The sequence below is a fragment of the Uloborus diversus genome, chromosome 3 (genome assembly GCF_026930045.1).
Source record: "Uloborus diversus isolate 005 chromosome 3, Udiv.v.3.1, whole genome shotgun sequence".
NCBI classification, from domain to species: domain Eukaryota; kingdom Metazoa; phylum Arthropoda; class Arachnida; order Araneae; family Uloboridae; genus Uloborus; species Uloborus diversus.
Genome location: NC_072733.1, coordinates 140,882,908 through 141,025,602, shown reverse-complemented (window position 1 = coordinate 141,025,602; position 142,695 = coordinate 140,882,908). Strand labels below are relative to the sequence as shown.

Below are 142,695 nucleotides of genomic sequence, written 5' to 3'. Positions count from 1 at the left end.
CCCAGTATTCCCGGGGCCTAAAATGCTCGGCGCCCAATGTTTCCGGCGTCCAATGTTCCCGGCGGCGAAATTTGAAACGCTCTCAATGCTTACGTTACGGTAGCTACCAGTTAGCAGTGGCGGATTGGTTGAAAAAATCGGCCCTGGCATTAGGACATGTAGCGGCCCCATAGCTCTTATAGATATTAAATTTTACCTAACGATTGGGATATCACTTAAATATGAGGAAATTATTCTGAGCAACTGAATATGTTTTATTTAAACGAAATTTAACAGATAGGAACACTTCTGAGCTTTAATGGTGAACAAATTGATACAGTATTAGCTAAACCTTATTTTGGCGGAAAATTGTGATTGTAATTGTCCATTTAAGTATTTTTATAATGCCCGGAACTTGATTGAATATTTCGGTAATGATAACACTGCTTGGTTAGTCTGTCCTTTTCTGCAGTCCTAACAAGTAACTTAATTGCCCTGTTATATGAAACTGATCTAGCGATGATCATGGGTGAAAGACTAGGGCCGTCTTAGAACGTGATGGGTCCCTCGACACAAACATACATTACTGCGCCCTGTCATAAACATTCCCTTTTTTATACTGCCATACCCAGACGACCCCCAGACTCGATGCGAGGTCAAAAACCTGGTGGGAAGGGTCGGGTACGAGTTTGGCAGCCCCTTAATTTTTTTTTTCGGAAGTGGAAATCCAAAAACAGAATTTTAAATTCTCTTCGAGTATATGGTATGAAGAGCGGTTCCGGGGGCTCTCCTCTGAAAATTTAAAAAATATATTAGCTCTGAAAACGCCGTTTAAGAAGATCTTGGTGATTTTAAGTCGAGATAGATTCCGAGGCCATCCACCAGAAAATTTTCAAATTGAAGTCTTGAAAGCCTTTTTTTGGTAAAGACTAGGGCACCGGCAGTTACTCGTAAGTTAAGTTCCCAAAACGAAATTTTTGCTGACCTTCAGTGATGTTAGGAAAAAGAGTTTTCAGGAGGCTCACCCCGGAAATTTTTCGAAATTGGAGCACTATAAACGAGATTTAAAACGTTCTTCATTGATGATTCCGAAAGAGAGGAGGAGACGGGGCACTTTCCCAGAAAATTTTTGATACAGTTAGTTTAAAAACAGTTTTAAACCATCTTTGGGAACATTAAAAAAATGGGAGAGGTTCGAGTACTTTCTTCCAGCAAATTTTCGAAACTAGAATTCTATGTTATGGCGGGAGTGGATCCGGCAGTTCTCGTATGAAGTTATTCAAAATTGAAGCCCAAAAATTTAAAATTTACTCTATTTTCGATGATATTAGGAAGGGGGGGGGAGGTTCTGGGGACTACCGGAATTCTTTCGACATTGATTTTTATCAACTTATTTTCTTTTTAAACTGAGGGGACCGAAACCGTGAGTTTGTACAGCGTACAGAATACTTTGTTTCGTCAAAAAATGCTTGACACTCGCATTTTGGCGGTCTTTGGCCTTTGATTTGATAATCTTAACATCTTAGAGTCTTTGATGCTCCTCAATGGTATTTTAAGATTGCATTTTTTAAAATAATTTTACGGGAAAAATATTTTGTCACTTTTATTCAAACAGGGTCGCCGAGAGCAAAAGCGAATCCAGGAAAAAAATGACATAGGTCAATTTTTTCACAGGCCCCTTCTACACCTTTCACCATTAGGATATTTTACCCTCTGCGCGAGTTCAACTCCGAGTCGGGCCTCTATTCTCCAATTAAGCTGACATGACCTCAAGTCGGTCCTTGTTGTAAGTTGCATTTTATAGCAATTGTGAACTGTCATTTGTAAATAAAAGCGTCAAAGAAACCAAAAGTATTTTAACTTTTTACGACCGCTAAGGTTTCTCTGTTTTTTTTTTTTTAATTATTCATTTTTTTTATTACACCACTAAAAATATATTGACAGCCCCAGGGCCCGACTAACTAAAAGATAGACTCTAGGCCCACATTAATTTGGAGGCCCCCTGAAGACTATGCAGTGTTTGATTTATATTTTTAAAGCACGAATGCATTTTTGGAGGCCTCTTTGTCTAATCACACAACTATGTATAAATCACTTATGTGCATTTATGAATCCTCTTTGGGCCCCCTCCTCCTCATAATCGTGACCAAGTAAATTCGTTACTGGCAGAATGATTAAAAATTCCCCTTTAAAGAAAATTTTTTCCAATTACAGAAGAGTCTCGAAAATCCGAGGTAATTGGGGTTCGAGCCACATCAAATTACTGAAAGCTCGGATTATCCAAAAAATTCTTTGAACTACATTAGGACATACACTGTTTACTTCTTATTCTTACGCTATTAAAAGGAAAGATTGTCTCCTCGAGAATTTCATCACTCAAATTTCAAGACAAATTTATGTTTTAATTGGACCTAAACAAGTTTTGATTGTTTTTTTCTTGATATCTACTCGTGCTTGTGTGTAAGTTTGCAGGCAACCGAAAAATGCCCTTTGATCGTCCTCGAATAAATTTTGATGAGTTTTGTCGCGACATTTTGCACTTCCCTTTTTAATTGTAATCGGATGTTCCAAAAGAGATGTCTGTTCGTTCTTTGAGGCAAAACAATGTTTTAATTTCAAGTTGTTTTTTTGTATCAACCAACTTCTTACTTTCTCCAAGGCATCTCTTAATCCATTTCTAACATTCAATGAATATTTCTTGGCGACTGTTACTGACATAAACCTTTTAATACTATGTTATTACTTTATTGTATGTTGTCAGGAAAGTTCTACATAGCAAAATGTTTTGATTTTCAGATTAAAGTATTTTTTGTCTGTAAAAAGTAGGTCCAAAAATTATCAATCAAGCACCTCGAATAAAGCGGAACCTCGGATTTTGAAACTCGGATTTTCGAGACTCTACTGTGATAAGGCACATTTTTTTATTTTTTAAAAAATACATGTATTTTTCATATCGTTGCAATGCTATGCAAAAATGTGGGGCACCTTAGGAACATGGGGCCCCAGGCCTAGGCAGCTTGTGTTTTAATCAGGCCCTGGGCAGCCCCATTTCAGAAATTCCCCCTCCCCCCTTGTGGGCGACGGCCCTGCCTCCCTCCACCCGCAAGCTTTAGCTCATGCGTGAAGAGGAGCTGAGTCTGTGTTTTGCGAATTTTCGTTATTCTAAACACATGCGCGCAAAATTTACATTTTGTTGTTAAGTCAGGCCCGACAGACTTTGCTGTTAGTTGATCGGCCCGAAGTATGGCCGGCCCACCGGGCAAATGCCCGGTTGCCCGCCGGCTGTATCCGCCACTGCCAGTTAGTTAACCACGTGACAGCTAATGATCACGTGCTCCAATCAACTGCTTAGAATGGTAACCGGTTGATCATAGAACGCTGCGGTTAGTAACCGGTCGACCGGTGAGGTTCGTCGAACGCACGGAATGCTTGCGTTCGCCGAGCTCAACTGGTAGCTACCGGTTAATCGATCACGTGACGCCTAATGATCACGTGCTTCATATTAATACGGTAACCGGTTAATGATAGAACGCATCGGTTAGCAACCGGTTACTCAGTGGTCGACCGGCTAGGATCGCCGAACAAAACCAATTACAGTACATTGGCGAAATGAGAAATAAAAACGAGCGCTTTCTATTAAATAGCACGGTAACCTGGATACATTAAAGCAACCCCGAGTAAAATGTAAACAGAGCCGCCCCTTTAAATTGTGAGGTATAAATTGCAATGCGAAATATTGCTGTTTAAAGTTTTAGTTCGTTTTAATTTCACGATTTACTGTTTTTTGTGTTGTGAAATATTTCCGTTTTCGTAGGGTTTCTTCTGAATCTTAATTTACGTCTGTATTGTTGTTATGTTTGGAAAATTCTGCTTGCTGTAAACATTCGCAATAAACTCACATTGAAAGAGATGCAGAACAGATTTTAACATGCTAGATAATACATGCTGTTTCAAAATGAGTTTCTTTGACTGTTGATTTTTTTTTTTTTATACTTGAGAAGAGTAACTGAAATACAATCTGAGTGCGCTTCTCTTATGTTGTTGATGTTTAAATTTATTGGTTTTCTCTGAAAAATATGTTGAAGATTTTGGTTATTTCATAAAGTTTTTTAACAATAAAAATGTCGTGAGAAAATTTGTAAAAAATACTACCATTTAATGATCTAAGAAATACATTTTATCTCAGGAAAGAATATAATCCTTTTCATTTAATTTAATTTCACCTTCATCTGTCTCAGTTTTTAGTTTTATAAAAAAAAAAAAAATAAAAATGGGAAAAGATGGGTGTGAAGATGTTGAGTCACTGCTCCTATACTCTGTGGGGCTCGTGAGAATTTGAGCGACCAGTGTCAGGCTTTGCGCACTCCCCCACCCCCCATTTCCTAGAAAAAATTAAAATGACACGTTTGGCTACCACCAACTACTCGAAATCAGTAGTCATTGGCCCCAGGAACTGTAAGCTGTTCCATTTCGATTGTTTCATGCTCCGAGCTTGTGTCTCCTCCTTAACTGTACTAACTCATTATAGTCTAATAGGTGTGAGTTCATTTGTATGCTAATGATAATAATATATTCAGAGCTCTAAAAAAAATTTTTTTTTTTTGCCTTGTTAATTTTGCCTGAATGAACTGATAATTGATAACAATTTGCAGATTGCACCAAAATCTGAATTATATTAAAATGTTCCCTATCAAAGGAGTTTACAGCAAATATTGTATAATTGACTTTGAATTCATAGCACCTGTGATAGTTAAAGTTAGAGGGGGGAGGGGAGCCAAAGTGAGTGCCCTTGGCTAGTGCATTCTTGCACCCTTTGAACTTGTTCGTTTCCGTTTTTTTCCCTTACATTCATGGCATGTGAAGCAATTCGGAAAACTTGCAGAAGGGGTTGCTATTCATATTGTATTGTAATTAATTCTGAATTTAGAACACTTCAGAAGTGATTGGTAGTCGGGGGAAAGGGTTCCAAACATAACAATACAGACGTAAATTAAGATTCAGAAGAAACCCTACGAAAACGGAAATATTTCACAACACAAAAAACAGTAAATCGTGAAATTAAAACGAACTAAAACTTTAAACAGCAATATTTCGCATTGCAATATCTACCTCACCATTTAGGGGCGGCTCTGTTTACATTTTACTCGGGGTTGCTTTAATGTATCCAGGTTACCATGTTGTTTAATAGGACGCGCTCGTTTTTATTTCTCATTTCGCCAATGTACTGTAATTGGTTTTGCTCGGCGATCCTAGCCGGTCGACCACTGAGTAACCGGTTACTAACCGCTGCGTTCTATCATTAACCGGTTGCCGTATTAATATGAAGCACGTGATCATTAGATGTCAAGTGATCGATTAACCGGTAGCTACCAATTGAGCTCGGCGAACGCAAGCATTTCTTGCGTTCGACGAACCTCACCGGTCGACCGGTTACTAACCGCAGCGTTCTATGATCAACCGATTAATATTCTAAGCAGTTGATTGGAGCACGTGATCATTAGCTGTCACGTGGTTAACCAACCGGTGGCTACCGTAACGTAAGCATTGAGAGCGTTTTAAAATTCGCCGCCGGGAACATTGGGCGCCGAGCATTTTAGGCCCCGGGAATACTGGGCACAATATGCTCGGCGCCCAAAGTTCCCGGCGCCCAAAATGCTCGCCGCCCAAAGTTCCCGGCGCCCAAAATGTTCGTCGCCCAAAGTTCCCGGCGCCCAATATGCGGCGCCCAATAGTCGGCGCCCAATAGTCGGCGCCCAATCTTCGGCGCCCAGTCTTCCCATTTCGTGCGTTCGACGAGCTCAACCGGTAGCTACTGGTTAAGCGATCACGTGACATACAGTGATCACGTGCTTCAATCAACTAATCAGCAGATTAATACGCTAACCGGTAGATGATAGAACGCAGCGGTTACGAACCGGTTACTCATTGGTCGACCGGTTAGGATCGTCAAACAAAACCAATTACAGTACTTTGGCGAAACGAGAAATAAAAACGAGCGCGTTCTATTAAACAGCATGGTAACCTGGATACATTAAAGCAACCCCGAGTAAAATGTAAACAGATCCCGCCCCTTTAAGTTGTGAGGTAGAAATTGCAATGCGAAATATTGCTGTTTAAGTTTTAGTTCGGTTTAATTTCACGATTTACTGTTTTTTGTGTTGTGAAATATTTCTGTTTTCGTAGGGTTTCTTCTGAATCTTATTTACGTCTGTATTGTTGTTATGTTTGAAAATTTCTGCTCGCTGTAAACATTCGCAATAAACTCACATTGAAAGAGACGCAGAACAGATTTTAACATGCTAGATAATACATGCTGTTTCAAAATGAGTTTCTTTGACTGTTGATTTTTAGTGAATTTCAGCGCAGAAAAATGTGTCAAAAGATGATAAAATTGTTGAAAATAGATGAAAAACGTATATTTTACTTCAAAAAAGTTTAATTACTAATTAAAACCGTGTTTTTCAAGTTTGGTCTTATAGCGTCAGTTTAGTCAGTACCTGGGACGTCATAACAGTGACCATTTGAGGACCCTTTTACTCAACCCGGGTTCCAGCCCTCTACCCTGGTCCCTGGGTCGTCCTGGCGACGGACTTCATGACGTCTATGCGACGCCGAACCTTTTTACACTTACACTTCATCAAGATATTCCGCGTAAAAATATACTCCTTAGCAAGAAATAAATAAATAAATTATTGAAAGGTTTAAAATCACGTCTTTTTGTTTCGAAACACATTGTAACAAAGAAACATGGATAAAATAAAGAAAAAAGTTAAGCTTCCAACGGTAATTTTATTTTTGATTCAATTTCGAGATATTCATGCGCGGCATTCTAAACCAGCGTCGTCTCTCTGAGCTCCCGTTCGCCGTTCGGCCGTGTTTTTAAGCATGAAAGGTAAGTAAAAATATTTTTTTGTTTATTACGCATAGAAATGCAATAAGAACGCTGCGTGCATCTTTTCTTAAAGATGTTTGTTTAGGAGTAATCCTTAACGTCACCGAAAGAAAAAAGCAAACTTTTAATGTATATTCGTGTGCAATTTTATTTGAAATGTAGTGTTAACTATATGATGTGTTCCATTGTTTGTCCGTTGTGTTTGTGGCAGTTTAGTGTAAATGTTTACAGGAATACGTTCTTGAAGTACTGAAACCCAGTAAGCAAAATATCTCGAAATGGGAAGATTGGGCGCCGACTATTGGGCGCCGGGAACTTTGGGCGCCAAGCACTTTTGGCGCCGGGAACTTTGGGCGCCGAGCATTTTGGGCTCGGGAACTTTGGGCGCCGAGCACTTTGGGCGCCGAGCATATTGTGCCCAGTATGCTCGGCGCCCAATGTTTCGGCGTCCAAAATGCTCGGCGCCCAATGTTCCCGGCGGCGAATTTTGAAACGCTCTCAATGCTTACGTTACGGTAGCTACCGGTTAGTTAACCACGTGACAGCTAATGATCACGTGCTCCAATCAACTGTTTAGAACGGTAACCGGTTGATCATAGAACTCTGCGGTTAGTAACTGGTCGACCTGTGAGGTTCTTCTAGAGTCCCTATATGAAAACGTAGTTTTCAGAGTTGCGACAACTGCTACGCTCGGAAAGCGCTACCGGTTACAGGGGGAAAATAGGGTTGCCGCCGAGCTGCAAGATTGGCTCCTTGTTCGCTTTCGAGTTTAATTAAAAAAAATAGTCGCAAACGGGAGCGGAAAGAGGGGCTGAAACGGATTCGAAAATGCATGCTGTTCAATAAGTGAAACGCTCGATTTTGATTCAAACATTAAAAAAAGACAAAATGGCCCTGTGTTAGCAGAATTAAGAGCAGATTTTTTTTTCTTAAATCTTATTCTCTTTAATACGATCAATTTTAAAGTAATCAAAAGATTCCGAGACAACGAAAATTATATAATAATTTTAATTGATTCAAAATGAATGAAAGAATAAAAACTGATTAAGAAAATTAAAATAAATAAATAAGCAACAAATAACGAACATAAAAAATTGCTTGTTTTTGCTACATTAAATTAAGCTTTATAAAGATTTTTGAACATAGAAATATTTCTTAGATTGATATCAAAAGCATTACTTATTTTTTTTTTTTTTTTCTATAAAAGGAAAAATATACAATTTTCTGATTTAAATGGAACAAAGTTTAGCATTAGTTTAAAAATTCCCAAAGGAAATATATGCCTGGGATGCCCACATACGGGGGGGGGGGGGGCTGTGCTGTTAGGGGTGTGGCACCCATGTATATGCAAAGGAAAGTTTGAAAGAGTAATACTAGAAATATGTAAAAGCTTAAAACAAGGTATCCTATCCAGGCCAGGATCTATACATTTTAGGCCTCCTGCAACAAAATCTGTATAGCTCCTCCCCAGAGGCCATCAGTGTATATTTGTAACGTTAAATAAGTCTTAGTGCTAGGTTTTTTCAATTTTTTTTTTAATTTCAGAGGCCGTTGAACCCCTTAAGACGTGGGGCACCCCGCACTGCGGGTATCCTATCTCGCCCCAACCCACTCCAAAAAAAAAAAAGAGATTAAGAACCTCTGAATACTTTAATGGTTTAGCGGGTACACCTAGTTAATAGATTAATTTGTATAAAGTTGAAAACTGAAATTATATTAATCAGAGGTCATTTTTATTTGAAACTAGATGCAGATAGAAATATTCAGAAATAAATTGGGAAGTTAAGGAGGGGGGGGGGTGTATTTTGACACATTATATTTTTTCAACATTCTTATATGCATAAGAAACAGATGTCTCTACTATTTTATATTTATTTCTTGAAAGTACACTATCTATTATTTAAAATTTTCAACATTTTTATACCAAAACAATGCAATGAAAGGTAGTTAGATGGTAGACATTTTTTTAATGAAACGAAATTAAAACAATTCAGAGCACCAAAAAAGGACTTGTACTTATTTTGAATTTTTATGACAAAGCAAAAACTAAAAATTGAAAACAATTTAGCATAAGGAAAACTCATTTTTTTCATGCTAAGTTTTCAGATCAATAGCATGATCTTATTGTTGTAATCTTGTTGTTGTTGTAAACAACATATATCTCTGTTGTTCAATTTACGTTTTGGTGTTATTGTATCTATAAACTTTATTTAAAACACAAAATTTTAAGCATTTTTATACGAAAAAGAAAACATTAGTTTAATTAAAAACTTCAGTCACTAATGGGCTGATCTTCAAAAAGTGCAACTTTGCTGTCACATGCCTTTTACAGTTAAAACTAAGGAATAATGTATTATTTTTTAATTTCAGCAAAAATATATCCATTTAAATCTGCCGACAGTTTTTTTTTTTTTTTTTTTTTTTAATAAATTTTTTTTTTTTTTTTTGGTTCGCAGCATGTGAATTCTCACCTCCATGTGTTAGAATTTAATTGATTCAAAATAAAGAAAGAGATAAAAAAAGGTAAGAAAATAAATAAATGAACGGAAAGACAAACATTGTAAAGAGTTTTAAATCTAAAAATATTTCCTGTAACCATCTAAAAAGCAATATCACTAACTAAAATGGTTTTCTATTTAAAAAAAATGCTAATTAAAATTGCATGTTTAAGTTTACCCTGTACAATTTTCTGATTTAAATGTGATTAATTTAAAGATTAAATTAAAAATTTGAAAGATAAATATGCAAAGGAAAATTCGAAAGTTCAATACTAGAAATAGGTAGATGGTCAAAACGAGGTAACGCCCCCCCCCCCCCCCCCCCCCCCCCCCCAAAAAAAAGAAAGAAAGAATACCAAGAACCTCTAAATATTTTAGTGGTTCAGTAGGCACTCTTGGTTAAAATATTAATTTGAATAAAGTTGAAAATTATTACTTTAATTTGATGTAGATAGAAATATACAGGAATAAATTGAGGAGTTGAGAGGGTGTAATTTGAAACATTACTTATTTTCAACTCATATGAATAAGAAACAAATGTATCTATTGTTATTTATTTATTTCTCTGCATCACATCATGCATCTATTACTTACATTTTGAACAATATTTTCAAATCAAAACAATATTATAAAGAAAAGAAAGTAGACACTTTCTTAATGAAACAAAGAAAAAAATCATTCCCAGCACCAGTAGTGGACTTGTACTTATTTTCAATGTTCGTGGAAAAACAATGTTTACATTTAATTTTGACAGAGATTTTAAATACAACTTAGCATGCAGAAAACTCATTCATTCCATACTAACAGTTCAGGTCATTACCACATAAAGATTACAACAAAAGTCTCTAATGTTCAATTTATTTTTTGGTGTTGTTACATCTGTAAACTTTATTTCAAACATAGAATTCCTAACATTTTTACACACAAAAAAAAAAAAAAAAAAAAAAAAAAAGAGAGAGAGAGAGAAAACAAAGACATTTTTCTCAATGAGGCAATTAAAATCAAATTCAGGGTACCAAAACAGAATTTGTTTTTATAGATTTTGGGGCAAACTATTATTGTCAATAACTGCTTAAGTAACAAAATAAGTAAAGATTAATCTTTGTGTTTTCTGAAATGCAACGTAACTTTAAAATATTCACATGTTCAAAATGTGGTTATTATTAACAAATTTTTAAAAATTCTTTACTCCAAAGTATCATTTCCTAAAAATAATAACTATGGACAAAACACAAGTTTAATCAAAAATTTCAGTCACTAATAAGCAGAAAGAGATTAAATTTTGTTATAGGCTTTGCTCCCATCTACTCAATTAGGGAGTTTCGATTAGACAGGGCAATATATACTGATGCTTGTAATTTATTTTCTTTTATACTATTTGTGAAGTGAATGTTTGTGAAAAAAAAAAAAACCCTTGATTGAAATGAATTTTTTGTTCAGATATTTTCATATAGATTGCAATTCCATTCATTACCCTGTATCATGGATGGATGAACATGACCTACAGGGGTAGAAATTAAGAAAAATAAGTCACTAGCCCAACAGACCAGTAACTACGAAATTTTACTGGTCCGTACACAATTTTAGTGGTCCATTCTTGTGTCCTGGTTTTAAATAAGAAGCAATTATAGAAAAAAATACAAAATCTGTACAACAAAATTATTATGATAAAGAGAATCAATTAGCTGTTTTCAACAAAATTGTCTGAGTGACTGGAGAAGAGAAGAAAAAAGATTTCTTTTTATTAATACTAGCCCAGGAAGTAAGGCAAGAAAGTTTATTTATATCGTCGCTTTGGAAGGAAGGCAATAGGGTGGCAAAAACAATATGTTATAGCAATGACGTACCTAACATAGGTGACACCTGGTCCAAGAGAGGTAATTTGTAACAACACCAAATTTTGAAATTTGTAGTCCTAAAAATGCTTTTTAGCTTTATATTTTTCAAAAACTTGCTATTTCACTTAAAGTGTCAACCCCCAGACGGGTAACACCTAGGGTGGTTCACCTCCCCCTCCCCCCATAGCATCAACCACTGTTTATCGTGCTGTAGAACTTTCTTATTTTTTCTTCAAAAGAAAACCTAAATATTGTAATTAAAGGTGCAAACATTCTCTCCACAGTTTCAACAAATGATGTTAACAGTTTTTAAAAAGAAAACAGGAATAAATTTTTACTGGTCCAATAGACCAGCAAAATTTATATTCTACTGGTCCGATGGATGTTTTTGTGGTCTGGGACCAGTGGACCACTGTTAATTTCGAGCCCTGACCTATATTCCAACATCCTAAAAAATGCTTCCAGAATTTAGTCAGAAACAGAGAAGGTGCATTGACAGTCGGAAGTGGACTAAGATAACAGTTGCTACCTATCCCTTCCAAAATTGGAGTTATTTGCAGTTATTCAAAGCCTGTCCTGTAGTTTAAGTGGGGAGAAAAATCTCTTCTTGAAAGGGGGGGGGGGATTTCTGGATAACTACACAAAGAGAATAAACATCAATGAACTGTTCATTTAATGCTGAAATAAACAAACCTAAATATATCTTTCATAATTTTATGTATACCTAAATTATTTAGCCTTGCATTGAATACCGAAAAATTTATTAAAAATCTAAATTGAAAACAATATTTTTACATGACAAACAAGCATAAACCTTACAAGCATTTGTTTTACAAAACAAATTCAAAACTCTAAATTTAGAGAATCAAAACAGAATTCCAGCTATTTCTCAATTTCTGTTGCAAAATTATTGTTTGTTTTACCTCTTTACATTTCAATATTATTATACAAATGAATGATAATAAATATGATACTAAGCGTGACAAATCAGAAATACAGCACTGTTTGTATGAAGAATATCAAAATTTCATTTAATTACACTATTTAGCATTTAAACACAGAATTTTTGTTGGTTTGTATGTCATTGTTGAAAGTCCAAAGACCATTTCGGCAACAAATTTCCTGAAGTCATCAGCATAATAAGAAGCATAAGAAACATGAATGGCATATTATGTATGGAAGTTTATTATTTTTTTAAACAACTTCATTAGTTTTGATAAAGCTGTCAAGCTAAGAAAACTTGGAAAATCATTTCTGGACATCCTTGTAAACTAAATATTGGAGATCATTCTATTATACAATTCTTTAAGCGAACAGTACAATACTATCATGAGTTTTCTAGAACATCTGCATCAGGGCTATAAATTCAGCTAGTAGTTGAGCTTTCTTCAAGTTGCAGAATATCTGGAAGAAAATTAAAAAACATTAAGGGCAAATAAATTTAAAAGCAGAAGTAAAACTCTTCAAATGTGCTAAATCATCAATACAGCTGAACACAATTGGCAGGAATGTTTTTTTAAACTAGTTCATAAAATTATAAATGGAAAATAAATAAACACACTTTAATCGAAATAGAGCTGTATTTCAACTACTTTGCATTAAGTGTGTTGTAAAATTTAATTTCAAATAATAGGGTGTGTTTTAAAAACACTTGAAAAAGTAAAACACATATTACAGGGGAATATTTTACCTAATTTATCAATCTCTTTTGACTAGCATAGATTATTTTTCATTTAATTATGTACATATTTGTTACTGTGCATCATCTTTGCTCTTAAGAAGAGAAATCATCAGTTTATGATGACTAAAATAAGTAATGAACGTTCGTGATTCTAAATTTTTTAGGAACCGTGAGAAAACTTGCTTGTTATTTCTGCACCTCACTTAGGAATATCCACAACAAAATTGTAGGGGGAGGTGGAGCACGTTGGACAGTGGGGGATGTTGTACAGGTTCCAATTATTTGAATAATATTAATATTTTTTATTTTATTTTTTGACCAACAAATAGCTCCTATGGTCCTACAAATCCTATAATGAAATCACACGGTACAGTTATATTGAACAAATTTTATTCCAGAAAGTGTTATTTCAGCAGTCCTGAGTACTTTTCAGAAAACTATGAATTAATTTTTTTAATGGTTTTAGTCAAGATTGTGGGAAAAAAATTGAACTCCTGTCTTAAACTTTTACGTGAATGCCACTACCTCATCAAAGCTCTTACTAGTGATTGTGATTGAAAAAATGTGAGTGCATACTAAAGAAATTAATTATAAACTGTTTTTGTTTGTTTTTAATATGTAAATTTAAGTGAAGTAAAAATATAGAGAATGCAATATACTGATGCTTGAATTTAAATTCTTTAAAATAAAGCCTCATTTTTTAGTAAATTCATTTATCTATACCTGACATTTCAGCTGGCCACATGAATCAGTTTTGAAAGCCGTATGTTGGGCACCACTGTTTTAGAGCATTTGAATTCCCCTTTATTTCAATGTTCTATTTCCTGACAAAAGTATTGATTTTCTAAAGACTTCAACAAATTAAGATAAGCTCTGATAAATTGAATATTTATTTATTTATGTATTTATTTTTATGAGTGGTTGAAATGAACTCGGATGCAATTGAATTACTTTTTGAGTGGGTGAGGCAAAATCACGAACATGTAATAAATGAATATAAATAATGAAAGAAAAATTACTTTTAAAGTTGATGCATTATAATAATAATATAAGAAAATAAATAACTCTGATTTAAGGAAGCAGTTACTAAACACTTTATTTTGCATTGGTTGAAAACATCGGATAAATATCAAAATATCCAATATACAGTCGACTCCCGCTACAAAGCGATCTGACTTACGAGCAATGGCTATAACGCGATTTTTTCAACAGTAAAGAAATTTTGAGCTAGCATGAATTCCTCGCCCGCAACATGAAAATTTTCAGAAAGGAACCACGGCGAGCAAGTTGTTTTCATGAACGGACCATCATCCCTTTAGAATCACTGAGAGCAGAAGTACCCACACTGTACTAGTCTTTTATCGCTTATATAAATAACTACTTCTCATTTTCCATTATTTTTTTTCATTCTAAATGCGAACGTTAACAAAATATAACGACACCTAGGAGCGCTGCTTTATCTAAAGTTGGTGAAGATAGAAAGAAAAAGAGAACGTTTCTGACAATTAAAGAAAAGGTAAAGCTTCTTAAAAGCTTAAGCTGAACCAAAAAATGCTTTGAAGGGTAGCACAACAATTAGGTATGACGGTAAGAGTGAATCTTCCATACGTACAATTAAAAGTCAAGAAACGGAAACCCATAAAAATTCACCCAGTAATAGTATCCACGCTAAATGCAAAAATTATGAAAATGGAAGCTGTTTTTTATTGTAAATTAAAGAAACCAGGAAGAGGGATAATGCCATAGATGGAAACTTTATAAAAGAACCAATGAAGCAACTGTATTTAAAAATATATTAGAATAACTGCAGCATAAATCATTCATGCATTCACTTTTTTTAAGTTACAAATATCATTACTGAATCAACTGTACAGTACAACTATAGGGCATTTGTTCTCCTTACTACATGCCATACGTACAGTACTGGTTTATGTCTTTCTTTCCCATTGATCATTGTTTTTGTGCATCATAGCAGTATTTTATGTTGAAAAAAACGCCTTTTTTTAAATACAAATGAAAATTCAGTTCTTTATGTAAGAAACAGTAAGGTATGGTTAAGAAAAGATTTTTAACTGTTTAAGGTTGTGTTTACACATGTCTAAAATGATTGGTTATGTTTATAAAAGTTTTTACACATACCTTTTTCCACAAGATGAAATTTCGACTTACGCGAAGGGTCTTGGAACGCATCCCTTGCGTAAGTCGGGACTCGACTGTATATCAAAATATCAGATATTTTCGAACCCTGATCTTTACAGATAATCTCAAAACCCCACGATGACAGCCTTTATTTTAAAATGCAATTCCACACTAGTTAAAATTTAACTCCACATTAATCAAGATAGGATTATTTAAAAATCATTTTCCCACCAAATATCGAAATTTTTACAAACTTGATGTGGGGTGAGAGCTTCATGTACTTTATTTTTCTGCTGATCTAGAAGAGTAGAATTCTTCTAAAGTTTGATTCCAAGAAACAGGTTGCGTCATAATGACACACGATAGACATGAAACATTTTAACTATTCATCAAACACTTTTGAACAGATTGTGTTTCTTATTCATATTTTTACATAAAATGATATACATGTGTCCATTGATAATGGTCATCTTCTTCCTTCTTAAGAAGAGATTGGATCTGTTTACGATAACTAAAGTAAGTAATTACAAATGTACATATTGATCTCCGGGCTGCCTGAACGCAGTACATGCAACCATACAAAATGAGAAAGGAAGCAAGAAGAGTGTAATGTCTCATTTTTCTCCAATACCTGAAGGCAAGCAAGCCACTGCTTTCCTTCTAACCGACATTGCTTATCCCCACCACTTTTCGTCACACAAAAAGGTTGGATCATAACTTCAAAGCCCTTGCATAAAAAGTTTCACTTAAAAAATCTTTGATTCAGCATTTTATCATAAAAGTATTGATATTTCAACCCGCAAAACTTTAAATGTACCTAATTTCTGACAAACAAGAGCTGTGGCTGGGAGGACTTTTACAATCTCAAAAACCCATGATAACGGTCCTGATCTCAAAGGTAATTCAACACTTGTTAAAACTTAATTTTGTATCAATCATGGCCATAATTTTTTTAAAAACATTTTCTCAATAAAAATAGAAATTTTTACTAACCTGAAGCGGGGTGATAGCATGCACTTTATTCTTCAGGTGATAAAGAAAGAGTAGCATGAAAAGGAAATAACTAGGCAACCTAAAAATTAGTAAACCCTAATTAGAGCATAATAAAAAGTACCAACACACTATTTGAAACGAACTTAGAACATCTCAGTTTTCTGTTTATGATGGAACACACAGCGAGTGACATGCTTGTTGAATAAAAAAGAGTAAATTACCAAAATAACCAAAACTGCCTACAATTCATTAAAATTTTAATAAAATAGTACATTTTAAATTGGCTCGCTCAACCTAAAGAATCGATAAAAACTGCCGTGTGTCAAGCAAGTGTTCTACTCCATATCCACCTCAAACGCTTTGGCAAATTCATGTGGTGACATTAATTTCATAATCGAATTGACATTTTTTTTAACAAATTTTAACTAATAAACGTTTAGCAGAATATCATAACAAAACGTTTCCATAAATCAAAATGTTATTAAAAGATACTGCCAGCAAGCACTGAAAGTCCTATAATTTATAAACATTTTATTTCCTATGCATCTCCTTTCAAAAAACAAAAATTTGACACTGTAAATACTTACGTTGCATAAAGTGAAGATTGCTTGAAGGAACATGAAAAACGATACATTAGTCAATTTTTGTCTAAGAAATGATCAGGAAAAATAAAAACCTTAACAGTAAAAAATAAGTTAAAATGGGTTTCAATATCAAGTCACATTCATTTAAAATAAAAATTTCCGCAGCATAAAGCATTTATAATACAAATCACAAGTTAAGATCTCTTCACATCACAAGTGTATGTTTTACTTCCACTCGTCGCCAAGCACGAAATTGATCGCGCCAAACCGAATACAGAAATCTATCGTTAAAAAAAATTTAATTTACACAATTTAAACATTTGCCTTGTCTTAAAGTGTTAATTTTCAATAACGTTGTGATTGGAATCATAGATTTAACAGAAAAAATAACTATAAAAGGCCCAAATAAAGTGTCAGGATGAAATTTTAGCACACCGGAACACATGTTCTTGATATAATTACGCGATAGTTAAAGAAATAGGAATGGACTCACTCAAGTAAAGCTACACACGTATAATTTGAACATTGTAGAACAGTAATATGAGCATCAAAATCCTGGACTCACCTTTAATTTTTCAGATTCTGGGGTTTTCCACAGCACTGTCATACGCTCCATGTTAATCCTACGGGAGAAGAAGAAACCTTGCCTCAGGCGGTCTTCGACCAATAGGAAAATGATACCGCGTTGTCGCAACTCTGAAAACTACGTTTTCATATAGGGACTCTAGGTTCTTCGAACGCAAGGAATGCTTGCGTTCGCCGAGCTCAACTGGTAGCTACCGGTTAATCGATCACGTGACATCTAATGATTACGCAGCGGTTAGCAACCGGTTACTCAGTGGTCGACCGGTTAGGATCGCCGAACAAAACCAATTACAGTACATTGGCGAAATGAGAAATAAAAACGAGCGCGTTCTATTAAACAGCATGGTGACCTGGATACATTAAAGCAACCCCGAGTAAAATGTAAACAGAGCCGCCGCTGTAAATTGTGAGGTATAAATTGCAATGCGAAATATTGCTGTTTAAAGTTTTAGTTTGTTTTAATTTCACGATTTACTGTTTTTTTGTGTTGTGAAATATTTCCGTTTTCGTAGGGTTTCTTCTGAATCTTAATTTACGTCTGTATTGTTGTTATGTTTGGAACCCTTTCCCCCAAATACCAATCACTTCTGAAGTGCTCCAAATTCAAAGTTAATTACAATACAATATGAATAGCAACCCCTTCTGCAAGTTTTCCGAATTGCTTCACATGTCATGAATGTAAGGGAAAAAAACGGAAACGAACAAGTTCAAAGGGTGCAAGAATGCACTAGTTAAGGGGCTCCCCTCCCCCCTCTAACTTAACTATCACAGGTGCTATGAATTCAAAGTCAATTATACAATATTTGCTGTAAACTTCTTTGATAGGGAACATTTTAATATAATTAAGATTTTGGTGCAATCTGCAAATTGTTATCAATTATCATTTCATTCAGGCAAAATTAACATGTTCAAAAAAAAAAAATTTAGAGCTCTGAATATATTATTATCATTATCATACAAATGAACTCGCACCTATTAGACTATAATGATTTAGTACAGTTAAGGAGTGACACAAGCTCGGAGCATAAAACAATCGAAATGGAAAAGCTTACAGTTCCTGGGGCCAATGACTACTGATTGCGAGTAGTTGGTGGTAGCCAAACGTGTCATTTTAATTTTTTCTAGGAAATAGGGGGGGGGGGAGTGTGCAAAGGGCTGACACTGGTCGCTCAAATTCTCACGAGCCCCACAGAGCATAGGAGCAGTGACTCAACATCTTTCCACCCATCTTTTCCCATTTTTTTTTTTTTTTATAAAACTAAAAACTGAGACAGATGATGGTGAAATTAAATTAAATGAAAAGGATTATATTCTTTCCTGAGATAAAATGTATTTCTTAGATCATTAAATGGTAGTATTTTTTACAAATTTTCTCACGACATTTTTATTGTTAAAAAACTTTATGAAATAACCAAAATCTTCAACATATTTTTCAGAGAAAACCAATAAATTAAAACATCAACAACATAATAGAAGCGCACTCAGATTGTATTTCAGTTACTCTTCTCAAGTATAAAAAAAAAAATCAACAGTCAAAGAAACTCATTTTGAAACAGCATGTATTATCTACCATGTTAAAGTCTGTTCTGCATCTCTTTCAATGTGAGTTTATTGCGAATGTTTACAGCAAGCAGAATTTTCCAAACATAACAACAATACAGACGTAAATTAAGATTCAGAAGAAACCCTACGAAAACGGAAATATTTCACAACACAAAAAACAGTAAATCGTGAAATTTAAACGAACTAAAACTTTAAACAGCAATATTTCGCATTGCAATTTCTACCTCACAATTTAAAGGGGCGGCTCTGTTTACATTTTACTCGGGGTTGCTTTAATGTATCCAGGTTACCATGCTGTTTAATAGAACGCGCTCGTTTTTATTTCTCATTTCGCCAATGTACTGTAATTGGTTTTGTTCGGCGATCCTAACCGGTCGACCACTGAGTTACCGGTTTCTAACCACTGCGTTCTATCATCAACCGGTTACCGTATCAATATGAAGCACGTGATCATAGATGTCACGTGATCGATTAACCGGTAGCTACCAGTTGCGCTCGGCGAACGCAAGCATTTCTTGCGTTCGACGCACCTCACCGGTCGACCGGTTACTAACCCCAGCGTTCTATGATCAACCGGTTACCATTCTAAGCAGTTGATTGGAGCACGTGATCATTAGCTGTCACGTGGTTAACTAACCGGTAGCTACCGTGGCGTAAGCATTGAGAGCGTTTCAAAATTCGCCGCCGGGAACATTGGGCGCCGAGCATTTTGGACGCCGGAAGCATTAGGCGCCGAGCATTTTAGGCCCCGGGAATACTGGGCACAATATGCTCGGCGCCCAAAGTTCCCGGCGCCCAAAGTGCTCGGCGCTCAAAGTTCCCGTCGCCCAAAATGCTCGGCGCCCAAAGTTCCCGGCGCCCAATAGTCGGCGCCCAATCTTCCTAGACCGAAATATCTTGCCTCAGCATTGCATAAAGGTTGACATGCAAGAAAAATCATCTTGCATTAATGCTGCCTCAATATTGTTATGTTACTCCATTTATGCTGTCAGCAGGGTGCCACAATATTGACTGACAAGGTGTATGCAGCATAATATCAGGAAAATATCAAGGTATGCTGCTTTTGTAATATTGCATACGTATTGATATGACAGGATAATATCAAGATATTGTCATGACAGCATGAAATCAAGGTCTAGGCAAGATGATCTTGCTTTTGTAATCTTGCATACGTATTGATATGACAGGATAATATCAAGATGTTGTCATGACAGCATGAAATCAAGGTCTAGGCAAGATGATCTTGCTTTTGTAATATTGCATACGTATTGATATGACAGGAAAATGTCAGGATACATTGACATGAGAGTATGAAATCAGCATGTTTGCAAGGTGTTTTATCCATTTATTTATTTGTATTATTTTCACTTTAAACTCGAGAATTAAATTTCATTCTTTAATTATTTCTGTTATTCTTCAAGATAGTTTTCTGGCCTAAGAATATTTTCTTAAAGCTGACATCTGATCGGAAATTCATATAAAGATATTAATAGTACTCGCAATTTAATTTAAAAAATGAAACTTTCTTCGTTTTGCGTAATACTTGACTTATTTTTTAAATTCATGATTCTAATTGTACTATAAAGACATAAAATGCCTAGTTAGGAGTAATTGCGGATGGTTTTATAGTACATTTAAGAGTAAAGGTAGTAAAATAATAAATAAATAAATAAATGCAATAAAGTACATTTTCAAATGGATGTCATCATTGAAAATATCCCATGGACAAAACATATGAATTTATCTCAAAGAATAACATAAATAACTATTGAATAAAATTAATCTTACTCGTGAGATTGAAGTGATAATACGAAATTCTGGGCTTCATGTCCTTTGTTATTTTCGGGCATTTCTAACATTGATCGCACATCGTCTGCGATAGGACTTGTTTAGTACTATATTAATAAACAAATGTAGTTATCCGTCATTCATAAGTTTTTCCTAAAACAATACTATTCCACACTAATAACTAAGCAAACAACTTAACGAAGCCTAAAAAATGCAACGCCACGTGCTACTCCTCTGAACCGACTGAATCGATGTGCCAGCACACTATTAGTACAAAAAAAAAAAAAAAAAAAACTATACCAGCAAGTGCAATAAAACTAGAAATTATTTTCTCTTGTTGCATACAAAGGTTTATTCTACTAGTCCTGCAATTACCTGAATTCATTCTTAGTTCCTTCATCCACGAAAATTATTTCTCAGGTTAAATAAATTTTCAACATTCAAACACAGCTCTTGCATTCCATTATTCAGGTATATTAATTGTAAATTTATGTGATATTTGTCAAGTAATATAAATACTGTACAAAATTTTAATGATTAAAACTAGTCTTTGGAGCTGTGCCATATTTATATCTTTTAAATCTTAATAATTTCCTGCTGAAGAGATGAGGAACACTTATCATTCTATATTTATCATTGGATTATTAAATATATTTTCTATACTGTATACATATTATGTGATTCGCCAAATCTCGTACCATAAATTGAATGCCAAGCAGTGCACCTTTAATGCAAAATTACTTTTCTGAGTACCTACAGGTCTGTTTTACTGTTAGGCTATGTTCGGTGTGAGAGCCCACGGAGAATACAAACATTTTTGACAAAGCTGTTGAAGTGAAATTAAGAAGTGCATTTCAACCAATGTACAGTACAGTAGTCTCATTAATCAAATTTAAAAATTTCTTTAAAAATCCTGTTTTTACATGGATATAATTTTAAGTTATGAAAGTAAAAATATAACTCTGAGTGCAGGAAAGATTCCATTTATATTTTGATCTATTAATGAAGCATTTTCATGACCGTGCTTCATTGAAATGTCACTTGTGTTTGAAACAGAAGATAAGTAGACTAATTCTTTGTTAGAAAATACAGCCAACTCTCGATAACTCGAAGTCCCATGGGCTAAAACGTTCGAGTTGTTGGTAGTTCGAGTTATGGGGAATTTTCACAACAGTCTCAAAAGTTTGGTATCTGATGAAAACTTTGAGATAAAGGAATATTCGAGTTATTGAGATTTGACTGTAATGTGGAAAATTTTTCATATATTTTTAAATGTCTTGTAAACAATTCTAATTTTTGTAACAAAACATAGTTCTATTTTTATCCCAATACAAAATTGTTATGCCTCTTTAAGGATCTCTTTCGCTTTTTCTCCGTAACATCCTGATTTTTGATTCTCCAGCGTTACGAACGGGACATTTTTTCCGAAAATCGCTCATTTGTTGTTCGTTAATATTCTTGCATTTCAACAATTGCTTATTTGTGTTTTTTTTCTTTTCTTTTCTTTTTTTTTTTTTGTCAAATGTTGAATTTTGATAACTTTTCTGCAATTTTATTCATTTCTTTTATTTAAAATACTAGGCAAAGGACAAAGTGTGCTAACTCAATGAAGGCTTGCACCCATGAATAGTTTTGAGAACCAGTCAATTCAAGTAAATGTTTTTCTTTTGGACATTAAAGTATCACACTAGAGGTATTACTTTTAATATATTTTCTGTTTATTAACGATTTTTTATTTTTCAAAGTAAATAAAATATTTGTGTAATGTTCTTACATAAAATTATTGATTTTCCAAACACAATTTTGTATTTTTTAGTTTCCTGCTGCATTTTCACATGGATGAACATTTATAAATGAAGAAATGTTCCAATTCTTACACCTTCATTGGATACATACCTGGTATAAAATTTTCCCATTAGTTAGAATTATCTAACAACTCTTGTAAATGATTATTACACCATCAATTCTTAATGACATTTTAAAAATAATAGCAAATATCTTTTCTTTTCTGCAATGGAAATATACCTCCTGGGGAACCCGCCTTGCTTCTGCAAAAAGGGGTAATGCGCTTATTGCATCATACCTCCAGAGTGGCATCCCCACTAGAGTGCTTTTGATCTTAGGTCATGTTCAGAAGCTGTTTTATGATGCTCCAGTCTGGATGCCACTTTAAGGTAGTGTGGAAATTGATGCAGAACTTCATCTTTTTTGAAAAACCTTTCATACTCAAACGAGAAGGATTTGCATGCAACGTATATTTCTAGGTTATCACAGTTGAAGTGGCTAACATCCCATCAGATTCATTGGCATAGCGAAAAATTTTTACACACAAGAAAGCTGATTTTCATAAAAGCAATGGATTTTTTTTAAATAAAATTATTTTATTTGAATTTGTCATTATTATTTTTTATACAAACTGTTGAACATTCAAAATTGTTTTTAAGACTAATGAGTAATATGTATTTTAAGCATCAGAAAGTTTTCCTCCCAAAAAATAGGCAGTCTGATTACTAGTAAGTAGTGAATAGTATGGATAAAAGGGTAATTTTTATCAATTTACTCTTAAAGAAGCAAAGTTTACCAGGATAAAATAAAATAAAAATTACAACACACACACAATAATCTATATATATACTAAACAATGGCTTGATGTGTCCATGTGGTAAAACTCTGTAGTGAGAGATTTCATACTTAGAACATGCCACTATGTTGTTCTCCATGGCGGAGTAAAATATTGAAGTGAGTATATACTTTTCAGTAAGTTACCGCCCTATAGCCAGGGTTAAGGCGGAAATACATGAAATACACCGTCAGCTCAGTCAATTCCAGCCGAGGACTGCAGTTTCGAGCTTATTAGCACTCATCAGCCCGGCATAGGAAGTGAGTGAGCTGGAGGTGGAAAACCTCTTAAGGAAGCTTAGAGTGCCAAACAAACTGGTAGCTAATGTAGAATTAGCACTGACCAGACGAGTGACCAAACCATTGCTTCGGTCACTTGTCTGCTAGCTTTCACAGCTAGTGAAACAAAATGTAAACAATATTATACAGTGAATTTCTATATATCACATCTTTTTAAACTTTTGGTCAACTTATCAAAAAATTCACCTCTTACAACTGAAAACAATCAATATAAACTGATAAAATTATCTATTAGAATCCTATAATATGCTATGAATCAAGTGAAAGCATTTAGTAGAGGAAAAAAATCCTTAAATGGTATCATGAGAAGTTTTTTCAAAGAAATGTCGAGTTCAAAGCTATGCGGAATATCGCCGAAAAGCAAGGTTGTCAGATTTTGTCCACCGTGGGAAAAACCGCCCTATCCACCTTTTTTCAGTGCATTAAAATTTTCAAATCGAAAATGCTGAGCTTAATAATAATAAATAAATGTAATCTGTGTAAATGATGAATCTGTAACGTAGCAGTTAAATTGTCAATTAATGCAATTAAAAATTAAATCATGACACAAAAAATCATGAATTTTGGGTCCAGTATCAAAAGTTATAAAATGAATTAAAAAGTTGGTGTTGAGAAAGAAAATATTATAGTGTGTCTCTGATACATGCAAGCTTGACCTTGACTACTACTTTTTGGGAACTTCAATGAAAAAGGGACTTGTAATTGCTGTACGGATTTGGGTTGGAATACTTTTGAGAAACTTCTACAAAAGCAACCCAACTCAATTTGGTGCCAATTACCCTTCCTTGATATCCCAAAAGAATATAAACATTATCAAGGTTAAGCTTAAAATTATCAGAGTCACAATATACATTGAAATGAAACCAGTACTTAGTATGACATTAATGTAAATTTAAAGTTAAGTTCTTTTGTTCCGGTTCAAGTTTAATGCATTTTATATGTTTTCACTTTTGGTTCAATATCTGAAGCAAACTTAATGAATCATAACTTCTTGTGGTATCAGCCTAGGCTGTTTTAAAGTGAATATGGATTTAAATGGAAAAAATAAATTCATTAAATACAAACAAATATTTTTATTAAACAATACAATGATACAGACATGTACTATTTTTACATTTGATTGCCTTATGATTCATAAAAACTAATGTAACATTAGTTTTCAATAAACAGATTTCAATGAATGACATTTGTTTTCCAATACTCATGCTATGAGAAAAAAAATCCTTTTTCTTGTAATAAGCAATAATACAGTACAACCTCGATATCTAGAATCTCTCGGGACGGAAAAAAATTTTGAGATATCGAGTTTTCGAGTTATCAAGGTTTTTAAAAAATTACACTACTAACTCTCACATTTAAATACACGTACGCTATATGCATTTATATATGTACTACTGAACCACATCGAATTACGATCAATAAAGTAGTCTTCAATATTTCACTAGATTTGAAATTTTCCAATTGTCGAAAGTGCACAGGATGAGATTTTGAAATGAACAAAAATTTAAACTTGGTTTTTTCACCTAAAAATTTAAAAATTTTAATTTTATCTTTAACCAGTAACCTCACATTCAAAAAGTTCTCAGCAGCCATTTTGTAGGAGCTAAAAAAGTTGAATGAAGAAAACGAGGAACGCATTTTCCGTTTTCGCTTGAAAACTGACGGACAAAAAATCGAACCCCTTTCCTCAAAATGGACAACATGTTCGAGAGAAATGCACAAAGATTTGAATTCTGGGGAAAACACTGCACCCCTTTCATGCCAACACTCCCCTATTATCTTGCCCCAATCCCCTATTCACAAATTTCCAAGAAAAGGGATGAAAAACATTAAGCAATTGTCCCTGGAACTGGTTTTACTATAAAAATTGCCGAAGCAAAACGACAATTGAAACTTGCTTTTGTGCAAAAAATGTCGACATATCAAGGGTTTTGAAAAATAAATTTCGAGATAACTATGGAAAATACATAGGGATTTTATAGAAAATGCTGAGGAAAATTTTTGTTTCGAGACATCAAGGGTTTCGAGATAAGGAGGTTCGAGATATCAAGGTTTGACTGTATATGAGTTTTAAAATTAAGGTTGGTGGTATTATCATAAGATTTAAGAAAAATATAAAAGCAACAAAATGTAACACTACAACATACAGAAAAATCTATCATGCCGTAGCCATTTTGGAAGGTTAAGTCATTATTGGATGGTGAAATTGTAGAATATAAGTAGGCTTGCCAGACGTCCTGGTTTGACCATGACAGTCCCAGTTTTCAAACAAAATCTCGGTGTCCTGGCTGGCTTCACGTCGCGGAAAAGGTTAAATTTGATTACAGATGACCGAAAAAGTCCAAAGACTCATTTCTGTACCTCAGAGCCAGACTGACACGAGTCTATAAATTGCAATTTTCTGCATTGTATGTATAATCCTAGTCCATATCGAGTCATGCAAACGTAATTCTAAAAAAAAAAAAAAATCAACTAGAATTATTTACCAGAGTTAAAAGAGCGCACCCCTTATCCTTTACATGATCCAGACAAATATTCCTTTTTTCCCCTATAAAGTAGCGATTGTGGACTTAAGTTAGTCTTGCTCTGAGGTAAAGTTGAACTGTAAAATTAATACTGGATTAGCTTGTGAGGAATTTTTACAGCGAGATAAAAAACAAATTAAAAACAAAAAAGACTTTCTAAAATAGTCCTGGCCAATGCAAAGAATGCGTATATATTGTTCAAATTTTTATTTCTCATTCAAAGTTTTCCTTCCTACTAAAGTAACTTAAAAATATTAACGTGTAGGAAATAAAATATTTAAATGTATCTGATTGCATCATGTATTATTTATTATCCTTGATTTATCCTTAAAATTAGTAACCATTTATTCATAGCATTGAGAATTTACCACCCTCTAAAACTCTAAAAATCAACCAGGGGTGGGCAATGTCATTCTTTTTAATGATCTGTTCATCAACGATTTTTAAGACGATCGTTCATTCAACTCGTTCATTTGAACTACTTCGTACATTTGAAAAAGTTGCAGATAATCTCTCAGCACAACATATTCACTTAGACTCGAAATGTTTCATTAGATCACTAATATTCTTTGAAGAGAAAATAACTAAAATTATTTTAAAGTAATAAAAAATGCCTATGAAAAATTGATCAAAAAATTTTATTCAGGTTTAGATGTATAAAGCAATTATAATTTTTTTGTAAGTCATTTCTCAGTTGCCGAAATGAAAAAAGTAATAACAAATGTAGCGGTAGCTCAGCTGGAGTACCGAAGAACTTAATTTTAAAAAAAGGTACTCACCTAAATATTAGAGAACTTCAAAATTATTTCACAGTACTGATGAGAAAAAAATTTAAATTTAAAAAATAAAAAATTATATAAATAATAGTTAGATAGGGTCGTCCTGGCGACGGACTTCATGACGTCTATGCGACGCCGAACCTTTTTACACTTACACTTCATCAAGATATTCCGCGTAAAAATATACTCCTTAGCAAGAAATAAATAAATAAATTATTGAAAGGTTTAAAATCACGTCTTTTTGTTTCGAAACACATTGTAACAAAGAAACATGGATAAAATAAAGAAAAAAGTTAAGCTTCCAACGGTAATTTTATTTTTGATTCAATTTCGAGATATTCATGCGCGGCATTCTAAACCAGCGTCGTCTCTCTGAGCTCCCGTTCGCCGTTCGGCCATGTTTTTGCAAGCATGAAAGGTAAGTAAAAATATTTTTTTGTTTATTACGCATAGAAATGCAATAAGAACGCTGCGTGCATCTTTTCTTAAAGATGTTTGTTTAAGAGTAATCCTTAACGTCACCGAAAGAAAAAAGCAAACTTTTAATGTATATTCGTGTGCAATTTTATTTGAAATGTAGTGTTAACTATATGATGTGTTCCATTGTTTGTCCGTTGTGTTTGTGGCAGTTTAGTGTAAATGTTTACAGGAATACGTTCTTGAAGTTCTGAAACCCAGTAAGCAAAATATCTCGAAATGGGAAGATTGGGCGCCGACTATTGGGCGCCACATATTGGGCGCCGGGAACTTTGGGCGCCAAGCACTTTGGGCGCCGGGAACTTTGGGCGCCGAGCATTTTGAGCTCGGGAACTTTGGGCGCCGAGCACTTTGGGCGCCGAGCATATTGTGCCCAACGTTTCGGCGTCCAAAATGCTCGGCGCCCAATGTTCCCGGCGGCGAATTTTGAAACGCTCTCTATGCTTACGTTACGGTAGCTACCGGTTAGTTAACCACGTGACAGTTAATGATCACGTGCTCCAATCAACTGTTTAGAACGGTAACCGGTTGATCATAGAACGCTGCGGTTAGTAACCGGTCGACCGGTGAGGTTCTTCGAACGCAAGGAATGCTTGCGTTCGCCGAGCTCAACTGGTAGCTACCGGTTAATCGATCACGTGACATCTAATGATTACGCAGCGGTTAGCAACCGGTTACTCAGTGGTCGACTGGTTAGGATCGCCGAACAAAACCAATTACAGTACATTGGCGAAATGAGAAATAAAAACGAGCGCGTTCTATTAAACAGCATGGTGACCTGGATACATTAAAGCAACCCCGAGTAAAATGTAAACAGAGCCGCCGCTGTAAATTGTGAGGTATAAATTGCAATGCGAAATATTGCTGTTTAAAGTTTTAGTTTGTTTTAATTTCACGATTTACTGTTTTTTTGTGTTGTGAAATATTTCCGTTTTCGTAGGGTTTCTTCTGAATCTTAATTTACGTCTGTATTGTTGTTATGTTTGGAACCCTTTCCCCCAAATACCAATCACTTCTGAAGTGCTCCAAATTCAGAGTTAATTACAATACAATATGAATAGCAACCCCTTCTGCAAGTTTTCCGAATTGCTTCACATGTCATGAATGTAAGGGAAAAAAACGGAAACGAACAAGTTCAAAGGGTGCAAGAATGCACTAGTCAAGGGGCTCCCCTCCCCCCTCTAACTTAACTATCACAGTTGCTATGAATTCAAAGTCAATTATACAATATTTGCTGTAAACTTCTTTGATAGGGAACATTTTAATATAATTAAGATTTTGGTGCAATCTGCAAATTGTTATCAATTATCATTTCATTCAGGCAAAATTAACATGTTTACAAAATTAACATGTGTTGTGAAATATTTCCGTTTTCGTAGGGTTTCTTCTGAATCTTAATTTACGTCTGTATTGTTGTTATGTTTGGAAAATTCTGCTTGCTGTAAACATTCGCAATAAACTCACATTGAAAGAGATGCAGAACAGATTTTAACATGGTAGATAATACATGCTGTTTCAAAATGAGTTTCTTTGACTGTTGATTTTTTTTTTTTTTATACTTGAGAAGAGTAACTGAAATACAATCTGAGTGCGCTTCTCTTATGTTGTTGATGTTTTAATTTATTGGTTTTCTCTAAAAAATATGTTGAAGATTTTGGTTAGTTCATAAAGTTTTTTAACAATAAAAATGTCGTGAGAAAATCTGTGAAAAATACTACCATTTAATGACCTAAGAAATACATTTTATCTCAGGAAAGAATATAATTCTTTTCATTTAATTTAATTTTACCTTCATCTGTCTTATTTTTTAGTTTTATAAAAAAAAATAAAAAGGGGAAAGGATGGGTGTGAAGATGTTGAGTCACTGCTCCTATACTCTGTGGGGCTCGTGAGAATTTGAGCGACCAGTGTCAGGCTTTGCGCACTCCCCCACCCCCCATTTCCTAGAAAAAATTAAAATGACACGTTTGGCTACCAGCAACTACTCGAAATCAGTAGTCATTGGCCGCAGGAACTGTAAGCTGTTCCATTTCGATTGTTTCATGCTCCGAGCTTGTGTCTCCTCCTTAACTGTACTAACTCATTATAGTCTAATAGGTGTGAGTTCATTTGTATGCTAATGATAATAATATATTCAGAGCTCTAAAAAAAATTTTTTTTTTTTGCCTTGTTAATTTTGCCTGAATGAACTGATAATTGATAACAATTTGCAGATTGCACCAAAATCTGAATTATATTAAAATGTTACCTATCAAAGGAGTTTACAGCAAATATTGTATAATTGACTTTGAATTCATAGCACCTGTGATAGTTAAAGTTAGAGGGGGGAGGGGAGCCAAAGTGAGTGCCCTTGGCTAGTGCATTCTTGCACCCTTTGAACTTGTTCGTTTCCGTTTTTTTCCCTTACATTCATGGCATGTGAAGCAATTCGGAAAACTTGCAGAAGGGGTTGCTATTCATATTGTATTGTAATTAATTCTGAATTTAGAACACTTCAGAAGTGATTGGTAGTCGGGGGAAAGGGTTCCAAACATAACAATACAGACGTAAATTAAGATTCAGAAGAAACCCTACGAAAACGGAAATATTTCACAACACAAAAAACAGTAAATCGTGAAATTAAAACGAACTAAAACTTTAAACAGCAATATTTCGCATTGCAATATCTACCTCACCATTTAAAGGGGCGGCTCTGTTTACATTTTACTCGGGGTTGCTTTAATGTATCCAGGTTACCATGTTGTTTAATAGAACGCGCTCGTTTTTATTTCTCATTTCGCCAATGTACTGTAATTGGTTTTGCTCGGCGATCCTAGCCGGTCGACCACTGAGTAACCGGTTACTAACCGCTGCGTTCTATCATCAACCGGTTGCCGTATTAATATGAAGCACGTGATCATTAGATGTCACGTGATCGATTAACCGGTAGCTACCAGTTGAGCTCGGCGAACGCAAGCATTTCTTGCGTTCGACGAACCTCACCGGTCGACCGGTTACTAACCGCAGCGTTCTATGATCAACCGATTAATATTCTAAGCAGTTGATTGGAGCACGTGATCATTAGCTGTCACGTGGTTAACCAACCGGTAGCTACCGTAACGTAAGCATTGAGAGCGTTTTAAAATTCGCCGCCGGGAACATTGGGCGCCGAGCATTTTAGGCCCCGGGAATACTGGGCAGAATATACTCGGCGCCCAAAGTTCCCGGCGCCCAAAATGCTCGTCGCCCAAAGTTCCCGGCGCCCAAAATGTTCGTCGCCCAAAGTTCCCGGCGCCCAATATGCGGCGCCCAATAGTCGGCGCCCAATCTTCGGCGCCCAGTCTTCCCATTTCGTGCGTTCGACGAGCTCAACCGGTAGCTACTGGTTAACCGATCACGTGACATCCAGTGATCACGTGCTTCAATCAACTAATCAGCAGATTAATACGGTAACCGGTAGATGATAGAACGCAGCGGTTAGCAACCGGTTACTCATTGGTCGACCGGTTAGGATCGTCAAACAAAACCAATTACAGTACTTTGGCGAAACGAGAAATAAAAACGAGCGCGTTCTATTAAACAGCATGGTAACCTGGATACATTAAAGCAACCCCGAGTAAAATGTAAACAGATCCCGCCCCTTTAAGTTGTGAGGTAGAAATTGCAATGCGAAATATTGCTGTTTAAGTTTTAGTTCGCTTTAATTTCACGATTTACTGTTTTTTGTGTTGTGAAATATTTCTGTTTTCGTAGGGTTTCTTCTGAATCTTATTTACGTCTGTATTGTTGTTATGTTTGAAAATTTCTGCTTGCTGTAAACATTCGCAATAAACTCACATTGAAAGAGACGCAGAACAGATTTTAACATGCTAGATAATACATGCTGTTTCAAAATGAGTTTCTTTGACTGTTGATTTTTAGTGAATTTCAGCGCAGAAAAATGTGTCAAAAGATGATAAAATTGTTGAAAATAGATGAAAAACGTATATTTTACTTCAAAAAAGTTTAATTACTAATTAAAACCGTGTTTTTCAAGTTTGGTCTTATAGCGTCACTTTAGTCAGTATCTGGGACGTCATAACAGTGACCATTTGAGGACCCTTTTACTCAACCCGGGTTCCAGCCCTCTACCCTGGTCCCTGGGTCGTCCTGGCGACGGACTTCATGACGTCTATGCGACGCCGAACCTTTTTACACTTACACTTCATCAAGATATTCCGCGTAAAAATATACTCCTTAGCAAGAAATAAATAAATAAATTATTGAAAGGTTTAAAATCACGTCTTTTTGTTTCGAAACACATTGTAACAAAGAAACATGGATAAAATAAAGAAAAAAGTTAAGCTTCCAACGGTAATTTTATTTTTGATTCAATTTCGAGATATTCATGCGCGGCATTCTAAACCAGCGTTGTCTCTCTGAGCTCCCGTTCGCCGTTCGGCCGTGTTTTTCAAGCATGAAAGGTAAGTAAAAATATTTTTTTGTTTATTACGCATAGAAATGCAATAAGAACGCTGCGTGCATCTTTTCTTAAAGATGTTTGTTTAAGAGTAATCCTTAACGTCACCGAAAGAAAAAAGCAAACTTTTAATGTATATTCGTGTGCAATTTTATTTGAAATGTAGTGTTAACTATATGATGTGTTCCATTGTTTGTCCGTTGTGTTTGTGGCAGTTTAGTGTAAATGTTTACAGGAATACGTTCTTGAAGTACTGAAACCCAGTAAGCAAAATATCTCGAAATGGGAAGATTGGGCGCCGACTATTGGGCGCCACATATTGGGCGCCGAGCACTTTGGGCGCCGAGCATATTGTGCCCAGTATGCTCGGCGCCCAATGTTTCGGCGTCCAAAATGCTCGGCGCCCAATGTTCCCGGCGGCGAATTTTGAAACGCTCTCAATGCTTACGTTACGGTAGCTACCGGTTAGTTAACCACGTGACAGCTAATGATCACGTGCTCCAATCAACTTGTTAGAACGGTAACCGGTTGATCATAGAACGCTGCGGTTAGTAACCGGTAGACCGGTGAGGTTCGTCGAACGCAAGGAATGCTTGCGTTCGCCGAGCTCAACTGGTAGCTACCGGTTAATCGATCACGTGACATCTAATGATTACGCAGCGGTTAGCAACCGGTTACTCAGTGGTCGACCGGTTAGGATCGCCGAACAAAACCAATTACAGTGCATTGGCGAAATGAGAAATAAAAACGAGCGCGTTCTATTAAACAGCATGGTGACCTGGATACATTAAAGCAACCCCGAGTAAAATGTAAACAGAGCCGCCCCTTTAAATTGTGAGGTAGAAATTGCAATGCGAAATATTGCTGTTTAAAGTTTTAGTTCGTTTTAATTTCACGATTTACTGTTTTTTTGTGTTGTGAAATATTTCCGTTTTCGTAGGGTTTCTTCTGAATCTTAATTTACGTCTGTATGGTTGTTATGTTTGGAACCCTTTCCCCCAACTACCAATCACTTCTGAAGTGCTCCAAATTCAGAGCTAATTAAAATACAATATGAATAGCAAACCCTTCTGCAAGTTTTCCGAATTGCTTCACATGCGATGAATGTAAGGGAAAAAAAGGGAAACGAACAGGTTCAAAGGGTGCAAGAATGCACTAGCCAAGGGCACTTACTTTGGCTCCCCTCCCCCCTCTAACTTAACTATCACAGGTGCTTCTTTGATAGGGAACATTTTAATATAATTAATTTTGGTGCATTCTGCAAATTGTTATCAATTATCATGTCATTCAGGCAAAATTAACATGTTCAAAAAAAAAAAAAAAAAAAAAAAAAATAGAGCTCTGAATATATTATTATCATTATCATACAAATGAACTCGCACCTATTAGACTATAATGATTTAGTAAGTTTAGTTAAGGAGTGACACAAGCTCGGAGCATAAAACAATCGAAATGGAAAAGCTTACAGTTCCTGGGGCCAATGACTACTGATTGCGAGTAGTTGGTGGTAGCCAAACGTGTCATTTAAATTTTTTCTAGGAAATAGGGGGGGGGGGAGTGTGCAAAGGCTGACACTTGTCGCTCAAATTCTCACGAGCACCACAGAGCATAGGAGCAGTGACTCAACATCTTCCCACCCATCTTTTCCCATTTTTATTTATTTTTTTTTTATAAAACTAAAAACTGAGACAGATGAAGGTGAAATTAAATTAAATGAAAAGGATTATATTCTTTCCTGAGATAAAATGTATTTCTTAGATCATTAAATGGTAGTATTTTTTACAAATTTTCTCACGACATTTTTATTGTTAAAAAACTTTATGAAATAACCAAAATCTTCAACATATTTTTCAGAGAAAACCAATAAATTTAAACATCAACAACATAAGAGAAGCGCACTCAGATTGTATTTCAGTTACTCTTCTCAAGTATAAAAAAAAAAAAATCAACAGTCAAAGAAACTCATTTTGAAACAGCATGTATTATCTAGCATGTTAAAATCTGTTCTGCATCTCTTTCAATGTGAGTTTATTGCGAATGTTTACAGCAAGCAGAATTTTCCAAACATAACAACAATACAGACGTAAATTAAGATTCAGAAGAAACCCTACGAAAACGGAAATATTTCACAACACAAAAAAAAAGTAAATCGTGAAATTTAAACGAACTAAAACTTTAAACAGCAATATTTCGCATTGCAATTTCTACCTCACAATTTAAAGGGGCGGCTCTGTTTACATTTTACTCGGGGTTGCTTTAATGTATCCAGGTTACCATGCTGTTTAATAGAACGCGCTCGTTTTTATTTCTCATTTCGCCAATGTACTGTAATTGGTTTTGTTCGGCGATCCTAACCGGTCGACCACTGAGTAACCGGTTCCTAACCGCTGCGTTCTATCATCAACCGGTTACCGTATTAATATGAAGCACGTGATCGTTAGATGTCACGTGATCGATTAACCGGAAGCTACCAGTTGAGCTCGACGAACGCAAGCATTTCTTGCGTTCGACGCACCTCACCGGTTGATCGGTTACTAACCCCAGCGTTCTATGATCAACCGGTTACCATTCTAAGCAGTTGATTGGAGCACGTGATCATTAGCTGTCACGTGGTTAACTAACCGGTAGCTACCGTGGCGTAAGCATTGAGAGCGTTTCAAAATTCGCCGCCGGGAACATTGTGCGCCGAGCATTTTGGACGCCGGAAACATTAGGCGCCGAGCATTTTGGACGCCGGAAACATTAGGCGCCGAGCATTTTAGGCCCCGGGAATACTGGGCACAATATGCTCGGCGCCCAAAGTTCCCGGCGCCCAAAGTGCTCGGCGCCCAAAGTTCCCGTCGCCCAAAATGCTCGGCGCCCAAAGTTCCCGGCGCCCAAAATGCTCGGCGCCCAAAGTTCCCCACGCCCAAAATGCTCGGCGCCCAAAGTTCCCGGCGCCCAAAGTGCTCGGCGCCCAAAATTCCCGGCGCCCAAAGTTCCCGGCGCCCAAAATGCTCGGCGCCCAAAGTTCCCGGCGCCTAATATTCGGCGCCCAATCTTCCTAGACCGAAATATCTTGCCTCAGCATTGCATAAAGGTTGACATGCAAGAAAAATCATCTTGCATTAATGCTGCCTCAATATTGTTATGTTACTCCATTTATGCTGTCAGCAGGCTGCCACAATATTGACTGACAAGGTGTATGCAGCATAATATCAGGAAAATATCAAGGTATGCTGCTTTTGTAATATTGCATACGTATTGATATGACAGAATAATATCAAGACGTTGTCATGACAGCATGAAATCAAGGTCTAGGCAAGATGATCTTGCTTTTGTAATCTTGCATACGTATTGATATGACAGGATAATATCAAGATGTTGTCATGACAGCATGAAATCAAGGTCTAGGCAAGATGATCTTGCTTTTGTAATATTGCATACGTATTCATATGACAGGAAAATGTCAGGATACATTGACATGAGAGTATGAAATCAGCATGTTTGCAAGGTGTTTTATCCATTTATTTATTTGTATTATTTTCACTTTAAACTCGAGAATTAAATTTCATTCTTTAATTATTTCTGTTATTCTTCAAGATAGTTTTCTGGCCTAAGAATATTTTCTTAAAGCTGACATCTGATCGGAAATTCATATAAAGATATTAATAGTACTCGCAATTTAATTTAAAAAATGAAACTTTCTTCGTTTTGCGTAATACTTGACTTATTTTTTAAATTCATGATTCTAATTGTACTATAAAGACATAAAATGCCTAGTTAGGAGTAATTGCGGAAGGTTTTATAGTACATTTAAGAGTAAAGGTAGTAAAATAATAAATAAATAAATAAATGCAATAAAGTACATTTTCAAATGGATGTCATCATTGAAAATATCCCATGGACAAAACATATGAATTTATCTCAAAGAATAACATAAATAACTATTGAATAAAATTAATCTTACTCGTGAGATTGAAGTGATAATACGAAATTCTGGGCTTCATGTCCTTTGTTATTTTCGGGCATTTCTAACATTGATCGCACATCGTCTGCGATAGGACTTGTTTAGTACTATATTAATAAACAAATGCAAATATCGGTCATTCATAAGTTATTCCTAAAACAATACTATTCCACACTAATAACTAAGCAAACAACTTAACGAAGCCAAAAAAATGCAACGCCACGTGCTACTCCTCTGAACCGACTGAATCGATGTGCCAGCAATGCGAGGTACGCTGGGGGTAGAAAGAACTGTGCGCATGCGCAAGTATTAACGAAGGACCACCTGTTCTATTGTGTACTAATTACCTTGACGGCGACAGCATGAAATCAATATCATCTTGACGGCGTCAACATGTATGCAATGTTGTTATTGTAAGGTAATATCAATATTGATATTTTAAGATGAATGCAATGTTGCATACGTGTTGTTATTGTAATATTGATTTTTAATCTTTATGCAAGCTTTATGCAGTATTAAACACGTCAATATTGACGCCGTCAGTATGATATCAAGATCTGTCAAGGTTGATGCAAGAAATTTTGCTAGTAGGGAAAGCATTATGTTTTTTCGTTTTGTTTTCTGCGTGTCCCTGTGCAGCTTGTGAAAAAAAGGGGGAGGGGTGCTTGTTACGTAATGTAAATACACAATCATGCCGATACTTCGACTGTTGCAGATTCTGTTGATACTGAATTTAACAGCGATATTTTTTTTATGGTATGAAATTAGACAGTTGTGATTAACATTAATAAAATGTGTTTTATTGCTAGCAAATTCGTATACTCTGTATTATAATGTAAGCAGATGATGTTTAAAAATAATGATTTTATTGTTTTTCAAAGCTGAAAATTATTTTTCTTTATCTTATGCTTGGTTTTCTCCTTAAAGATGTTTATGTCATGATTCTGTAATTTTACTTCCTTAAAGTATTACGCCAAATTTTTAAGAGTAAATAAACCTGAAGTGATTTTGCTGTTATGCACCGTTTTATTACTTTATTGCATTCAACTGTTTTAAATTTTTCAGGATGATTTACTTCCTTTTTATTTTTGTCATTCGCAAAAAAAAAAAAAAAAAAAAAAAATCATGTATAGTTTTTAATTTACTAATGCAATGATCATGCTCTTTTTCTGGAGAATTTCTTCAGTAGTATTTACATAAAGTTTGTCTGCGAGATCACCAAGAGCCATTGAAATTTTTAGGAGTCTTAGTCTGCTCTTTTTTAGGAGAAAAGGGAGGCATGCCATCGTTCTTGGCGACTTTACCAGCGCTGAAAAGATTCCATGCCACCCTAATCGAAAACTGGTTGACTGGGCATGGTTCGGAATCAGAGTCATGTTACGATTTTTATGGGGATGCCTGTCCCAAGCTAACAAGGCCTTTGGGTCTCGGTGGCCCTTGCACTCACATGCATGATATAGTGTACGAAATTAGACTTTTTCTTCTCCTTTTTATTACAAAATTGTAATGCATTGTTATTTAAAGTCTGAACCAAATGATTGGTATGACAGCAGCAGTGTCATGTGATTTTTTGAATTTTACTAAAATCTATTTATAAACATTTAAATTCCATTGAACTAGACTATATTCTTAATATTAGAGCGAGGTTTTGTTTTTCTGAACGACCTTATTTAACAACTACCAAATTTTTTATTTGTGTTTTATGGAACTTGATATAATACAGTCGTAACTGCATTAAAGGTACAAAGATAATTTTCATTTTGAAAAAATTACAATAAAATACCATAAAATTTATTCTTCTTTAAAAAGTCGGCGTTTTACAGTGGTTTAAGCCAAATAAAGCCGGCTGGCCTTTTTTGGCCCTTGCTAAATTCGAACAGCCCTGCCTACTGGTCCCTTGAACCAGTGAATTATTTTTCTAACCCATGTGCAAGCAGTAGGTAGCACTGCATGAGTGATGGCCTGTTTTCAGTTTTCATAAACTATGTAAAATTGTCTACATTGTGATATCAATGCAGCATATATAGAAGATTCAAGGGGTACTATAATGAAATACCAAATACATATTAACATACTATTGTACTTTTTGTCATTACATATAATTTTCTTCCTTTTCAAGGAAGAAAACTTAAAGGGATCTAGGAGCAGAATGGAAATGCTTCTAGTTTAAATTTAAAGTCTAAAAGGTAATATCTTTTTGTATTGAATTTTCATGCTTTTTCTTTCTTTCAAATGCAAATAATATTTGTTTTTATTTGTCAGATTATATAAATCTAACCTCACTTTTCATCTTTTATTTCCATCGATTGACTTATGTTTTGCTTATGTGTTGAGCTAGGTTTCTTGAATCAGGGTTGTTTGGTTTAAACCAATTAGTTTTTTTTTAAATGGTTTAAAGAAAAAAAAAAGCCAAAAAAAAAAAAAATCCATTTTACAGGTTTACATTGATTTTCCCACACATATTGAATAAGAAACAAATTAGGATTGGAAAAAGCTTCAAAGCTAGTCTTTTTGTTCAAGGCTTTCAACTAAATGATTTTTTTCTAAAGACTGTGGGCCCGAACACGCATTCTTCTGGTTACGAAGAGAACGCTCTGCCTATCAAGCTATTCAGCTCTGGCGGTCTTAGTGCAAATTAAAGTTATAAGTTTAACCGAAAACCTCATTCTGGTTCTTTAAAACAGGTTATTTTCGGCTAAAAAAACAGTTTTAAGACCGTGGGTCTATTTTTCGTCAGTAGCCAGCACCATAAGCTTTAAAATAAGGCGTAAGTCAAAGAAATCGATCAAGAATTGAGGAAAATCTGGCGTAGAAACCAAAAAAAGGCTACAGAAATAATATATAAGGATAATTTGCATTTTCATTAAAACCAATGCTTCTGAGGGTTGTTTTCAGCCACTCTCCCCCTTCGCTTCGCCACTGAAGCACATATGAAGTAATACTTCTAAAATTTCTGTTTTATGACATTTATAAAATGTGTAAGTGAGTTTGGTACTTTCAAATTTAAAGAATTTTATTATTTTTGTTTGGTATTCAAAATTCAAAGGAAAATGGTGCATTGTTCTGTAGAAATGTTTACAATAAATGCAATAAAAATAAATACTGCAGATAAAACACCTTATTTACATTCTTATTCAATAATAATAACTTCATTTTTCAAATGAAATTGCGAAATAAATAAAAAAATTAAAAATAAAATAGCAATAGAAATGTTTTCAACAAGAAAAGTGTACAAAAACATCTTTTGAAGAAGTAGTTTTGAAAATTTTTGGTGCGGATTTATTTCTAAAAAAGTGGCTATTAAACTAGAAATTTCTAAGTGTTGTTCTCCCCCCCCCCTGTAGTAGTAAGTATTGCCTTTGCTTTAAACTGGAAGACATTCTTGATTTGATTTTGAGTTTAACATTGATGTAGGTGCCTGTTAGGTTTTTGCAATGTTGATGGCGTGGGTGGGGGGGGGGGCAAGGGCGGATTCAGGAGAAGGTCCCAGTGACAGTAATTTCTTGTGATTATTATTACTTCATTTGTTTCGATGTGAAAAATAGTACATGGAATGAATATTAACATGTGTGTGTGTCCCCGTTCTGTAAGGTATTTCTTCTCAGGGCCTCATTATTCAAAGGAGTGACTGGGTTCGTTTACTGGGGTTATTGCTATCTTGAGTTTTCTAATTGTTCATTTTCAAAATAACAATCATGACTAATGAGTTCAACGTTTTTTCGGAGCACTCTTCCATCTCAAACCACATGTGTATCTATGCTTTTCCAATATTTTATGAATTTAATGCCATATATTCAAATCTTGTAGTAGCGTGACCAGCCTATCTAGCAAAAGAAATATGACTTTTATGATGAAAATTTGAAAAAATATGATCTATGGTGCAGGTTGCGACATTGAAAAAAATCGGGTGTTGGTAGGGTATAATTGAAAGGATTTTGATCTCATTGGATTAGGGGAGATGGTGCCATGTAGCATGTGAGGGGGTGCGCCATCATCCTTGGGGGATGGACTTAACTGATAGTTTTTTACGTAGGTGGTACAACGTTCGCCATTGAAACAACATGACTCCCTTTACAACAATTTCTGGACCCGCCCCTGTGAGAAGGGGGATGAATCTTTTGATTACTCATCTTACAGTGGGGACTAAAGGAATAGGACAATATTTTGACAAGCCAGGAATAAGAATTTCCTTTAGTACAATAGCTTATAAAATCACATGACTTTTTCCTGTATTGAGCAAGTAATGTTTTTCTTTCTCTTCCTCCCCCCCCCAACCCATTAATATTGTGCTGTCCTTTTTTTTTGTAGTTTTTGAAAATATTCTTATTTTTTCTCTTCATTGATTCTTTTTCAGATGGTGTTGGAAAAAACATGAAGGTAGCAGATGACCAAGGGAAAATGAAATCCTGGCTGAAGCATTCATTCAGCAGACTAGCTGATAAGGGAAACAGCCAATGATTAATGAGATCTATTGTATAAAATTTGTCAATAAAGGTGTTTCATTGTATTATTTTAGTACTGCTCTTTGCATCAAACTTCATGGAATCCATTAAATGAAATTCAGGTAAATTATATAAGAATGTTGTGCTACTTGTACTTCTTTTTTTCTTTTGCAAAACTAAGTCCTGGCTTAATGTATTTAATAATTTTCAGTTGGAATTTCATTGTGTATTGATAAGAACCAATTGTGTACTAGTTTTATCAACTTGGGGGAACTGTATTTCAGTTTAATATTGATTGCTTACATGCTGGAAATAAATTGAGAATAACTTGTTTAATGTACATGTTCATTTAGACAACTTTTTATATCGCGAATAAGAATTTTGAATTGTTTTTCAATTGGAAACAAAATTTGCCTTCAATCTTAATATTATGTACTGGGCTATAAGTTGTACTATGTATATTCAGGTTTTGGACAGTTATTAAAAGGAATAAATAAAATACATGTGAAAATGTATAAGCAGTGCAGGGGCTGCTCCATTGTAGGCAAGATATTTTATTAACCTTTAGGCTACGGCAACTATACAATTATCTTTTCCCTCTCCCTGCGGCTCAAAGCTTTCTTAGTTCCTTCCCCCCCGAATAGGACAGCATAAAGGGGGCGATGTCCACTTCGACCGCTGAGCTCTCCGCAATACAGGGTTACTATAGTGGGACACTATACTTGGCTAGTCATCACTTATTCAATGGTTTGAAAATAATTTTTTTCCCTCCTTGTTCCTTATGGGGTTCTCTAGGTTTAGATTTTCTTTAAGTATATTTGGTTCAGTTTTAAAATTGAAATCACTGAAATAACGCTTCAAATCTAACCTAAGGCTAACGACAACAAAATAATAAATATCAAACTCTATTTGTGAGGTACACCACTGGATTCAATAAATGCCAGATGTCCTTATCTATGCGCTAAAATGCGGAGGTAAATAGCGTTCAACTGAGACCAAAGCCATTGTAAATACAATGTAGAATACCTTAGATTCAAGGGAGGCAACTTTGCTTTTCAGCTTGGCTATTCAGAAAAATGATGACACTAATACGTGTGTCCAAGAAAGAATCCACAATAATAGCGAACAATTCCTTGCTTTGCTTTTCTGAGCAGGTGCAAGCGGAATATGCTTGAACACCGTATTCATTTACATAAAGAACGTTAGCGCTTATCTATCTTTTAGAGCATGCAAGGCACCCTTTTTTGTATATGAAGCTGGCGTTTCAAAGTCAATCACTGTCGAGTGAGATAATATGGAGAGACAGCCTACAAATCCCCTGATATCCCCATTCACTCTTTCTTCTAATTGTGGTTGAAATACCTCTAGTAATTGTTGAAGGATTAAGTTCCGCTCCCTTCACAATGCACAAGAAAAATATCTGGGCAAATTTGTTTTAGATTCCAAGTCTTTCCTCTTTTCAACATTTCCTATTTATGTACTATCTTTATAATACATTCTCACTACCCAGTACGTTGTTATTTGTGAGTAAGAGAAGATAAGTAAAAAAAAAAAAAAAATACGCATGAGTAAACAGAAAACCAATTTCTTTCTTCCATTTTTTACTGGCATAAACAGTTCCAAATGTAAGAATTAATTAACAGAAAAAAAATAAACAGACATTAGACTCTCATTGAAAACTGAGTAAGATATATCACGTGCTCTTATAAATCTTTTCACTTAACCTCTTTTTTTTTGCGCAAGGAAGAAAGAGGAGCAACCGACTTTGACTTAAAAATTAACATTTTAAGCCCCTTAAATACAAACAGGGGGAAAACTGAATGCACAAATTTATACTTTATTAACTGCTTTATAAGGCCATAACGTTTAAGAATTCCTAAGTTGAACCATAAAATTAAAAAATTCAGCGAAAAAAACCCTCGTAAACGTGCCCCGGTGTACCATACTTATTTTGTTTCATTCAGCATATCCTTAGTCCTTTTGACTTTGTACTGAAATAATATTCGCTATAGACAAAATATCAAGGAAATACATTTATATTTTCTAAAATATCAAAATTAAGTTTTTATGCTTTTCACTCAATAAGTGATCAATTAGATAGATTTTTAGGCGTAGCGAAGGGGGGGGGGGGGGGTAAAAACACCCCTCAGAGCCCTTGATTTTAACATTCTTGCCATCCCTAGTGCAATAACTTTTACATATGAAAAGGCTCGTTTTGAACAGAAAACCCCCTCCAGAAGATAATTCTGGCTGTGCTAGTGACTCTTTTTATTAAAAAAAAATGAGCATTTAGTCTAACTTTCAATTTTCAAACCAAAAGATTCACGACACAGATTCTTAATTGAACCTCTCTTTCAAATTTATTGATTTTAGAATGTTTTCCATGTTTTGTTGAAACGGTATTACAAATAATTTTCAGTTAAAATGTAAATAAAGAAATAAATGAAACGTGGCAAATCGCAAATTGATAAGTTGTTTCTTATTCAGCATGATATTCATTTTCGAAAAGTTAGCAAAATAAGATATGCTTTTCAAGTGTTTAATTATTTTTATAAAACCATAACAAAAGAAATATTTTGGAGAATGATGTTTCTTGCGCTCTGCTCCCTAAATATCTACACTGCTTAAACTAAATAGGTGTTTTGTACTCAGTAAAATATGCTGTTATTAATTATAGGAAGCCTTACTATTGGGTTATTAAACAGAAAAAGGCTATCAAAAATTTTTCTTTCCTTCAAGTATTTTACTTCTGCTTAACTTTCTCCCCTCTTTTTCGAAACTTCGCCACACATTCCTTCACTGGGAACAAAACTATGCCAAACGCCCCTGATTGACAGACCCCCAAAAGGGGTGTAGTGCGTTTCATTCATTTTCTCCCTGTGTAGGCGTGTGTGAAAGGATTATCAACTGCGGGAAGTAACTGGAGGGGGAAGGGAAGGACTGGTACAGACGTTGTACCACAGCCGTAGGAAGAGAGCACTTTTTGTCGGTACAGCATATGTACCGCCGTTGGCTAAAGGTTAACAGTTAGTTCAAGTAGTTTTAAACTGCATTACTAAGAGGATTTTTTCAAGTCACTTGCTATAAGAAAATTCAAAGCTGTTGCTTAAAACTTGAAAATCTCCAATTATATGTTTAGTAAAAGGGCTACCTCTTAAAAGTTTTATCACAGCGAACTAAAATTTTGCATTTTAAATTCTTATAATAGCTATAATAATAAATTCTTATATTAATATATTTTTTAAAAAAATGGAAAGTCATAAACATAAATAGACAAGTAAGAAGGTACATAAAATGACAATAAAAATTTTCATTCGAGGAATGCAATATGCCTGAACTGTATTTTTGTGTTTTTCAAGCTGCTTTAGGAAAAAATTGTTGGACTCTCCATTCTCCAAAGAGCTTGGAAAACATAATCAATAGAATACAATGCACCAAAACAATGAATGACAACTTTTTTAATTATCTGAGAGTAAAATTGATCTGAAAAAAAAATTGAAAGGCGTTCAATATATGTATTTTATAGTGATGATAAATGTACTGAACTAAAATTGCTTTAATTGGCTTTTTTATTTTTTAATTTAATTTATATTTTTTAAAATTAGTTTGCTTCATTTTGTCAAATAACATTGGGGCTGCAAACCTGATGAATTTTTAAGCGAAAAAAAATAATTGTAATTATAAAAATTTTCGTAACGAAATGAGCTACAAAATGAAGTAAACTGAATTTAAAAAAATAATAAATTTAATTAAAAAATAAAATAGTCAAATAAAGCTCACTCTACACAATATAAAGCACTATAAACGATCACCCGACGGCGAAGGGCCCGTCTGTGGACTACCCTAGGACGCCGTGAGACCGTCGCTTTATTTTGGGTTAGTCCGCCCTAAGGCGTTCCTGGGACGTCTCTGCGTCGTCCCTTATTAGTCGCCGTCAGTCTTCCGGACGTCAGACGGTGCCCTTCTGGGGACGTCTGCAGACCGTTATTGAACCCGGACGTGGGGGCAGACTTAGAGGATGCCGGGGAGTGACGTTGCCGGGACGCCTCTATCGTCAGCAGATGGCGTCCCATTGACTCCTGGGCGACGACATTATGCTGAGTGGGTAGATTACATGCTGCTTCAAAATGAGTTTCTTTGACTGTTGATATTTTTTTTATATTTTTGAGAATAGTAACTGAAATACGATCTGAGTGTACTTTCTATTGTGTAATTGATGTTTTAATTTATTGGTTTTCTCTGAACAATGTTGAAGATTTTGGTTAGTTCATCAAGTTTTTTAACGATAAAAATGTCGTGTGAAAATCTGTAAAAAATACTACCATTTAATGATCCAAGAAATACATTTTATCTCAGGAAAGAATATAATCCTTTTCATTTAATTTGTAATTTCACCTTCATCTGTCTCAGTTTTTAGTTTTCTAAAAAAAAAAAAAAAAGTTTGAATATAAAACAAGTTGCTTCAAATATCTCGAAAACTACTTTCTGCAGATACTGCCATTTACCTTACTGCAGTATAAATGTTTGAAGGTGATCTGAATTTTACTAGCGCCAAACTCGTCAGTAAAAACTTAAAATTGAAACAACCATCAATCAATTAACTTTTTTGAAATGTCTTGTTTTTTTAATGTTTTTTATTTTTGAAAGGGGACACATCTGCTCTTTCTCGATACCATCTGGATGTGCCCAAATCTTTATGCACGATAGTTAGTATTTAGCAAAATTCTGAAAAGAAGACTAAATTTTATGCATAAGGATAACATTAGAAACACTATCACCTCACTACTATCCTTGATTACAAAAGCTTAAGTTTGTCGAAAGCCAGTCCAATTTTATTTATTAAATTTATATAGATCCTGCATGTTTATATTCTGATGGCATTGAAACTTCATTGACTCGACAGGCCTTTGTGAGCTCAAGAATATTTTTTGTACAAAAATATTCTTATTTTCCTATGTCGTATACAAAAAGTGTATATATTTTAAATCTTTTTTCATTGTCTGCTGAGTATTTTCTTAGAATTCAATTCAACTTTTTAAACCTCTTGTAAGCTTAAATAAATAATAGTGCACATTGTTTTTTACTCTTTTTATGAAATAATGAACTGAAGTTGAAAATTTTGACAACTCATTACGCCCTTTTTCAAAATTAATAAATTTGATTCAATTATAATTAGGTTGCCAATGATATAATATTTTAAAATTATGAAATAAGAAACAGATTTCAATTTAAATGGCATTAATTTTTACTTTTTAAATTCAGGGACCTTTGGGAGTCACTGTAGACCCCTTGTCAGCTAGGGGTTGCCAGCCCTCTATAACCATATCACTTAGATTCCAAGTTTGGCCCACTATAGTTGAGGCAAACCTAACCTGGGAATACTGTGAAGGCTACGCAAATCCTAATCACAGCATTACAGAGCTGCCAGGTTAGGTTTACCCCCAGGCAGACATGGCATCTTGTTGACTCTGTCATTTAGGAGGGTCAATTGCCTCACCCCTAGCTTTGCGAAATTAATGTCACATATAAGGGGTTGTAGTTTTTACAATAAAATTTGCATTGAGTAAACACCCTCCCCCACCCCTCAAGCCCTGGAAAAATTCGAAATGACAAGAATGCTTATACGAAGTGTTAGCAGTTCAGGAATTCTAAGAAATTAAGAATTTCTGTACTTATTCATGTCTTGAACAAACCAATGTGATTTAGCCAGTTGTAATAATTACTGTGAATACGAAACAATTACCTTTTCACATTATAGGTTGTTCAAGTATTTGGTAAATATTCACTTCAAATTACTTCAGAGTTACCAGAAGATCAGTTTTCAGTGGCTGATTTATGGGCTTAAGGGGTCAATTGAAATATATTTTTGGAGACCCCTTTGTCTATAATTATCATCATAATTGGCTGGATAGCCCATTGCAAGCCTTGGCCTTCTTCGAGAGATCCCGCCAGGCTGCTCTCCTCTTGGTCGTTGACCTCCAGTTTTTGATTTTAATGAAATCAAAATCAGTGTCCACACAGTCGACCCATCTCGTTTTTGTTCTACCCCTTGGTCGCTGTCCAAAAAGGACTGCATTGAAGACCGTCAACGAAGCTCTATCATTTTCCATTCTCAAGAGATGACCAGCCCATCTCATTCTTTAGTTTGGTAAATTTCAAAATATTGATATCTTTAAAAAGTTTATTAAGTCTTTGTCTATCATAGAACTAAGTTAAAAAGTAAAAAAAAAAAAAAAAAGAAAAAAGGCTGCAATTTTGAATCATCTTTATAGCCTTATATGGTCCTGGGAGCCCGTAACAATTTTGCAACATGGTAGATCTACCACTGCATCTTTAGAATTTTTTATTTTTTTTATTTGTTCTTGATGCTGTCCTAGATATTCTGGTCTAAATTCGGATTTTTTAAATGCAAAACCAAAATACATCGTAACTTCAGAACAACAGTAAGATATCTAATCCCAGATATAACACTAAGATATCTTACTATTGCTTTGAGGGGACAATATAGGTTTTTTTTTTAAAGAAACACAACCGAGATTTTATTGGTATTTAAAAGAAAAACTTTAAACAGCAATATTTCGCATTGCAATTTCTACCTCACAATTTAAAGGGGCGGCTCTGTTTACATTTTACTCGGGGTTGCTTTAATGTATCCAGGTTACCATGCTGTTTAATAGAACGCGCTCGTTTTTATTTCTCATTTCGACAATGTACTGTAATTGGTTTTGTTCGGCGATCCTAACCGGTCGACCACTGAGTAACCGGTTGCTAATCGCTGCGTTCTATCATCAACCGGTTACCGTATTAATACGTTGATTAGTTGATTGAAGCACGTGATCATTAGATGTCATGTGATTGAATCACCGGTAGCTACCAGTTGAGCTCGTCGAACGCAAGCATTCCTTGCGTTCGACGAACCTCACCGGTCTACCGGTTACTAACCGCAGCGTTCTATGATCAATCGATTACCATTCTAAGCAGTTGATTAGAGCACGTGATCATTAGCTGTCACGTGATTAACTAATCGGTAGCTACCGTAACTTAAGCATTGAGAGCGTTTCAAAATTCGCCGCCGGGAACATTGGACGCCGAGCATTTTAGGCCCCGGGAATACTGGGTACAATATGCTCGGCGCCCAAAGTTTCCGGCTCCCAAAATGCTTGGCGCCCAAAGTTCCCGACGCCTAAAATGCTTGGCGCCCAAAGTTCCCGGCACCCAAAATGCTTGGCGCCCAAAGTTCCCGGCGCCCAAAATGCTCGGCGCCCAAAGTTCCCGGCGCCCAAAGTGCTCGGCGCCCAATGTTCCCGGCGCCCAAAGTGCTCGGCGCCCAATGTTCCCGGCGCCCAATATGCGGCGCTCCCAATAGTCGGCGCCCAATCTTCCTAGACCGAAGCTTTCACGACTGCACACGGAGCATTTGTAAACAAAATTTATAAGATAGATAGATAAGATAGATAGATAAAATTTATTAACAAACAAAATACACACATACATAACAGTAAGCAAAATTAAAAAAAAGGAAAGTACAAATTATAAAACATAAATTACAAACTTCATAACAAAACATTAAGAAAATCTTGACTATAGTTCAACACGAGTTAGTATTAAATTTAACACTAAAGAGCGCCAAAGGCACTGTCCGCAGTGTTTTTTAATTGATTTAGTATGGAGTACAAACACAAATATGTATTAACAGAAATATTTACAAATTAATTTTACACAAGTAGTAAAAATTTTACACAGAACAATTATTGGACTGTTTGACTCCAGAGAAAAAAAAAAACACAATAACTCGCATTGAAACATCCAATAGTATAAAAATTACAATACAAAATCCCCCCCGGTTGGCAAGTCAGTATATTTTATCAGCTAAAAGTTAATTGTTGATACAATGTCATTATTGAGTATAATACAAAATATAACTAGCGTAATATCCATCCACGACTTGCAACATTTAAAAATTTGATTCATCTTGTGATCAAATAATTGTTTAATAAGACCAAGAATATCGTTCAGAGATTAAAAAATACAGAACTTTATGACAATGACAATCGCGACTATTATAATGAACTTTGTTTTCAAACACAGGTTGCAAGCAGTGGCGCTTGAACAGAGCATAAGCAGCATTGCGCTTCGCAAAGAGCAGCACTTCGAAATTCTCGCCAACCATTTTGGTAGCTTTCGAATTTCGCCAAAGCACTGTAACTGAGGGTTTCAAAATTCGCTTTCCGGTGCCCAAAGTTCCCGGCGCCCAAAATGCTCGGCGCCCAAAGTGTTCGGCGCCCAAAACGCTCGGCGCCCAAAGTTCCCGGCGCCCAAAGTGCTCGGCGCTCAATGTTCCGATCGCCCAAAGTGCTCGGCGCCCAGTCGACGGCGCCCAATCTTCCCATTTCGCGTGAGGACCCGGTCGACGGTGATGCTGCGGAGGGTGCTGGGGGGAAAAATCAAAGGAACGTCAAAAACAGTCAAGTGAGAACAATAAGCAATCGTAATTGCTCAAAAAAAAACGAAAGATTATAGTGCAACGAAAACAATTAACAGAAACTGAAAAAGAAGCGACAGATCTAATAAACGTGAAAAAATGCCGGCGATTGCTCTCAACTTTTTTTGTCACAGAACCCTTAGTGCTTCGTTTTAACTTCAAAGAACCTCATTACTGTTTTTGACTAGAAGAGAAAATAGTAACGATCTAGGTGTCAAATAATAAAGATGCAAAATGATGATTTAGTTACTTTCCTTCATACAGAAGAAACTGTTAGTTACGAGAATATTTTCCTTTTTCTACTAGAGTCCCTGTTTTCATATAGGGACTCTATTTTCTACAAATTAACACATATTAAAGGTGTTTTGAAGACAGTAGCAGATAAGTAGGTTTCGTTTCTATCCTATTTTGAGGTGCCACCCAGGACGTGAATTTACGTCCGAAGACGTTGCGATGAGGGCGGGGCACTGTTAAGAGCCCTGCTAATTTCGTGCAGAAAGGGGGGGGGGGGGCAAAATTTATAGATCCGAGCCGGGAGCGCCACGCATATATAGTTACTGTACACAAAGTTAGTTGGTATGTCATGTGACTGCAGTAAGACCTACCAATGTTTCACTTGATCTTACAATCCTGAGTCTGATGCGAAAATGCCTCTTTGGTGACATCATGCTCTGTTTTCAGAATTACGTGCACTATTTTACCAACTCATTTTGTTTATCAGAAGTGTGATTGGACAATTTTTATATACATGCTCGCCGGAAACTTTGGCAACATCGAATGTTACTTTGTTTTGTTTTGTAGTTCACAGACTTTCTGATTTCATGGTGCTGATTGACTTAAAGCGTTTTATTAAGCTTTATTTATTTGGTCCTGAATTGCGGCGCCAGTATATCTGCCGCAAAAAATAAATGGCCTCAGCTGTAGTATCCAGGCTTGTTATGTAAGTTCTTCATATAACAATTATTTACCTAGTTTTATTCAAGTTCATCCGATAATGATATTCATGGAATGTGATCTTATGAATGGTCGTGAAATTTATTTTGAAATTTGTTGTTTAAATCGTGTGAGAAAGACTCAAAATTTTGAATTAGTTTTTACCTGGTTTTAATATCATACAAAATATATTTTCAATAATACTAACTTAGGCACAATCAATTTTTGTGAAAGTCTCTTTACTTCTTATTAAATAGTTTACCACAATTTCACAGAGCATATTAATAGAAAGGTTTTCAAAATTAAAACTATTCATACAAAGAATTTTGTTATGATTAAGTCACTTATAAATTTTTTTTTCATTGTTATGAACGGTTGGTGTATGTAATGTTATAGTTCTTTATCTGTTTTACATGATAATCATGAATTTTATTAAAATCCAAAGTATAGAAAATCTTACTGTGAAAAACAACAATGAGTTTATTGATCATGAGATGATTTCAAAGTACAGCAGATCTTGTACAACAACAAAAGAAAAAACGCATGGGTGTTGATGCAGGGCCGGATTTAGGGGAGGGCAGGTGGGGCTACTGCTCCACAACAAAGAGGCCCCCACAATAAAATTTTTACTAAATATATCCTAACTTTCACAGGTCGAAAATATTGGATATATACATATATATCAAAATGTTCGTATATATATATCAAAGTATCAGATATTTTCAAAAATATGATGATCTTTTCGAACCCTAATTAAGGGCCTCCACTCTTTCGTTGCCCCGGGGCCTCCACACTTCCAAATCCGGCCCTGTGTTGATGGCAGATGTGTCATCTGGAAAGAATGCTAGACTTTTCCACTTTGAACAATTTAAATTCGAACATCTCCAGTGGTAGCATCTGTAAGCATTCCCCACAATGGCAACATGTTACAACAAAGCTACATTGTCATGTCCCGCAGGGTTCATGCAAGGGACATGTTTCATTCATCTTTGCATTGACATTGCTACAACAATTAATTTGTGACATGAATAAGTCATTGTTGCATCACTTAATTAGGTCGTCGGAGACAACTGATTTTTTAAGTTGCTGTAATTTGTTGATGATTTTGCTGTAACGTTTCATGATTGTCTTGCAACAGGGCTCAGTATGCAACTATCATGTGGCTTTCACATACGGGCTTCATTTTAGTAACTGCTAATAGGGCTATAGGGACTGCTAACAGGGAATTGTGATACATATAGTTTTTGCCTAGCATTACGTTACTAAACATTGGATGATGAAACCAACTGTACTAATAACTATAATACTAATGATTACAATACTAATTGCTAAAGAATTCTGAGAACAATTCGACTTCAAGGAGGAATGCAATTCACAAAGCTAGAATGTTACAAATCGATGCTCAGTAAACTCCAGATTATACATGGAAAAGGGTGGCGCGGTAACTGCAGATAACCGAATTTGCGGATAATCCTTAAATTAAATAAAAACGATGTTAGTGTATACAATAGCTTAAAAAAATCAATAAGACTTACATGTAACCAAATTATAGGTAAGACAATAACGGTGTATGTAGAAAATGCATGCTAAAGCTGAAAAAAGATTTTATCATTTTTAAAAACTGACTACACACATACAAGAACAAATTGTGCAAGGAAATTAAGTGCAACAGAGCTAGGTTGCACCAAAAATAAATTGAGGAGGGGCGAAAATTTTTTTCAAGACTGGTCCAGTAACTAGTTTACATACGTAAGAAGGTAGTGTAGATCTACAAATGAATATATAGGGTAGATCTGAAAATCAGTAAATACCTAGTGTAGATCTGAAGCAGTAAGTAGTTTAGATCTAAAAATCAGGTTTGGAACTAATGTCATATACCCCACCCTTGGCGACTTTTCCCTGTTGGTGCCAAGAAAACGTCGCCAAGAAAACAATGTGTGACGACATAGGTCATACGTCGTTCTTAGCGATGCTTTTTTAGCGCCAACAGGAAAAACTCAGATAAAAAAGCATGATCAAAGCACTTCAGAACACTATATATATAAAACCAACATAAAACCACAACAAAAAACATCGCGAATATATGCTTCAAAAATACCAGAAACTAGAAAGTTTTTGTACAGAAAGAAAAATTACTAGAAGGTATTAAAAATGCTTAAATTAACAAATTACTATCACAGCTCACTAAATAAATATGTTCCAGTAGAAATAAAAGCTAATTTCCAACATGCATTTCATCGAACAAAAATTTTTCTTATACTCTACTAAAAAAGAGCAAAGCGATTCACAATATGTGTAGGGCTCGACCGATGGCATTTTTTGGCCGATGGGCCGATGCCGATTGTTGGCCGATTGTTCAAGGATGGCCGATGGCCGATAGTTTTCCTCCAAATGGCCGATTGCTGATGGCCGATGCCGTTGGCCGATGGCAAAAAAAAAAAAAAAAAAAAAAAAAATCAAACAGAAATAAATTGATAAAATTATCAGGAATTTAAAGGATCTTTGATTCATTACACTTTACTTCCTTTCTATGAATAATGAATTGTAATCACAAAAAAAAATTAGATTTTGACCTAAATTTCTGTTTTACGATCACCCAATTTAATCTTCACAAGATTTTTCGGCACATCTGTATATGCATATGTACTTAAGAACATATAGATGACCGAAATATCCATTTTGAATGTCTCCTCAGTTAATTATCGCAAATTCTCTTGTGATCTCTTCATGTGCGTAAACTTGTGTCACTCAAAAACGTTATGAAATACTAAGTTGAAAACTCATACGTACGTAGTATGATCTAAAAGTTTGAGGACAAGTTGTATAAAACCTTACCCTGAATAGTTCACATTACCGAAGCACATCTATCTACAAAATAGTCACCTCGAACGACTATGCACTTCTGCCAACAGAAGAATAGCTTTTAGAAGCACTCCTGAAAGACATTTTTCGCACAACCTCCTGTAAGGCCTCTTGTGCTGCTGCTTTAACTTCATCGTGGGGAAGAAGGCGACTTTCATGTTGAGGATGCTCGGTTCGATTGGTCAATACTCTGATATGATAAACAAATAACGTTTCGTCGGACTCAGCTCCGTGTGACTTTTACCTGTTCCCAGCAGAAAAACATTTGCATGGACGCCGCTTTCTTCCGTCAAGATAAAGCTGCATTATAGAAGGCTCATCGAAAAATGGCTTCCAGGAGTGCTTCCAAAAGTTATATGAACACTGACAGAAGTACATAGTCCCTCAAGGTAACCTTTTGAAGGTGGATGTGCTTCGGTAATGTGAACTATTCTGGGTAAGGTTTTCTACAGCTTGTCCCCGAACTTTTGGATCGTACTACGTACAATCTTTATACATTATAGGGTGTAGCTATGCTTCTCCTTTTTTACTGCTGTATGATGAAAGAGAAAGAACAACAGTCAAAAAAAAGAAAGAAAGAAAAAAAAACAAAGAGACTGCTTAATAACCTATTGATTTGTTTTTTTTTTTTTTTTAAATTGAACATATAACTAAGATTTCAATAATATTGTAATAATGTATGGATTTAGGTACATTAAAAATAGTTAAAAAACATTAAATTATGTTGTTTAGTCCTTCAAAAAAAATAATAAGAAACAAAATAAAACTATGAAACCGTCAACAAATTACGCAATTAAATTGGAAAGATTGCACTTAGACATTTTTTACTCATCAAATTAAACAAAAAAAGTAACAGATTAAATCATAATAGGAATATTTTTATACTTATTTAAAATTTATGAATAGAAAAGTTTGCATTTTTCATAAAAGCCATAACAGTGACATAAATTTTGCTGAAAAAAATATCCATGAAAAGAGCGATGTTTTTAAAACGCAGCTACAATAAACAAACTCAATATTTACACCAAGTAAATAACTGAATACATATACTACTTGATCTGATGTTTGCACACATAATATTGAAAATTTGATTGTTTAATCTTTTATGAAGCACTACGAACAAGTTCAAATTAAATTTATCAATTTAACAATAATTTTCTGAAATTTAAAAAATTGCATAATAGAAAATCCTTTAAACTTTTCTATAAAACACGAAAATAACTTATTCATTGATTTTATATAAATACATAAAAATAGTTACTTACAACAAAAAAAAATCGATCGCTATTAATGATGCAAAAAAGATGGCGCATTACGAAATATAAGTGAAACAAGTATGAGAAATATGCAAAATGACATTTCTTGACTAAAATAAATAATTGCTAAATATTTAAGAAATGCTTGAAACCTCGAGAGAGGGTTAGGGAAGGGGTCACTCTCTGGTTTTGGAGTAATTCACACTTCGGCCCCAACCTCGGCCTTAAATTTTTTAGTAAAGAACCGCTAAAACCAACGCCTCGGAAGTGTTTCTGAATCTATTTCAGCACTTCCGAAGAAAAAATTAAATAGTCCCTCCGATTTCCGAATTATGTCACCATTCAAAACGTCTTTAATCAATTTCTTACATTAATGCTCTAAATTCCTTCTAAACAATAGATAAAGTTTTTTTTTTAAAAAATCTCTAATTTTATGAATGGTGTTAGTTTTAAACAACTCAGAAGTACAACTAGAGTTTAATTTCAGAAATTGAGGGAGTAGGAGGAGGAGCACGCAAGTGTTCTCGGAAATTCAAAGAATAAGACTTCAAAATAATCATAAACATTGAATGGAAAAACCTTTTCAAAACTTGCACCCGAGTTTGTTTTGACGTGCAGTGGCGGATTTAAAATATAGCAAATGTTGCAATTGCGGGAGAGGCCCCATAACTATAGGGGCACCGTAGGAGTTACAAAACTGCTTATGGTAAATGTTTTACAACTTGTGTGATAGAGAAATAGGGCCCCATAGTGTATTTCGATGGGAACAACTTGTAACTCCGCCGAAGCGATACAGAAAAGACTGCATTACTGTGATTCATATTTCAGATATCGAAAAATTAAAAATTACCGTCTGCTCAACGGGAATCTAAAAAAAATGACACAAAAACCGGTTTTGCCATCTCATATTTGTTTCCATGGTCTCCAATTCTGCAATATATCACCAAATGATCGTCAGTCTGAGACGCTTTATTAGTTTTGCATTGAAATAAGTAATTAATAGCCACAAAAAATGAGTAAACAGGCTTTTCAGAATCCCCGATCGAAAACAAAAAGGGAAGTGCACAATTGGAACGTACGCACACAATCCACATGCGAAAATTTATCCTTCTACAACTTAGCATTTTTGAGTTATGACTTATGAGAGATACATACGTACATCCAGCTGCAAGAAACAAAGCAATAATTAACTTGTTTGGTACCTGAATGCAGTATTAAAAACTCTTTCAAAGGAGACTAAAATAGATAGTCATACTGAAATTTAAGTAAATAATTTTATAATGAAAAAAATAACTCCCTTTACTTTACATTAAAAAGTAAAACAACAAAGGTCCTTTTTTTTTTCTTCCAAAAACATCGGCCAATTCCATCGGCTTTTCGATGTTTTTGAAGGCCGATGGGCCGATGTTTCCTGCAAGTTAGCATCGGCCGCCGATGCCGATGTATAAATTGTTGAACCATCGGCGCCGATGCATCGGCCAGGCCGATGCATCGGTCGAGTCCTAAATATGCGATGTTTAAAGTGGAAAATATCCCCAAAATATAACTACTTCACCAAAAAAAAAAAAAAAAAAAGCTTAGTTATTCAAATTTCGATGTATGAAAAGTAAAAATATCTCGACAGAACATCGCAAACATAAACAATACAAAAATACCATGCATTAATTTGCTATCCAGAAATGCTTTCAAAATACATACCAAAAATATCTACTATATTTTACATAAAATAACACCTTCATATTTTTTTAAAATGCTAGAGTCGACTTTTTTTCAGAAATTCAGTATCTAAAGGAGGCATGTTTACAGAATATGCCTGAATAGTTCTTGGCATCGATAAGAATTAACTTTTCAAATAAAAAAACCGTACTATTTTTGTAAAAAAAATTCACATGCAGTAAATATAAAATTAAAAACTACAAGAAACCCTCAAGATTTTGTGAAAACATAAAGAATTTTGGAAGTGAGATTTTTTTTTTTTTTTAAATTTAAAAAAAAGAAAAACTTACGTTTTTATTGCATAAAGCCTCACACTCGGGCTGAAACACAACATATGAAACAATGGCTCCTTACCGAGACACAGCCCAACTTGGATTTTACTCTTAATTAATGGTCAAGTTTGAAGAAACTGGCCTTTTCTAATATTTATTCATCAAAACATAACTACTGAGTTTAAACCAACACAAAATAAGCTTTTCTATAAGGTATATTGCACGAAAAAACACGAATTCTATTTAACGTGGAACCTCTAAAAAGTAAACAAGTTTGAACAGATCAAAGATTGCCTTCGGGTTCGCAAACACAGGTTAGTTTCGCCAGGTTTACCATGCTTAAAAAATTATCGCCTCATTGGCAAGAAAAATATTTCACTTTTGTGCAAAAAATTGGATGTCGCCAAATGGGGGTTATATCACGTCTGTACCTCAGGTTTCAACTAGTCGGATTTCTGTAATCCTAAAAAGTTTGATGTCATTGGAAGGGAGGGGAAAGAAATAGATATGAATATCTAAAATTATATTTTTTTGATGATGATAATGGCTGCATATAATCAAGAGTATACTGTAAAAGAAATTCTGACTAGAGAGCTAGTTAATATTTAGGTTCTTGAAACTTGAATGTTTGGAACACAAAAGTACACAACATTTACTGTTGGAGATGCAAAAGTTCATGCCACAAATGGGGTTATTCCATGTCAAATCAACCAAAAAAGAATTATTTTCAAATTTACCATCTCAGATTTTTATGAAAATTTCAGGGATTATACTGTTTGACATTCTAAATTCAGATCTACTTTTAAAAAAAACTAATCTCTTTTGGTTAATGAGTTATTAATCTTTTAAATCTGTAAAAAAACACGTTTTTTTTTACTCATCTGTTGCGCTTAAAAATGCTACAATTTTAGTTGTATGGGGTCAATACAGTTGGTTACTAGCTCATTTTAAAGAGAATTGCATGAGCTTTTATTTGACATGCAACTTGCATATTTTTCTTGCATTTTTTTTACATTTTTTAAATTTTAAATTTAAATTTTTTTTAAGTTAGTGTCCTTTAAAAATTTTGAAAAAAAATATATGTTTTTAAATATGTTTTATTTGATTTATCCTAAAAATTTCAGAGTGGGGACATGATGGGATCAGCAGTTATAGCAAATAATGCAATGGTGCTACTTAGCATTTTTGTTTAAAAATTAAAAAAACAATAAATAAATAAAAAATACTTTTTTAAATGCACAAAACTATTTTTAACAATTTAAACTTATTTCAAAATATACATGTTTTAGTTTTTTTTAATAATATTATAAACATTTTGTAGTAAAATTATGAATAGTTCAATTAATTATAAAACCTTTAAATTTCAAAAAAATTTTAAATTTTGGTTATCTTTTATTCCTTTGAAGTTCAGTAAACAGAACTAGCACAGAAACTTCGAGGATGTAATTTTGAAATGTATAAACACAAAGTAGAATTCAATACATAAAAATACCTTGTGGCAGATAAGTCTTTCAGCTCCTCAGTTTGGAAAGTAGCTTTTTACTCGCCTTTGAACTTTCAGATTCTGAGAGATTATAAACCCTTCCAGTTTGTGTTGTATGGTCAACTTTGGTTAGTATTTCCGTTTTATTTACAACCAATAGATCAGGAATATGAGGGTACTTAAAGGATGGAGAAGGTCCATGAGGTTATAAAAAACTTACTTTAACCTCCTCATTTTCAATTCCTAAAACACAACCTAGCCACCATTCATTATTATATATACATGTTACAAAACCAACTATATCATTCAAGTCCAAATCATCAGCATCATCATGTTTTCTTACTATCTCTTCTTTTGTATGTTGTGAAAAGGAGTAATATTTAACGAAATCTGGTGCTTTTGTTTTTTGGTCTGTAATTGTGGAACTGTTGAGTTCCTTTCACTGTTATGGCTTCTTCAAACCTTGTTTTCAGAAATGCTAATTCTTTTTCGTAATCTTTTTCTGTTGAATGTATGAAATCGATATTTTTATTATTGTCTTTAGGCCATTCATATAATTGACGGGGGGTCATAATCTGTTCATTATAGACCATACCAAGACTTGCTTGTGCAGCTAATTGCTTAATTGTGCCGCCTATACCATCACAAGCATTTTTCCCATGGTATGATGTAAAAAAATTCCATTCTGCTTCAATAGAAAAGTCTGCAGTATGGTTACAAAATTCGATTTATTTTTGTACTGGGATGTAGCTCCATCTGAGAAATAATGAATTTTGTCTACTCTTTGCAGAAATTTTTGCTTTAAGTATGCTATTATAATCCTCCGGAACAAATGCACAGCAACTGTATCATGGCACATGCAATCAGAGATAATAGCTAAATTCAGGTGCTGCAACATGGCATTTTCCATGTAGTATACAACAAAAGGATGTATTGTCGCTTGTGCATTGTTCCAGTGGAATCCTTGTGCAGCATCTTGTAGAATGAAAGAGTACCGTATTTTACTTCGTATTATCCGCGGGCAGCCTATAATCCGCAGGTCCTAAATTCGGCCTGAAGACAAAAAGCTTCGTATAATCCGCGGATAATATGATGTAAAAAGATAAAGTTTGAATTTAGCATACCATTTGAGCAACTAAACCAAAAACATGAAAAAGTAATTACTTTGAAGGCATAATCAAAATTAATCTAAAATATAATGATTTCTTCTTGAAATCTTGATTATAGTATGCTATTTTTTTTAAAAAAACAAAGAGTCAAGACAAAGGAGCAAACGGTCTAATCTTGTGCAAATGGCTACTTATTTCACTGTAATCTTGCTTATTTTACATGACCTGAATTGCCAAGAGGAACATTCAAGCAACGTAACATAACCAACATACAGGCAGGCAGCGAAGAAGAACATGCATGCTTCGTAAAATAAACAACATTCAGTCGGCATACGGTCTCAATTGGTGAATCCTACTGTAAAAATATTGATGTTCAATGCGTTGGTGTTAAGGGGGGAAAAAGAATCACAGATAATACGCGGCTGCATATAATCCGCATCTCATTAACTTTGCCTTTTTCAGCAGATAATCCGCGGATTATGGGCAGGAAAATACGGTAGTTCTCAGCAAAATCACATAATACAATACATTGATTTTCAACCAGATTTTTTTTCATATATCTAAGGTAAGCAGATTGTTTGCTAGCAATAAAAGAATGTTTCAGCAGTTTGGATAAGCTATCAAACAAACAATTTAAGAAATCATCAGTTTGTTTTGTTATTGCTTCAAGTGCAGTCCTATTATCAATTTGCATCCACTGCTTGTATGTTACAGTATCAATGCTGTTTTGCTCAAACGAATCTTCAAAAAGATATTTCAAATTATTAGTATCTGGACAGTTGTTACATTGACGGAAATAACACTTGTCTGTAGGAATTTCGCAAATCATTAAACTAAGTAAGTCTTTATAAGTTTTGATTGGTTTGTCCCTGTTAATCAATTCTGGTAACTTACACTGAGCCATCATCAATTTTGCATTCTGGTGAATAGCGCATACACAAACTGAATGTGTTCCAGCTGATCCAGCAAGAACGCAATTTTTCGGATGAAGTTCACAAAATTTGGAGAAGCCTATTTTTTTTATCAGGATAATGTTCTTTGAATAGCACATAAGATTCTCTTAAGGTATTTAAAATTAAAAACTTTTGGAGATGAATTGCTCTTCCATCCACTTTAATAGAAACAAAGTCTTTCTTACCAGGCATCTGACGACTGATTTCATCACATTCATAAAATTGTTTCACTAGATTCGCTGTCTCTGGGCTTAATGCCTTTCCGGGTTTTAGATCAGGAGCAGACATTATTCCTTTGTCCTTCATGTTTTTTTTAGCTTTTCTAGCAATGCAATTTGTCACTTTAAATTCGTTTTCTATTTGCTTTAAGGTCCAACTTTCTGGAAGTGTTGTTAAAATTTGCAGTTTTAAGCTTTTGTCAGTTGTACTGGAGAATTTCTCTTTAAGTCAGCTAATTCTTTCACTATCATAATCTAACTTTATGAGATCATCTGATTTTTTTGAGCTTAAACCAAATAGTCGAGTTCCTAAAACTTCAGTGATCTTAGTTAATTTTGTTTGGGGGTTCTTCTTTTCACTAAGACAAATTTTTTTTTATGGGAGTTTCATCAATTACTCCAAGACTTTCATTTAAAATTTCAATAGCTTTAGACTTTTCTATATTTTTTTACAAAAAAAGTGTCATTGCATTATTTGCTATAACTGCTGATCCCATCACGTCCACACTCTGAAATTTTTAGGATGTATTTATTAAAACATATTAAAAAACATATATTTTTTTCAAAATTTTTAAAAAACACTAACTTTAAAAAAATTTAAATTTTAAAATTTGAAAAAATATTAAAAATTTAAGAGAAATATGCAAGTTGCATGTCAAATTAAAGCTCATGCAATTCTCTTTAAAATGAGCTGTTAACCAACTGTATTGACCCCATACAACTAAAATTGTAGCATTTTTAAGCACAACAGATGAGTAAAAAAACGTGAGTTTTTACACATTAAAAAAATTAATTACTCATTAACCAAAAAAGATAGTATTATATATTTTGTACTTCATAGTCCATTGAAAGATGAGATTGAATATTACATGAGTTATTAAAGAACCAACATTTCGCCGTACGTACACGCCATATCAAAACTACATCTGGACTGGGAATTGAAGTAGAAGTTACAATGGTAGAAGAAGTAGAAGTTAATACACAACAATTCTCCCACACTTATTTTAAACATTAAATATTTACAAATTATATATATACGTGTAGAATATAATAAATATATACAAAATGAGAACCAATAAAGTAAATTAAAATAAATGTTAAAGTTATTTACAATAATGATACAATAATAGGGAAGTTTTCGATTTTTTAATTTTATTTTTATATGATAGAGTAACATGTATGAACATCATAGGTGAAAAAATTTTTGCGATACGATAAGTAGTTTTTTTTAAATTAATTTTTAAAGTTCAAGCGCCTGTGACGTCAGATGGCATAGGAAGTGACGTCCGATAGGAGAGAAACGCTAGCAAACCGGTTCCCATGTCATGGGAGAAATCGAAGAACGTGCATTCGACTTCGAAGATGAAACGTAAAAGGCTTATCTTCTCGCGTTTCTGGAACATTAAACCTCTCATCCTCTCGGAAATATTCGAATATCACCATTGATATTATTTGAGGAAGATTATTTAGATTGTGCTTTAACGAATCCGGCCTCCATAGTGTGTTCAAAAGGATTATTGAATTTCTAAAAAATAAAAATATCAGCGCGCTCAAAATGTCCCTAGCGAAAACAAGGGATCTTGGGCGGAAGGCTGCACATTCGCGCCCTGTGACGTAGGCTCGTGACGTTTCAGAAGAGCGCACTTTTGCGCGTGGATTTTTAAAAATTCATTAAAAATCAACCACGGTGTTTTAAAATTCGGCGATGGTGAATTTTTTTGTTTTGAGGGTCAATTAACAATATGCAATAGCCAAAATATGAACATTTAATAGGTTGCAACTTCCCTATTCTGCAATTTTTTTTTTCCTTCAGAGATTTAACTTTATGACAGGTTTTCTTTGACGGTTTGATCTCCTTAAAGGAACTGGAGTGCCGGAGACCCAAGCTTTTGCGATATTGTTCTTTTTAGGAACTGTTTGAGCCACTGTCGATTTTGCTGATGTTTGGGCCAGAGCATTGGGGTCACTGACTTCATTATTTTGTGACGTAGCAGGAGGTTGATGCACTTCTTCATGACGTCTCAAAGGGAGATCACTTTGGTGACTGGTTGTTGAAGAACTGTGTGATGGAAGTGAGAAGTGTACTCTTCTGGGTAAATGAAAATCTGAAGATGGTTTGCTTACTTGGCACGATCTTAATTGATTATAATGTCGTTTTATCACATATTCCTCATCTAATTCTATTAAGTAGTGCAATCGTCCAAGCTTTTCTACGACGATACCATATTTCCATTTGTTGGATGATGTATAATTTCGAGATTGGACTCTCTCTCCAAGTTTAAAACTTTTGTTGAAATCTGGCTGTGTGACACTGTTGTTTACTTTTGATGTTGTTGGTTTAATGAGATCAAGTTCTGATCATAGTTTTCATCCTAGTAATAATTCAGATGGAGTTAGTCCGTTTTGTAGGGGAGTTATTCGAAAACGAAAAAGTAATTTACACAATTTACTATGGAGGGTTCCTGGGTGATATCTCATGCACTTTAATTTTGTCTTCAGAAATTGGACATATCTTTCGGCCTGTCCATTTGTTGCTGGATAGCCAGGTGCAATTAGGCGTCGTTTTATACCGTTGATTCTGCAATAGTCCTGGAATTCTTGGGATTTGAATATGGAAGCATTGTCTGACACTAAAATTTCAGGCAGTCCGTGCCGACTGAAGATTTCTTCCAGCAAGGAAATAGTATTTGTGGATGTTGGAGATCTTTTAATTGGGATAATTTCTGGCCATTTGGAAAGGGCGTCGACAACGATTAAAAAATTGTGTTCCATAAAGGGACCTGCATAATCAATATGGACTCTTTGCCAAATTTTCTCTGTTTTTTTCCCACACATGAAGAGGTGCTTTAACAGGATTCTTTTTTATGTTGCAACATTCTTTGCAACTTTTCACAAGATTTTCAATATCAGAATCGATGTCTTTCCAGTAGCAGTAATTTCGTGAGAGAGCTTTCATCTTGACAATGCCTACGTGTGTTGAATGTAGTTGCCTGAGCATTTCTGGTTGAAGTGACTTAGGAATTATAACTCTATCTCCTCTAAACAAAATTCCGTCTTGAAGAGTTATAGTAGGATTGAATACATTCCCTACCACAACATCATATTTCAACTTTTTTAATTCAACATCTTTTTCTGTTTCATGTTTTATTCTCTCTGCGGTTAAAATTTCTGTTGAGATCCAATTGATAATAAATTGTTGATATGCTTGTGATTCGTCAATACTGTTTATTTGATTAATTGAAATTGGTAAGGGGTATCTGGAAAGGTAGTCTGCATTCGAGTGTTTATCAGATTTTCTATGAACTATTGTGTAGTCGAAATTTGAAAGAAAATGAGCATATCGAAGCATTCATGATGCAGACATTACTTGAAGACTTTTCTCTGGATGGAAGATGGTGCAAATAGCTTTGTTGTCGAGAATTAAAGTGAATTTTCTTCCAAAAATGTAGTCATAAAATTTTTTACAAGCAAACACAACCGCAGTTGCCTCACGATCGAGTTGACTATAATTTTTTTCGTCAGCTGTTAAACTTCTTGAAGCGAAAGCGATCAGGCGTTCAGTTCCATCAGGCATTGCATGTGATAGAACCCCTGAGAGTCCAAAGGGACTGGTATCGGTGACTAAGGTAACCGGAAGATCTGGATCATAAGGTACAAGGACTTGATTACTTGTAATAACTGATTTTGCATTTAAAAAAGCATCTTCACACTGTGTAGTTCATTTGAAGCGAATGTTTTTGCATAAAGAGTTTGTTTAATGGATGAAGAAGACTAGATGCATCTGGAATAAATTTCGAGTAATACATTACCAAACCAATAAATTTTCGGACATCATCGACATTTTTATTTTGAGGTGTTTCAGAGATAGCTTTGATTTTGTCTGGTGATTTGTGGAGTCCAGCAGAGCTGATAATGTGTCCTAGATACTGAACTTTTTCTTCAAAAAATTTACATTTGGTAAGATTTAAATGCAGATTAGATTCACGTAACTTTTCAAGCACTTTAAATAAACGTTCTTGACATTCTTGTTTGGTTTTATCCTGGATAATTAAATCGTCGAAATATGCTATTGTACCCTCTAAATCTTGAACAAATTGATCCATAAATTTGTGAAATTCGTTGGGAGCAATTTTTATACCAGAAAATAGCCGTTTAGCTAAATATGTACCACGATGGGTTGAAAGAGTTTGAAATTTAGCACTTTCTTCATTGACTTTCAAGTGCGAATATGCTTTGTGGATATCTAAGGTACAGAAAAATTTTCCATTGCGTAATTTATTAAAAATATCCTTGATTCTAGGAATTGAAGGTCATGCATATTGAAGCTGATTATTAACTGTGACTTTAAAATCTGCACAAATGCGTACAGAACCATCAGATTTTGGAACAACAACTAGGGGTGTTCCCCATTCAGAAAAGTCAGTTTTTTCAATTATACCTTCTGCTTCTAATTTATCAAGCTCTTCCTCAACTTTATGTTTTAAGGCGTATGGAACAGAACGAGGTTTAATAAAAACAGGTTTAGCATCTGGATTTAATTTTAGGGAGCATGTGTAATTAGGAATACAACCAACCTTAGGTTCAAACACATCTGAATATGAATCAAGAATTTTTGAAACAGAAACATCGACACTAGGAACATTTGAAATTTTGTTAAGGTCATGTAAATTTATGCTTAATTTTCTAATCCAATCTCGTCCTAAAATAGAACAATTTTGACTTGACATAATATATAAATCTTCAAAACTTGAATTATTTTCATAAGAAACATTTAACTGTACAATACCAAGTGGCTTGAAAATCTGACCCATGTAACTTCGAAAACACACATTTGTTCTTTGAATTGGAATATTAAGTTTTAACTTCTTAAATTCAAAAATATTCATTATGCTTACTTTACTTCCTGAATCACATTCGAATTTATGCTTCAAACCATTTAATTCGATAATATAGCATACATCTTATCATCATTTGCATAATTATTAGAAAAAACATCATAAATTTGATTTACAGCAATGTCATCTTGATCATGTATAATGTTGTTGGCATTTTGATTTCTTGTTTTGTTTTTGATTAAATTAGAAATGCAAACCGAAACTGAATGTCCATGTTTTGAACAATATTTGCAAGTTAGTTTATTCTTTAAAAAGCAATTTTGGGTTTTATGGTTAGATTTCCCACAATGTAAACATAATCCCTCTAATCCAAGCTCTTTAAAATTAACACCTTTAGGTTTCATGGGTGATTTTGAGCGACTTCTGAATTTTGCATCTTCATTTTTCGTTTGAAGTGGACGCTTATTTTTCACACTACCAAGTGATACTTTGTTAACAGAATTTGAAAAATTACTCTTATATACTTCCTTGTTCTCAATTTTTGCAGCTTCAATAGCTAAAGCAATTTCGATTGTCTTTTCGAACGTAATATCACCTTTTTGCAACAATTTTTCACGAATATCAGAATCAGACAATCCTCGAATAAATTGAGAACGTAATAATAAATTTAACATAGATTTCGAACAATCACTTGAATTACATTGAGAAACAAATTCAGAATTTTTCGTAACATCTTTTAATGAAGAAATGAATGTAGATATCGACTCACCATGATTTTGCAGTCTTGAAAAAAATTTATGCTGTTCGGTCAAAACATTCGGTTTTGGCGATAGATGCTGTTTTAATAATGACAGAAATTCTTTATAAGTTTTCGTTGAAGGTAAATCAGGAGCATTAAACTAGACAGAAGCTGGTATTGGCGGGAACCGAGGCAGTTGATCAAAACTAAAACTTTTAGTTCTGTTTCCGCATCCTCATTCGATAATCCTTTTAATTTGAAGTAGTTTTCCAATCTCTGTGAATAACAATCAAAAGAGTCCGATGATTCATCAAATTGATCAAAGGATAAATTCTGTTGAGCAAGAACATCTTTAGTACTGCGTTTTGATTCCGGAGCAGTAATGTTAAGTTTATTCACAAAATCTTGAAGAGCTTCGACTAGCTGCATAATTTCAGCCATTATCTATTCACATCGTCGCCAAATTATTATATATTTTGTACTTCATAGTCCATTGAAAGACGAGATTGAATATTATATGATTTATTAAAGAACCAACATTTCGCCGTACGTACACGCCATATCGAAACTACATCTGGACTGGGAATTGAAGTAGAAGTTACAATGGTAGAAGAAGTAGAAGTTAATACACAACAGATAAATTTTTTAAAAAAGTAGATCTGAATTTAGAATGTCAAACAGTATAATCCCTGAAAGTTTCATGAAAATCTGAGATGGTCATTTTGAGTGATTGGTTGATTTGACATGGAATGACCCAATGAGAGAAAGTTGATTAAAAAAGATTTTCTAATCCCTAGCTTTGAAAAGGCCTACCACTTCAACCATACCTAATGGCAAATAAAAGTATGGGATACAACAATAAAAGACGTCTCGCTAAAAGGTAGCAAGTTATGGTAAAAGGTAACAAAAATTGTGATCTAATTGCTTAGGTTTGCTGCCAGATTTTGCTCTTCATCTCTTACTTGCTAAGACATATTACTCATTATTTTCATTAATAACCAAGCTCCTACAGTAAAAAAAAAGATTATTGTTATAAATTTTGTAAAATTATATATAAAATTTCCTAAACATTGCTAGAAACATCCTCATTATGCTATTTGTGTACACTATATATAAATCGATGAGTCCAAAAAGCCGTCATTTCATCTGTTTTTACCAAAGGAGATGATTGGTTTTGTGGCTCATCAATTGAGGCAGTGATAAGCAAAGAGATGTTAAGTGCCAAAATTAAAAATTTGGAAATAATCTGTACAGATGGTAGAAGAACCTGTTCTCCGGTTTTAGAGCAAGAGAAGATATTGTAACCCTATTAGGTTTTGCTATACAGCATGCTTTGGAGAAAAAGAGTCAATGACAGCCTAACTAGGATTTGAACTTTAAAAAGTCCACATCCCTTTGCTTTTTACTGCTTCGATTCATATATATTGGAGGTGAATTTATAAATTTTCTACCCGGAACACCAATGAGAAATAATTGAATCCGGAGTCATGACCAATTTTATGTGCAAAGAATTCATCCCTGATATATATATAAAGGGAAAAATTTATATGTTTCTTTGTAAGTGGTTGATGTGTGCCTTTCTGTGTTTCTATTCCCTAAATTTATTATCCATAATCATCAGGGCTTAATTTGCATGTGAGCTCAGCTCCTCCTGCACTTCTTTTCTATTTTGAACAAATTCTTACCTTCTAGACTGAACTGTTTATGTTGTCGGCAGCATGCTAAATCCAACCATGCTTTTTCAATTTCGATGGTTAGCTGTTGTACTCAGAAAAGGCTACCTACTGGTTACAACTCAGGGCCCAATACAGGCTGATTTTGCTACCGTTTTTCGGTACCTTCACAAAAATCTTGTTTTGAAATCGGTACTTTCACAAAAATCAAGTAATAAAATCAGTAATTTCACAAACACATCGAAAATTTTACAAAAATTCGCATTTTAAACTATAATATTTGTTCCTCTGTTTAAAACCAAATTTACTCATAACATAAAAATCTAAGCAGGTTTATATGAACAATTACTTAAATAGCAACCTTTTTGTAGTATTTTAACTCATTTTTAGCTGTTTCTCGCCAAAGTGTATTTATGCAATATTATCGCAATCTTTCAACATCTGTTTTGGGAAACTGTTTTTCTCATTATTTCCTATATTGTACACAGTACATAGCCCATTACACTGAAACTACGATGGTATTTTTTGTACTTCTTAATTTTTTAGCTCCCCCCCCCCCAAAAAAAAAGATGAAACCTGTTAAAAATAATACTAGATGACATTTACACTTTTGGAACTAAAATTTCACTTATTCTACTTCTCTTTTACAAAAATGAGGATGCCTCTTTCTAAAATTTCACAAAAACAGTGCAAATGATATAAAAAAACTTTCACAAAAATATAATGATGCAATACTTTCACAAAAATAGGTAGCGAGAAAAAAATCCTGGATTGGCCCCTGCAACTACTTCAAATGATAGTTTTACTCTTAAAGTTATCTATAAAAATTAAAACATCAAAAATAACTAAATGTGTCAGGTGGGAAAAAAATATTGTTTTGACCCTCCTGAAAAGTGCTAATTTTCTCATTAGTTAGTTTAGCATGTTGCCAATGATGTATGGGAAAAGTTCTGTAGGTTATAAGACTCTCTCTTGCTTCTTTTGTTAAAAATTAAGCCCTGATGACCATATATAATTTCCATTTGTTTATCATATTTTTTTTTTTTTTAGTTTAATATTTGGAACTTTATATCCAGCCTATGCTTCATACAAAGCTGTCAAGACAAAAAATGTGAAGGAATATGTGAGTTTTTGGATTGAAAAGTTTTAATTTGTATCTTAAAATTTATCACACGGTAACCCGGGGTTTGTGCCCTGAGCAGGAAAAGGAAATTTCTAAGGAGCGGAAAAGTTTTTTCCATAATACAGTGAAACCCCGACTTTACGTTTTCTGTCGAACTAATGGTAAAAGATGTACCAGGCGGGAAAACGTTAAATTGGGGGCGGGACTAAAACTTTGTGTGTATTGCTTAAAATTGATTCCCACCCATGAACTTGTGAAAGAAATTTGTATTTTTTTTTTTTTAGACTTAATTTCCTTAAAAGCACATTCTATGTTAAGAATTTTTCGTAAATTCGTGTTTTAGTTTAATTGCAAATTTGCTTCTTGGTTCAAATTCGCAAATAAAAATTGTTATAGAGTTTTTATGCTTTGAGTCGTTTGATCAGCTGTGGGGACATCTTGCATTATTTTTTTTATCGTCTTCATTAATCTCATTAAGAGCTAGTGTTAAATTAAATACCAAAATAATTCATGATTAGATAAGATGATAATGTGTTAGGAGAAGGTGTCTTTAGGAAGATTTTCAAGATGAAGAGCGTCAGAAGCTCTAGTCCTCAATTTATGTGTAGGAAGACTCTGTAAACAGGCTTCCTCCGATCACTCAAATGACAATAAGATAGAATAGAAAGAGTTCCTGAGCAGCTTCCAACAGCTATAAAACAAATTTATCTTCAAATTAAAAAAAAAAAAACACTTGTTCGAGTTTTATAGGTGAAAAATGATTTTGATCTATTTGTAGAAAACCGTATTAAGCAGAATTTTTGAAAAAGGGTTGCGTTAAATCCGGAATATTTTAGCATTGTCAATATAGAGAATTTTTCAGGGACCAGCTGAAAATGACAGGAAACATGACAATGTATGAAACGGACAGCGTAAAATCGTGGTTGCACTGGAATATTTTGTTTAAAATCCATGCCAACATACATAACCCTTTTAGAAGAAGACAATAAACTTAACTTTTAATTCTTGATTTCGTAAGGTCTTAAATTGACATTGTCCAAAACTGCCGAAAGAAAAAAAAAGTAAGGACTATCAAATGCATAAGAGCAATAGCATGCTTTATAAAGGTCTTGTGACTCCTGATCCACAACACCGCGATTCTAAAAATCTAAGTGCGAAAGTACCTGAAAACATGTGTTTGTCCTTTTGATATTGTTCTCTTTCCCAGACGGCAGCTTCGCTTGTTTGCCTGCCATTGACAGATGAATAGGAAAACGGATGACCACTCTCCTAAAATCCGAGCAGACCTTCCTGCCGAAGGCACATACTGCAGGGTACAAACCAAATAGGCTCATTTATGACCTTCGTTTAAAAACAGCCTAACCACTAAACAGCAGCGCCTTAGGCTCTGACTAAAAAGCTTTCTCTCCTCCATTTGCCGAATCACAACTTAAAAGTTTTCACTTTCAACAAGTCAGGATTATACGATTACAAGGCTAATTCACTATTAATTACATTTAGATTACAGTTACGATTATGCAAGAAACACTTGATTAAAATTACGATTACAAGATTACGAGCATCCCATTGCCAGATCCCATTGGCAGATTATGATTGCACAAAAATATAATCGATTATGCGAATTACAATTACATATTCGACGATTACTCAACAAGCCTGGTTAAAAGCATCCTATTTCTTTTCTGTCCAACCCCTTCAAGTTTTGTTTATTCTGTTTTCTCAAGTGCAATATGGAAAAAGAGTTAAGTTAAAACAAAATCAAAGTTTACTCCCTGACAAGGTACTTGCATGATTTTGCAACTTTTTCTAGCTCTGAGATATCAGTGTTGAGTAACAGCATGTGAAGGACCAACTGCTTGGGATTAATTACTGTGTACCAGTGTTTAATCAATTGTTTGTGAAATTAAGAAGTTTTGATGTGGTTAATTTGTAACATTTAGAAAATTCAAACTGAGTAGGTTCAATGAATGAGTTGATGAGTTGAATATTTCAGAAATTTTATGTATAAAATTTTATATATATATAAGATATATATATATATACACACACATATATATACACATATACAAACACACAGCTACAATAGAGAGAGTGCATGAGTATTTTGGGACTGGCTGTAGTTTAGATGATTGAATGAGCAATTCAAGGATTCTTCCAATTATGTTAAGAGAGTTTAAATCAGGGCCGTATTTCATAGGGGAGTGAGTGTCTCATCCTCTCTCAGATCTTTTCCAATACACATAAGCTTTACTTATGAAAATAATTAAATTTTAATTCATAGTTTTGTAAATGTATTAAATTGAAATGATCAGTTTTTCAGAAATGCTGCTGCCTATCTTATATATTATTTGTGTAGTCTGTTTTTTTGTCGCCACGCGAGGTCTTTCTCATTTCTGGATCAATTTCCTTGTTTTCCCCCTCATTTTAAAGCTTATCGTGCTGGCTAATGACAAAGATTGTCATTAGCCAGCACGATTGTCATTAGCCCATGGTCTAAAACCCTTTCAAAACCAAGATCTACAAGGCAAATAGTTTGGATTTTTTTTAAAAACTTAGATTGAATTTAAAAGTGGTTAAAATTTGAATTACATATATTATACAAATTTATGAGAGATTTGTTTTCTTGTTCACATAACTTATCAATAAGTTCCCAAAAATCAGGATTAAAAACCCACATAAATATTCAGAAATGCTTAGACAAGTTAAAAACCTTAAAATAGTAATAATAAATAAATGAAAACATTTAAGGATGAATATCAGGAAAAGTGCTAATTTAAGTCTGAGATAGTTTTCTCAAGCACTTCCAATTGAAAACTAAAGAAAATAAGATAAAATTATCATCATATAGTAAACTTCATCGCTCATGCAATCCATGACAAAATTTTGAGGTTTTACTTTGAAAATGAATTTACGTCGATAAAAAAAGCAATTTATGCTTGTCCCAAGTTTTCATATCATGTCTGGAGCGCAAACTTCCGAGATGGTTATTTCTAGTAAAAACATTTGGCTCCAATGAATTGCACGGAATGAAGCCTTTTATCTGATGTATAAGTTCCATTCAAATATCACTTCAATTGTATAGAATTATAGGTAGAATTTTCCAATCTTTACTTTTCTATTTTTACCAAATAAAGCGTCATGTGGATAGTACAAAATTGAAATGGGAAAAAAAAAAATATCTCATACTATTTTTGCATAATTGAAAATAGTTTTTCCGTGATAAAAATAATAATGCTTTTTAATTTTTGAATCTTTAATTAGCAATGTTCAGAGATAAAAAATTTGGCAAAAATCATGTCGGTAGCACATAAGTAAAAACCATTTGTTGACCAGCTGATGTTTGTGTTACCGATATTTTTCGCAATGCTTTCTTTGTGTAATGAGTTTGTTGACTATCTCATGATTGAAAAACAGTTTAATTTTTTAAAATATGCTTCTGAAACATTATTTTTCTCCCAAAAAAATTGAGTTAGCTAACAAATTTTATCTTCGTTTTTTCATCCTCTTTTTTTACACATAAATATTCAGACCTTCAATCGTAACTACTGCCCCAAAAGCTATAATTTTGTTTTAAAAAAGTAAATTTGTTAACTTGTGCAAATCTACCTCCCCCCTTCCAAACTCTGACTGTCTTGAATTAGTTTTGTTTTCTAAGCTTTTTTTAAGAACTTTTTTTCATTTTAAAAACTATTGACTGATACGTTATTTTTTCCTCAATCTAATATTAATAATTTCAGTATCCAAAACTTTTTGATTTCAAATTTTCAATGTGATGTTATGATAGTATAATTTAATGAGAACCAATATAAATTAAAATTTCTTTTAAAAATTACATATATTTACACATGTTTATATTACATTACTCATCTAAATTATATTGGTAATGTATCATGTCCATTAAGTAACATTTGTCAGATCTGTAACATTTGCATCAGATCTGTAACATTCAAATACAAACCTTCCGGAAGTGAGGTTAAATGTTCACTTTAACCTTGCTCCTAATTTTTAACAAAATCTGTAACAGATGTGTAGTTAAACTATCCTATTAACTTTAATTTCTGAGTATCTTTAAAAATCGAAAATTTAAATGATCAAACTGGCACTTTTCCTGATATTCACATTTAAGCAAATGAATGCAAAATCAAACGAAAGCAAATCAATGCGAACAAACAATCACTAGTTTAAAAAATTCGTTACTTGGGAAGGGGGAGCAATCTAGTGGGTGGTTAGTGTCCTGCTAATTTTTTGCAGCGGGCCCAAAATTTATAGATCTGGGCCTATTCAAAGCTTTATTTTTCCTGCTCCAAAATGGAAACTTCCTGCTCCCAAAGTGCTACAGAATGTGTCTGTAGAAGTTGTGCCCTGATAAATGTATAGTATGCAAATAAATGCCCTCTTTGAAAAAGTGATTTTTTTTTGTCATGCAATAGTTTTGTTTGATTCTTCCATAAGTTCTCAAAATTAATTTTGTCCTTAAAAGTATGAAAAGCAAATAGCAAAAAGCAGATAATTCAGGATCCTTGATTTTATTTTTTGTACATGAAAAGATAAAGAGGTAGTCTTACAAAAAGTAAAATAAAATTCATAGATGTAACTAAATTAATTTTAAATTAAGAACCTATTAACACTTAAAATAAACTATTTACCTCTATAGGTTAAGTGGATGATGTACTGGATTATATTTGCTCTTTTTACATGTATAGAAACTTTTGCTGATATTCTAGTGTCGTTTTGGTAAGTTTGAATTTCCATTTAGTTTTCCTCATTGATTGAATATTTTGTACAATCTGTACAAGTATAAAATGTTATGTATTATTTATAAAAAAGAAAAAAAAAAAGAACCAAGTACATAATAAATACTGCAACATATTGACTGTCAACTACAGTGAAATTCCCTTTACAACAAATACCAATACAACAGAATATCAGTTTCAGTGAAATAAATTTTCAGTCCTAACTTAACTACTCTTAAGATGCTTGAATTCCATTACCAGGAGATTTTCCTTACAATGAATAAAATAAGCGGTCCCTTGAAGTTTGTTGTAATGGGATTTCACTGTATAAGTTTTTTTTTTTTTGGATTTAAACTTTTCAAAACCACCAATGAATTTTCCTGTTGAGAAAAGGTTGAGATTAAGGTTTTTTTTACAGTTGAAATTCTCTTAATCTCTTCTAATGCAGTTGCAGAGGATTTAGGATAAACTCAAATGTGGCAACATTTTTTATGTTTAAGAGTGGACAAGGGTTGCAGCGAGTGTGGGGTTTGTGTGTTCACCCGAAAGGTTACATTTATGCAGTTAAATGTGTTGCATTCACATTTTTCGTGTTTTTGTTTAAGAAAATACATATTTGTTCTTTACTGGAAAGGAACCAATGTATCTTTAATACCTTTCAACTAAAAGTAAAAGTAAGCCTGTTTATGGTTTTCAATTTACTGAATTTTAGAACATTTGTACAGTTTTAGTGAATTAAAAAATATTGAGAGGTGGAAAATCTGTGCCCATATTTGCTAAACCCAAGTCTTGTCATCCTGATACCAAAGGAAAAAAAATCCCATTTATCTGCCAAACTATTGAATAGCACAATATATTATCAGCAATAATTTTCTCTTTTCCTAAACTTCTACACCTTTCACATTTCTACCTGCTCTACTCTCCCATATGGAATTTTGTAAATGTTTTTTGAGGAATTAGGAATAAAAATAGGAAGATAGATAGTTACAAAATGCAATTTCTTTTTTTTTTTCACCTGCTGCAGAATTTATCAAGGATAAAATCTTTGGTTCGGTTCCAAAAGGATTTGAATTGTAATATAAATTTTGTCTGTTATAAAGATATCAAACCATTTGAAACCTGTGACTCAGTTGCACAGGGAGGGGGAGGGGGGTAAGAACACCTCCCTTATACTTTGGTTTTAATATTATTGCTAATCCTTGAACAGCAGTTTATACACATATGAGGACTATTTTGATCGAAAAAACCTTTATTTTAAATATTCCCATATTTTATTTCATATGAATTTCCTCTCTCCCCCCCTTTCAGCTAGGAATTAAATTCACAAACAAATGGGTCTGGGAGGTCATTCCAAGCATTTTCTACCTTCGAGTTCGAAACGTTACATCAGAGCCGATCACGTGACGAGAAATCTCGCAAAGTGGAATTCTGAGATAAAAAAATTCTTATCACGATGTGGCGACGAGTCCAAGTTCCAGCCGCGATGGGGGAGGAAGAGTTTTTCGCCGGTTTTGGCGGCGCGGGGGGAGGGGAGGAGGCACGTGATTTCTTCCAACCAATGGTCTTTAGGCGCAGATACTTTTTGTTTTGCTCCATCCGTGCAAGATAAGGCGCGAATTTTGACGATTGGCACGCTAATGGCTCATACTTCAAAGAATACGTTTTACGTTGCAAAGAATCACATCGAAATAATTTTAGATTTTCTAGAAGCAAATCCAGAATTCATAAAAATAAATTCACCGAAAATTTTACAAAATAGTACACAAAGGAAAAATGAGCCGAGGGCTAAAGGTAAGTCATATTTTATGCATACGAGTATTTCAGTATTACAGTGTCTAAAACAAAAATTGAAGAGAGGAAAAAAGCCAATACATATATGAGAAAAAAAAAATAACCGTACATTTTGTTGATTTATAATATAAAACCATCTATAATAGTAAGAACGTCTTGTATGAAATATATTTTTCCCGAGAAACTATAATCCAAATAATGATAATAATAATAACTTTAGAAAAAATCATGATATCAAAAAAAAAAAAAAATCCTAACTGTCATAAATGCAGACGAATATTAATAGTCCGTAATCGGGGATTGTATATTATGTTGTTGTCGTGTCTCGTGTCGAATGCGAAAGGTTTAGCTGCATCCAAAAGTCTTGATGAAAAAATCTGGTAATTCAAATTGAATATAAAACACTAAAATGCAGGGGGGGGGGGCTAGGTTATGGCGCTGACTGCGCTATTGAAATTTTTAGGGGATGGTGGTGGTGTTTTGAGGGGTATTTGTTTATTGGGGGGGGGGGCTCTTGCTTTTGTAGGGGGGAGTCTTTGCGATATTTGGGGGGAGGGGCACCCCTGCAACATGTAAAAGGTTTGTTGGGCTAATTGAGCTTTTGGGGATGAGAGCAGTCATAACAGAGTATACAATCTTCCATATTAGGATTGGTAATGTAAAAACCAACCTTTCCCCCCGTTCAGTTGTAACTTGTAATTATAGCAACAATATCAGTATCAAAGACATATTCTAGTTTTTTTCTCTTTTTCTTTAAAATTATAATTTAATAAGCATATGCTTAAATAAAAAGTTTTATTTCTTCATTATTCCTTATTTATTTATCCATTTTTTCTAGGTATTGTTTTCCAAGACCCAATCTTAAGATATCTTCAAAACAGTACTTTTTTAGATTTCCTTTTCAAAACAAGCAACTTGTAACTATGATTACATAATTTCATCTTTATCTTCAAGATTAAAAAGTCAAAACAGCAATCTTGGTTATAAGAGCAGTTTAAAATGAATAAATACTCTGCTTCTGTAAATGTATATTGAAAAATATTCGTAAAGGGAGTAATATTTTTTAATCATCGTTTCACTTCAGCTGATAAAGAACTTTAAACGTTCAACCCAAAGGAAAGATTCTAAATTGAAGAAGAAATGAAAAAAGGAGCAATCGGGGCGAAATGGAAAATCAAATTTTGGAAACAATTTCCCAGAAATTACCAGGCTTTGTACTTTTTTGTAATTAGTTAATCAATATCAAATTTCAATAAAGAAAAAAAAAATCTTACAAATTAAATTCAATTGAAATTGAATAATGACAGTAGGTAACAAATAAAGAATTTAGGGGAAAAAAGGGGGAGGAGGATTTTACAGCAAAAGAAGACAGAAAAAAAATTACATTCGTCAGTGGTGTACCTAGCATGGGTGACAGACGGGGCGGTAATTTGTGATGTCACCGCCCCCCCCCCTTAAACGCAAAAAAAAAGGGGGATTGTATATTCTGTGTAAACTTCAAATTCATACAATTTTCAGAAACAAATAGTACTTTTGTGAAACAACTAAATTTTAAGTGGGATAATGTACAAAAGACAAATAAAAATTATGAACGCTTTTTATATAATTTGCCCTAGACGCATTTGTGCAGGCCGTCAAGCGGTCAAAACCAATAAAGGGGAGTAGAAAGTTCATCGCTCCTTAATTTTTTCAAATGCATTATTTCTTGAAAATGGAAGTCCCCCGATCCCCCCCCCCCCCCGCCCAACGTATTTCCTAAGTGATGGATTTGGTTAAAAGAAAATGAAATCCAGGGAAATAAACAACCTTAGCCGAGAATGCATTTTTATTCATAAACTGACATCTTTTGCATTGAAAAAAGAGCTCTTAATGTCTCCAAAACACGTGTCTGCAATTTAATTCGGATATTTGTGTATTATAATGTTGTGAAAGTGGGTTTAAGTCTTTTAAGCATTGAAAATTTGTTGTAAAGCGAGAAATGTTGCATATATACCTATTTTATGTTTGCAGTTATAACTCTCCCCCCCCCTCTCTACCCCCCTGCACCATTTTTGGGGTTGGCCCCATCCTAATTCGTTTTCTTCGTACCAATACCATTCCTTTTAGAAAAACCAACTCCCGTAGTTTTATTACGAAAATTTCGCCGAAAACCACTTTGCCCCCCCCCCCCCACCCCTTCTTCCCTGCAAAATGTTTTTGCAAAACTCCCGTTTTAGTGTCACAAAAATTGAACGGAAAACCACTTGCCCCTCAGTGCAATTATATGACCCCCCCCCTTTTCCCTGCACCATTTGCAGGGTTGGCAATATCCTAATTCGTTTTCCTCGTGCCAATACCTTTCAGAAAAACCAACTCCTGTAATTTTATCAAAAAAATTCCACTAAAAACCATTTGCACCCCCCCCCCTCTGCACCATGTTCGGTGTTCGCAACATTCAAATTAGTTTTTCTGAAATGTATTGGCAAGCGGAAAACTAACTCCCGTTTTTGCGGCACGAAAAACCACTCCCCCTGTACAGTTACGACCCTCCTTGCCCCCTGCACCATTTTCGGCGCCGGCAAAATCCTAATTCCTTATTTGTTATCCTCCTGCCAATAAATACCTGTCAGAAAACTTACTCCCGCAATTGTATCACAAATTGAATAGAAAACCACTTGCCCCCCCCGGGGCAGTTTTAACCCTCCCCCCTCCCCCTTCCTGAACCATTTCCAAAATTGGCATCATCCAAATTCGTTTTCCTCGATCCAATACCTTTCAGAAAAACAAACTCCCATAATTGTATCACAAAAATCGCACAATCTCACCTACTTCGCGGAAGTCGAGATTTCGCTCGCAAGTAAAGGCGCGAAAAGTCACTTTTTCCCCTTCTTTTGGAGCTTAGAATACGAACTTGCGAGATTTATACTGCGAGACTGCGATTTTCCTTAAAGCGCCATCTAGTGAGACGATCAGAACTAATCTCGCAAGGTGAATTTCGAGCTTGGAATAAGCACCCTGGCTTACTCCTTAAAATGAATGGTACAATATGATCTCCTAAAAACGACCTTTCACTTAAAGGATGATATTTATTTTACAGTTCTCCTTCTCTTTGTCGCTCTTTTTATTTCTTTATCAATTTATTTAATTTTTTATCTTTTGACCTTACTTTCATATTTTACACATTCAAAATCATAATTTTGTTTCATTTTCACCTGTGACCAATGACCGTACTATACTTGGAGATACTAGATTTCGATTTAGAATTAATGCACTAGTTCACGAAAGTTCATACTTTGTTTTTTTATTTTTGTAGCATTGAAAATGTTTTAGAAGGCAGTATAAATTTTTTTTGTAGATCAATTTGGCTAATTGAACGTCACCAGGGGTCTGGCCAGAGGATATTTGGGTCCGTTAACGGACCCTTCACAAAAATCCGATCAACCAAAACGGACCTTTCACAAAATCTCGATCAAACAAAACGGACCTTTCACAAAATCCCGATCAAACAAAACGGACCCTTCACAAAATTCTGATAAACAAGATCGGATCTGTCAAATTGTTTATTGAAAGAGCAAATCTGAAAGCAAAATAACGCATATTTCTGTGTATAAACCGATAATTTTTGGAACCTTTTTTTAAGTCAAATTAGAGGGATCAGCTTATACAAAATCGGCTAATTTTGGAGAAAAAAAAAATCGGCACTCTTGGGATGCTCCTGCAAGCAATAAATAATTGCTACTGCCAAATAAATATAATGGTTGTTTGTTTTATCACAGCTAATTATCAGCGGTGTTTTTGTAAACTTTTCTGAAAAGGCATTGGTAAGCACTTTTCTCCTCTCATGATTTAATAAACAATAATAATATATATCTGCGAAATGAACTTAGAACTGCAAAGGGATAGTAAGGGTGAGGAAAAAATATGATCGCTTCAGATAGTGTTACCAACTTCAAAATTATCACCACTTAGCGTCTGGCGTTGAACCTTTATAATGACTTGATTAGAAAATATTCTCATCATTTTGCCAGCTTGTCAATATTTGCGTTTTTACGGTGCGGTGCTATGTTTAATTGTTATTTTGGGAGAAAATTATATGGGTTTTGATTTTTCGATGCTGACAAGGATGATTAACTTTAAATAAACTCTTTTAATTACAGTTTTTTTTTCTTTAGATGTCTACATTTTGAAAAATGCAATCTTTTAACATCCGATATGAGAATCATATTTTGTTCTTCTTTCAAGCTAACTTCGCTTTATTAGGATTCAAATAAATGAAAAGTTTCTTTATTTCTGTTAGAACTCTCATTTCAAGTTTTTAAAGCAAAATTCCATTTTCTGTTATGAGTCAAAAATTAAAATGCTAAATAGATGGTTGATTTTATTTTATTTTTTGGGTCAACTGTGTCCACATATATTAATGATATGTTTATCATAGGACTCTAAAATGCAATTTTAAAATAATTTTATCAAAAATATTTCTTTCACAAGCCGTTTTTATACTTTTGATGCCTTCACTTTGAGAATTGCGATCTCTTTGCATCCGCTATGGGGATCCGATTTTTCGAATTTTTAATGATTATTACGCTTTGTTAAGAGGTAAGCAATTGAAATATCTTTTTATTTTTGTTAAAATCACGGGGAGTTTATAAGTTTTAAACGAAATTCTGTGCTTTTTAAGAGTGTCTTGGGTCAAAAAGTTGAATGCTGAACCCTATTCTGAATTTTATTTTATTTATTTATACTTTTGTTACAATTATTTTAAGTACTGTACAGAAATATATCTAGTATAATTTAACATAATGCAGAATGGTAGATAAATATTGATACTTGAAAGAGCGATGCTCCCCCCCCCCCCCCGCCAAATATCAGAAAAAAATCCAGAATGATTTTCTCGACGTAGAAGAGGAAAACACTCAACTTTAAGTTTAATTGATGCAGTTTGTGCCACCTCTAAATTCTAAAATTTCGTTTTAACAAAAAAAAAAAAAATTGCGAAATTTTTGTTTTTTCACAAAATTAATTCATTTTTCACAAAATTATTTGATGTTTCACAAAAAACGGACCCTGTGAAAAATCCTGGACAGACCCCTGGTCACATAGGGTAAGTGCTCCAGTAGTCGGCCAGTCTCCAGTAGTTGGCCACAAGGACATGTAACTGCTTATAGAATATGTACAGCTCAAAATCGGTACAATGTATTCCCACATTCCTTTATCTGTTCCCATTTATCATCCAATAACAGTGAAGTTGTAAGTACTTTTTTCTTCCCTCTACAAAGTAAAGGAAAAATTGTATTCAGAAAAAAATTTTTGACTGAAAAATAGGCCTTAATTTCCATTTTGCTCGCTTCCAAATGAATGTTGTTTTTTTTTTCTACTCGACCACACGTGGATATATGTCTAGAAACGTATAGACACCCAAAATTTTGACGATCCCTGAATTAATTACAATGAGTTTTCTTGTGATGTCTGTATGTACGTATGTATGTGCGTATGTATCTCGCATAACTCAAACACAGCATGTCCTAGAAAGTTGAAATTTGGTATGTAGACTCCTAGTGGGATCTAGTTATGCACCTCCCCTTTCAGTTGCATTGAGATGCTCCTAAGGGGGTCTTTTACACCTTTTTTTGGGGGGAGGGAATCATTGTTAATATCAATGCGAACTCAAGTGGTGTTATAATTTGGCAAACACTTGACAATATATCGCCAAGCTTTTGGTCTGTTGGGCTAAAGCCTTTATTTATAAATTCTTGGAGGGTTTCATCATAATTAAAATGCAAATTGTGACTTACCGTTTGTCATTCCAGGGAACCTTGCACGAACAAATCCATTCACATGTTTTCATTTTGAATCGGCTAAGTCCGGATCGGAAGTTTTTCCGAACTGTATTCTTAAGTGTTGTGATTGGATGCCTTGAATCGGCAATCTTTGGAATGTTTCCGATCAAGTACGCCGTTTGGGGCATAAGATAGCAGTTGAGATGTATAGCAACTGACTGACAGGTAAAAACAACATTAAATAATTAACAAGCTGTGTTTTTCTAATGTTGAGTTGTTTTTAGTCAATGCAAATTATGCTCTCATAACATTACCGCATGCCCGATCGGATCTGGCAGTAAATATGCCGAGCAAATTTCGCTGTCTCTGGTCACTTGTCCATCTCTTCATTTGTTTTGACACGCAGCTGTAGCGTGCCGTGGCCGCCAGATTAATGGCATGAAATGGGCCATTTTATCTTCCCGGTATTATTTGGGAACTTGATATAGCTGCTATAACCATGAGTTAAGATGCTGGAAGTTTTGAAATTTAATGTTTTGTTGCGTCCACCAAGTCATCTAATCATCGATGAGGAAATGTTTAAAGTGAAAGTCTAACATATGTACAAACCCGTGGATGATATCCGGTCGTTACGGAGTTCCTATCCTGTGATATGGGGTGTCTCACTGACGGTATGCCCGGAATGATACACAACATCCAAGCAAGTTTTGTTGGAGTTTCTATCACCATCCAGCACGGGATTGCGTCAATGGACGAATAGCTTCTCACTTTGGATACCGTGTGTTCGCGTTCCAAGTATCATCGATTCTATAATTGAACTTGTTTTCAAGTAAGGTAATGCACTAGTAATGGCCACAGTTAAGCATATTTTGTGTATTTTTTAAACTGTGGGTCAACAATATTAATTCCATTTTTAAAACTCAATGAGCGTATTATAGCCCAACTATTCCTTAATCGTCTCATTCTCTTAAAATGCCAGAATTTCATTTTTTTTTCAATTTTTTTATCCATTTTTTCCCAAACTTCAAATTTGATCCAATAGTGGCCACTCCAAAGTCTGAGATTTTCAGTAGTGGCCACATGCGTGAGTCAGTAGTGGCCATCTGACATCCTTTCCTTAGAATTTACATTACTTACTTTACATTCAAATAACTGATGAATAAAATTGATTCAATATGATAGTTACATTAAGTACCAATGTACAGTGAAATCCCATTACGACGAATACCAATACAACGAAATATTCGTATCAATGAAAGAACTTTTCAGTCCCGACTTCATTTCCATTGCACTACAGGAATTCCATTACAACGAAATTCCCGTTACAACGAGCAAATTTTGAGGTTCCTTGAAGCTCGTTATAACGGGATTTCCCTATATTAATCACATTTTTATAGTACATTTCTTTCTTCAAAATACCTAAGAACTTAGGATAAAAGAAAAAGTTTTTAGTAGAAAATTTGCATTTGTAATTTTTGTACGCTAATGTAAAAAATAAAGTAAAAGAAAATGTACGTACTTATATAAGTATTATGCATATAAACAATGCAAAGTATGAACTGAATAATTACTTTCTCTTCAAAATCATTCATCTTTACTACTAATAAAGCTGAAAGTCTCTCTGTCCGGAGGATGTCTGTAGGATGTCTGGATCTCTGTGACGCGCATAGCGCCTAGACCGTTAGGCCGATATTCATGAAATTTGGCACAAAGTTAGTTTGTAGCATGGGGGTGTGCACCTCAAAGCGATTTTTCGAAAATTCGATGTGGTTCTTTTTTTATTCAAATTTTAAGAACAAAAATATCATAAGATGGACGAGTAAATTACGAAATTTTTATAACGTGGAACCGTAACATGGGCACAAGTCAATTGGCGAGATACGAAATTATCATAATGTGGAACCATAACAAAGGTACAAGCCAATTGGCGAGAAAATTCACCATACATTATTTGTAAATATAGAGGCGAACTGAAAGACCTTATAATTTTTCTATTACGGGCAAAGCCGTGCGGGTACCACTAGTAATTAATAATAAGGTAAGCACAGCATTCAATGTAATTCTAGGACAATTTGTTTCCTACAACTTACGAAGGCACATCAATGGATATCGGATATTGGTAGCATAAGTTTTCAATACTACTAAAGGCAGGGTGTCCGCGCACCTGGAAAGTCATGGATTTCGGCTATGATCAAAAATGTTCATGGAAAGCCATAATTTTCTGCAAAAATTGTTCAAAAATCATGGAAATTGACTATTGGTCACGGATTTTGAGTTCAAGAACATGCATATTTATCGAATTCGACACAATAGATTAAACATAAACATCTTGACCATTTTTTACGTTGTTACTCGTCAATCCCAATTTTTCACACATTTCGAAATCTGATTGCATCCGCTTCTTTAATACTCGCTCGTTTTTCTTTTCTATGTGATTTTACCCCTTGGACATTTATAATTATGTATTTAGCATTATTTTTAACCCTCCTTATATGTCTCATTATGTAGTTGATGACTTTTAGACTTCTAGTTTTTGCCGATCGCATTCAATGCGAAAATTTTAACTCATTGATTCAAGAGACTTATAAAAATTATCATTAATTCTCAGTTGTGTCTTGAGTTAATAAAGATTTTAGAAAATAAAATCGGTCTGAAGAATTAATTACGGACGTTTTGAACATCGATAAAATACAGAAAAAAAGGAACTTTCAAAGGTAAATTCTTTAAAAAGTTCGTAAATGTTACATATTTCACAAATTCGGAAACTTTACAATATTTGTAACCTAATACTTTGGCGGTAAATATCTTGTCTTGTCTGGTAAATTAATTTTTAAGTACTTTAATTTAATATTTTACCTTTTTTCTGATTATTTATGTTATTTATTGTAACCATTATTGTTATTTGAGTAACCACTAAATTATTGCTAGTCACAGATATTTTAGAAAACTACTAGTAGTACAATGCTCGCATTTTGTTATTCGGTTTCGGTTCGTCCCCCTTCCCAAAAATTTGAATTTCGGGTGCCCCTGATTATTAGCATCATAAATAAATATGAATCAATAGATTATTAATTGCGAAACACATACTAACTGACAGGATTTACAGACTTCCAAGAAAAAAATGGTTCCTTAAACAAACTTTATAACTGAAAATTTTATACGTCATGGCTTTTACTAATTTTCCGGTGTGTGACTTACTTCTAATAAGAAAATCTGTATTTTCAAGAAATGATTTCTTAAGTCTAAGAAATTAAAAATTATCTGCTTTGGTTAGAAAAGGGATTACCTCGATCAAATATTAGGCCCTTCCCCCTCCAATTTTTTACCTGCTCAGCAGGCAAGTTGCAATCAGTTATAGTTGAATTTTTCTCCTCTGTATATTCTAGCGCGCCAAACTCCTGTTTTTTTTATTTTTAATTTTTTTTTATATATATTTTTTAACCAACAAGCTATTTATTTTTTCCCTCTGTGATGTGCGCCCCTAGGCTAGGGCCTAAGGGATGGCGTGATGATTAACTCTGACCTGTCTATACAAGAGGTAAACGCACTTAGCAGTCGCCACAGTGAAGCGTAATTTGTGGCTTTTTTAAACTGTGGGGCTACAACATTAATTAGTATATTTGAAACTTAATGAGCATATTATTGCCCTATTCTTCCTCAATCTTACCATTTTTTTTAAATGCCAGAATGTCAATTATTCAATTTTTTCTCAAACCTGAAATTTGATCCATCAGTGGCCATTGTACATGAGTCAGTACTCAGTAGTGGCCGTATTGTTGTTTAGAAATGGCCACCGGGTGGCCACTACTAGATCACACAATAATTTTACATTATAAATGAGGGAGGTTATTATGTTAAAGTATTACATCCTATTAAAAGGAAAATTGAGTTGATTTATGAAAAACCTTCCTGATTCAGTAGTGGCCACTCGGTGGCCACTTTTGAATTTCCTAACATTTTTGGTACCAGTAGTGGCCACATAAACTGTCAGCCAAGAAAACTACTATTTGGAGTTGAAAACGTTCCAAACATGATCTTTCACATTTCATAATGTTATTTTTTAGCATTGTTCTATTCATAATACAACACAATGTTTATATACCTCGTTACGGAGAAGCGTTAGAAGACAGCTGAAAAAACATCGACAATCCAGACGACCGTACTAAATAGTTGATAACAATTTTCCATGATGCTCTACCTACTCCTGCCTGAGCTCTACCTCCTGCAAGTTTGAATCCTCTCGGAGACCTGGAATCCTTATTTTTCACATATAAACCTTAAAGTGGCCACTACTGGTGCGTTTACCTTAGCAGTCAGACTTTATATTATTCCAGCATAGTAAGACTTTTGCACCTCATATTTTTGTAGTTTTTGCCTTTGCGATGATTGGATCAAATTTCATAACCTTTTTTGAGCTTAACACTTTTTACTGTTTACTAAAGTTGAACGTATTTATCTAATAAATTGTTTTGTTTGTTAAACATGATTCATGTTTTACTTCCTCCCGGCAGATCACTACCTCAATTAAGTTATTATTATGTTGCCTGTTGTTTTAGCTTAGCTCCAGGCTATTAGTAACTTACTTAACTAAACCAACATGGTCGGCAAGTTTTTTCGCCAACTTGGCGAGAAAAAAATTTGACTTTTTAAAAAAAAATTTCGTTTTAGTTTGGCCACTATTGGCGATATTTAGAGAGTTAACCATTGAATTGCATTAAAATGTCCGATATTCGGAAAATTAATTTGTATAAAACGTTTTTTCGCTTCAGTTTGCAACAAACTTGGGGCAAAAATATTTAAAGTGTTTTTTTGCTTACTTCAAGGCACTACTATTATCATTTAATTGGCGTGAAAAGAAGTCATGCGATGTACACATCAGCTCGTTGTTAATTAGTAATGAGTCATTTTATTTTAAATGCTGTGTCTATCATCCTAGTTGGTGATTATGCTTATTTTTTTGTTAAGAAGACACATCATCTTTAAACATTCAGTACCCTTCTCTTTTTCGTTCTACTGTAAATTTGCTTTTTCTTATGTTTTAATAAATTGTATAACGTAACGTTTCAATTAAAAAATAATTTTTTCCCTAGACTCAATTATTTTTAGATGGTTGGCCGACCACTGGGTACTGAATTCTTATGCATTTCCAATAGTCGGCCATGGCAGATTGACCACTGGTTCTTTACTGTTTGGTTGATCTACCCAGTAGTTGACTACATACTTTATATGATTTTTTTAATGTTCATCAAATAGTAATTAAAATAAAGTATTGTCGCAGTGGCAATTTAGCTGTTTTGAGTAAAAATTTCCTTTCTAATGTCATTTCTTCAAAAGAAAATGAAAATTTTGTGTCTTATTTTTTTGACAAAAAGAGTCGTTTTATCATTTTGCTGCTTCTAATGTTGATTTTAGTTTAAAATTCTCAAAACAAGGTTGAAAACAGGTTGTAAATTCAGTCCGTCGTTGTGTTTAGAATATAAGTTCTAATACTCAACTTGTCATTACCACATGGTAACTTATCGTTTTTTTTTTAAATCGAATCATGATGCGTTGATGAAATTGATGAAACAAACGATGTAATTGCAGTTAGTATTTAATCGTCAATAAATAAACATTACCATTTTAAGGAAATTAAACTATTTGCTTCACAAAGGTGCAAGAAACCTGTCTTCTATTAAGACTACCACTTTTTAGTGCTGCTTCTAACCAAATTCGGTTTTCTTCACAAGGAAATCCAAATGTACTTTTTGTTTAAAATTATGCTGAATTTGTTTTAAAATAACATGATTTCAAAGTTGCATTCCGTTGCTACCCACTCCATTTTAGTTTATTCATTGCTTATTAATGTTCTTGTTGTAAGCTGTAAGATTATTTTCGTGACGTCCCCCATTTCTCAATTTCACTTACCCACATACAGGCCCGTCATTTGGCCAATCAGGGGGGGGGAGACAATTGACCCACTGTACTTTCAAAACATAATTTAAATTTGCATTTTTGACGCTTCCCCCCCTCCCAAAAATGAAAATACAGACCGGCCAACACAATTTCTCTTACTCCAGTTTGTTCACAACAAAAGTACCTTTTTTTTTAAATAATTGTTTTAGATGTGCCAACTATTGCCAATCTTTTAAGTGCTTTACGAACAGATTTTTACTTGTTTTGTTTAGAGGTAAAATTGTTTCCAAAAGTACAATATTAATTTTATGTTCCATATGTTGAAGTTTCATTCTAATGAACATGGACCAGTCAAGTGTCAATCATATCGATCATTAAGTCACTCTTTATCGATTACGAATTCTATGAACTCTTTTACTGAGTCCTTATTTTAGCATACACAGTTAATACAGAAACTTTTTGCGCCAGGAGAGGGGGGGGGATTTATGTTCTCATGTTCTCAAAATTCCATTCCCCTAAAACCCAGGTCTTTTCCATTCTTTAATTTCTATTTTTGCAGTATATGATACTACTTTAGTAAGTGATGTAGAAGAAAAATAATAAAAAATGTATTGCATGTGATGCACATCCAAACTGGTTGTGAAGTGAAAAAAAAAATATAAACATAAATGTTACAAAGACATCAAAAATGCAGAATTATTTTGTAATTAGTAGAAAAATTAATTTTGTAAGGACAAGTTAAGCATTAAATTTTGTTTGAATTTATTCACTCATACCCCATAAGAGAGTAATGAAAATAAAACGGCCCACTACTGGGCTCATACATGGCTGAGCACTGGATGTCTATGGCCGACTACTGGAGCATTTTCTCCTATTAACGATAAGTTAGCTTTAAAATATGTTTTTTTTTTTCCGAAACAGTTTAGAAAATCATGATCAGAAAGGTAAACCCTAAAGTTTTACAATGTTTTTTTTTTGTTGTGTTGATTGCTGAAATGTATAGGTTAACAAGAAACAGAAATCGCTCTCTTAAATGGCTGACTACTTGAGCCTTTACCCTAGTTTGTGAGTATCTCTTGCAGGGACTCCTGCAACTTTTTAAAATTAACAATGTCATTCAAATGCCCAAGTCCAATGCATGGGTAAAAATATAAATGATCCTCCTATGAACAAATCGTTAAAAAGAACAACATTTCCTATCTCTACTTTCAGCAATCTCATGTTTAAATTGCAATACAAGTTTTTTAATCAATTATTAGCCTCGTTTAAAGTTATGGTGCCACTTTTTTTAACTTTGAGCCATTTCAGAAATGTGATGTAAAGTAACTACATTAAAAAAAAAAGCTGTGAAACATTAATTCAGAAAAATAAATTTCCAAATGTTTCAAAGTTTTTGATTTTTATTTCACAAGATTTACAAAATTTGATATTACAAGGAATATTGCAGTGTATTAACAGAGATTTCAGCAGCATCAGAAATAGCATCCAAACAATAACTTCAGAATTAAATACAATTAGTGGTGTACTGAACTGTGAACTTATTTTTTTACACAAAGAATTGAAATCTGAATTTATAACCTTGCTGGCATTGTGCAGCACTGGTCCTTCTAGTTTTTTTTTAAAGATAAAAATGCAAAAAAAAAAAAAGGTTGTAAAATTAATCTACAGGGCTCAAAGTTACCTCAGATGATCATAGATTATTTGGATAATTAGAATGTCAATTTTTAAATAATAATGTGAAATAATACCTGATACTTAAACTTTAAGAAGTTTAGTTGATGATGTTTCAAATATTTTATGTAAAAAAAACATTTATTTATAGGCTTCCATTTTACTATGAAATGAAAATATTATTTGTACTTTGGATGCTTTCTCCAGCTACTAGAGGTTCAAGTGTTTTATATCGACGTTTTGTTCATCCTCAGCTAACTAAACATGAAAAGGTAGTGATTCATAGTGTTTTCTCCTTTTTTAAATGTTTTTAATATGTCTTTTGAAAAATTAGTTTGTATTGTTATTAGCTACTGCAATAGTTTTGTTACTTTATTCTCAATGCATCTTTTTATATAGACGAGTGTTTCATTAAATGTGGATTACCATTGCCAATCAGTTTTCTGTAGGTCACGAGAAACAAGTAATGTATGTAGAATTATAATGGATATTAGGGTGGATCACCGTCCTATGGTTAAAAAAAAAAAAAAAAAAACATTTCCATTGGGCAGGGCAAGAAAAAGGTGCCAAATAAGGTTTTAAAATTATACATAAAATTTCATTCGATTAGGAAATCATTTTCTGCGTCAGGATTGATTTTGAAAAACACATATTTAAGGAAAAAAAATCTATTTTTATTGAAAAATTGAAAAACAAAATTACAAATATTTTCACATTATATATAACAATTTATGGTTGTCCTTAAAAATACTCATCTTTACATAGCGTGAAAATCCTTCTTACTATCAAATTTCGGCATAAATTTCTGCCACTTCACTTGATTCTTTATAAAGCCTTCTCTTTCAAATTTTTTGCACAATGTAGCAGAAACTTCTGTCAGTTTTAACTGCCCTTTCAACAGCCTGTGTGTGACATCGCAGGCATAGTAAAAACAGCTCTTTTCTTCCTGAAACAAACAGTTGAATGTCTTCGCCAGAGATTGATTTCAGTACTGTTGGATCAGACACATTTTTGCAGTCAGTGAGATCAATATAAGATACTACATCAAAATTAACAACAGGAATTCGAAAAAGTCGTTGTCAATTTTGCTGAACAGTACGTGCTTCTAAAATTAACAGGCTGCCAGTTCACAAACTTGCTATTCCGAATCTGTCAGCATTGCAATCAATAAATTTTCAGGGTGTGCAAAATAACTGTTTCTTTGGATTACGGGATCTATTTTGGCCTTCAACTCAGTTGATAGATATCTAGTTGCAGTGTTGAGTTTGAACAAGTGCTGAGCCCCATCTTTACGGAAAGGGCAACGTTTAATGGTAAACCAGATTGGAGCGTAAGCTTTGACAGCATATGTAGCAAGGACTACTAAATTTTCAGATGGAGATTCCACTGAAACATACAAACGCAGAATACGATTAGCACGAGTTAGCCATCGAGCATGAGACTACTTGCCAGGCAACTTGTATATCAGTTTATCAGAAAATATGCCTGTTGAAACTGCCGAGATTATTCTGTGCAAATATGTTTGATCTGTGCTAATGTCTTGAACCAGAAACTCTGATCAGTCTGCTGAGATAGGTGTAAACCCCACAATGGGCATTTTTTCACAAATTTCTAGATCTTTGCTGATTGTTCCTGAAAATGTCTTGGGTCCCGCTGTGTTGCCATCGATATGTAAAAACAAGTGACTAAAGGGCAATTCATTCATGTGCAGTAGGCATATAAGCCACTGTAATGGTTTATTTAAACATTTTCTAAGTAAACATATCACACCTCCATTTTTATTGACGTTCACGTTAGTTCCATCACATCTGACTGCCATCAAAGACTTCATAGGTATTTCTGATTCCAAAAAGAAATTAGTGATTTCTCACTCTATACATTTAGATGTTCCAGAAGTGTGTGCAATGTATCCCAAGAACTTAGACTCTGGTTCCATAATGAGTGAAATATGTTCTTCAATAATGCTTTTTCTGTACAGTATACCATTCTTTTCTAATTTAATTTAAGTTTTATCTTCCTATCCATCGAAATATAAATTTTGTATTTGTACGACTTTATCTTTTGCCAGAGCAGATTTTCGTGCTATATTTCGCTTCCGATGAAGCATGTTTTTATCAATAATTTCTGAAGTGGTGGAGTAAAGAGCTGCTGAAGCAATAGCTGATCCAGCCCTGTCAGATACTCTGTATCTGTCACATGTCCGGGAAAGCAAATTAAAGTCTACCTTTTTATTTGTAGCAGTTAATCTGTTAATGTTTGTAAAACTAACACACCTTTCTTTTATATATATATATATATATATATAAAGTTATGTAGTGGAATGTGGGGGAAAGGGGAAATACAAGGGCTATTCAGAAAGTAAGGAACATTTTGGAATAAAAAAAAACTTAAGATCAAGAATTTTTTTAAAAATATGTGTTTGAAAAAGCGACTAAAAATCTGCTTTTCTACACAGTCATCACACAAATTGAGGCATTTATCACAGTGGTGAACAAGCTTTAAATTTTTTTCGTTGTAGACATCTGCTGCCAGCAATCTCAGCCACTCAGCAGTGGGCACCCAAAGTCCGTCATAGTTCTCATCAAAGCCCTATTCTGCTAGTTAGTGTTTCATTCTTGGAAACAAGTGAAAACCACTATCTGCAAGATGGTGACTATAGGGCGGATGGGAAAAACCTCTCTTCATCAACCTCCCTTCATCCTGAACGTTAGTTCAGCCATTTTAAAACTGAATGCACAATTTTCGGACGGAACCTTTGTTCATTACATTGTTTTCGTATACTCCATGCACTTGCCGATTCATTTCTATAAGTTTAGGTTTTTTTACCTCACAGCTCTCGGGTTTTTCAACTGCAGCACTAATTTTAAATTTGATTATTGAAAAAATGGGCAGTGCAAAGATGTTCCTGTTATGATGGTTGAATAAAAACTAAGATGCTGAGAACGCAGTCACCAAAATATACATAATCAGTGCACTCCTATTGCGTGAGACGGAAACATTCTTTTTATTTTTGAATAGCCCTCGGAGTTAAAGTAACTTACCTTTGTCAATATCAACAAATTATATATTTGTTTTGAAAATTACTGTACATAAAAAACACTGTATTTTAAAATGAAATTGCATGGAAACAATTTTTTTTTCATTTTTAACAGTAAATTTGTATTTTCAAAAGAAAAAAAAAAGTGAAAAAATTCCAAATTTTCTTTGTATGGGACTAAATGAAGAATAAAATTATTTTTACAATAAACAGTTTCTACTTGATTGTTAAAATTATTTTTTGTCAAAAAAAAAAAAAAAAAAAAAGAGTAAATAAAAGATTGAATGAATAAAACAATGAGTGAAACAATAAATGAATAAATAAGTAAATAAATAAATTAATGTATGAGAAAAATAAAATTGTGAGTAAATAAATAAAATAAGTGAAATGAATAAACACATAAAAGTGATTTATTAAATGACTGAAAAATTAAACAACATGAACTATTTCATTTTGCTCTGCATGTATCTGCCAAACTGTCTTAAACATTTAAAATCAAAGTCTGACTAATATTAACTAAACAAGTACTGCGCTGGATATTAGTAGTTCTCGATTGAAGCTTAAAAAATTAAATACAAAAGCTGGTTCATTTTATTACAACAAAAATTATTTTTGCTAAACCACCAAATATCACAGCATGTGTATCAAATTTTGAAAATAACTTTTTTCATTGTATACCTTGATCTTTAGAGCTATCATTTTTTTTCCGGAATCAATGGTATCTTTAAGAACATGTATAAAATATGTCTAGATAGATGGCGCTGCAAAGTGAAAACTGAAAATATTTTACCAATTACTGTGCCCTGCTACTTTACTTTAACCATACCATGTGCTGCTCAGAAAAAAAAAAGTTTTTCAGCTTTCAGCATTGGAAAAAGTAAGTAAGATTCTTTTTAAGTGTCTTCACTTACTTTTCATGATTTTTTGGGTTTTCTTCTTTTTTATCAATTAAATAACAACTAAAATGTAGGGGAATGTGGAGCAAATTGAGATGGTGGGAGGAATAAGTTGGTAAAATATTTTTTTTTTTCTGTTTGATGCATCACCTATATAGCAATATTTTAACTAAGTCATTACACATTTAGTTGATTTCAATCAAGAAATAATAACTCCGAAAACCATGGTAATGTAAGCCCTTTTTAATTTTTGATACTGATAGTGTAACATTTTTTGTTGTATCAAAAATATTCTTTTTGCTATGAAATGATAAAGCTCATTGTTATTAACATTTTTAATACTGATTTACTGATGTTCAGTACAGTATTTATTTAATGGTATGAATGTTTTGGTTCTAAGTGCACATGTCTATGCAGTTTTAAGTTGATGAAAATAAAATTAAAAGAGAAAAATAGTCCTATTATTGTTTTTTATTTTTACTGTCTCTGTTTCATCAATGATATTTAAACAATTCAACTGCATTAATATTTTAAACAATATTTTTTAAAGGAAATTGATGATTACATTGCAAAAGCTAGAGATCAAGGTTATAATACTGTTCTGCAGCTGGGGACCAAGGGCTTAAGTTATGCTACTGCTGTTGTGATGCAAACTGCTTTAAAGGTAACTTTACTAGGCATAACCAAAAGTTTTTTCTAACATTTTTATGCATTTAACAGTATTTTTATCTGAAAGAAATTGAGGTTTGAAATTGTGCATCCTGATAACTTTTTGAGGGGTTTTTTTTTTGGTCAGTTTTACATTTATGGATTACATTTGATACTTTTTCTGTGGAGCAGTGGTCAGCAATTAGTTGAAATGGCAGTCTATTTCAATAATCTTAAAATTGTGGCAGTCCAGTTGGTAGATATTCAAACTTCACTCACACAATGGCTGTTGTCGGTACAATTCTTCTTTTTTTTGAACATGATTCTATAATGGGTGTAATATTTATTACTGTGCTTTAATGCAATTTGTATTATTGACAAAAATACTGCATTGCTGTTTCTCAGGGCTAGGATGATTAACAGTGAAAACAGCTCACTGCAACCGCCTCAGCATTTAATTTAGCATTTATCCCCAACTAACATAAGATAGTTCCCTGAGTCAGAGGAGCCATCCTCTCCTCTGATTAGCATATCCATTCCTTCTTATTATTTTTCTTTCAAATTCTTTATCATGTTCAACATTAAATATTGTAAAAAATATTATATTGGGACTGCAGGAATGCCATATCAGTTAATATGTCCATGTTCATTGATTTCTTTATGAACCTCAATAAAAAAATATCTTGGTGGATAGCATTTCAAGCAAGCAAGATTCTTTTTCTTTGATGTCCTTTTTTTTTCTCATCTTCTTTTGTTTCTCTTCATAAGGGATAAAAAATTAGCTCTGCCTGCTAAGAGTTTATTTAGTGCCCACAACGCAACTTATGTTTTTACTGCCATTTTAAATCATAGTGTTTTTTGTCTGTTAAAATGTAAGTATTTGAATATAATATTAAGGATATTGCTGGTATTTTTTTTATCTTTCTCATTTATGTGAAAATTTTTATTTTGTGGCAGTATTAGAAACCAAAGAAAGAAATTAGTTGCATGTTAATGAAGCACTTAGAGTTACTAAAATATTCCTGAAGCAACCTATATCATACATGGAGGTAGGAGTACAAGAGAAACAGGGCTTATCTCCCAGCATTGTTGCACCTGAAACAATTGGGGAGTGCCAGTCATGTTAGTTAGATCATTAAAAGGAAAGACTTCAATATTGCGTATGAAAATTTTCTTTATTGTACTCTTTTTGCTTAAAATGATGATATGACTGCATTTACTTTATATCTAGGAAAGTATAACATATTGCCCAAAACAATTTTGTTTCATTTTTAGCTTTAGAATTCAAAATAATTACAGAAATTCTTTTTGTTTAAATTATGGAGTTCGGTAATTATAGTGCATGGAATTTTTAAAATTATTTATGAAAAGTTGCACTTATTTGACATACTTAAATTATTACAATAAGATCTCAAGTTTTGATATGTTATAATAGATTTTTCAAAGATGATATGTTATATTAGATTTTGGGCACATTTCTTTCTGATTTTCATAATATGGTTAAATATTAAGCCCATGTATCCATTAGAAAAAATTAGAAAAATTGCCACGGTTTCTGGTAAACAAAGATTAGCTTGAGTTAAATTTTTGCTAATTTTACCCTGTCCCAAAATATTAATATATTAAAGCCAAAACATTTCTGAGCGCTAAAAGCTTTAAATAGCAAAAATGTACCAATTTTAAGGAAATAGTGACCAGTGAATGACAATGCCGCACTCTCATTTAAATTTATCTAATATAGCGAATGCTGAAACCCATCATTTATAGTAGTTTTAACTAATGTAGAGGCATTAATATCAGAATTTGTATTAATTTTTGCGTGCATTTATCTTACCAGATTATATAAAGTAAGCAAAAAAAAAAAAAGAATAAATAAATAAATGCAGTTGAAATAACTACGAACATTGCTAAGTTTCTGGTTAATATAGATTTGTGTAACCGTTAATTTTTAAATAAGTTTACCCTGAAAATATTAATTTGCGGGGTATATGCTGCAAGCTAGGGTTGACTGAGTCGGTAAACAACCTAAGCAGTATTATTAGATAGCAAAAAAAAAAAAAAAAAAAGACTGTTTTGATTTTAAAAGCTATTGCTATACACTTTATATATGTTCTAATTTCAAACATCATAAAAAATACAAGTTAAAACCATATTTTGTAATTTTCTATGTGGTCTAGAATTTTTGGGGACCTTATAGGCTGAATGTTAAATCAGGCCCTGAAAGAAATTGTGCCTTATTCCCACTGAATTCTATGTTAGAAGAGATTACACAGCACACAGGGCATAAGGAGAGGGCCATGGGGCTATAACCCCCCTTCCTAAACTGTCAACATTATTATACATTCATAATGACCCTCCAGTATGTGATCATAATTTAATAATTGTTTGGAAAATGATAGATGTAGAACATCATACAAATATATTATCATAAATCGTGGGTTAACAACATGAACAAATTTTCATATTGATATCAAGAAAATTAAAAATTTGGTTAGTATGATGAATTTTTTTGAGCTACAATGGTGAATTTTTTTTTTCTTCTGCCATCACTAAAGTTTTTATCTACAGGGGGGAAAAATGATTTTATTGAATCTTTTGTGACTTTGTTGGTTATTGGCAATAAAAAAGCTTCAATTTTATTCTCATAATACCAGGTGTCCGAGAAAGATCCGTACAACTTCAAAAATTTATTGAAAAAGAAACAATAGGGTTACAACAAAACTAATTAGTACATTAGATAGAATAACTTAAAAAGTTTTTTTCCTATAACTTAAGTTATTGCCTTAGGAAATTTCTACATGAGACCCTTTCGTAGCACGAACAATATCAAGACGATAATCCAATTCCATCAACGACTGTTTCAGCATGCTAACATCAACAGTAGCTACAGCTGTTTGGATGTTTTGCTTTAATTCTTCGAGACTGTTAACTTGTGTTCTGTATACAGTATCTTTAACAAAACCCCAAGAGAAAAAATCCAGTGCTGTTAGGTCAGGAGACCGGAGTGGCCATGCAATGGGACCATCCCTGCCAATCCAAGGCTGTGGAAATGAATTATTCAGCGATATTGTTTTGATAAACCACGCAACACATTGAGCTTTCTTCACGCGATCCGCCATTGAAATAACTAAAATGCTTTAATATTCCTTTGCGTGACATGTTGCACCATCTATGGGCAGAAACATACTGCAGAAAAAAAACTTTTTGAGCTATTCTATCTAATGTTCTGATTAGTTTCGCTGTAACCCTATTGTTTCTTTTTCAATAAATTTTTGAAGTTATACGGATCTTTCTCGGACACCCTGTATTATAGAAGGCTTAAGTGGGTATGTTGCTAAATGAAAACATGATGGGCATTTAAAAGTCAATATCTTTGGGACTAGATTATTAAAAAAAGTCCTTTTTAAGAAGTATAGTCAGGGCCCCTTTTTAGTTTGATGGCTGCCCCCTCCCTCCCCATAAAACTTTCAAGATTTGTACTACTGATTCGTAGCCGAGCTCCTAGTTTTCAACTAGGGTGACATGCTCTGAAGATAGCATAATCAAAAAAACTCAAGTCTTATGTGGACTAAAAACTATCTTTAATGCATACAGGTTTGGTTCTGCCAGTATTTGGCCTGGTTTTTCTGGATATGGCTGGGTTATTGAGTGCCAAGCTCTCGAGATCTTTTGTGTCTTTTAAAGTCTGAATACAGTCGAATCCTGACTTACGCGAGGGATGCATTCCAAGACCCCTCGCGTAAGTTGAAATTTCGTTTCGTGGAAAAGGGCATGAGTAATTTTTTTTTTTATAAACATGCCTAATTATTTTACACTTGTTAACACCACCTCAAACTGTTTTAAACCATTTCTTAATTATACATTACCATTTCTTACATAAAGAACTGAATTTTATTTTTAAAAAAGCTGTCTTAATCTAAATAAAATGCTGTTACGACGTACAAAATCAGTGATCAATGGGAAAGAAACATAAAATAAACCAATACGGTACGTACAGTATGTAGTAATAATAAAATGATGTTCTATAATAATACTGTGCAGTAGATTAAGTAATGATATTTGTAACTTTAATAAATGAAGATGATGATTTATGCAGCATGATCAAATAGTTCTTCCAATGCATTTTTAAATACAGTTCTTAGCTAGTTCTTTTATAACGTTTCCACCTATGGCAATACCCCTCTTCTTGGTTTCTTTAATTCTCAAAGAGGAGCTTCCATTTTCATAATTTTTGCATTTTGCATATACACTACTTGGTGAACTTTTACAGATTTCCTTTTATCTTGATTTTTAATTGTACATATGGAACATTCATTCACACCTAATATTGTCATGCTACCATAGACGCATTTTTTATTTGTTCAAGTAAATAGAGAACCTTTAGTTTTTCTTTAATTGTCAGAAACTTTCTCTTTTTCTTACTGTCTTGAAAAACTTTAGGTGGAACAGTGCTCTTAGGTATCATTAGATTTCATCAACTTTCGCATTTAGAATGAAACAAATACGGTAAATGCGGAGAAGTTACTTGTATACACAAACAAAGCTATGTTCAGACTAGTCACTTTCGCTGCCAGTCGTGCTAAAGTTAGGAAGGTCTATTCACAAAAAAAATATTTTTAGTAGCCAATAACAAAACCAATGCTCTCACTTTGCGATTCACATCTGAAAGTTTTCGAATTGCGGGCGAGGAATTCTCGTTAGGTCTAAAATTATTTACTGGTGAAAAAATCGCATTATAGCCATTTCGCATTAGCCGAATCGCATTGCAGCGGGAGTCGACTGTATAAAGTTTATGAATGTTAATTTTTACTTCACTATTAAACAAGTATTTTATGCTATTTTTTAATTTGAATGTTTTGTACTGTGACGACTTTCTCAGTAGAGAAATTCAATGCATATTGTTTCTAGGGCCAAGAAACTTTAGTTCAACATCTTAGGAAAAGTTACAGTATGAGTGATCTAGTTGAAGATGTTAATAGTCCTACCCAACATTTTCCAACCACTACTGGAACAGGTAGCTTGATTAGTATTTTTTGATACAGAAATTGTTGATATGACAAATTAATTTGTGACTATTTAGCATCAGTATTTGTTAAAATTTTAAATTATCTAATTGTAATAAATATGTATGCAATTATTTATGTTCAGTTGCATTTTCATGCTCCATTATAATCATGTTGGATGCTAGCACTTTTTTAAAGTAAGGTTTTCTAAAAAGTAAATATGTAAACACAAACTTTGATTCTCTTTTGTTTTCAAAAATTATTTTCTAATGTTTTTTTTTTTTGTGAATTGTTGTCCTTTTTCATTTGAAAGTTATTTCATTTTGTTTATTTTAAAAACTGTTATTTAATTGCATTATTTGCTATATTTATTCAATTACTGTACAGTTGAAATAGAGGTTCTGAGTATTTTTATTATTCCTTGAAAAATTTTTTTTTCATTGATAAATTCTCTTATGTCAATTTTGATTATGAAAAATGTGATTTGAATTTTTTTGAAACATATTCAAGTTGCCAATTGATTCATTCATTTTTCATTTATTTGGGGATGAAGCACCCTTCAAGTTGAAGTAGTTTTCTGAAAATAAAATATACCTCTGGTGCTAAATATGTAAATTTTGTATACAAAAAGAAAGGAAAAAAGAGAAAGAAACTATCTTTTTGTCAATATCATATTCATTCTTTCTGTTAGGCATTATGTTTCAGCAAATTCCAACTGTTTGATCTTTTTTACAGGAACATTTTATGTTCAAGCGCATCTCTTTTTTCATATCATATGAGGAAGGAAGCCATAGAACTGAATTACAACAAAAATCCCCCCTCCTCCAATTAAATAGGAATTTTTTTTAAATTTATTTTTTTGAAAAAATCATAGATTTTCAAACATTTTTGTGAGTAATAATTGAAAAGGTTTCAAAATGTTATGAAATGTATGAAGAAAAAAGCTGACTTTCACACTTGTTGCATTGCAGTGAAAAAGCAGAGAAAAAAAGTTTGCTTTAATTACATTTCTACTTTTACATCTTAAGTGATTGATGGTATAATTCTGTCAAAATTGGCTTTATAAGTTAATCTTGTCTGGAGTTGCAAAGTAGAAACATTGGGGAGTATTTTTTGCTTTGTTACAGAAGTGAAATGAAGCTAGGCGCTAATATGATTTACTTTTTGATTGCTATAAAACATCAGCCAAGCAGTTTTCTTTACATGATCGCCTGCAGTTTTCTTTAATTTTCACTGATTTTAAAGGGTTTTGATCCAAGTAGAGAAATACTCTCTTCTCCAAAGAAAACTCTTCTATAATTGACTACATAGTGTTATTCCTTGTAATCCCATATTAAGTCAAAAAAATTATTTTTCAAATCAAAGTGTTATTTTTTAATGCTAATAACAGTGATTATCTTTTATGTCTCATTGATTCAGATTTTAACTAAAAAAGAGTAAAGACAAAATGATATCTTTCATGGAACAATATCTATTTTTTAATTAAAAAAAGTTGAAGTCTTGATCAATACTTAAATTTCACAATTTACCTTAGTTCCTTTTTTATCTCATTATTTTAATTCATTGGAAGAAATTGATAATACAAGATAGATACAAAGGTTAATCGGATGAGCTGATGTTATTACTTGTTTCTAATCATCATCATTGTTTGTTGAGTTATAGCTAACAGAATAATTAATCAACAAGCACTAATTCTCAATTCAAGCATTTTGAAGTGTTAGATTTTTTTTTTTTGAAATTAAATTTAATGTTTTTAAAAAACATAATAGTGAAAAATCATATTTAAATTTTCATAGTAAATGAAAGCTAGTTTGAAAAAGTTTGTAAATTTTACTTTTGTTTTTGTGCATAATCATTAGACATTAATCACTAGTATTATTATAGTTAAAACAACTCGAATGTAAAAAAATGGTAAAATAAATTTTACACACAAAGTTTTAGGGTAACAAGGAACCTTTTTGTCGGTACTTCATTAGACAATACCTTTTTTTAAAGTTGAATTGTTGTTTAAGTTTCTGAAAATTGTATCTGTTTCTAAAACTCAATATGATTTTCCATTAAATGTTTTTATTTAGAAGTAGTCAACAAAGTTCTGATTTGAGTTATAAAAAAGTCATTATTCTAGGAAATGTTATTCTTTTCAAAGCATACAGTTATTAATTAGGATTTACTTCTACTTACTATTCAAGTGAACTTACATTCACTTTTATTATTGAGTGCTGGTACTAGATTTTGTTTTATTTTATTTCAGATGAAACAGATAGTGGTTCTGATGAGCATCATAAACCTTTAAGGCATAGATGGTTATCAGAAGGTATTCTATCAGAAGATGAGAAGGCTTCTAAAGGACACAGTCCAACTTTAAGGTAATTGGGAGAATGTAACTTGTATAGCAAACAGGAAGAGCGATAATAATTGGTGCAATTCTTATTAATACTAGATAAGCAGTTTTTCAGCAAAACCAGGTAATAATGGGACATTCAAATTGTAAAAAAAACAGAATACAGTAAAATTTGGTTCCAACAAACACCAATACAACAAAATATCCATTTCAACAAAGTCAATTTTCGGTTCCAATTTAAATTCCATTACATTGCTTGATTTCCATTGAAACAAATTTTCTGTTACAATGAAAAAAATCAGTACAGTCCCTTAAAGTTGTTTTACTGGGATTCCACGGCATTTTGTGTTAACTTATAAAACCATTTGGGAATTTCTCTTTGCCACTGTGCAATATCAAATAATGTTATATAACGTATTGCTGATTTCCAGCACATTTTTCCCATCTTAACCACCTGGTAACCATTGGGTAGTTTCAGAGTTACATGTTAGATGGATGAGATATCTCTTCAAGAATTGGGAGGTGGTGAAGTCATTCTCAGGTTATGATGGCTAAAAAAATCTTCTTGAAGAAAACCTTTTCAGCTTAAAAAGAGTAGGCTAATACACTGGTGGACAATTGCTAAGGACGGATGGCAATAGCAGCGTTAGCAGCCACAAAATAGAAGGCAAGGAAATATGGAAATTAGCATAAGTTTGGGGCACAGTAAGACGTGTTGTAAGTGTGCAAATTTACTTTTTTCATTGCTGGTCATGTGAAAGCACTAATAATTGATATAAAAGATTGGGCGAGTGATGACTGTTGTTGTTCAAGAGCAAAGTTTGACAGGAAGGAATCCATTGACAAACTTGCATTTTTTTCGTATGTCTTCCTGACATCCCTTAGATGATTTTATGGGTGGGCATGTGGTTCGCAACATTGAGAAGGGCAGAAAAATTTAGATGTTTCCTGGGAGTTGGACATCAGCTACAGAGTTGTTTCTAGAGTTTGGAAACCATTTCAAACAAATAGAATGTGTAGCAAATATCACGAGGGAGTTCATGTAAGCAATAGGATGTCAGCAGAAGATTGGTACTTAATGCTAGCAATGAAAAGGAACCAGCGCAACACAGCTACTGAGGTAGCAAAGCAGTTTCCTGCTGCTACTAGCAAACAAATATCCCAAAAAACTGTAGCCAGACGTTTGAATGCAGTAAGACTATATGCCTGTTAGCTTGTTTTGTACATCCCATTGTCCACAAGTCAGTGTTTTGCTCGTTTGTAATGATGTCTTCAGCATCGCATTTGGAGAGAAATCGATAAGGCTTGTTTACTATTCTCAGATGAAAGCAGGTTCAGTCTGTCGTCTAATTGTGGACGACAACCTGGCATGATAATAGTATAGGATACAAACCGGCAAACATGAAAAAAAGGACTAGTATCCTACAAGTTGTGTCATGGTATGGGTAGAATTATGATCAATGACCGTACGTTGCTTGTGTGCTTCCAAGCAAGAATTTGATGGCTAATGATACATTAATGTTGTTCTACTGCCTCATGTTCATGTGTTCTGTGGTGCTGTGGGCGATAAATTCGTTTTCATGGATGGCAACTTAACATGTCATTATCAATAGCTGTCATGGTGTGTCTAGCTCACTCAAAATATTCAACCCATCGGATGGCCAGCACGTTCTATAGATCTGAATCATATTGATAATGTTTGGGATGCTTTGGGGAGCAGTCTTGCTGGTTGACAATGCTTTCCAGTAAGCAAGGACAGCCTTATCCGTTACTGACAGAAGAATGGGATAAATTACCCCAACAGCTGCTGGATAATGTTGTGTAAAGCATCACTTAACATGTGGAATTTTATTTCGCTCACCATGGTAGCCATATCCCATATTGACATCTTACTCCGGAAAGCCTGGGGGCGGTAATTACATTTATTCACTTTTACATATTCAGCAGAAAATAACCGTTTCGTCCTTTGAACACTTATCAACGCCTTCTGGTTTTCAGAGCACAACAAATTATCATCATTGCAATGTTCTGGAGTACTGGCATTAGTTTATTTCACTTGGCATTGAATTATACTTACTTTTTTACGCTCTACATAGCCCATTGGAATCCGTCTTTAGCAATTGTCCACCAGTGTTTATCTTGGCCAGCAAAGACTTTTGTCGAGTTCAATAATGGAATGATTTGTTATACAAGAGAAGCAATTGATAACACAATTCCTTAGTAAAATAAAAAGAAAATGAGTAGAACTAAAATAAATGAGAAATTGAATATTTCTGGAGAAGGAGTAGAAAAGTAAATGTTAAATGAAAAGCTGAAACAAAAATTAGCAAAAGAGAGGCATGAGAACTGATCAAAATAAAGCAAATTGAAAAAGCTAAGAATTAAATAAAACTAAGTAAACATTTTTCATACTAATGTGAAAAAAAAAATCAGTTCAGAAGTTTGATAAAGAATCCTCTTTATTTATAATTTAAAATTTATTTAAAATTTAATTTGCTAGCATGCTTCACATGCGGGGCATCCAAAGTCAACCTCTTGTAACTTGCTTATGAATTAGTTAATATTTTTGCTTCATTAATAAATTAATGTTAAAATAAATTGTAGGTTTTGAGATCAAAGGTTCCAATGTAAAGAAAACATATCTCATTTGTTCAGAAACAATAGTTTAAACTTTTGACGAAAATATGTGGACAGTCCAGGAAAAAGTCGTCACTTTGTCACACACGTGACAGGCCATTTATTTCATTGAAAAGTAATTTTTTAAAAAATTAATGACAAAATCTTTTGCTTTAGCCATCACACATTCGTTTGTAATTTGTCACGCAGTACAATTTCTATCATGATCCTTTTAAATTATTATTTTTAGTGAAATATATGAGGCGTTATGTGTGGGACAAAATTATTGTTTTCCCTGGAATGGCCCTGTAGTTTCCTCTACATATCTGTTTATTAGATGATATCTTCATTCATTTTTCTATTTGTGTTTTACAAATTGCAATATTTTGTAAAAATGTATAATAATGAAAATGTCTTTTATTTATTTATTTATTTTTTTTTTCAGTTCCCAAAATAGTCTTTCTAGACGAGCTCGAATTGTTAAAACTGTTAAAGGCACACAGCCTAAAGTAAAAACTCTATCTCAGCAGAACTCATATGAAGAGGTAAATGTGTAACTATATTTTAAACTTACTTTCATATATAAGAATTGTTGTAATGTATGAATTGTTCTAGCCTTTTTTTTAAATTTAATTTTTTTTACTCAGATTTAATTATATTAGATCCTATTATCAGATTCATTTTCAGATTTTATGTATGCAATAAGAAATAGTTCTATTTAATTCTCAAGTACTATTTAGGTTTTGGGGCAAGAGATAGTACTTGTAGTCCTAGTAGGTACTGCTATACAGCATGATTTGGAAAAAAAAACTCTTCAATGAAAGCCAGCTTAGGACCAGAACTTTAAACCTGTTTTACTCAAAACTTGAAAATGTCCACTTACATCCCTTTGCTTCTCACTTCCTCATATGTGAAGGAAATCAAAAGTGTCCAGAAGAGGAGCAAGGAAAAATATTGTGAAATCATTTTATAAAAATTCTTACATATTATGTGATATTCATCAATGTTTTAATAAATTGATGCTGTTTTTGAATTGCGTGAAATATAAAGATTCAGCAAAAATGTCATTCTTTAATGATTCATTTATTTGCCTGTCTTATGTATTAAGCTTCAAGGGCAAACAACAATATGTTTATCTTTATTTAAGTCAACATATTGTTTCAAGACTGACCAGGATTTAGGGGTTGAGATTGGTACCAAAAAATTTGAAATTTTCTCTGAAACTCATTTCAACCCATTGTTGTCAGGATTTTAATTAACTGATATATAAATTAAAAAGAAATTATTTTGCTAATTTGGTGTTTGAAATTCTTATACCATTTAAGAAAGCTAATATTTCTCATTGGATTAAATTGTTCAGTGCTTCTTTGTCAATTAGAACTTTAATTATAGCTGTTTTTAGTGCAGAATCTGAGGTAATGTTATGAGCTCAAATTCTAATTTCTGAGGGCTCATCAGCCACAGTTTTTTTTTCTACTGATTATTGAAAAGCTGTGTTTTAATACTAAATGATTTTAATGCCTGTTTGTTAAGAAACAAAATTCTGTTATCAGTGTGCAAAAATTCAGCTGTCAAAACTTTAGCAATTTTAAGTAAATTATTCCTTTTCCATGTTGAAGAAAAGTTGAAAAAGAGAGAAAAAAAAACATAATTTAAAATAAAGAAAGAAATACAAATAACAGGTTGTTTTGATCATAATATCTTTTTTAGAAGCTTAACTGTCCGCTCTCTTGCCCTCCATGTGTAATAGTGGTCCATATACTTTAAATCCCTTAATAAATTACTTATGTATAAGCCATTGATACTTGATTATGCACTACCGAATGGGGAATTAATAAACAATATTATGATTAATTGGTGGTAATTATAAAAATATCAAATATACACACACACACACACACACACATATATATATATATATATATATATATATATATATATATATATATATATATATGTATGTATGTATGTATGTATGTATGTATGTATGTATGTATATATATATATATTAGGGTGGTCCTTATTTTTGAAGTTGTAGATATTTTACACGACGCCCCCTCAATTTGTTCCATTATACAAATAAATGATCCATGCAAAATTTTAAGTCAATCCATGAATATTAACATGTGCCCCTAGGGCCCCCTTTTTTGAGTTTTAAAGAAAAAATTGCAGATTTTCTCATTTTTATGTAAAAATATTCCTAGGTTTCATATTTAAAGTAATTTTGAACCTCAATAGATGTTGCTACTTCCAGACCAACCATTCTCTCACTTTCATTCTGTAAAATTTTACATATTACGTAGGGTACATGTACACCAATGGCCTTGGGACAGGCATAACGCTATTTGCGCTCGTTTCAAACCAAGCTGCAGGGGAACATTTCTTTCCACCAAGATGGACACAAGGGATTCTAAAAGCCATTAATGAATGGCCTAGGCCATTAATGAATGATTTTTGACAACAACAAATTGCCTCCTCCAGGCTTTGGGGGTGCTGATTCAGAAAATTTTCTCTGTATGTAATAGGTGTGGCAAATAGGGTCACTAGGTTTCCATGCTATAAATATAAGTAATGACTATTATATTTTAATTAGCTGTTCTTTAGTTATATACTTAAATGTTTATGCATTCTTATAATTTAAATTTTGAAAAATCCTCGATTACCCTACCATAAAAATAAACTCTATTTTCCATATCTAAAATTTAAATTTAAAAAGAAGTTCCAGATCGAAATAATGTGAAAATATATACTTTAAACTGTCTTCCATTTCAGTACATAGTCCTTTATTAGCATCAAATTCCTCTTGCAATTCACAAGATTTAGAAACCAAAATGGGTATCCATCCTAACCTGTTGAACCTTTTTTCTATATCTGGTCTACCACAACGCTAAAAAGCTTGACAACTATTGAGATCTGCTCGCATTTCATCAATGTTAGACAAATGAAATATTAAGGACAAAGATGCTGCTCATTTATTGACAGTGTATGTAGATGTAGTAAATTCAAATCGAAATAACCTTATGATCAATCGTACATCCCTTAAGAGAGCAAGAGAAAATCTTCGAGAGGTAAAATCAGATTTCATGAACTTAAATTTAGATCTTTTAGTTATTCCCTGCGATACAAAGCTACATTCAAATGTAACTGGAAAAAAACGCCGATAGGCTTACCATGATAGCTTCAGGTTCCAATGTTGAACAGCTACTCAGAATTTCTGAGATATTTCTTCAGTTGTATATGATATCTTAGATGATTGCTCTTTATTGCTAACTGTTCAAGCTGTAGTGTTTTATACAGCGGCTGACAACACCGGCCGTATAAATTGTGCATGTAATTTTTTAGAGCAAAAGCTGAACGGTGATATATTGCATTTGTATTGCTATCATCATGCACTTGAAATCGTACTGCAGAGTGTCTTTAAAGAAGTTCTTGCCTTTCTTAGTTATAGATTCAATATTCCATTATTTAAGTGTTTTAAAATTCAAAAATTACACATACCACTTAAATTCTAAAAGAAGAACTTGATGACCTATTATTGTTCATAGAAAGCGGAATTAAGAAATATTACAGGGAATCCTCATAACGTGTAATAATATTTCTTGGTAAAATCCTCCCTGCTACGGAAACCTGGAGCTTATCCCTGACCCAGAGGGGTGGCAAAAGAAATTTCTTGTTTGAAAATTTATATATTTAGGAAGCAATTTAAATTGACACTACATGAAGAGAGTGCTCGTAAATGCTGTTTTACAGTTAAATGTTGTATGAAGATATAGTTTTTCGCAGCAACCCATTCTAGGCCTTTTAAATTAATATGTCTAGTGTCTAAAAAACCTGCAGCATATAAAATGACGACAAACATGCAGCAGAAGCAGTGATTGAAAAATTCATAAATCACTTATGGTACTTAGGGGATGAACTAGTAGCTTTGTCCGTATTGGATGAAGGAATTAACTTTGAAGATAGGAAAAGACTTCTTCAAAAAAATGCTTGCTGAATAGAAAGACGTGTCTGATGACTATAAAAAATTTCAAATAACAGTAGATGATTTGGAATACTTTCTTAGTAAAGATCTTCCTCTTTATAGAATCAAATACAAGTCAGTAAAACTGTTTGATAAGTTACAAACACCAAAAGTTGTGAATGATACAACTGAAAGAGGAGCACAATTAATCGAAGAATTTTACAATCAATTTGCCAAATATGAGTCACAAAAGCAATCTAGGATTTTACAGACACTCCAAGACTATCGGAAAAAAAATGCACAGGATTGAGATACATTGAGAAAAGCGTACGATTAAGGTAAAGTTTCTAAAGCAATATTTCATTCTTATTCAATGTAAAATCTTTAGACGATATGAAGTAATTAAAAAGATTAATTTTAGTGCTACCTCGCTGTAAAAATATTTTGCAAACCTAGGAGAAACGATGTACAGGGTCTGAAGTAAAAACTCAAAGATTTGTGAGAAAATTATCAAAGTGTTAAAGTTGTCCTAGGGACACGTGTTATTATTGACCGATCAAGTTCAAATTTTGCACCGATTACTTTTTATTATAGTGTCACAAAACTAGGGGGCGTCACTTGTTGAATTCTGAAAAAAAAAATTTCCCATATAAATAAGGACCACCCTAACATATATATATATATATATATTGAAATTGTCAGATTTGATTTGTACTATTTTTTAAGGAATAATCCTGACATTACTTAACTGCTCCTGGTTTCATTTCAATGAGGATATTTATAAAGGAATGTTGTCCTTATTCCCTAAAGACCACAGTTTCGAAAAAAATCCTTAAAATGGCTCAGTGGCAATGTGGGTAAAGCCAAAGGCTTCTGTGCCGAAAGTTTGGGTTCAAATCTTAGCTAAGACATGGATATTTTTAATCAGTATACCACTTTTCCTAATCATGTTATAATGATTAAAATCCAACTTAAAGCTGTAGGTCTTCTAGAACGATCTAGGTAGGTCTCTTATTTGTGTTAACCTGTTTAGCTAATTTTAAGTGCTCACAATGGTAGAATGTTTAATTCACAACCTGGGCTCAAAACTGAGATTTGACAGTTGTATAATCTAGCTTTTTGTTTTAGTTGCCAAAATGTGCTGCTTAATTTTAGAATAATTCACATTGCTGCTAAGCTGAGAAACCAACTAAAAAATGTTATCAGTCTTAATTATTTTTTGTGACAGTTAATTTTAGTTATTGGCTGTTTATTTTGTTACATTATTATTAATAGTAAAACAGTTTTTTCCTTGTCAGTGGCATCTAGATTTTCTGTTTTAATTGCCAAAATGTGCTGCTTAGTTTAAAAATAATCCATATTGCTGCTAAGGAGAGAAAAATACTGCAAAATGTTACATTATGTACATAAAAAGTAGTCGAAAACTTTGTACTGCATAGTGAATAAAATATGACAACGTATATAAAGTACAAATTCAGAATGAAAAAATGGTTAAAAACCAGCAAACAGCTGTTTCGGCACTCAATGCTCTCATATCTTTTACAACTCGTCTCTCATTTCAATGTTCGCCTCGACTGTGTTTTAGTCGGGTTGAACCTGTCTTCGTTTTTAATTGCACTGATGATGGCACTTGTATTTGAGTGCCGAAACAGCTGTCTGCTGGTTTTAACCTTTTTTTCATTCTGAATTTGTACTTTATATACGTTGTCATATTTTATTCACTGTTACATTATGTGTTTGTTTCAAAATGTCTCAAAACATCAGAGCTTTAATGACAAAATTGTGGATTGAACAAAGAATTGTTGAAACCAATTACTAATAAAAGGTTTTGAGAAAGTAGCATGTATGGGCATGGTGGGGGGGGGGGGGGTCTATGGGTGGAGTATAATTTAGTTTTTATTTAATTTGTTTTTGCCCCAGTGCAGAAAAGGGCAGTTGTAGTGGCTGTAGTTCTTATTGAAATGGAGATATTTAGGAACTGTTATTTGGCACAGTTGTCTTTCTTTTAATGAAGAAATTTTGGGGAATGTTGTTTTTACCGGATGGTGATTTTAGCGAGACTGTTGACATTGTTTAAGAAATTTGCCTCTTATTTTAATGAAGACTTAGAAATTTTTTCCTTCCTTTTATGGGGATTTTTGGGACTAAGGTGATTGTAATGCAAATTTTTGGAGTCTTGTCCTTATTTTGCATTTGTGCCAAGGATCAATTTCAGCAAAGGCATGGATATTATTGATTTGATATCACTTGCTTTGATGAGGTCTTAAAAGCTCAAATATCACCTCAAACCCAAAGATAAGAACACAGTTCCCAAAAGTCTTTATTTAAAATAAATATATATTCTCTTATATGTCTACATGCAATTGCAACAGTAAAATGAATTCTTACCAACACAGTGACATATTGTGACCTATACAGGGTGTTCCATTTGAACCTGGAAGACCTTTAATTTCAGAACCGTTTGTCCTAGGTGTATACTTCCAGTTGCAAAAATGTTCAAAATCAGACGCTGAGTTAAGATATTAGAAGTTTGAAGCAAAAATAAAAATGAGTCAAAAAATACAAAATCTAACTTTTCATATTGGCCCTAGGTCCCCTGACTTATATTTAGAGAAATAATCTCCATTGAAAAATTTTTCTGACATAAAAAACTTGACCTTTGGGTGACCAAAACTCAATGAGATGTTCTAGTTTAAAGTTTTAAAGGACCATACAAAAGATAAGATTGGAACTTATTGCCCTTTCAGAAGAATGACAGGTAGTCAAAGTGAAAAAAAGTGATCTATTTATATTTTTCATCGCTATTCGAAAGTAAAAGCAAATAGTTTGCCATGATACGCAAAAGCACACTACGAAACCTCGAAAATTTTGAAAAATCACACTATATGCACTCATATAATTTTAAACCCTTGTTAACCGCTATATTTTCCCCCCAAAAGTGTTACTGGTAGCGACTGTAAAGTGGTGTAAGTCACAAAACGCTGCGTTTCATAACTCGGTGAATATTGGTCATACTAATGTCAAACTTTTTGTGTTGGAATTGTTTTTCAATGGATATTATTTCCCTAAACATAAGTTAGGGGACATGGGGCAAGAATAAAATGTTAAATTTTGTACTTTTTGACTTATTTTAATTTTTACTTCAAATTTCCATTGCCTTAACTCTGCATCTGATTTTGAACATTTTTGCAATTGGAAGTATAAATCTAGGACTAACGGTTGCAAAAATAAAGGTCTTGCAGGTTAAAACGGAACACCCTGTATATGTGTACAAGAGTACAGCATTTTTTGCACAAAAGTGTAATATTTGATCCAGGAAGATAATACTACTACTAGGAACTAAATGAGTTGATGAAAATGTATTTTGTAAATTGTATTTCTAAGGAACTGAATGTTCTTTTATGTAATTATTTTTTATTCTTCTGTATGAAGTTTCATTAAATGTATTGAGTTGTTAGTTAAGTAAGAAAGCAAAACCTTTTTTTTTTTTGAGGGTGGAAGTTCTAAAGCTTTTTTGTTCTATAGAAGTCCATATTTGTACTTATGTCATTTTGCAGAAAACCACATTTATACACTTATTTGAAAGATATAATTTTAACTTGGCTTTTACGCAGTTTTCACATTCTTTGAAAATTTAACGGTTAGAAATTTTAAGATCTTTACTTTCTGTTTCTCAAATTAGATATTATCTTTCTTATTTTTTTTTCAAATGAAGTGCTAAGATAGTGTTAATAACAGAAATGCATTATTCTTAAAAATTATTAACTTTTTTTTGTAAAATGTGATTAAGAAAGTATCTGAGTATTCTTGTTACTACTTTATCTGCTATAGATCATCATTTATCTTAATTATTCAAAGAAATATTTTTATTTTGAATCTTTGTTTTCATTGGGAGTATATGCAATTTGAAAAATAGCCCATAAGTACTTTTTCAGAAATTAAATTCATATCAAAATTATGGGAAAAATACAGTACAAAATTTTACTTATTTGTTGCACTGTGCTTTTAAATGTGCTGAGTTAAATATATATTAGTATTCGCAATGTATGGATTTTTTTTTTTTTTGAGGAACTTTTTTTTAAATATGTAAATATTGTTACAATTATCTTTGTATGCATTTTCAAATGATTATTTCAAGCCCTAAATTTAAGCTTTCTCTTTTGCTTTCATTACCTTTCTTATTCTTTTTTATTTTTGCTTTAGGTATCAGGTTACGCAACTCTTCCCAGAACTAGCAAATCAAAAGTCAAGAGAAAACCTTTATGATATGCTCTGAGTGTATTTTCACTTGTTTTTCATGACACCATTATATGCCTTATTGTTTTCGTTTATTCATATACGAATTTGCTTCTTTACTTAAGTAGACCTTCTTAAGTTGCTCTCATCCTTTAGATTGGGTAGTCATTAATGAATTTATTCTCGACCCTGTGATGTAAGTATAAATTAATATTCCAAATGATTACTTATGCATTCTGTGTACAAAATATATGGAAGGCAAAGAAAATCATGCTAAAAGATGAGCTTTGTTTATTTTAAGCCTTTTATTTCATGTGCAGATTATTTATATCATTTGAAAAGAGTAACAGAATAATATCACTACTATTAATAATAATAATTGAAAAAACATTGATAATATAGCTAGTTTTGCTGTTGTTTTCCTCCCCTTAAAAGTTGTTGTCCAAGTTATTCATCGAAACTGGTAAAGTTTGAAGAAAGCTATATATAGTATGACACTCTTCCTATCACATTAGAATTTATTACGCTCATTTTCTTTATGTGACACACAGAAAGTTATAAATTATACTTTATTTAGTTATTAAAAACTGTTGTTGTTTCTGAACATTGGGTTTCACAAACAGCAACATTTCTAACTTCTTCTAAAACAGTGTGATGATGAAAAAAATGTTGCAAAATCTTACTAAAAAATTGATAGCATTTTCTCGCACATACTCCTATCAACTGTAGAATGAATGACATTTCGTGTAATGTCATTTTGTTCCTATTGTTGGTTTCCAAAATAAGGAATATCATTTTTTTTTTAAACTGTGAACATTCTTTGAAGGAATAAAATTTTCAGAAATGTTTCAGAATAGACACCCCAGTGTTTGAATATCATTTGTTTCAAATTGAGGGAAAGAGTTGAATCTTTATGTTGACCTTTGAAATGTTTTTCATGTTATCTTCATCAAACCATACGATGAGAACATTAAGGTGTTTATTTTTGTAAGACAAAAATAAAAAAATAAAATTCTCACATACTTTGTTTATGCTTCAAGCCCCTGTGATGCAAAAGATATACATGCCACATTTAAAGATATTTTTCTAATATTTATAACAGTGTACTGACAGCCTCGTTATAATATCCAGAAACTGCAGTTTTGCTCTTGTTATGAGCTCGTAAGTCTGGAGTAGTCAAAAACTGAGCTTGAGGCAAGAGTCCTCTCATTGAAGCCATGATTACCTTTAAACTGTTAGCCAAAATTAATTTAGCATGCTAGTGAGAGTCTGCAAGCAATAGTGCAATTTAACTCATAAAATGGAGGCAAAAGCATACAGTGCTGGCCAAATTATTAGACTAAAGAGTTTTTTTTGTTTTTGTTTTTTGTACACTATTAGTACTAAAATACTATTTATTTTACTGTTAAAGTACAGTACATACTGTACACTGATTATTACGTTATTTTAGTGTAATTTAATGTTTGCAGGTGGCAGAACTGTCTGCTTTGTTTATGTTCTTTATTTATCTACCTACCAGGAACATAACCTCAATCAGCTTAAACAGTTACTAGTTCATTTTATTAGTGTGTTCTGTTATATTTCAAGTAAGTTTTAGGTAATTAGTGAGTATGTGTATGAGTATATATAATAGTGAGTATAAATAACTTTTTACCTCCCTTTTTTAAAAAGTTAAGAAATGGTGTAAACCTTCTGAAAAGTATGCAAAAAAGACTTAAAATGCTCATCAAGAGCAAGGGAATGCATACTAAATATTAGATAATTATTTCACTGTTCATTAATGTGTCTATAGTTATGTAATCAATAAAGAATTTGCTTTTAAAACAGTCTTAGTCTAATAATTTGACCAGCACTATAGGTAATAAGCAGTAAGTTAGTGCCTTTTAGCCGCCCTGAGGCAGAACTTTCAGCAATATTCTGCCATCTCGGTTATGACAACTGGATGAAACTGCAGTGAGAGTATCTGAACAGGGAGATTTAATCCAGAAATTAAACACAATTTTTACCTAAACACTTAGTCTATTTGTCATTAGGTGCTGATAAAAATGATGTCAAATGTAGTTGTCTTATTGATTTCTAGTGATATATTTATAATATTTATTCTTAGTTTTTTTCAATTTATTTGAATTTTTTTTCTTCTTTTTTAAACTTAGTACTTTTGTCTGAGGCCAAAACCTAGTCAATTTCACTCATTGGCAAACTCCTATGATATTCTCTGTGTGTATGAGAAATTCTTTATCTTCTAATCATATGCTAGTCATGCCCTTCACAATTTGCTGCGAAATGCCAAATAACTAAACAAAAGCACCTTTCTATACCTGCGCATTGATATGCTTTATCCAAGTTTCTTTTCTTTACCAAATTTTTGTCTTACTTGTGCAGCTTCTGTATATTTTTGCTTCCCTAACTCCTTGGCTTTTAATGCAAAGCCAAAGGATTACTATGCATTACTTCATAGTGCAAGCAAAGTGTTCAGCATCTTCCCAGCCGAATTTTGAGCTCTGGTTGCCTGAGCTCGGGGCAACAGTCTTTAACTGCTAGACCACATGGGACACATGTTTCTTATATCAGCGTGGTTGCACTTTATTGTCTTACCAAGGATATTTTATTTTCTCCATGAATCCTGCAGTTTAGTATTGGTATATCTGCCTACATTTATAACTGTTTTTAACATATCCTTATGACAATAAATAAAAAATTACATTCGAATTTCGATAATTCAAAACTTAAAACTGGAATATTCCTTTATCTCGAAGATTTCATCAGGTCCCACACTCTTGAGACTGTTGTGGAAACTTCCCATAACACAAACTACCAATAACTGGAACGTTTATCCGGTCCCTTGGGACTTCGAGTTATCAAGAGTTGACTGTATTTGTGTCTATGAAGGCAGCTAAATTGTTAAAAAGTCACCACTAGGTCCTTCTTCTAACAACCAAATTCATCTTTTGGTTCCCGTTTTAAAGTTAAATTACTTGAAAAAGATGAAAGAAATACATGAGAATCCCATTTGTAAAAATCACATTAAAGGTAGAAGTTTACTAGTTTCAAATAAAAGTGATTAATGTGTGCAACTCTTAAAATAATTACGCAGTCTTCTTGAAATTTGATATGCATTTCTTTCCCACCACTGATACTCTGGGTATGTGCAAAGTCATATCAAAATCACATCTTACTGTTTTCAATATGTTTTTTACAAGAGTTATTGTATGGTGGAGTAACCTCTATGTTTTCATCATGGAGAGGAGGACATGCCTTGTATACTAAGAAAATCTTTTCTTTTTACTATGTTAAATACTTTTAAAAAATTTAAGTAAACAGAGCTAAGTATAATTTTGTTCATTTAAATTTATTTCAATTTAATTTAATTTAAAAAAAAAAATCTGAAATTATTTTTGTTTTTTGCAAATTTTTGTTTTAGTAGTAAGAATTTACTGAAACAATAATTTTTGCGAAGCTACTTCAAAAATGTTAATAAATTTTAAAAGCATTTTTGCTTTTGTAAATTTTATTTTATCGTGTTACCCTGCATCAGCCAGTATGCCAGAAAAAGAGAGGTTGACCAGCATACCAGGAAATTCAAATTTTGTGGCATGCAGGATAATATGGGGCTTATTTTGTATCAAAATAATAGATAAATAAGTTAACAAATAAAATTGATTTACCCTCTCAGGACAAAAATTAAATTATTTTTGAAACTTTTTGTGCAGTGCAATTTCTCTAGTGAAAGAAGTAGTGGTTGTTTTTGTCAGGGGTTCTCGAACTTTTCTGACTCGTGGCACCCTTTAATGAATTAGAATTTTATCACGACACCCTAGTCTATGTCAAAGATATACATATATTAGTACATATCAAAATTTCCCTCTGGGGTTTGAAAGCCCAATGGGGACAAATATATTGCCATTGCAGCAACAATGCTTACTTTACTGGAGAAAGAAACTGCAAGTTTTGTTTCCGAAATGTTCGATATCTTTCGTATTGCAGCAATTATCAAGTCTAAAATCTAATTCTTGTTTCACTCGCTATAGCATATCACGATCAATCTTAGAAAAATCGATTGTGATCTTTTGGAGTAAATGTTGCAAATTAAATGGCCCAAGGGACACAAACAACGTAAAAAATTACTCGAAGCTAGGTCCGGAGAACAGGGTGGCCACAGAAGAAGGTGATTGTTGGCCTCAGAACTTCATCAAATCCAACGGTTAGAAAGCTCGTTATTGCGAAAAGGGGGAACGTCTGTCAGATATTGGGAGGTGCCCCATTTTATAGGAAAATGAATGAGCATTGATCATGACATCTTAAAGTGAGTGAAACAAGAATTAGACTTTGAACTTGATATCTACTGCTGCGTCACGAAAGGTTCGCATATTGAAAATTTGTGAAACAAATCTTGCACAGTTTCTTTTTCTAGTGTCAACGTTGTTGCTGTGATGGTAACGTGTCTTTAATAAACCTACCAAACCCTGGAGCAAATTGACACAAAATCCAGACACTTCGCGGCATCCCTCGCTACCTCTTACTGCACCCCAGGGTGCAGCGGCATCCAATTTGAGAGCCCCTGGTTTATGTAGTCAATTAATAAAAAAGAAGTTTACAAGGAACATAACACTCTCGATGCTGATAATGGTTGTAATGAAATGAGTTGTTTCACTAAATGCAAAAAGGGAAGAAGTTGAATCAAAAGAATAGTGTTTAAACATTTTTTCTTTTTTAAAGTTGAAAACTTGTTTATTTTGTAGAAATTTTTGTACAAGATGCGAGATAAAATTAATGTGCGTTTGTTTTTATTGTCGGTAGTTGTTATTAGCTTAGTTATATGTTAAAGAGATAATTGACTTAGAAACAATCACTAATTGTGCTGCATTTGTAATTTTTTTAAAGAAATTATTTTGAATTCCTTTCAGAGCGGTAAGTAGTTTTTTATTCATCAAATAGCTAAATTGAGTTCTTTTTATACTAGCAAAATAGTTTAACTTTTGGCTTAATAATGTTTACTTTGTTTAAATTAATTTTTTTAAATAATACTAATAGTAATCAGTAACATTTTCTAAAAGTCAGAACACTGAAAATAGTACTGTTAATTAGTATTTAAATAAAGTTTATTTATATTAATAAGATAATACATAGAGCTCCCATTATTTTTGAAGTCAAACCTATGTTTGCTATATTCAATATATTTTTTAACCTCGTTTTATCCAGCATGCTGAAAAAGACCAGGTAAAGGTCATTGAAAATCTAATGGAATCAAATTTTGGGGAATGTGGAGTAATACAGTACTTTTAATGCTATATTTTCCTAAAATTTTCTGTGTTTAAATTGACAAAAAGTATAATAGGGCTCGACCGATGGCATTTTTTGGCCGATGGGCCGATGCCGATTGTTGGCCGATTGTTCAAAGATGGCCGATGGCCGATTGTTTTTCTCCAAATGGCCGATTGCCGATGGCCGATGCCGTTGCCCGATGGCAAAAAAAAAAAAAAAATCAAACAGAAATAAATTGATAAGATTGTCAGGGATTTAAAAGATCATTGATTCATTTCACTTTACTTCCTTTCTACGAATAAGGCATTGTAATCACAAAAAAAAAATCAGATTTTGACCTAAATTTTTATTTTAAGATCACCCAATGAAAACTTTACAAATTTTTTCGGCACATCTGTACATGCATATGTACCTAAGAACATATAGATGAACGAAATATCTATTTTGAACGCCTCCTTAGTTAATTATCGCAAATTCTCTTGTGATGGCTTCATGCACGTAAACTTGCGTCACTCAAAAACGTTATGAAATAGTAAGTTGAAAACTCATACGTACGTAGCATCATCTAAAAGTTCGATGACAAGTTGTTTAAAACCTTATCCTGAATAGTTCACATTACCGAAGTACATCTATCTACAAAATACTCACCTTGAACGACTATGCACTTCTGCCAACGTTGATGTGACAAACAAATAACATTAAATTATGTTGTTTAATCATTCAAAAAAAAAATTAAGAATAAAACTATGAAACCCTAACAAATTACGCAGTTAAAGTGGAAAGATTGCACGTAGAAAATTTTTTAGTCATCAAATTAAACAAAAAAGGGAACAGATAAATTACAATATTAAATCATAATAGGAATATTTTTATACTTATTTAAAATTTATGAAAGGAAAAGTTTGCATTTTTCATAAAAGCTATAACCGTGACATTAATTTTGCGAAAAAAAAAAGAAATAGTCATGAAAAGAGCGAGGTTCTTAAAACGCAGCCACAATAAACAAACTCAATATTTACATCAAGTTAATAACTGAATATGAACAATTTGATTGTTTAATCTTTTATGAAGCACTACAAACAAGTTCAAATTAAATTTTGAAATTTAGCAATAATTTTCTGAAATTTAAAAAAATGCATAATAGAAAATCCTAAAAAACTTTTCTATAACATATTATTAAAAATATGATGAAAACGAAAATAACTTATTCATTTATTATATATATATATATATATATATATATATATATATATATATATATATATAAATAGTTTCTTACAACAGAGGAAAAAAAATCGATCGCTATTAATGATGCAAAAAAGATGGCGCATTATGAAATATAGGTGAAACAAGTAAGAAATACGCAAAATGATATTTCTTGACCCAAATAAATAATCGCTACATATTTAAGAAGTGCTTGAAACGACGAGGGTGGGTTAGGGGGGGTCACCCTCTGATTTTGGAGTGATTCACAACATTAAACTTCGGCCTCATTTTTTTAGTACAGAACCGCTACCACCAACGCCTCGGAAGAGTTTCTGAATCTACTTCAGCACTTTCGAAGAAAAAATTCAAAAGTCCCTTTGGTTTCCGAATTATGTTCCCATTCAAAACGTCTTTAATCAATTTTTGCTTGAAAAAAAAAACTCTAATTTTATGAATGGTGTTAGTTTTAAACAACTCAGAAGTACAACTAGAGTTTAATTTCAGAAATTGTTCGATTTGGAGGAAGGGCACGCAAGTGTTCTCGGAAATACAAAAAATAATGGTAAAAAAATAGAGTTCAAAATAATCATAAACATAGAGCAGGAAAACCCTTTTAATACTTGCACCCGAGTTTGTTTTGATGTGCAGTGGCGGATTTAAAATATAGCAAATGTTGCAATTGCGCGAGAGGCCCCATAACCATAGGGGAAACCGTAGGAGTTACAACAATGCTTATGATAAATGTTTTACAACTTCTGTGCTAGAGAAATAGGGCCCCAAAATATATTTCGACGGGCCTCAAACTTGTAGCTCCGCCGAAGCAATACAGAAAAGACTGCATTACTGTGATTCATACCACTAATATCGAAATATTAAAAATTATCGTCGTTTCAACTGGAATCTAACAAAATGAAACAAAACCGGTTTCGCCATCTCATATTTGTTTCCATGGTCTCCAATTCGGCAATATATCACCAAATGATCATCAGTCTGAGACGCTATATTAGTTTTGCATTGAAATAAGTAATTAATTGCCATAAAAAATGAGTAAATAGGCTTTTTAGAACATCCGATCGAAAACAAAAAGTGAAGTGCACAACTGGAATGTACGCACACCCCACATGCGAAAATTTAGCCTTCTACAGTTTACCATTTTTGAGTTATGAATTATGAGAGATACATACGTACATTCAGCCGCAAGAAACAGCGCAACAATTAACTTATTTGGTACCTGAATGCTGTATAAAAAAACTCTTCCAGGGGGACTAAAATAGAAATTCATACTGAAATTTAAGTTAACAATTTTATATGAAAACAATAACTCCCTTTACTTTGTATTAAAAAGTAAAGCAACAAAGATCCTTTTTTTTTTCAAAAACATCAGCCAATTCCATCGGCTTTTCGGTGTTTTTTAAGGCCGATGGGCCGATGTTTCCTGCAAGTTAGCATCGGCCGCCGATGCCGATGGCTAAATTGTTGAACCATCGGCGCCGATGCATCGGCCTGGCCGATGCATCGGTCGAGTCCTAAAGTATAATATTCTATTTTTCCTGACCCTGACATTTACTTTCTTGGAAACAACTCTCCTCTTACAGTGTGCATGAAAACTGATGTACCTGAAAGCAAGGTACATATTTCATGCAATAAACCTTTGTCAGCTTTAAGAATCCAAATATATGCTCAAATTGAGTGGATTGATGATTCTATGAAATCTTAGCATGAAAACATTGATCTCTTGGCATCTTTTAGTGATAGTGAGAAAATACGGAACTGAATCTTTTTATTTGTTCTTCAAAACTTTTACTTTCTAAAGTAAGGCTATTGAGGTCTGCGGTTATGCTTATGGAATTGTAGCTAATCTTCATTTAAAAATAAGCTTTTGTTGGCAATGCTTAGTGATTACAAATAGAATATACTTATGATTTGTGGTTATTGAATTTCAGGTGGCTAACCGGGTGATAGCAGCTATTAAAAATAAATAAATAAAATAAAATAAATACTGGGATGAAAACCTATTATGTTTTCTCCCAATCTGTTGCCTCTTTAGTAGTGAAACAATAAAGATCCATCTTTCACTGAAATCTTGTTGCATTGCATGTTCCTCTTCAGGTGTTTTGGAATATATGTTTATGCTAAGGCAATTCATTTTTCAGTATTAATAGAATCAATGCATTCCACTGCCACTAACTTCATCCAAATAGGACATTTCACTAGAGCAGCATTCTGATGGGCTTGATGATTTATTGATTTTGCTTTCTTTGTTTTATGTTTCTCATGACCCATTTTATAAAATCTTAATTTTATTGAACTCGTCTGAAATTGATATAATTATAAGAACAGGAATATTTCTCTATTTGTCTCCTATGATTTTGATATTAGCTGCAATGCACTAAAATATTATGCTTGTTGATGTACTATCTCTTTTGGGTCTTCAAGGCTTTTTTTTCTGAACCTGAAAGTATGGGCTTGTAAAAATCAGAAGTGCAATTTAATATTTAGTATTGTCAAAAAAAAAAAAAAAAAAGCTCAAGTTTTAAAAACATTAGGGTGTCTAGTACATATAACTTGTCTCCACTGGCAGATGTTAAGGGTGGGCATGGGGGTGCATGCCTGCTCTCATAAGTTCACAAGCTGATAAAATAATATACTTAAACAAGAAAGTAAAACCTAGTTGCTCTGTTTCTAAGTATTTTTAATGCAAAATTGTATATTGTTTAGAAATAAGTTGTTTAATTCTTTATTGTAAGGCAGTTTGATAATCAGCCAGGAAATTTCAGGTTGATTAAGAAGATAAAATGTTCCATGTTGACTCTTCTCATGCTATGTATAGTGTATTTAATGTAATGATTTTCAAACAAAACAGTAGTCCTGTATTTTCATTTTGTGTCAACATTTCTAAGGAAAAAAAGTGAGATGACATCTGCCTCCAGCTCGGTTATTCCTTATTCCCAACTAATAAGTCCATAACAAGGACAAAACTGCAGTCTCTGGAAGGGATAACCGGGCGGTTGGTATATTGCATGTAGAACCACTGTAAGTGTTTAGTTCTCAATTGAAATTTGGTTGCTGAGTTAATGTTTAGTTAATTTTTAAAGTAAAGACTTAGTAAACATCAATAATTAACAGAAAAAACACACATTTAAGTGATTTTTTTTAGAAAATTAGAATTGAGATTATGCTTCTTTTAATGTTAGTTCTAGCATACCTGCTGATAATATCCATGTTCATGTAGAATGCCATTTTGCTGAACCAAGGCTATTTAACAAAAATTACAGATTTTGGTGTAGCAGAAGGAAAGAAAATCATTTGCTTAAAGTAAGAATTTGTGTGGGTGTCTTTGAGTCATAAAATTGATTGTGATTTTTGCAGACTAAAGCCGCATTTGCCTGTGAAAAGTGGTGATGTCTCAGAAAGTTATTTCTGGCGCCATAATTAAGTTTTAGAACTGCATAATGGATAGAGCCCAGAAAGCAGGAAGCTAGAGGATCCTCATATTACAAGTAAAAATCTGGAATTAAGTGGTAAGCGATTGATAAGGAGGGTACAAGAGCTCCATGTCAATGCGACACATCTGTGTTCTTGAAGGTTGTTAATTACATATTTCTCTTCATACATCTTTATTATCACATAAAGATGCTAAAGAAGATTTTCAGGCTCAAAAAAAGGAATAGAAATGATCACTTAGCCATGTTTTTAAACCTAGCATTATGTTAACAGCATTGAGAAAAAAAGAGATATATTGAGTTTTTATTAGATTGCGCTAAAGAAAGATGAATTAAAAGCTAGACAAAAATTAATTCTAGTCATCAAATCCATCATAGTTTTCTGTGTACAAAATATTCCTTTAAAAGGTCATAAGCACAACAGATCTTCTTAGGGAAGATGATGGTAACACAATAATAAAATAAATTTTCAGACTTTGTTTATTTTTTCCCCTCAGATTCTGATATAGTATTTGTAAACAACAGGTCATAATGCATTTTTATCAGTAAAACAACCTAAAATGAACTGACTCAATGCTGTGAAGAAACTATTTAAAGCAGAATTGTTTGCTGTTTTACTGCTAAATGCCCATAAGCTGCTTTCCCATTAACAAAAAATTAACTTTCAGTAGGTTTTATCTTATATTGAACATCATTGAACTGTCTGGAATGAAATTGCTGATATACTTGCTAAAGCAGGTGCAACTTGTCTATTGACTTCAAATAATGGTCTGATGGTTGCAAAAATTATTTTGATTGTAAAAACTTCAAATCAAATTGAAATGACTCATCTGGCTCACTCATAGTGCAATAGAAGTTCTTGTGGCTGTGCCCTTGTCACCAAAGGAGGTAGATGAGTCCAAATCATGATCAATCCCAATCACCATTTATGAATGACACATGGAATCTTGCCCTTGTTAATGTTTGGAAAGTTTTTCAAGAGTGCCCTAAACAGATTTTTGTACAGGCTGCTTTTAATTACCTAAAGGATTGTCTCGAGTTCAAGAAGGAGGATTTTGTTGCTATACCTCATCTTATTCACATTTTTAAGAAAATGTGTGGATTTGATTTGACTATCAAGATTAGTAGACCAAGAGAAATAGGTAACTGCACAATAGAGCTTTAACAAAGTTCTGAACATGAGTGGGGCATTTATGAAAATAAAACAGAAATTTTAATTTTGTAACATTTCAGTTATGTTAATTGTACTAGTAATTAGCTGAACTTGTTGCTGAACAATGATGGTATTGTGCCCTGTATTATAGAAACTTGCCGTAATTCCCAGTGGAAATACTTATTTAAAAGAAACTGCCCAAGAACAACTTCTATGTATGAAAATTGAGCACATTTTACCAACACAAGAAGCATCAAAAGCAAAATATTTTTTCTAGTAAATAAGTATTTATGCTACTCAGATTTTCTCATTTTTGAGTAGATGTACATTTTAATTATTATATTATCATTTGGAAGTTATGAAAAGTGTTTTCCAAATATCACATTGAATCCAAATTACTTGATCACAGTTTTATTGAAGTTGCAAGAAATTCAATATGGATGAACAAACCAGAAATATTTGAAACCACAATGAAAGCTTTCAAGTAATCTGAACATATAATGGATTTTGAAAATTCTTTTGTATTTTACCACTTACAACTGAAGCCACAGAAAGGTTCTTTAGCACTTCAAAAAGAACAAAGACATTCTTAAGATCCATCTTGGTTAAATATAGGTTGGGTGTTCTAAGCATGTTTGTTATAAATAAACAAATGAAAGGGCAACATTGGAAAGTTTTAGTTCTGTTTGCAAAGAAGCAGGTTAAAGAATCACAGCTCCTCTTTATTTAATCAATCACTTTAAAAGAAGTTTTTTCTGTGTCTTGTGTACCTATTTATTTTTCAAAAACTGGAGTACTTTGCTTGTAATAATCTGATAGATAAATTCTTTAATTAAGAGACTTTGTGCCCTCCCCCCCTCTTCTGTTTGATTATTTCTGAACCCACAACTACCTGTGTCTGTCTATTTTTTTATTTTGGAATGTTTGTCAAAATAAGTGCATAAACTGCACTGTTACAACTTTATTCTTTTACATACTGTTTATCTTGTCAAAAAAGTGTTGCAACATGTTTTCTGTCTGTCTTCCACATCCTGTGAAAATGGTGCTGAAATTATAGTGATTTATATTAAATTTCTTTTCTTGAAATTAATTTATAGTGACATTTTACATTGATGCAACTATTCATTAATTTTGTTACATTTTGTTTATACGTTATATAGCTCTATGATTTGATAAGAGAACATAACCAGACCCCACAGTGACGCTTTTTTCAAAATATAATCGAAATTATAGGAATTTGTTTTAGAAAGTATAGGAATTTATGTCTGAAATAAATACTACCTACAGATGCAAAATTTTGCTTCTGGAAGCATAATTATTGTGTATATGTGTTAAAACATAAAAAAGATATCCTTCCTTTTCTTTGGTACTTAATTTAGGAAGAGAGGAAAGAAATTTATATAATTTGAATAGCACTGTGTCATAGATGCACACAATATATATTTTTTGAAAAATTGATTCTGTTAAAAACATTTGTAAGCATGCCTCTCAATTCTAAATGCTCTGAAAGAATCTAAAATAATAACAAACAAATCAAGTGCAGCTATAAAAAATTTGGCTTCAAATATTCTGGCACCATCGGATGGCAGTGTTTTTGTCTAACTGGTAATTAGTTTAACAAAATAAGAAAAAAAAACATGATTTCTTTTTTTTTTAATTTTATTTTGTGCTGATGTGTGATGAACTTTTTTTGAACTCTTGCTACAGCAAACTTAATTGAAAATATATTGAGATTTCAGAATTAATATTTTTCAGAAAACTCTTAAATGCATTTTCAGTGCCACTCCATAAAGGGTTGCCACTCGACACAAGTCCCCCCCCCCCCCCCAGAACTGAAGTATCTATATTTTGAATAAATTCTGAAATCCAATTTGGTATCAGCTCCCTCTCCCTGCTGAAATGCTACTCCCTCCCCCAGGTTGATGCAATTGTGTTCGGTAGAGCAAATATAATTTGAAATGTTGGAAATTTTCTGAGTTGAATTATTTATACTTTCCAAAAAAATTCAGTTCCCCTTTAGTTGTCACGCCTCAGACAGGTAACACCTGGGACGGACTGCTTCCGCTGCCACCCTCCCTAGGGAAAAGATACTTCTAGAAAAGCACATGATTAATTCATTAGAAATTATTTGTCCATGCATAAATAGTCCTTTGTTGATTTTATTCTATTGTGCTGAATGATTTAAAAGATAATACCAGAAGGAAAATTAAGGGGTGTGAAATTTTTAAGCAATTATAGTCAGCTGAATTTTTCATCTGATTTTACCTTGCAAATGTAAGAGAAATCCAGCAAGGATTTGAATTTTGTTTAATGCATAGAACAGTGAAGTGTTACAGGAGGAGGATTCTGCAGGAATGCAAAAATTTCAGTCGGTAAAAATTTTAAAATGAAAATGTTAATTTTGGCTTGACCTACAATCTCCTTTAAATCATTGAGAAGAGATAAAATAAAGGGAGTGAAGACTTTCGTTCGTGATGCAAAGATCCCAAGTCACATGATAGATTTTAAATGGAAGAGGTCAGGTTTCTTTCGCTAGTTGAAGATAAAATGTGTCAACTATTCATCATTGTTGAGTCACACGACTTGGATTCATGCCTTAGCTTTTGCTGAGCAAATGATTGAACTCGCTCCCTTCATTTACTAATTTCTGCTCTAAGGCATAAATAGTTTTTTTTTCTGATTCCAAAAATTTCTCTCTTTAGAGAGAGAGTCAAGGTCTACGGACAGGGAGGGTACCCAGAGGGGGGAGAGGGCTACATCTACAAAGGGTCTGTATGTTAAATGTTGTTCGTGAAATTAGTGTAGTAAATGTTTTGGAATTAAAATTTTATTTTGTTTATGGGAGATGCATGCTGCATGAATTAAAACTTCTCATCTTTTTACAAACTATGCACGAAAATCATATTTTTGCTTTCATGGTTAATTCAGATTTTTTTTTTAATGCTAAACTTTTTAGAATTCATTTTCATAACTTTTGTGTTACAGACATTTGTATTCAACCTGTAACAGGTTCTTTATTCCTTCTCTCCTGAATTATCCATTCCATTTATGTAGCTGTGCTTCTGATTTAACTCCATGCAGTGTAGTTAATTTGAGTAAAAATTCTATGAAATTTCTATTTTAAGATAAAAGCTGCCCAAATTATGTTACTGATTTGTACTGTGCTTTATTATTTAAAGTTAATTTTACTTTGTGAATAATACTTTTAGCTTTGTCTGAGTCCTTTTTTTAAAAATTGAATTTAGCGGGGACCAGAAATGAGGTCTTTTCAGTGCAACAGTGTGTGAACTGGGTTGTACACATTCCTTATTTGAGTGTGTGCTGGAGATAGCAATTCCACACCATAAATGTTGTTTCAAAAAGAGCCTAAGACATTTTCATTTCACTATTACTACTTGAGAGAAGCTGAGCTAATAATTCATTTTACATTTTGGGATTAGTGGATCCCTAAATGTCTCTAATATAAACCATTTTGTAGAAATAGCTCCCATTATTACTCTTCAACTAAAGGAAAAAAAAAAAAAAAAAAAAAAAAAAAACAAAGCTAATAGTATTCAAATCGCTAATTATTCATTTGATTAAAGTCCATGATGCTTCTGTTTTTCAGGTTTACATAGGCATTGCTCAGTCCTGTGAAATAATAAAGTACTTGAGTAAATCTATTTATGATATCCACTTAAAATATTTATTTTTTAATATAAGCAATGAGATATCTCAATATTTCACTCATCATTCGTTTTTTAAATGTGTTTGTGTTATTGTTAATTTATTTAATATTTATACATAAAATGATAATTGCGTCTTGATTTGAAAAAATATTTTAATGCTTCGACTTAAACCCTTGGTTGCTGTGTTATTTGTAATTTCATGTTAAAAATGTGAAATATAAAGTGATATGAACATAATTAACCGGCATTTTTATTTAAAAATGTGTTGTGATGTATTGTACTTGGAAAACTTTACTGTAAATTTGGTGTTTTATTTATTTATTTATTTTGTTTATTTGTATTTTATTATTGTTTTAGGTTGTTACTTTGTCAAAAAAATCTTATCTGCACTTGTGCTATGAGCATTTATAATTAGAAATTCATTTCTTTTGCAATATGGAGAAAATTTATTATTTAGTTAAAATATCTATATTTCCACTAATTTAGTTATTTTGAAATGTTTTTGTAATTTCAGCGATGAATATATCTCATGGGCTAACTATAAATAAATATTAAAAATAAATATATTGCTGCTTGACTTTTGATATCTTCCATAGTTAATTTGCCATGTAATGCATTATTTGCTCTATTTTGTGTTAAATGTAGATAACTTTGGTATTTGGATATTAAAATATGTTAAACATTTGATAGCATTGATTCAGTTGAGCTAGTTATTTTTCTTTGCATGAAACAAAAATATATTTAAGAAGTAGATCTTATAAGAACCTAGCTAAAATGGGATGGCAAGATACCCTCCCTTTTTTATTGTGCTGAAATTTTTATGATAAATTCTTCAAAAGGTTTTAGAAGACACATGTTTTATTCTTTTCTTTCAAAAAATATTTTTTGAGCCTGTAAAAATTCTTAAACTGGCTCCCGACAAAGTTTTTACAAATCAGTACCTTTTAAAACTCTGCCAGCTCTATGAATTGAGCATCTGCCAAAGAAATTCTTGTGATTATAACATGACATTTAGTTCCTAAATGATACTATATTATAAATTTTACGGCATATCTTCAGTAAAGCCTCACAGGGTTGGCTGAACTTTGTCAAAGAAAGTGTAAAAGTACCACGTTTGAGACCTGGACCTGGTTCCATGCACTGAGGATCAGCCATAGTTTTTGCTTGTGACTTGTGTTACACTGCTTGTAACTTATTTTATAAGCTCATTAGTTGCAAGGCTCATCCTCAGTGCTGATAAAAAAAATTGCAATTTTTGTATCTAAAGATAGTAAAAAGGGTACTTTTCATATTCCTGCATCTCAGTGCACTGAGAACCAGTTTAGAACTCGATTACTGCATTTCAAAATATACAATATATGTCTTTTAACAAACAACACTTGAAAGCACTATGGTATATGTCTTTTCAAGTACATAACACTTATTTCAATACATTAAAATGAATTATTTCAATTTTGTCTTCAATTAATGCATCAGGCTTTAGACCCACCCCAGGTTTGGTGCAATGTTTATTAGTGTGGTTTAAATGAATAGGGTGTGTAGTATGCAGTGGCTCCCAACAGTGTTCGTACACCTATGACTTTCAATGAAATAGGCCCCTATCTGTTGGTTAAAATTAATATTTCGGAATAGGTATTTTATTATAAGATCTATGATCTATTTTTAGCAAAACTGCAGGAAAAATTTTAATATATAAAAATTTAATTTTTTAAAAATCAAAAACCGAAAAGTTCTGTAAATTTTATTTCAAAAAAATCTTTGTACACTTTAAAAAATGTCTATATATTATTAAATAATAACTTTTTATTAAGTTATTATTTAGTAGAATATCATTCAACATCCATAACAACATTTGAACGTCTGCGAATATATTTCAAAGTTTTTCTTTTCTTTTTTTTGGGGCAATTTCTGAGTAAGTGTTCAAACACACTTTGAGTCTTACTGTTTCTAGCTCTATTTTCATTTCAAAGCTGTATTTTCGTAATCTAGCCTTCAGATGTCTCTAAATATGTTACATTTAGTTTAAATCTGGTGATCGAGGAGATATTTCTAAGCTTAAGGACAATTTTTGAGTAGGACTCGACCGATGCATCGGCGGCGATGGTTCAACAATTTAGCCATCAGCATGGACGGCTGATGCTAACTTGCAGGAAACATCGGCCCATCGGCCTAAAAAACATAGAAAAGCCGATGGAATTGGCTGATGTTTTCAAAAAATAGGACCTTGACTAAAAATGACTAAAAAATATCTACATGCTATCTTTCCACTTTCATTCATTTCAAATTTGTTGACGGTTTCATTGTTTTTTTTTTAATTCTTAATTTTTTTTTTGAATGATTAAGCAACATAATTTAATATTTTTTAACCATGTATAGTCTACGTAAATCCATACATTATTACATTATTGCTGAAATCGTAGTTATATGTTCAATTTAAAAACAATTGGTTATTAAACAGTGTCTTTGTTTTTCTTCCTTTTTTTTCTTTCTTTCTCTTTTTATTTATTTATTTTTTTTTTTTTTTGGGGGGGGGGGCTGTTGTTCTTGCTCTTTCATCATACAGCAGTCAAAAAAGGAGAAGCATAACTACACCCTCTACAGATTGTTCGCAGTACAATTCAAAAGTTCGGAGACAAGCTGTACAAAACCTTACCCAGAATAATTCACATTACCGAAGCACATCCATCTTCAAAGGGTCACCTTGAGGGACTATGCACTGTAAAAACCATTCAGAAACGTTCCTGGAAAATAATAGGCATCCGATCTGCCCAATTTCTGCCAGTAACATATCTTTGCAAAAATCAGGTACGTTTTCCTCTAAAATTTAGCAACCTTCCTGAAATTACCCTGGAAGCCTCCTGAAAAATTCAGAAATCTTCCCGTTTAGACCCAGTCATGTCTCTGGAAGTTTAGAGAAAATGTAAGTAGGCATAATGTAATAGCTTAGCACCTTCCTGATTTATCAAGAAAGTTGCAAAAGCAGTATTGAAAACATGGAGTACTGCAATCATGGCCAAAACTACGACGTAATTGCAAGCAAGTATCAGGAATTTTACTTGCCTGCAATTCTTGCAAAGCTATGCAGTCCGTAGACTTATTTGCTCTCATTGAGAGCTTAATCAGTCTGGACCAGCTGTAATCAGACCACTTCATAAATACGCTCAGTTAATCTTCAAACTGTCGCCTGAAAGTTGCCTTCTTCCTCACGATGAAGTTAAAGCTGCAGCGCAAGAAGCCTTACAGGAGGTTGGGAAAAATGTCTTCCAGGATTGCTTCTAAAAGCTATACCAACATTTGCAGAAGTGTATATAGTCGCTCAAGGTGACTATTTTGTAGATGTGCTTCAGTAATGTGAACTACTCAGGGTAAGGTTTTTATACAGCTTGTGATCGAACTTTCATATCATACTACTTACGTATGAGTTTTCAACTTACTATTTCATAATAATTTTGAGTGAGACAAGTTTACGCGCATGAAGACATCACAATAGAACGTGCGATAATTAACTGAGCAGGTGTTCAAAATGGATATTTCGATCATCTATATGTTTTTATATACATATGCATGTACAGATGTGCCGAAAAAACTTGTGAACTTTAAATTGGGTGATCGTAAAATAGAAATTCAAGTTGAAATCTGATTTAATTTTTTTTGTCTGTGTTTGCAATTCCCTATTTGTTGAAAGAAAGTAAAGTTAAATGAATAAATGATTCTTCCAATCCCTGACAATCTTAGCAATTTATTTCCATTTTATTTATTTATTTTTTTTGCCATAGGCCATTTGAAGAAAAACAATCAGCCATCGGCTATTTGGAGAAAAACAATCGGCATCGGCCCATCGGCCAAAACATGCCATCGGTCGAGCCCTATCTTTGAGGCACCAGATGCATAAGTTGAAAACCGCGTGCTTCTCTTCGTTATCTTTATAAAAAACTATGTTGCTACCGATACCCAAATTTTGGGCTAATAGTTCAAAATTGTTTTTTAAAATATTTAAATGAACAGCGTGATTCATTATTTCATCAAAAAATTCTAAACTACCAAGTCCTGATGCTGATATGCACCCTTACACAAAAACACCTTCACCGTCCTGATTAACTGATCTAACTAAGTTCTTAAGATTAAATTCCTCATTTTTTTTCTTCTATTTGCAATTAAACAACAATTTAACCCAAAATTTTCAATTTATTTTTGTGTGTAAGTAAGACGTTATTCCAAAACGTCTTGAGCTTATTTATCATTGATTTTGCAACGTAAAACGTAAGCTTTCTGTTTTTCGCACGAACAGGAAAATTTCTGTGGGAGGAGGTCCCATTTAATCCAGCTGATCAGAGAACTTGGAGAACAATTTTAGGTGAAAATTTAACGTAAAATTTTTCATTAAGTTCTGCAAAAACTTTACAGCACTCAAATGTGTATTTTTCATAATTTTTGTAACTGTAAATCTCTGATCACGCTTTGTTCACTTTGCCGATTGACCTTTTCTAGCCTTGTTTTCAATCCGATTCTTTTGTTTAAAGCATTTTATCAAACGCTTCACTATAGAATAGAATGGTATAAATTAAGTAATTTGAGAGACATTTCAAACCAATTTACCGCTACTGTGAGGAAAAAAATCAAATTTCGAATGGTGTTTGTTGTTTTTTACGTATAACAGCCATTTTAAAATAATGAGCAGAATATTAGGTAATAAATAAAAAAAATTAAAGCCAAATGACTTTACAGTGTCAACACAATGCAAAAAAAAAATAATAAAAATAAACCGACATGTGATAATTTTACCAATGAATTTATACGAAAATATTTTTGTGTACGATGACTTTTGTGGCGTATTTTTCTGTCTCTTCGTTTTTTTGACAAATTTCAAAAATAAAATTCGGGCAATGTTAAAAAAAAAAAACTACCAAGTTTTATTTAGAATAGTGTAGGAATGATGTGAAAAAAAACTAGACTTCATATTCGAACTCAGTATCGCCTTATTTTGATTTTGCTACAAAATTTAAAGGTATACAAACACTTTTAGGAGCCACTGTATATCCTGTTGAGTTTTATCACTTGTAATCTGTTCTTTAGAAACATTTTGCTGTGGGTAAAGTTTATTTTTTTCCAACTGCTTATTTACACATAATTCAAGAAAACTAAGTTTATATAAACCACTAGTTCTTCAAGGTTTATGGTCTTTACAATGACCTATCTCATGGAAGATGAATTGTTCATCCATACTAATTGTTAAAAACATTGCATTCGTTTCTCATACGTTTTTCTTAGAACCGCTATTCTGTCAGTTGAATTGCTTTGTTACCAAGATGTATACCATGAAAAATATTCCGCAGATGGGTCATTCCATGTCAAGTGACCCAAAATTTGGGAAATTTTTTCCCTCACCCTTTTGTATTTCTTTGAAATTTGGCTCATCGATTGTACCCTTTGAGGTTATCAAAAGTCCAAATTTTTAGATTTTTATCTCTATTATTTTTTTATTTATGACAGTTTGATTTTTCGAAAAACCCGCTTTTTTTCAGGGATGCTTGAACATAAAATGGACGATAACTCAGCACCAAATATAGATAAAAAGATTTGGTAAAAAGCATTTTAAAGTACATTAGTTGCTGTTTAATGGCATATGCAACATGACTATTTTCAAAAACATTTTAATTTTTGAAAAATGAAATTTAAATTTTAAATTTAAATTTCTCAAAAAAGGTGTAATGAATTTTTTTTTAAAAATTCTCAAAAATTTTTGTGTATTTTATCTTTATTTGTGCAAAGTTTCAAGTTGGGATCTCAATGGGATCATATTTTTATGAATTTTTAAATAAAATTTGACTTATGAAATAATGACATTTTTCAGATTCTAACTAGTTAAAAATGGGGTTCTCTCACTGGGGATGGTCTAGTAAGTAGTAATTGATCATAACTATGCTTGAAATGAGCTGACGTGAATTTGTAAATTGGCAAGCACCCCCCCCCCTTCCGCACCACCACTTTTATTTATTTATTTATTTTTTTCAAAACTATTTTCAAAATGTAAAAAATAAATAAATGAATAAAAAACCAAAATGAATAGCAAACTTATTAAAAATTGGTAAATATTCTTCTTTAAAGTAAGAAAAAGACCCCCCCCCCCCCAAGCCACCACTTTTATTATTTTTTTCCAAAACTATTTTCGAAATGTAAAAAATAAATAAATGAATAAAATAAAACAAAATGAATAGAAAACATATTAAAAACTGGTAAATGTTCTTCTTTAAAGCAAGACAAAGTAAATATCCCCCCCCCCCTCCACACTCACTCACACATACGATTAACACTATACTAGTATCACACTTCACCTGATGCTTTTTTTTCAGACCAAGTGTTTCTTTTTCAATCCGAACTTCACAAAGTGTACTTGATTATTTCACTATCTGATAAGGAAAGTTATGATTCATTTCGTCCCTTACCCCTGCACCAACTTTCAATTTTGGATGGAGGAAAGAAATAGTTTGCCCCAAGATCACAGCAAAATAGGAGTGTTTCCCCCATGTTGTTTCATTCTTTTTACACTAAACTAAAAATAAATCTAAGTATCAGGTCATATGTCTGTCCGCATAAAACTGTCTTTCAACAACATTTGGAGTGCAGCTGTTTTTTCTTTTCTTTAATGCTAGTTTTCTTTTAATTTCACTTGTAAACGAGAGCAATGCAGCGAGATCTATTTATACATATATTAAAAGCAGTTATAGATCAAACAAATTTTGCTAATTTGAGCATAACCTTCCATGTTGTTATGTTTCATTCCAGATTGCCCCCCCCCTCCCCCTACCGTCCCACTTTCCGAAAGAAAAAAAGCTGCAAATGAGTGGTTCGCTTCAGTTTTTTCTGACTTTTAGTTTTTATGACACCCCCCCCCCCATTTATAAGCTTTAGTCACTACTGATGTTTAGCAGCGTGCGTCCCAGTTTATTATGGTTATAACTCTTACGTGCCGGCTTTTTTTTTTTAAATACATTTTTGAAAAAAAAAAAAAAGATAAAAAGTGGTTGTGTGGCAGAGGGGGGGGGGGGGGGGGGTACTAATCTACAAAGTCATGTCAGTTCATTTCAAGCATAGTCATGATCAATTACTACTTACTAGATCATCCCCAGTAGAAGAACCCCATATTTAACTAGTTAGAATCTGAAAAATGTCATTATTTCATAAGTCAAATTTATTTAAAAATTCATAAAAATATGATCTCATTGAGATCCCAACTTGAAACTTTGCACAAATGAAGATAAAATACACACAAATTTTTGAGAATTTTTTTAAAAAAAATTCATTATACCTTTTCTGAAAAATATAAATTTAAAAATTAAATTTTATTTTTTTAAAAATTTAAATTTTTTTGAAATTAGTCATTTTGCATATCCCATTAAACAGCAACTAATGTACTTTAAAATGCTTTTTACAAAATCTTTCTATCTATATTTGGTGCTGAGTTATCGTCCATTTTATGTTCAAGCATCCATGAAAAAAAGCTGGTTTTTCGAAAAATCAAAGTGTCATAAATAAAAAAATAATAGAGATAAAAATCTAAAAATTTGGACTTTTGATTACCTTAAAGGGTACAATCGATGAGCCAAATTTCAAAGAAATACAAAAAGGTGAGGGAAAAAACTTTGGATCACTTGATATGGAATGACCCAGATGCCATTTAAACATTGCTATGGTCAAACACGTACCATAAACCATAAAAGATAGATTTATAGATTAGAAAGTAGGTCGATTATGCTCGTACACTTCGTAAAATTATAACTGGGAAAGAAAAGTAAAATAACAGTTATCACTTTATATGTGAAAACTTATAATACTTTTTGTAGGTGCTTTAGAGACATGTTTAGTAGTTTTGTTTCATAAACATTGTTACTGACTCTTTTCTTTCTTTTTTTTTTTTCAAATTTTAGCCTGCATATTAGAATTGCATAGAAAATAATTTTCTCTGAACTAGCCTACAATAATTACAAAATTGTATACTAAGTCATATTTATGACATTGTAAAGGAAAAGTATGGTTGTTTACTTGACTAGTCAGAACATAAAAGACTGGATAATAAATGACAAATTTCACACGCTTTGCAGATGGATGTCCTGTCATACGCAAAACAGTAAATTCATGTGTACATTTAATTTTTCGCCATGTATTAAAACCCAGTGCTTTTCTTAAAATTTCGGTAACCTTTAAAACCTTCTATCTCAATTACAGGGACATGAGGGCAAATAACTTTTGGGTTAACAAATGTCTCAATATACACCTTCGATAGCTACCTATTTCAACTTCTTTCATTATCACACCATTCGAGTGGTTCGCTGATTAAAAGAAAAATTAATTTAAACATCCTTATTTTGAAGTCTTAAAAAAAATGTATTCTTCATAACTCGGATCTCGTTTCATCAATGTCAAAGCCACCCATGATAAATCATATTTCACAGAAGCTTCATAAACGCTATGTCACTGCGTCTTGTTTTTTTGTTTGGTTTTACCTCAGAAAACACTCATTACAAGTGTGCAGCACCCTTCATCCCACTTCTTTTCACTATTATAAATGACAAAATATACAGGTGTCCCTCGCATAACACGGTTAATTCATTCCGTGTAGTTCGAAACCGTGTTATGCGAGACTTTTTTAAAAATAACATTTTTACTTATTTTTAATATTAGTTATGTATGTGCCTGAGAAAAATCAGGTTAAGATGTATCTTTTGTTACATCGAAACCGTGTTATACGAGACTTAGAAATAATGCAAATCAAGGGACGTGTACTGTGTTGTATCGAAACCAAATTTCATGAAAACAAAGTATTAGAGTCATTAGCAAAGAATGGGTTAAACAAAAATGATACTCCATCTTTTATAAATATAACATTAGTGTTGTATTAAAACCATGAAGCATTAAATTCAAGTTTCGCACCGTGTAATATGGAAATCGAGTTGTAGAAATACCGTGTTATACGAGGGACGCCTATATATAATTTCATGAAAATAAAATAAAGATAAGAGAAAGATTTCGATGATGCACAATGTGTTTCTAGGGAATGTGTGTGATCCAAATATCCTGCAAATTTTTCATATCAATGCTAGTTCCCCGCTTTCCCCGCAACACCTCTATTTTTGCAATCCTTAGTCCTAGATGTATAGTTCCAATTGCGAAAATGGTCAAAATTGGTCCAATTGCAAAATGGTGCAGGTTAAGATTTTGAAAGTTGGAAACAAAAAGGAAAATGATTGAAAAAAATACGCGATCTAACTTTTTATACGGATCCTACCCTACGTCCCCTAACTTATACCTAGGAAAATAATCTAAATTAAAAAATAATTCCAACACAAAAATTTTTAAACATTTGCTACCAAAACTCAATTAGATATTAGAGTTCAAAGTTTTAAGGGACCATGCAAAAGTTGAGGTTGGAACTTACTGCCCTTTCGGAAGAATCACAGGTTTTTGAAGTAACCACTACTAATAATAAAGCTGAAAGTCTCTTTGTCTGGATCTCAGTGATGCGCATAGCGCCTAAACCGTTCTGCCGATTTTCATGAAATTTGGCACAGAATTAGTTTGTAGCATAGGGGTGTGCACCTCGAAGCGATTTTTCGAAAATTCGATTTGTTCTTATTCTATTCCAATTTAAAAACATTTTACTCTGTAAATTATCATAATGTGGAAGAGTAAATAACGAAATTATCATAACATGGAACCGTAACATATGCGAGCAAATTGGCTAGAAATTCATCATCCATTATTTGTAAATATACAGGCGAACCAAATAGCCTTTTAATTTACTACTACGGGCAAAGCCGTGCGGGTACCACTAGTATATATTTCATTGGTATTAAAAAAATATGCAAATGTTATGCTGTGATATGTAAAAACACACTATAAAAGCTTAAATAACTTGAAAAAAACACTACGCACGCATTCAGTTTCGAGTCCTATTTTGGAGTGGGACATTCAAGATGTCTCTATATTTCCCCGCAAAAGGTATTGTTGACTGATTGTAAAGTGGTGTAATTCATTAATAAAACGCTGTGTTTCATAGTTTGGTGAATATTACTTGTACTAATGTCAACCTTTTTGTGTTCGAATCGTTTTTTTTCATGTTTTTTGATTTCCCTAAATGCAATGTAGAGGATTTGAGGATGATATAAAAATATTTTTTATTTTTTCACTTCAAAATTTTCATATTTTTACTCTGCCTTTATTTTGACCATTTTTGCAATTGGAAGGAGAGGAGGGTAGCCCAAAGCGGGTAGGCCTTCGTATGCCCTTCCCTCCATGGTGTTGTAAGCGGCGATGCATACGTATGTCGTGTTTATATGAACGTCCCCGAGTTTTTATCAGTCCCAGCGAAGCAGCAGTGAAGCGGCATGGTGCGACCAGGCTTGAAATAAAAAAATGATATATTTCTTTTTTTAAAAAAATGAAGTTTTGTAACTTGTGATTAGTCGAAGACCAGCTTTTTTTTAAAATTGTCAATAATATTACGTTATTCTGACATCATCCACCTACAAACTACGATAGTCATTTCTTTTTCTTTTTTTTTTTAAATTTAAGGTTATAATTATTGAAATAAAAAACATGCCTTTGTGCAAAGCGGGTATAGGATTTAATCATATATTAATTTATAATTTTTTGACTCGTGCTCTGACTTAGATTTTCCATTTCAATAGGATAACTTTAAAAAGTTATTTTTTAGGATGGCAATTAATTAGTCTATTAATTTAATCAGTTATTTCTTTATGTTTCATAAACAAATGTGCCGACTTTAAATTGGATAAGTACAACTGTTATATATTTTTTTATATAATGGCAGGTAGCTAGTCAACCATTTTAATCATTTTCAACTTCATATTTGATTGGTAAATGTACCAAACCACAATTAGTTAAACTTACCCACTTTGGGCTCCCTGGTAGAGCAAAGCAGGTTTTTCAAATGTTTGAAAAAATTGATAATAAATAAATATTGGGTTTGAAATAATACTAAAGTCACTTTTTAATTTGAAGTTCCTGCTAGGAAATAAAACCGAAATTGTTGCGATAAAAATCCAACAACTACAATTTTCGAGCGTTCTTAGAGAACCTACCCGCTTTGGACCACTCTCCCCTATGCATCCAGGACGAATGGTTGCAAAAATGGAGGCCTCGCCGCCGGTTAAACGGGGACACGCTGTTTAATATAGTGCAGTGTGTCGTTGGGCGAACTGCTTAACTAATATGTATTTTTGTAACATATATAAAAGGTAGCACATGGTTTCATGGGGTTATGTTTAATTTTTATAAGCACATTACTTATTGCCCTAATGCCTGCACGTTTTAGATTATATATTGGTGCAAATATTGTCCAGGGATACTTATTGACACTCCTGTAAAATATTGAAATAAACAATTTTGGTTGACTTTGGAGTCTGCTTTTGACTATTTTTAATTACTCTTCTGTTTATTCTTAGTCAATTGTTTGATCAGCTACACCATTCAAAGCTCCAATACATTTTTGACCACATATTTTTCGGACTCTTTTGGGTTACGGGGCCATTTGGGTTGCCAATGCCTTTCAAATCCAATTTCCCTGACTTCTTCAATAATGCAAATAGAAATATAGATACATACCTCTTTTACTTTTATGCACTTATGTTTTAAGCATTAAATTAGTGGTGCAAAAATGGCTTAATTTGAAACCTCAAAAAAATATGTACTGAATACACTATTTTCTAAATAGTGAATGATAGTAGAATTTAGGAGAAGATGAAAAATGCAACATCTTCTTGAAAAATAACTAGAAATATATATCTCATCAAAAACAACCCTGTTGTAAAAATTTCCCCGCCAAGAAAACCTTTAACTTTTCCGCACAAAAAAAGAAAACCCATCAAAAACCCTCAGCCATAAAAAGTTATGATATCTAGTTTGCCCGCCAAGTATCTGCCAAACTATCATCCTCCCTCTTCTCCTTTTTCATCACAACTACTTCCATTAGAACCTCCTCGCACCTTCAACTCCTCAGAAATATGGATAGATCTTTTAAATAGTTTATCTTGTTTGGCGGGAAGCTTTTTGCTCACCAAGCAACCACTTCACTTTGAAAAGCTTCCCGCCAAACAAGATAAACAATTTAAAAAATCTATCCATATTTCTGAGGAGTTGAAGGTGCGAGGAGGTTCTAATGGAAGTAAATGTGATGAAAAATGAGAAGAGGGAGGATGATAGTTTGGCAGATACTTGGCGGGCAAACTAGATATCATAACTTTTTATGGCTGTAGGATGCAGGTTTTCTTTTTTCTGCGGAAAAGTTAAAGGTTTTCTTGGCGGGGAGATTTTTACAACAGGGTTGTTTTTGATGAGATAGCATATCTTTTTGCATTGATATTATTGCTTTGTCTGTATTTTTAGAATTGAGAACTTCAAGTCAGGAAATTTTCAATTGAAACAACGCTGTTTTGTGTTTTTAAGGAACAATAATGGCTAGCCTAATTTTACGTCAAGTTATTTTCTGACTATTAAGATTCTATGTTCATTTTGCGAGAATTGGGCGGTTTAAATTTTATTGCAATCCTTGTATCCTCTCTGTTGCAAAGAAAACTTCTTGGATAATAAAATACTATATTTTAAATTATATTGTTTTCGAGTATTTTACAGCATCGCAATAAATTCCATTAGTTTCTTTATTTGACAGATTATTCAACATTTTCATGAAGGTTTCTTTAAATGTTTTACAGCTTGAGGGCTATTTTAATCTAGCTTTTCACTTTTTGTTTAATTACATTTTTTCTTAAATCGTGGATTATTTTACGTTTATGGGATAATTTTAATTGTTTGGTGATTTATCTTTTTCTTGATAGAAGTCTTTGTCTTGTTTAATACCTAGTTTTGTTTAAAAGTTCATTTAAAAAACGAAATAACGCATGTTATCACCAAGAAAAAGAAAAAAAAACTAAGCCATTAAATATTTTAAATTTGAATGTGTCAGAAGATCTATACAACTTTACTCGATGTCAAATCGCGGATGTCCCAAATTTGCCATAGCGAATGCGCATGTTGCGCGCGGACTAAGCTCATTAAAAGTCTTACTTAAATTAATTGCAAAAATTTTTTCAGCTACTAAATTACTGCAAAGCACGGATATCCACACACGTATTTCATATATTTTCAATTCATTATGTGTTGTTTGTGAAAAATCCATTAATTTAGAAAATAAGCAAACCAATAAAAAAGTGCTATTTTTCGCTTTCAATTAAAAAATTATATGTGCCGTATTCATATGCGTACAGTTTCATATAATTTGTCACGTAAAATATTGTAATGGTTTAACCCCAGTTTCGCGCCGACATTTAAATTTTCTTCCCTCCATAAATATATCAAAACTGAAAAACAGGGGGAAGGAAATTTCGTATCGGCAAAACTTTGGGGGGGGGGGGGGGGGGGAGGAGGACAGCATTCTAATCTCATTCATTAATTTGTTTCTCTGCTTAAGTATAAACAAACAACATAGAATCTGAAAACAGAAAGCCCAATGAGCTAAGTCTGCGCGCATGCGCAGTCGCTGTGGCAAATTTGTGATATCCGCGATTTAACGTCTAGTTGCAACTGTTGGATATGTCTTGATTGAATTTCATTTCCTCAGACAACTTTTGAATAACTGTTAGATCTGTTCTAACCTTGCAATTGCAGTCCGAGATAAACAAACCCTATGAGCTGAGAGTAAGTACATAAGAATTTAGGGAAAATTATTGATTTTCATGCTTCAATTTCTCCGGCCCATGATGTCCCTGGGGGTTGAATTTTTGTATATGTACTCAATGGTCCCCCAAGAATATGTATACAAAAAATCATTACCGTAGCCCCCGGGGGGCTGTGATAGAACCCCGGGAAGGTACAATTTGGGGGGTTAAAACGAGAGGGGAAGAGGAGGGGGGGTCAAATGGCACAAAAGGCACATCAGTAGGGCACAAGGAATGTGTGTGCGAAATTTCAGCTTGATTCCTTTTTTCGTCTGGGCTGTAGCCCTGTCAAAGAAAGCGAAAACTTTTTTGAACAGCGATTTTATAACTTTAATACCTCCTCCCCCTGATATTCCAGGGGATTATATTTTGGTTTGCGGCGTCGGGGGCCACTAGAAATTGAGTGTACCAAAAATCAACTCCGGGGGTCTTCATGGGGCTGAGATACAGAGGGGTGAAAATCCCAAAAAACCCCAACTTGTTCTGTCGTGTAATCTTGTTCTTGGTCGCTTTTATTTTCTTTCGTCTTTGGCGGTGGATTTGCTTTTGGTAGCCTTACGGTAATATGCTCTATTTTCTGGATAATTTATGCTTTGCGTACATTGCTTTTCAATTTACGGTCTATTTAAATGTTCTAGGTATTATCTTTTTTAATATGTTAAAAATATTTGACTACATTACCAGTGAAAAATGTTCACATTTATAGTCACTGTACTTTGTTCACGATCATGTCAATGAGCGAGAAAAGAAGCTTAAGTTTTTTTTTTTACCATTTTGATATTTTAGTCTACTGTTGCTCCTCTGACAGTAACTAATGCTTGTGTTTATGTGATTGCTGTGTTTCTGTATGTAATTACTTTTTCAAAAACTAATTTTAGTTTACAAGTGGTAAAAACAGAATTGTTTTTATTTTTTCATATAGCTTAAAATAAAAAACCGTAGCCATAAGGAGGCTGATTGTAAGTACCATAGCCTGCAGATGGATACGGTGGCATTCGAGACCCATATCCATAGTCGGGGTAAACTGGAGCGTAACTAGGTCCATAATCATTGTAAACATTACCCGGATAGTACTCTGGACCAGAAAATCCCCCTCTTCTTCTTGGCCCATAATATGGATATGGAACATATCGATTGTTGCGTTGCGGCCATCGCCCTGCAGGATTTACTGGCGACTATAACCACCGTTGCAGTCGTTAGAAAAACATGGTTGATTAACAACATCATATACAGCACTTCTGTGTGATTGAATGTTATCTGCAGTATCTCTCTGTCTTGAGCCTTCTCTATGATGATGTGGTCTTGGATTATTCAACCTTGGTGTTCCATTTGAATCTGGTGTTCTTTCTCCTGTGGTTGTAGTTGTAAAAACCTGATCTGTATTTTCTTTATGAATTTCAGAATTTTCATTTGTTTCACTTGAAACCATTGGTGGTTCATCCTCTTGAGCAAAAATTGTGCTTGCGAAGGTGAACATAAATATCAAGATCTGAAAAACATAACAAGCAGTAAATAAATAAAGAATTAAGTAAATAATTATTATTAGCAATGATTCATTCATCCCTCGTTCTATCTTCTTTGAAAAATTAGTTTTTGTACTAATTTGTTTCGCTATTTACAGATGGGGCAGAGAATATATAAGGTTCATTCAAATAAAACCAGGTCAGTGCGTCTAACTTCACATTAGACGTTAGACGATGCCACGCAACTGCATGTATGGAGACACCATCTATTGGTAGAGAGACTGACTCATGCGCAACATTTCATGCAACACACAGTGACAGTGTGGTTTAACGCCGAAGAGAAGGTGGTCACCCCAGTTATCGTCCACTATGAAACATGTCTCTTTTTGACCACAAGGGCCCACTCAGGGGAGGGGACCCAATCCCTGGGCCCACTGCTTGTCGAGCTCCTGAAACGGGGAACCACCATCAACGCCCAGCGTTATCAAGACACTTTACAAGCCTTAGATGAGCCAAAATTCGAAACGGCCAGACATGTTGTCCAAAGGCGTTCACATACTGCCAATGCGGTGAAGACGACATTGCAGTAGTTCCGGTGGGAAACACAGGAGCTGGAACATCAACCGTGCACTCTTTTACCATGCAGACCTTTCACTGTGTTACTTTTATGTGTTTGGACCTCTAAAACAAGCTATTCGCTGATGACACACCGGATATTGCGGATATCACAATGGACGACGAAGTATGTGACTGGGTTACAATTCTGGATCCGATAGCAACCTACTAGCTTCTTCAAAGATGGAATTGACCGCCTAGTGTCGCAATGGGATAAATGTGCCAATAGTTTTGGCGACTATTTTTGAGTTAATAAAATCGTAACCGTTACTTTAGGTTTCATTTGAATGCCCCTTATATCTACGCCAGAGCCAGAACAACGTAAGTCCCATAATCGTACTTTACAGGCACAGGAGAGAAGAAAAACGTTTATCTGGCCCATGCAAAAGATGGGACATGCGCTCTTTTAATACTAGTAAGTAGTTGTATAGAAAGGAAAAAGAGAGAGGAAGAAAGAAGAAGAATTACGTTCACGTGGCTCATTGCGGAATAGGATTCTACATATAAAGAACTAATGAATTGAAATCGCAATTTTTGCACTTATGTCAGTCTGGATCTGAGGTACAGATATTTGCACCATATATTTATCAAAGGAAGCAAATGTTTGAAACTATACAAAAAGATTTAAAAATAAAAGTAAGAAATTCTTCAACATTAAAGATACATAACGGTTTTTTTTTTTTTTGTAAGGAAATCAAGGAACTTAGAAGATAATCATCTCTTCTAAATCACACACACACAAAAAAAAAATCAGTCTAAAAGTTATTTGTGATCTCTAAGAAACCTTGTGTTAGGTATCACTAGCTACATAGTTTGATATTTCAAGTGTGAGTTATGGTATACATGCAAATACTTTAAGTCCAATCAATGTGAGAGAGTATTTTGACAGGCATCAGAGGCTAAGAGATTCCAGGACCACCTACGATATTGCTTTTCAAAACATACTTCTTTTTTATTGATAGTTTGAACAGCTATAAATAATTATTCAGAGTCAGAGGCAGTCAATTCAGAAGGATGAAATTAGGAATGAACATCAACATATTCTTTCAACTGTTATGTCCCTGTTCTAACGACTGGACTTCGTATTGATCAATATTTAATTTGTTTCTGAAGAAAATATTTTAAAATGTAGAACGTTGTGAAAAACCCACTTTACCGAAATTTTCGGTTTTTTGAAGTATGCCTGCCTGAAAAAAACCGGGCGAGTTTTTTCCGGGCTGAGCCCAGTTTGCCGAACTCTGCCTTTTATATGCTAATGCGTTTTTGGAAAAAGAAAATAGTTTAAGTATTAAAGTTAACACCACGCTAAATATCTCTCTAATTGATAAGTAATTATTCAAAGTTTTATGTTTGTCAAAACATGACAGCAGAGTACTGAATATATTTCTAAATTGAAAGTAGAGGATATTCCCCCTTAAAATCTGAAACTGAAATTAGTTCCGGTAAAATGAAAAATCTAAAATAAGGAACTGTTACAAAAGGCATTGAATTTAAGATCCAAAACAAATAGATAGTCTCTCCAAAGCTTTTTTTTTATTTTTTAATTTAACACACAAATAGTTAAAGAAATAAAGAGGGGGGGGGGAGAGAATCGAGTAAATATGGTCAACTCGTTACATTTCGGAACTAAAAAGTGAACCTACATTATCGTCTGCAATATATTAATATTACGCACATCTATACAAATAATATGTAAATGTGCTCACCCTACTTTTTTATGTAAAATAACACGAAGCAGTGGAATTACAACGAATCAAAAATCACAAAAAAACTATAATTGCACAAATTATAACACGAGATATTCACCGCAAGAACCGAAATGGGGGAAAAGCAAATTTCTTGCGCCTC

General features: G+C 33.3%; 1 protein-coding gene across 1 annotated transcript; it reads left to right on the top strand.

Moving 5' to 3' along the window:
• Positions 1 to 49,363: 49,363 nt before the first annotated feature.
• LOC129218276 (receptor expression-enhancing protein 1-like) lies at positions 49,364 to 110,762 on the top strand. The gene is made up of 9 exons (XM_054852507.1): positions 49,364 to 49,491; positions 67,651 to 67,723; positions 72,378 to 72,457; positions 87,721 to 87,841; positions 92,053 to 92,166; positions 97,059 to 97,164; positions 99,405 to 99,519; positions 102,556 to 102,655; positions 110,275 to 110,762. The coding sequence occupies exons 1-9, from the start codon at positions 49,460 to 49,462 to the stop codon at positions 110,335 to 110,337; spliced, it is 804 nt and encodes a 267-aa protein (XP_054708482.1). The 5' UTR covers positions 49,364 to 49,459; the 3' UTR covers positions 110,338 to 110,762.
• Positions 110,763 to 142,695: the final 31,933 nt, after the last annotated feature.

What these genes read in the sequence shown, in the direction of transcription:
- LOC129218276 (XM_054852507.1), top strand. Translation starts at nt 49,460, where the DNA reads ATGGCCTCAGCTGTAGTATCCAGGCTTGTTAT. An exon ending in GTAGTATCCAGGCTTGTTAT is followed by an intron (nt 49,492 to 67,650) that starts GTAAGTTCTTCA and finishes TTTTTTTTTTAG; the next exon opens with TTTAATATTTGGAACTTTAT. An exon ending in AGCAGAACTCATATGAAGAG is followed by an intron (nt 102,656 to 110,274) that starts GTAAATGTGTAA and finishes TTTTTGCTTTAG; the next exon opens with GTATCAGGTTACGCAACTCT.